The sequence below is a fragment of the Hyperoodon ampullatus genome (genome assembly GCF_949752795.1).
Source record: "Hyperoodon ampullatus genome assembly, chromosome: 6".
Classification (NCBI taxonomy): Eukaryota; Metazoa; Chordata; class Mammalia; order Artiodactyla; family Ziphiidae; genus Hyperoodon; species Hyperoodon ampullatus.
The window spans coordinates 27,096,413-27,240,591 of record NC_136919.1 but is presented as its reverse complement, the minus strand read 5'-3'; the positions used below and the strand labels follow the sequence as shown (position 1 = coordinate 27,240,591).

General features: G+C 40.1%; 2 protein-coding genes across 2 annotated transcripts; both read right to left on the bottom strand.

Annotated features, from left to right (window-relative positions):
- Positions 1 to 31,704: 31,704 nt before the first annotated feature.
- On the bottom strand, positions 31,705 to 40,411 carry CAVIN4 (caveolae associated protein 4; the record flags this gene model as incomplete). Its single annotated transcript, XM_079706890.1, has 2 exons — positions 31,705 to 32,406; positions 40,004 to 40,411. The coding sequence occupies 2 exons, from the start codon at positions 40,409 to 40,411 to the stop codon at positions 31,705 to 31,707; spliced, it is 1,110 nt and encodes a 369-aa protein (XP_079563016.1).
- A 1,527-nt stretch (positions 40,412 to 41,938) lies between these two features.
- Positions 41,939 to 133,620, bottom strand: TMEFF1 (transmembrane protein with EGF like and two follistatin like domains 1; the record flags this gene model as incomplete). The annotated part of the gene is made up of 10 exons (XM_079706891.1): positions 41,939 to 42,023; positions 45,515 to 45,673; positions 56,593 to 56,716; positions 68,257 to 68,322; positions 70,283 to 70,431; positions 85,243 to 85,339; positions 87,741 to 87,767; positions 91,357 to 91,486; positions 107,159 to 107,268; positions 133,422 to 133,620. The coding sequence occupies 10 exons, from the start codon at positions 133,618 to 133,620 to the stop codon at positions 41,939 to 41,941; spliced, it is 1,146 nt and encodes a 381-aa protein (XP_079563017.1).
- Between the last annotated feature and the right edge of the window lie 10,559 nt (positions 133,621 to 144,179).

Sequence of the window (144,179 nt, the reverse complement as noted above, 5' to 3'; positions counted from 1 at the left end):
CTCAGAAAAAGAATGGAAGCAAAGATCGAGAAGATACAAGACATGTTTAACAAACACCTAGAAACAGCAGATTACACTTTCTTCTCAAGTGCACACTGAATATTCTCCAGGATAGATCAAATCTTGGGTCACAAATCAAGCCTCAGTAAATTTAAGAAAACTGAAATCACATCAAGCATCTCTTCTGACCACAACGCTATGGAATTAGAAATCAATTACAGGGAAAAATCTGTAAAAAAAAAACACAAATACATGGAGGCTAAACAATACATTACTAAATAACCAAGTGATCACTGAAGAACTCAAAGAGGAAATCAAAAAATACCTAGAGACAAATGACAACGAAAACATGATGATCCAAAACCTATGGGATGCAGCAAAAGCAGTTGTAAAAGGGAAGTTTATAGCAATACAAGCTTACCTCAAGAAACAAGAAAAATCTCAAATAAACAATCTAACCTTACACCTAAAGGAGCTAGAGAAAGAAGAACAAACAAAGCCCAAAGTTAGTAGAAGGAAAGAAATCATAAAGATCAGAGCACAAATAAATGAAGTAGAAACAAAGAAAACAATAGTAAAGATCAATAAAACTAAAGGTTTGTTCTTTGAGAAGATAAACAAAATTGATGAACCTTTACCCAGACTCATCAAGAAAAAGAGGGAGAGGACTCAAATCAATAAAATTACAAATGAAAGACCAGAAGTTACAACGGACACTGCAGAAATACAAAGCATCATAAGAGACTACTACAAGCAGCTCAATGCCAATAAAATGGACAACCTGGAAGAAATGGACAAATTCTCTTTTTTTTTTTTTTTTTTTTTTGCGGTACGCGGTGCTCTCACTGTTGTGGCCTCTCCCGTTGCGGAGCACAGGCTCTGGACACGCAGGCTCAGCGGCCATGGCTCATGGGCCCAGCCGCTCCACAGCATGTGGGATCCTCCCAGACCGAGGCACGAACCCGTGTCCCCTGCATCGGCAGGCGCACTCTCAACCACTGCGCCACCAGGGAAGCCCTGGACAAATTCTTAGAAAGGTATAACCTTCCAAGACTGAGCCAGGAAGAAACAGAAAATATGAACAGATCAATCACAAGTAATGAAGTTGAAACTGTGATTAAAAATCTTCCAACATCCGCCTGCCGATGCAGGGGACGCGGGTTCGTGCCCCGGTCTGGGAGGATCCCACGTGCCGCGGAGCGGCTGGGCCCGTGAGCTATGGCCGCTGAGCCTGCGCGTCCGGAGCCTGTGCTCCGCAACGGGAAAGGCCACAACAGTGAGAGGCCCACATACCACAAAAAAAAAAAAAAAAAAAAAAAAAAATCTTCCAACAAACAAAAGTCCAGGACCAGATGGCTTCAGAGGTGAATTCTATCAAACATTTAGAGAAGAGCTAACACCCATCCTTCTCAAACTCTTCCAAATAATTGCAGAGGAAGGAACACTCCCAAACTCATTCTATGAGGCCACCATCACCCTGATACCAAAACCAGAAAAAGATACTACAAAAAAAGAAAACTACAGACCAATATCACTGGTGAATATAGATGCACAAATCCTCAACAAAATAATAGCAAACAGAATCCAACAACACATTAAAAGGATCATATACCACGATCAAGTGGGATTTATCCCAGGGATTCAAGGATTCTTCAATATATGCAAATCAATCAATGTGATACACCATATTAACAAATTGAAGAATAAAAACCATATGATCATCTCAATAGATGCAGAAAAAGCTTTTGACAAAATTCAACACCCATTTATGATAAAAATTCTCCAGAAAGTGGGCATAGAGGGAACCTACCTCAACATAATAAAGGCCATATACGACAAACCCACAGCACTCATCATTCTCAATGGTGAAAAACTGAAAGCATTTCCTCTAAGATCAGGAACAAGACAAGGATGTCCACTCTTGCCACTATTATTCAACATAGTTTTGGAAGTCCTAGCAAGGGCAATCAGAGAAGAAAAAGAAACAAAAGGAATACAAATTGGAAAAGAAGTAAAACTGTCACTGTTTGCAGATGACATGATACTATACATAGAGAATCCTAAAGATGCCACCAGAAAACTACTAGAGCTAATCAATGAATTTGGTAAAGTTTCAGGAAACAAAATTAATGCACAGAAATCTCTTGCATTCCTATATGCTAATGATGAAAAATCTGGAAGAGAAATTAAGGAAACAATCCCATTTACCATTACAGTAAAAAGAATAAAATACCTAGGAATAAGCCTACCTAGGGAGACAAAAGACCTGTATGCAGAAAACTATAAGACACTGATGAAAGAAATTAAAGATGATACAAACAGATGGAGAGATATACCATGTTCTTGGATTGGAAGGGTCAACATTGTGAAAATGATTATACTACCCAAAGCAATCTACAGATTCAATGCAATCCCTATCAAATTACCAAGGACTTTTTTTTACAGAACTAGAACAAAAATTCTTAAAATTTGTATGGAGACACAAAAGGCCCTGAATAGCCAAAGCAGTCTTGAGGCAAAAAAACAGAGCTGGAGAAATCACATTCCCTGACTTCAGACTATACTACAAAACTACAGTAATCAAGACAATATAGTACTGGTAGAAAAACAGAAATATAGATCAATGGAACAGGATAGAAAGCCCAGAGATAAACCCATGCACCTATGGTCAACTAATCTATGACAAAGGAGGCAAGGATATACAATGGAGAAAAGACAGCCTGTTCAATAAGTGGTGCTGGGAAAACTGGACAGCTACATGTGAAAGAATGAAATTAGATCACTTCCTAACACCATACACAAAAATAAACTCAAAATGGATTAGAGACCTAAATGTAAGACCGGACACTATAAAACTCTTAGAGGAAAACATAGGAAGAACACTCTTTGACATAAATCACAGCAAGATCTTTTTTGATTCCCCTCCTAGAGTAATGGAAATAAAAACAAAAATAAACAAATGGGACTTAATGAAACTTAAAAGCTTTTGCAAAGCAAACTACAAACAAGACGAAAAGACAACCCTCAGAATGGGAGAAAATATTTGCAAACGAATCAACAGACGGAGGATTAATCTCCAAAATATATAAACAGCTCATGCAGCTCAATATTAAAAAAACAAACAACCCAATCCAAAAATGGGCAGAAGACCTAAATAGACATTTCTCCAAAGAAGATATACAGATGGCCAAGAAGCACATGAAAAGCTGCTCAACATCACTAATTATTAGAGAAATGCAAATCAAAACTACAATGAGGTATCACCTCACACCAGTCAGAATGGGCATCATCAGAAAATCTACAAACAACAAATGCCAGAGAGGGTGTGGAGAAAAGGGAACCCTCTTGCACTGTTGGTGGGAATGTAAATTGATACAGCCACTATGGAGAACAGTATGGAGGTTCCTTAAAAAACTAAAAATAGAATTACCATATGACCCGGCAATCCCACTACTGGGCATATACTCAGAGCAAACCATAATTCAAAAAGACACATGCACCACAATGCTCATTGCAGCACTATTTACAATAGCCAAGTCATGGAAGCAACCTAAATGCCCATTGACAGACAAATGAATAAAGAAGATGTGTACATATATACAATGGAATATTACTCAGCCATAAAAAGGAACAAAATTAGGTCATTTGTAGAGATGTGGATGGATCTAGAGACTGTCATACAGAGTGAAGTAAGTCAGAAAGAGAAAAACAAATAGGTATATTAACACATATATGTGGAATCTAGAACAATGGTACAGATGAACCAGTTTGCAGGGCAGAAATAGAGACACAGATGTAGAGAACAAACGTATGGACACCAAGGGGAGAAAGTGGCGGGGGTGGGGGTGGGGGTGGTGGTGTGATGAACTGGGAAATTGGGATTGACATGTATACACTGATATGTATATAATGGATGACTAATAAGAACCTGCTCTATAAAAAAATAAATAAAAATAAAATTCAAAAAAAATTTTTTTTAAAACATATAAGGTGGAACATGGAAAATCAAGAGGAAAAAATACAGAAATGAACATAAAGGACACATGGGACATGGTGAAAAGTCCAAGAATAAGAGAGGAGATTAAAGCAGAAGCAATTTTTGAAGAAATAGTACTGTCAAAAATTTTCCCAAAAATGACCAAAACACCAAGAAGTACGATGAACTCCAAGAAGAATAAATATAAATAAAACCAGCCCTAAGCACATTATGGTCAAACTACTGAAAAGCAAAGAGAAGACCTTAAAGTCACCCAAAGGTAAAGAGATATATTACCTTTGAAAGAACAACACAAACCATCAGCTGATTTCTCAACAGGAAAAGAAAAAAAAGCAAGGAGATAACGGAATGATACCTTCAAAATGCTAAAAGAAAATAACTCCCAACACAGAATTCTGTATCTACCAAAAATATCCTTCAAAGTTTAAGGCAAAATACACTTAATACAAAAACTGAGAAGATTTGTGATTAGCGCAAATACACTCATGGAAATACAATTAAAGAGAAAGGAAAATAATTCCTGAAAGAACCACCAAGATACAGAATAGAATGTAGAACAATAAAAAGGGTAAGTATGTCAGTTATTCTAAGTAAAATCAACTACCAAATAATAGTAACAATGTCATATGGAGTTTAAAATATATCACTAATATCCTTGACATTCATAGCACATAAGGCAGCAAGGGACTGGTCTACCATTTTTACACTATTCAGAACTACTAAAAGTAGTAAGACATATAATACTTAGATAATTATTTGATTAATCAAAAGGAAGGCAAAAAAAGAAAAAAGCTGTAATACTACATTTAATAAGATTTTCTAAGTTACTAGCAATCAGACAAAACAGATTAAACAATACCATTTTTCACATATCAGAATGCAGACATTCGAATGTTTGGTAATATCAAGTCTTGGTGAGTTTGTTAGGGAATTGAAACTCCTACACACTGCTGTGAGGGGAAATTGGCACAGGGAAATTAAATGGCAATGTGGAGCTGCTATCAAAATACAAAGGGCAGGGAATTCCCTGGGGCTCCAGTGATTAGGACTCGGTGCTTTCACACTGCCGTGGCCTCTGGTTCAATCCCTGGTCGGGGAACTAAGATCCCTCAAGTAGCACAGCACGGCCAAAAAAAAAAAAAAATACGAAGTACAAATGCCACATGATCCAGTAATTCTTTGAAGCACCTTCCTTAGAAAAGTATTAACGCACTTTTACAAGCTGTGAAACAGGATTTTTTTTTGTGTGTGTGTGTGTGTGTGGTAAGCGGGCCTCTCACTGTTGTGGTCTCTCCTGTTGTGGAGCACAGGCTCCGGAAGTGCAGGCTCAGCGGCCATGGCTCATGGGCCCAGCCACTCCGCAGCATGTGGGATCTTCCCGGACTGGGGCACGAACCCGTGTCCCCTGCATCGGCAGGCGGACTCTCAACCACTGCGCCACCAGGGAAGCCCTGAAACAGGATTTTTACTGAAGAAATAAAACAAAAACAAAAAAAATTTTAAGAAGGTAACTGCTAAACTGACATATTTGTACTTTGGAATATTATGTAGTATTTTATAAGTATTTTAGATATAAATCTATTGTTGAATAAAAGAAGCATGTGAAAAAAATTATATATACTGAATAATAGTTTATATAATGAAATACAAAGAAAAGAAGTCAAGAAAGGAGAAAAAAAGAACAGAAACTAGTAGGACAAAAAGTATTAAGATAAGTTTAAACCCAAATATATCAATAATACATTGAACATGAATAGATCAAATACATAGATAAAAGAAAAGGTTGTCAGACTGTCAGATTAAAAACGAGCAACTTAATCCCAAAGAAAATGAGGTTGAGAATAAAAGGATAGAAAAATTATAAATGCCATGCAAACACTGACCAATTGAAAGCTGGTATGCCTTGACTACTATAAAGACAAAGCAGACTTTAAGGCAGGAAGCATTACTAGACAGACATAAAGAGGGACATTTTATGATGATAAAAGAGTAGATCTAAAGGGAAAATACAAGAGGTCTAAATATGTATGAATCTCAGAACATTACCTTAAAATATATATAAAACAAAAAACTGGCAGAAATAAAAAAAGAAATAGAAAAATTCATATCATGCTTAGAGACTTTAACACATCCTTCTCAGTAACTAATAGAAAAGGCAAATATACCATCAGTAAGGATATAGATTTGAACAAGATGTACAAATGACTCTAATGGACAAATATAGAACAGTGCACTCCTACTGTCAAATATACATTCTGTTCAAACGCCACACAGAACATTTACCAAATTGTCCAAAATCTGAGTCAAAAACCAAACAAATTTCAGAAGATTTAAATAATATAGTTTATGTCCTAGCAAACCACAGTGGAATTAAGTAATAATTAATATCAAAAAGATAACTAAAAAATCCCCATATGTTTAGAAATTAACCAGTACTCTTCTAAATAGTTCATGGGTTAAAGAAGATAATGAATATGAGAATATTTGAAGTGAATGACAATTATTTTTTTTAAACTACATATGCATTTTTGCAGATGAAGAACTAGAGTCACACTCAGAAGGACATTTATGGTCTTAAATGTGCATATTTTAAACAAGAAGGACTAAAAATCATTTATCTCAACACTCACCTTAAGAAGACAGAAAGAGAAAAGGACATCAAATTAAATCCAAAGAAAACTGAAGAGAGGAAAAAGTAAAGATAAGATCAGAAATGAATTAAATTAAAAACAACCATATGGGCTTCCCTGGTGGCACAGTGGTTGAGAGTCCACCTGCTGATGCAGGGGACACGGGTTCGTGCCCCGGTTCGGGAAGATCCCACATGCCACTGAGCGGCTGGGCCCGTGAGCCATGGCCACTGAGCCTGCGCTCCGCAGTGGGAGAGGCCACAACAGTGAGAGGCCCGCATACCGCAAAAAAAAAAAAAAAAAAAAATCCGTATGAGAGAATCAACGAAGCAAAAGGTTGGTTCCTTGAAAGCCCTAATAAAATTAACAAACCCTGCCAAGACCAAGAAAAATGGCAAAAAAGGAATAGTTACAAAGGACATCAACTCCAGTGTCTACAGACATTAAAATATACATGGATATTACTAACTTTATGCTGATAAATTTAAAGTGTCCTTAGAAAAACATAACTTAGCAAAAGCATCAGAAATCTGCATAGGCCTATATCCATTAGAGAAATTGAATATAGCCTGATTTTTTTCATAGAGCAATATATTATATAAACATTTCCTTATGTCACTGTTCAGTTATAGAGGACATTAATTATAGCAGTTAGTTAAGATTGGGGTTTCATTTAAGCTTTATTAATTCTTAACCATGTGACCTTTAATAAATTATTACAACCTTTTTATGTCACAATTTTTTTTAAATACTGACCCCAGCGACGGGATATTTCATTTACTTAGTACAATCTGTGGATCTAAGAAATGCTGATAAGGATAGCAATGAGTATGTTTAATGACTGTATAGTAGCCTAATGTCCCCTCTTATAAACACTGTAAGAAAATCCTGTTTATCTTTATACGTATCCCTAATTTCTTCAGGATAAAATCCTGGAAGTGAAATTGATGGACCAAAAGAGATTCATGATGTACAGGGCCCATTGTCCAGAAAACCTAAATCAGCTTACACTTCCAAAAACAGCATAAAAATGCTCGTTTCCCTACACTCTTGTCCACTTCGATATTTTCCTTTTATAGTTTTGCCAATTTGGCAGGACAAAGTGGCAGATCAGTATTATATGTATGTTGCATTTTGTTTACTATTAAACATGTAATTTGGCTTTCATAAACTGCCTTTTCCTATCTTTCACCAGAGCAGAAGAGAGGGAGGAAAACTGGCAAGTCACAAAGTCCTGGTGGTCAAGGGCCCCAAGACAAATACACATTGATTTGCAAACTGGCGCCAGTATGCGGAGGGCAAGCAGAGACTGAAGAGGCACAGCATTCCAGAGTGGTAGGGGCAGGTTTATACAGCAAGAGGACTTACTCATGAGAGTTCTCTTGGGCAGCTGCATAACTAGTAGACCTCTGTACTGCCCGCCAGAAAGTTTACATGGAATTCTTGGGGTTCGATCACGTATACCATCCAGATGGTCTCAGCAACACATTGCTCTCCCAAGCCTACAGCCTTGAAAACGCTCCCACATGGGAATGGAGGGCGGAACATACATTCCAAGGACAGGGGAGGGATGAGGACCTCTGACTGCCCAGGTACAGCTCACAAGTCAACCAGCGGTCACGTCCTCTCTATTACCTTCTCCAAATAATACGACCTGAAAATTTTTTAGCTAGTCTTCCCTTTCTGGGGACCCATGGGCCTTCTTCTTGACAGCCCTTCTTTCCTCCATTTTCCTTCTGGGATATTGTATTTTTTCATATTGATTTATAAGAGCTCTTTACAGAGTTTGTGGTTTACTTTTTAATTCTGCTTAGGTTTTATTTACTTTCATTCTCATTTAACAGTGAAAGTATTAAGGCTATGAATTTGTCTCTGACTGCAATTTTGGTTATATCCTACGGTTCTTACAGGGAGTTTTCTCATCATCATTATCTTCTCAATTTTTGCATCTGCAATTTGTTTTTCATAGTATCTGGATTTAGTACATAAATATAAGAAAAAACAAAATCAGGACAGCACAATTACCATTCACATTATCTGTTAGGTTTTGTTTTCTTTTGTTTTGTTTTTTTGCGGTACGCAGGCCTCTCACTGTTGTGGTCTCTCCCATTGCGGAGCACAGGCTCCAGACGTGCAGGCTCAGTGGCCATGGCTCACGGGCCCAGCCACTCCGTGGCATGTGGGATCTTCCCGGACCGGGGCACGAACCTGTGTCCCCTGCATCGGCAGGCGGACTCTCAACCACTGCACCACCAGGGAAGCCCTATCTGTTTGGTCTTGATTCTTTAATAATAATAGAATATTAAACAAAGCATATAAAAACCATACTATGAGGATATTCTCAATTAGAGTAATTGGGCTTCTTCCCAATTCAAAGGTTAAAAAAAAGAATACAGGGCTTCTCTGGTGGCACAGTGGTTGAGAATCTGCCTGCTAAAGCAGGGGACACGGGTTCGAGCCCTGGTCTGGGATGATCCCACATGGCGCGGAGCAACTGGGTCCGCAAGCCACAACTACTGAGCCTGCACGTCTGGAGCCTGTGCTACGCAACAAGAGAGGCCACCATAGTGAGAGGCCCGCGCACCGCAATGAAGAGTGGCCCCCGCTTGCCACAACTAGAGAAAGCCCTCGCACAGAAACGAAGACCCAACACAGCAAAAATAAATAAATTAATTAATAAACTCCTACCCCCAACATCTTCTTAAAAAAAAAATACAGGAGCAGGGAGAGAATATAAATTCTAAAAGCAAAAATTGTACATATTCACTGGCAGAAGTTGTATGTAGTTGAAATGATATAACACCCATTATCAAATAATGTTTTAACATACCAGATGTAATCTATAATGCTTAGGTCTCAGGAAATGAGACAATTCAATGCCAGGCTGTGGACAGACACCAGCTGTAGTTGAGTCTTTAGCAATCTCAAGTGAAAAATATGTCACCACAGCAAACTTCCCTGGGGTCTGTTTTACTGAAACCAGAAATCACTTCCATGATTAACAGTGTATGTAGCATTGTTTATATTGTAGCACTGACAGTTTAAAAACTGTTGACATTTCCAAAAGAGCCATCTGATGAGAGACTTTGAAATTATTTCAGTTGAGGACAGCCACGGCTTCTTGTTAAATTAAGCTCCTGTTAGATGCCTAGAGAGATAGGACATGAGGAAGTCCAGAACAAGGCCCTATCCAATAAGAAACAGTATAATGGGCTATGAGAGCTTGGAAAAGCAAAGTAACAAAAGATGGGTAAAATATACAACTGTAAAAGGGAAACTGACTCTAGCTTCTATTTTGGCACATGTGCCCCTGTTCCTGTCAAAACATAACTATAAGAATCTGGGGCACAGGCTATTCTCTCTTTTTTTATATATATAAATTTATTTACTTATTTATTTTGGCTGCATTGGGTGTTCGTTACTACGCACGGGCTTTGTCTAGTTGTGGCGAGCAGGGGCTACTCTTTGTTGCGGTGCACGGGCTTCTCATTGCAGTGGCTTCTCTTGTTGCAGAGCTCGGGCTCTAGGCGCATGGGCTCAGTAGTTGTGGTGCACGGGCTTGGTTGCTCCGCAGCATGTGGGATCTTCACAGACCAGGGATCAAACCCGTGTCCCCTGCATTGATTGGCATGTGGATTCTTAACCACTGCGCCACCAGGGAAGTCCTGGGCTTTTTTCAAATGCCACACACTTAGAGGAGTTCTTGATATCAGCATTTGGCAAACTGATCTCTCATAGAATCCTTATAACCCAAGACACATTTAACGCTGGTCTGGGAAACACGATTTGGAATCTATTTGTAACTATGCTTACTGACATGCATATAATATATTGCCAAGTAGTGTGACACTATATATAAGATGGTAACAATTGTGTTATTATGTATTTTATATATTTCTTATTTACATAGGAAATATAAAGATATGTAAAATGCATTTATATAGTATACATTTTGTTATTATATATACAGTTGATCTTCATTATTCTCGGATTTCATATTTGCAATTCTATTTGCCAAAATTTATTTGTAACCCCAAAATCAATCCTCATGGCACGCTTGCAGTCTCATTCATTGACATTTGAAAAGCAGGGGAAATTTTGAGTTGCCCAATGCCCTCTTTCTCAGCTGAAGTTGAACAAGGCAACATTCTATCTTCTTGTTTCAGCTCTCCTACTTAAACAAATGTCCTTTTCATGGTTTATTTAGTGCCACGTTTCTCACATTTTTATGCTTTTAGTTGGTGATTCTACATGAGCCCCAAGCATAGCGCTGAAGTGCCATCTAGTTTCCTAAGTGCAAGAAGGCTCTGATGTGGCTGACAGAGAAAATACGTGTGTTAGATAAGCTTCATTCAGGCATGAGTTATAGTGCTGCTAGCTATGAGTTCAATATTAATAAGTCAATAATGATATTAAATAAAGTGTCTTTAGGGCTTCCCTGGTGGCGCAGTGGTTGAGAGTCCGCCTGCCGATGCAGGGGAGATGGGTTCGTGTCCCGGTCCGGGAGGATCCCACATGCCACGGAGCGGCTGGGCCCGTGAGCCATGGCCGCTAAGCCTGCACGTCCAGAGCCTGTGCTCCACAACGGAAGAGGCCACAACAGTGAGAGGCCTGCATACCACAAAAAAATAAAATAAATAAAATAAAATAAAGCATCTGTAAATAGAAACACACATAAAACAACTGGTTATATGTTGACCAGTTAACAAAAATGTTGTGACCAAAGGCTCTCAGGAACCTAACCCTGTACTTCCCGTAGGAGCAATTATGCAGTATTCACTAATTCAGTGTTTGAGGCAACCTTATAGAAGATACAAGATGGATGATATACATAAATGAGTCAAAGAAACTTTAGGAACTTTAATTTCTTTTAAGCTAGAGAAACGAGCCTGAATAAGGGACATCTCTGGGGACTTTCCTGATGGTGTGGTGGTTAAGAATCCGCCTGCCAATGCAGGGGACACAGGGTCAAGCCCTGGTCTGGGAAGATCCCACATGCCACGAAGCAACTAAGCCTGTGCACCACAACTACTGAAGCCCGCGTGCCTAGAGCCCTGCTCCACAACAGGAGAAGCCACTGCAATGAAAGCCTGCGCACCGCAACGAAGACCCAACACAGCCAAAAATTAATTAATTAATTAATTAATTTTAAAAAGAGAGAGACATCTCTGGTAGCCATTTATTTATTCAATCAATGAATGTATATTGAGTTCTTCTATGTGCTGGGCATAAAGTGGTACACAAAGGTATTGTCCTGACTTTCTGGAAGTTTGTGTTCTAGAAAGGAAGGGCCACCACTCATATATGTTGTATAATGCACAATCTGACTGCGGAATACAGATGTAACCAAATGATCACGTTAATGAATTAATGGCCACAAACTTGGATCAGTAAGAACATGGTTCTCTTACAGAAAAGACACCCAACTTAGATGGAAGGTGATGGAGAGAATATTCCAGTCAGAAAACATGGTCTGGGCAAAGGTCTGTAGCAGGAAGGATCGTGACATTCTGTAGAAACTGAGAGAACATTATGCCTGAAGCAAAAGAAAGAAAAGAAAACTGTTCCAAAATAAAGCTAAAGAGACAGGCAGGGGGTGAACCATCCAAGGCCTTAGAAGCCAAGCTAAAAAAAAGTGTTCAATTTATTCCAAGTGCAATGGGAAAACTAACGAGAGGCGATTATTTACCTTATAAAGATCACTTTGGCTGCAGTGCAAAGATGGCAGAAGTGGGCGGTCTAAATCAATGTGGGTGGGACTTCCCTGGTTGTCCAGCAGTTAAGACTCCACGCTCCCAATGAAGATGGTCCAGGTTCGATCCCTGGTCAGGGAACTAGATCCTGAATGCCGCAACGAAGATCCCATGTGTTGCAACTAAGACCTGGCACAGCCAAATAAATAAATATTTAAAAAAAAGAAAATAATTCTATACACATTACTCTTCACCTTCCCTTTTTCTCTTAACACAAAGCATGGACATATCAGCCAGTGATAAAGGTCAAATTTCTTTATTCTAATATTTTTGTGCCTATATATATGTATAATTTTATATAGCTGGAATAGTATGCACGTTATTTTTTTCACTTCTGGGTCTTCCATTTTACCACAAGCAAATTAAAACTTCAATGCCTCAGTTTTCTCACCTGTAAAATGAAGTTAATTTTGTGAGCATTTACTGAGTTAGTGTATATAATATATTTATAACTACACCAGACATACGAAATACTATTGTTATTATTGCATGGAAAAATTGGCAAAGACTCTCTAGGCAGGCAGGCTTCAGTAGTTGTGGCACGCAGGCTCAGTAGTTGTGGCCCATGGGCTTCGTTGCTCTGCAGCATGTGGGATCCTCCCAGACCAGGGGTCGAACCGTGTTCCCTGCATTGGCAGGTGGATTCTTAACCACTGAGCCACCAGGGAAGTCCCCAATAGATCTTTTTTGAATCTCTTTGTAGATTCATTCCAGCATTCCTTATTTGCCTATATAATATGTGGTTCTTTGAATTTTCCTTTGAACCAATTGTAATATCTTACTGGTTCTCTTATTAACTAATGAGCTAAATAAAATCTTGATACACATTTCATTTTATATTTGTATGAGAATCATGATTCCACTTTTTTCTGAAGTATCTTCAACACTATAATTAGTAGTCTTTAAAAAAAAAAAACCCATTGTCAAAATGGGTTTTTATGTCAAATATTTATGCCCACTTTTTCTAAACAACACAAGGATATTCTCACACAAGTAAAGGTAACAGACACATATAAAAAATATGGAACACACATACTTTCATTATTAAAAGTGCTTGAACAAATCAGCATATTGAAGCATAAATCAACATTAAGAACTCTAGAAGAGGGTTTTCTCTGGTGGTGCAGTGGTTGAGAATCTGCCTGCCAATGTAGGGGACACGGGTTCGATCTCTGGTCCAGGAAGATCCCACATGCCACAGAGCAACTAAGCCCATGAGCCACAACTACTGAGCCCACGTGCCACAACTATTGAAGCCTGCGCACCTAGAGCCTGAGCTCCGCAACAAGAGAAGCCCCTGCTCGCCACAACTAGAGAAAGCCCATGCGCAGCAACAAAGACCCAACACAGCCAAAATAAATAATAAAAAAATTTTTTTAAAGAACTCTAGAAGAGCAAAGATGTTTAACACTGAAATTCCTTAAATTTAAATCATAAAAAATACAGCTCTGGGTTTGTAGCAAATGTATTTTACTGTTTAAAACTTGCAAAATGAATTAATGTGATTCTGACTCAGCGTTGTCTGAGCACTTACAAATTCATAAATGAGCCACAACAACCATGCCAAGAATATTTCTTGAATGAAAGGTAAATATCTACAAGACCTTTGGTTGGTACCATGAAAAATGAAGTACAGGTAATTAGCATAACAGTGACTTACTAATCCTGCTGTTGGAAAGCATGGTAAGCATTACATCATGTACGCCCATATTTCCACTTAAAAAAGAAAAGATGTAGCACATTTAAATGTGCAACTCTTGAAATGAATTAATAAATATATTTCTGACTTATATGCATACCACTATAAGTAACCTCAAGGAATCATATCATTTCCACCCAGAATGTTTACTTCTTGTAAAGAAAGACAAGTCTTTCCCCCACAAGGTCAAATCACTACTTTTTATGGAATGTCAGCTAAATGCTAACCAGATGTCAAGGCTTCTAAAAAGTTTACATGCCTCTAGACCAAATGTCCCCTAATTTTGTCTTAAAGGACCAGACAGTAAATATTTTTGACTTTACAGACAACAGGGTCTCTGTCAGAGTATTCATAGTTGTACAAAATACTGACAGTATATCAACAAATGGGTATGGCTGGGTTCCAATTAAATTTATTTACCAAAACAGGCAGCGAGCCAGACTTGGCCCTAGGGACACAGTTTGTTGACCCCCTTGCTCTAGACTTTTCCTCTCGAACTCACAGTTAGTGCAAAACAAAGACTGAGGAGAGGGGCATAAATATTCCTGTCGCCTCCGCACCCACTGCCAGGTCCCTATTTTCCCAGGTGAATCAGAGCTCAGGGTCCTTGGGTCTCCCTAGAACTGTTTTCTAAATAGCACAGTTGCCCCTCAGGCAAGCAGCGGAGAATCTCTCCTTTGTCTTGCTTATTAGTATCCCAGATTGTTCTTCCGAGTCAGTGAAGAAGTGGAGATGCAGAAGACATTTTCAGAGAAATCTTCTGTAATATGTGACTCAATCTCACTTCAAAGGGATCCTCTGCTGGCTCAGAGAAAGGCCTTCCTTCTAACCTGAAACACCACTTCTTTCTCAAAGGAAATTAAGTACCAGAGTGTCTTAGCCTGCCATCTTGTGGCGAATTGGAGTATTTCCAAAGGGAAATACTTGGACCAAGACAAGGGCAACAAGATATTGAAAACAGTTCCCTTTAGCTCAGTTTCTGGAAAAGAATCCGAAAAGGAATACATATAAATATATATATACACACATATAACTAAATCACTGTTGTGCTGTACACTAGAAACTAACACAACATTGTAAATCAACTATACTTCAATTAAAAACAAAAAAGACAAGGGCAACGAGGTGACATGCCTGCTTCGTAACAGCCACTCTGTAACATGTGCTAGATATGTGGCTATACAGAGAACCAAAAGAGCCACAGTCTCTTGTCCTCAAGGAGCTTACAGTGTGTAAGACAGCAGATGAATAATAATTTTTAAATTGCACAAACATATGTAAAATTACAACCAAGAAAAATGGTATGAAGGAGCCTTACACAGGTGCTCTGAAAGTAAATAAAAGGAATTCGACCGAGGCAGGGAAGGTGGAGAAGCTTCCCTGACGGTGGGATGATTAACTCAAAGTGAGTAGGGATTTACCAGGCAAAAAAGTGAGTGAAGATGATTTCAGAGAAAGGGAACAGTGTCTGTAAAAGCTCTGTAGCAGGAGGAAAGCAAGGCGGACTCTGGTCGAGATAAGGCCAGGGAGGTAAAGAGGGGCCAGCTTAGGCAGGGCCTCAGAAACCATGAAAATGGGTGGGTGGGGGTTTATCTTATAAGCAGAGTGAAACCATAAAATGGTTTTAAACAAGGAGTCATGACAAAATCAGATTTACATTTCACAACGATTACACTGTGTTATCAGTCAGGGTCCAATCAGGAGACAGAAACTACACAGTAATTTGAAGAGGGAAAGTTTAATATCAAGAATTATTAACTATTTAACAGGAGGTCAGAGTAATGAGGGACTGGCCTGTAAGACAGGAAGAGAATTCTAAAAAATACAGGTGTAGCAGCTACAAGGAAGAGCCACACCCCAAGGGAGGGCCTCCCACTCCCAGGGCTGAGACCCAGACCTTGTTGGAGAGGGAACCTCTGTGGCTCCCTGCATGGCAGAGAAGCTGCAGAGCTGGAAACCGGTCACCATCCCCCTCTAGGGTGCCAAGGGAAGCCGTTCAAAGGGCAGGAGCTCTCTGGAGGCACACTGCTATGAAGCCACCCAAAGGAGGCACCACGAGAAGTTTCTGGCTGCTGGGTGCTCCTGGCCACTGTGCACTACAGAAGCTGGGCCCAGGATACTGAGGCTGGAGAAGCCGTGCACGCCGCGGAACCTGCCCAGTGCAGGACATCCCAAGGAGGAAAAAAAAAAACTCCTTCCTCCTACAGTGTCTCTCTAGTGCCCTCTACTGACAAAGCTTAGCATCACGCCAGCCCGCAAAGGAAAAATATTTAAAGGACCCAGCAGAGCAGGCAATGCAAGTGGATTTGAAGCTGAGAGGCTATAAATTGATAACCAGAACACACTGGCCTCCATGTGGTGAGCCTTCTAAAAGAGGAGCAAACAGACCAGTTAGGAGGTACTTCAGTAGTTCAGGAGAGAGAAGAGAAAGTGGTAATAATCTATAAGGTGCTGGACAAAATACACTTGCAAGTCCCCCATGGGCTACAGGAAAGACACCAAAAAGCACAGTTTATGTCCTTGTGCTCAATGGACTTGCAGAAGTGCTGGCTAAGAAATCATGGCTAAGAGAACGAGGAGGGTCAGCTGGCAGGGGTCCCAGGACAAGAGATAGGCAGCACCAGCCATACTGAGGCAACTCTTTCTATACAAAAGGCACAGGAGTATTATTGCTCCCAAGAGACAGACTTGCCAGGCTTAACAAACACATCAGGTACAATCAAGCTGCACCCAATCCATGCAAATACTACCACAGCCGGGCTTGCAAGAGCAGGCCTTTTGGATCTCATAAGTTACTAGAGAAAAGTGAGCATGACTTGTGACAAACCACCCACTCCCATTTTTAAACAGCTTTTAAATGAGTGGTCTTTTTTAACAGCCAGCAAGCCTTTCTGTTCTTTCATACAGATCTTGAATCTACCCACTGTATCAAGATCATCAGGGGGGCAGGGTCCAGGTGAGGGGGGTAAAGTGCCACAGCTTGTCTGTAAGGAGTCACCCCCTCATTTCTCCAAACCATTAACATTGCCAAGTAGTAGAACTTGAGTACCAACTGGGAAGCGAAGGTTGAGGTAAATTTCTCAACAACTAATATTTACTAAACACAAAGATAAACAACAGTGTATAATGGATCCCTCTGCACAGTGAGACTGAGGATGGGGAGGGGAGCGGGGCAGTGATTTTTAAATAAACCCTTCTATGTGGTTGGATATTTTTTTAACCAGGCCTGAAAGGAAAGTGGAGAGAAGCTTTCCAGTGGATAAGAGAAAGTTGTTAGATTATGACATTGGACTGGAATTGTAATTACTCAAAGAAGATTACTCTTGAGTCTGAAAGTGACCAGAGGACTTCTTATCTGAGAGTGGCTAAAGAAGTTATAGGATATGCCTGAGATAATCAATGGGGAAAGAACAGTTTCCCTCTGCTGGCACCCCTTTGATTCCAGCTCTCAATACAACTGCACCCCTACCGTTGAGAAGGAATTATGTAGAATAGAGCTCTGCTTGTTCAGTGGAACCAGGATTTGGACAAGTCTGAATCTAGGGGTAGCCTTGGTTCCTGAGACAGAGATCAGCAAGCTCTTTTATTCCGGGAAAGTTTTGCTTGCTTCTTGCAGTTCAGTTTTGATAATGCTGCAGCATCAAACCAAAACTCTTCCTGTTTCAGAGGCGTGAATCGATATATCAAAATATTTTGAAGCATGAATCAGTCGTGAAACAGGCCATCCTGGTGCATTTGCAAAGAAGGACTCAGCTAAAAACTTCTTGAATCCATCATCCTACCCATAAAGAAAATATAAAAGGGTAAGAGTAAAGTTTGGAAGGGAATTGGAGGATTTCTTCAGAGAGCCTTGCTGATCCTCCAACCAGAGGTGGTGGGTGTCAGAGCCCTGCCTTTCTAACTTCAAGCTTAGCAAGGGGACCTCTGCAAGACCACCCAAAGAGCTTACACTTCAGGAGTCCCAGTGAATCACTGTCTACTCCCACCTGGGAAATCTGGAGAACAGTGGTGCCTTCCACAGGTGGCTGATTCTTTTTCTTGTGGTCTTTCAGAGGTTCTTCCTGCAATGCCTCTCCTCCAGCAAATCCCTGACTACACCCCACCACCCTCCGCAACTTCCGCATCTAACCGTACACCTCTAGGCCCTCTGCTGAGGTCTCCTCACCTCTGAGCAATGCCCTTAAGGAGAGTTCTTTTCCAAGTGACCTCCACGCCAGCTCCCTACCACAGACCCACATGGCGCAGAGAAAACTCACTCATCATTGCCCTTCTCTCATTATAACAACGTGTTCATAATCTAATTCGACCCAGGGAAAGGAAGTGCACTTGTCTCATCCTCAAAGCTTTGAATCAACAGCTTGGACACCAGCCATTAATAACAATTCAACGAGACAATATTGGTACTTCGACTGCAAAGAGACCAAAACACACACACACACACACACACACACACACACACACACAATTTAGATTTCTGGCTTGCATGGGTGGGGCTACAAAATATTCCACCCTATGTACATAACTATAGTTTAATTAACAAATTCACTATTTGTTATACGGTTCAATTGCTACCAACTTATTTTACTAACGCAATTCCTGGAAACCAAATTGCGGAGTCACGTGGGACTCCAGGCAGGCGCAGAGCTGGGATTCTAACGCACCAGAAGAGAAACGCCACGCCCAGCAGGCCTCGGCGCCTGCGCATGGAGCCGACCCTTCACTGTCGCGCTTGCCGCGCGCCATGTATCACCAAGGCAGTGCTTTTTCACGTCCATCTTCCCGTCTCCCGTAGGCCTCCTTCCAGAAATGCAGCTTTCACTCCTCCTGCTTCCTAGAGGAACCTGTTTCCAGACGGTTAGGGGTGGCTTCTGGAACCGCCCAGTCCTGGAGAGCACGCCCCCTACGTCCTGCCCTAACGGAAGCGTGCGCTCACCATCCAATCTGGGGGACTGGGCGGGGCCCCGGGGAAGGAGGGACCCTATCAGAGTCGAGGCCCCGCCCCTTTCGCATCACCTGTTGGGACAGGGGGCGTGGTATTGCACTGAAAGATTTGTGAGCGTTAAAGAAAGTACTAAAAGTTCCTGACGCTTATAGAGCATAAATAAGTTGTAGCTGTTACTGCCTCCATGGCTGCTCATTTTCCTTCCAGTGTCAGTAGTAGTTTATTTCCACCTCTCCCAAGATTCCTCTTGCGCACTCAATCATCTTTCACCTTCTCAAGAACTTCTAACCAGCTGTCACTCCTGTGGCCTTCACGTTATACTTTTCTAACTGGACCTTCTCCTTCAGCCCGTCTTCCCATCATTTATACACAAATATCCTGTTCTCTTAGCTCCTCACTGCTGTATCTACCTCTCCTTTGTCGCTCTTCCTGTCTATTGAAAACCAAAGTTACCCCGCTTGTCTCTTCTTTGTCCCTCCAAGCCCATCTACTTCACTGGAATCTGGCTGCTTCTACTCACTCCACTAAAACTGTCCTCAGCAAGGTCTTCAGTGGCCATATCATTAAATCCAAAAGACATTTCCGTGCTGCGTTCCCTACAGCACCTGACACATCTGCCTGTATTCGCTGTAAAGCCCTTTGCTGCTCCCTCTGCTATCCATAACGCTCACACTCCTGAGAGGTTTTCCTGCCCCTCTGATCACTCTTTATCTGCCACGGGTTTGTCTTCCTTGCCCTGCCTCCCTCTGCTGGTTCCCAGGTCACACTAGTCCTCTGTGTCACTTTCCACACTTCCATGGGTGAGCTGTCTCATGTCATTGTTTTGCTGTGCCAATGACTCCCAAATCCATACCTCTAGCCCACATCTTTCTTCTGAGCTTCAGACTCTTGACTATCCCAAAGGAACTTCTGATTTAGCACCTCCAAAACGTATATTTTCCAGAAAACCTGCTTCAACTTCATATCTTTTCCTGTGTTCCTCATCTCGGTGGATGGCATCATCTGCTGCCTCAAGCCGGGAATCGAGGCGCTACCTTAGACTCCTCCCTCTCCACGCCCAGTTGTGGATCAGTTTCCCTAGGAAACAGACGCTGAGACTTATGTGCAAGTGGTTTGGGGGTATAGGAGTGCCCTCAGAAACAGCACCTGTGAGGGCTGAGGGAGGGAGGATCCGAGGAGTGAGTTGAACTGTTCACGGTAGCCTCAGCCAATCCGGTGGTGAGCTCTGGACCTGGAATGGCCCTTCAAAACTGTCCCAGAATTAGGCAAGGGGTGGAACACATACCCCCCAATCAACCTGTCACTGAATGTGGTGGGCTGCTCTCAGGAGGGGGTATGACCTTAGGTGAGGTGGTCTCCTTGCTGAGGGTAATTCCTGTGGAGGGATTAGGCTGACTGCCATCAGCCATCAAAACTCCCAGCACCCTGGAGGAATGAATGCCCAGGCTTAAAGAGGGAACCTGAGCATCACACCACAGTACCCACTAGACCCCTCACACTCGACTTAGTCATCAACCGTTTAACCTATTTCTGCACTTTAATATTCAAATCAGATCCCACCCACCTCCTTCACACTACTCTCTTTACTATTCAAAAAAATATCTGAGAGTCTAAATGTATCAGGCACTCTGGCAAGGACAGAAGGACGGGTCAAGCAGACACCATTCCAGCTTTTAAGATGCTTACGGTCTAGTTGGGAAGCAAATACTCATCCAAATATATACTTTAAAACTGTAAGTGTTCTGAAGAAAAACTAAAAGTGCAGAATGCTATGAGATCTTATAACAAGGGAGGCTTGCCCAGCCTGGGAGTCGGGTGGAGTCCGGGAAAGCTTCCCTGAAGAAGCGTCATTTGAGCTGGAATCGGAAAGATGAGTGGGCATTAATTAGTAGGTGTGTACTTGGTTGTTGGGGTGGGTAGGGTGGGAGAGATGTGGACTGGCTAAGGAGACTGCCTGTGCAAAGGTCCTGAGACAGGTGGAACAAAGTGTTGGAGGACCCAAAAAAATGCCAACACATCTCGGCATGTCTGGAATGCAGAAACTGAGGGGGAGGAATAGTAAGAGATCATCTGAAGAGGCAGGCAGGAGCCAGGTCCCACAGAGCTAAACATTTGGCTCTTTTTCCCTAAAAGTAATGAAAGCCACTGAACAATTTTAATATTTATGTAGTATAATGATATACCTTAGTTAGGCAGAATATTCAACTACCCCCAATCAATGCAGATAAAATGGATCATGTAGATATATGAAATAGTTAAAACCTAAATTCTGCTAATCTTTTTAAAATTTAATTTATATTTATTTATTTAGATTTGGCTGTGTTGGGTCTTCGTTGCTGCACGCAGGCTTTCTCTAGTTGCGGCAAGCAGGGGCTAATCTTCGTTGCAGTGCACAGGCTTCTCATTGTGGCGGCTTCTCTTGTGGAGCACGGGCTCTAGGTGCATGGGTTTCAGTAGTTGTGGCACGCGGGCTCAGTAGTTGTGGCTCGTGAGCTTCAGTACTTGTGGCTCGTGGGCTCTAGAGCACAGGCTCAGTAGTTGTGGCACATGGGCTTAGTCGCTCTGCGGCCTGTGGGATCTTCCCAGACCAGGGCTCGAACCCGTGTTCCCCTATGTTGGCAGGCGGATTCTTAACCACTGCGCCACCAGGGAAGCCCAATTCTGCTAATCTTCAGTGCTGGGGGCAAAAAAAAAAAAAAAGTTTTTTAGTGGGGTACTATTATTACTACAATAGCCTGCTTCTTTACCTCTAATGGCTACTCATGGTTCCTCTGAAAAATAACACCTAGCTGCTACTGACTGCTTACTAAGTGCCAGCATGTTAAGTGCTTTGCATAAATTACCTGACTTAATAAAACACCTTTACAAAGTGGGTACAATTTAGAAACTGAGATACAGAGAGTGCAATTCGCCCAAGTTCTTACAGTCAGTATGTAAATGGCAGCGTAAGACATGAAGCCAGATGTCCAATTATAAAGCTAAAGCTCTTGACTGCTGCACTCAATACCCCACTTAAGCTTTGGGAACTGCACCTGACTTTGAGTATTTCCCCACTGCCCTGAACTTCCTCCCATCATGCCCTGCTCATGAGCTCAGACCCCTTTTGTAAATCAGTGTCAACCTGACTCCAGGTCAGGTTTGGAACACACACACCCTTAGATACCATACAACAAACCACAGGCTAGAAGGCCACTCATAGAACCAGAGCACTTTCTCCCAGTGATTCCACCCAGTGCTGACTTATTCTCCCTTTACCAGCCCATGATTTTCCTGCCACAATCTTCTGGCAGCTAAACCTACCAGTTTTAACAAATACTTGTTAGAGGAATGCAAACTTACCAGAATATGATCCAAAGAAAAACAAGGAGGCAAATCTACTGTAATCTTCTCCTAAGATTATTATGACAGTTTTATCATCCTGTTTGTGATTTTTACGTTAAAGCTCACCCTCTATTTCTAATCAAGAGCTGGAATGTTCCAATTTGTAGGCTTATAAACAATTGTGACAATATCCACTAGATGTCAGCCTTGAGCTGCAATGGGGTTCCTGGGATGTGGCAAAGGACTAAACTATTAAGGAGAGCATAGAACGGAAAGTGTTTGGAGTTTGGATGATTTTTCCTTTGCTCTGTGAACTAAGACAGGAACTCTAGTTAGCTTTTTTTGTTTTTTGTTCTTTATTTTTGGCTGCACTGGGTCTTCGTTGCTGCATGCAGGCTTTTCTCTAGTTGTGGCAAGCAGGGGCTACTCTTCATTACGGTGCACGGGCTTCTCATTGCGGTGGCTTCTCTTCTTGTGGAGCACGTGCTTTAGGCACGCGGGCTTCAGTAGTTGTGGCTCGCGGGCTCAGTAGTTGTGGTGCACGGGCTTAGTTGCTCCGCGGCATGTGGGATCTTCCTGGACCAGTGCTCAAACCCATGTCCCCTGCATTGGCAGGCGGATCTTTTTTTTTCTTTTTTCTTTTTTTTCCGGTACGCGGGCCTCTCACTGCTGTGGCCTCTCCCGTTGCGGAGCACAGGCTCCGGACGCGCAGGCTCCAGACGCGCAGGCTCAGCAGCCATGGCTCAGGGGCCCAGCCGCTCCGCCGCATGTGGGATCCTCCCGGACTGGGGCACGAACCCGTGTCCCCTGCATCAGCAGGAGGACTCTCAACCACTGCGCCACCAGGGAAGCCAAGGCAGGCGGATCTTAACCACTGCACCACCACCAGGGAAATCCCTAGTTAGCTTTTTGTATGAACACAATGGTTTGACTTTTCAACAAGTATAAATAGATCAATAAATTACATCTTGTCACTCTGCTCATCAAGCTTAATACGCCTTCTCCTTCAGAGTAAAAATCACACTCCTTACCACAGCCTATGTAACATCCCACTGGTCTCACTCTTCCATCCTCACCCACTTCATCCACACTGTCCTCTGAACACACCTGAAATTCTTTTCCCAGAAATTCTTGCATTAGAGTCAGGACACTGACTGTGGCCACCTTCTCAAGAGAGGCTTTCCTGGACACACTTTGTAAAACAGCACCCATCGGGCACCACCCCACCCATAATGTCCCACCTTCTTACCCTGACTTATTTTTTCCTAACACTTTTCACCACCTAACATATTACATTTACTTACTTATCGTTAGTCTCCCTCTGGAATGTTAGTTTAGCTCTCTTTGAAAGCAGGAAATTTTTGTCTTGTTCACTGCTTTTTTCCCCAGAGCCTAGAAAAGTGCCAGGCTTATAGGAGGTGTTCAGTAAATATCAAATAAATAAATGACCTTAATTCAAAGATATTAAGAAAAGATGTCATACTTCAAAGAATCATTTGTTTTCATTCAATAACTACTTAGTAAATACCTAATATAAAGAAAGCACTGAATTATGGGAGGTACAAGATAAGACATTATCTTATTGGTGGGAAATACAGTCTCTTGCTCTTAACTCATAAAATCCCAGTGAGCAGGCATGAACAAGGTTTTAAGAGGCTTTACAAAAAGAATAATATGAACATGACAATCATGGCTGCACATTGTAAGAAACTATGGAACAACAAAAATATGATGCATGCATTCATCTCCAGGCACTTCATTTACTACCCTACCTCAAAACAGAAGAGGGTTCAATTCTTAAACCCCCTGAAAATGTTTCTGCACAGTAGGAGCCTTTCTTTGTGGAAATCCCCTGCATTTGAAACCCATTTATTTTGCTTTGTCCTCGGTGACAATGGAGACCACCCATTTACCCTTATTCCTCAACATGCACTATTTCAAGGTGTTCCTGGCTTTGATCTTTAATTTGTAGCTGAGAGAGTTGTTTTTTTGCCCAGAAGACTTGTGACTAAGTTTCATGATTTCCATGTCCATGCTCTCCATTCCTATATCGTCTGCCCCTGGGGAAAAAAATGTAATAATCATTGCCTTTTCGGCACAAAATTTTTTTTTTTCTTTTTTTTTTTTTTTTTTTTTTTTTTTGTGGTACGCGGGCCTCTCACTGTTGTGGCCTCTCCCGTTGCGGAGCACAGGCTCTGGACGCGCAGGCTCAGCAGTCACAGCTCATGGGCCCAGCCGCTCCGCGGCATTTGGGATCTTCCCGGACCGGGGCACGAACCCACGTCCCCTGCATCGGCAGGCAGACTCCCAACCACTGCGTCACCAGGGAAGCCCCTCGGCACAAAATTTTGAGAGAAAAGTCAAGAAACATAATCCACCATATGTATATGTGGCCTCCATCAAACCACAGGAGTAAATTCAGGCTCCTTTGGTCCCTATAACCAATGATTTAGTCTCTTTCCAGCCCCTCTACCCTCACAGATGCTGTCATTCTAGAGAGGAAAAACAAGGAGAGAGATGTTGAAGTAGATTATCACTGGAAGATGATTATTTAAGAATATGGGAGAATAACTAGTAAATCTTAAGTGATTTTACTCTCCAACACAGGTTTGCCTGTAATGTTGGTGATTTTTTATGTGAAACAGATGTATGAGTTTCACGTAGAGAATATTTGGGTGCACTCTCCTCATGCATCTACAACCTATGGTTTAATAGGATATTTTCTCTCCTCTTGAAGAAAATTTAGTCCTGTTTCTTAACAGTTGACAAGCATACGAATGTTTCCCTCTGAAATCTTCTCTGTTGCTTTGAACCAGAGCCAAGCACATCCCATGCATAATTCTGCTAATTTATTTCTTCTCCTTACAGAGACTTTCCAATTAAATGTGGCCACTTGAAAGGTACTAATACAATTAAAGTGAAAGACTCATTTCAATGGATTTTATTTTACCCTAAAACAACATATCTACATAACCACAGTCTGAGAATTTGAAGCTTATTCAGATAAAAGGCCTAATGAGACTCTGATATGTTGTGAATATTAGCCCATGAGATTATAAGGGTAACTTGGCTGCTTTGTAATATTATGCTGTAAGCAAACTTTAGCCATTAAGTAATACCTTAATGGACTAACAGCAAGACACTGAACGAAACCCTTCAGACTGTGGTGCTCATTGTAGTTCTAAATTTAAGGTTAGAACAATATTTAGTGCTTCTCTTATCCTAAAGTGAATTGTATCAGGGAGGTCTGGAAACCAGACAGTGTTTAACAGAGAAAGCTTGCCCTTACAGAGATAGTTAATAGACTGACCAGGAGAAAGTTCTTCTTGAAATAAGAGCCCACGAAGAATTGTTCAGAAGAAAAGCTTAATTTACAAGTTAGCCAACTTCTTTACCCATTCCTTTCTTGAAAGATCTTTATCCACTGTTTCTTTCAAAGTCAAACTGCCAGAACTTTCTCATGAAAACCCACAATTTCACTTACCTGTGCTTCGTCTAACAAGTGTGTTTCTCCAGCCCTCTCCTTTGGTCTGGGACCTGTAGTATCCTACTTGCCTGCCCTCCTCGTGGTCCTCACTGAAGATCAGCACCTCAATTTAGTGTGTCCAAAATAGGCCTTAGTGGTAGTGGCTACCTTCCGTAGGCTAGGTTTAACTCTGCACATTAGGCAACAGCACAAACCAGGCTATGGCTTCAAATCGGACCCTTCATTCTGGTATGGTGGATTTTCTGGGTCAGGAGCCCCAGTCTCCCTGCCTCCCATCTCCTTACTACCTGCCCACGTGAGCCAGGGGGCGGAGGGGGTCCCTCCATCCCCTGCTCCCCCTGGCTGAGTATGTGAGGCTGGCCTGTGGGCTTCATTGCTAGCTGATAAAGTGGACCCTGCTTCTGCTCCACAAACCTTGCTCTCTCTACTGCCACACAAAGTATGCAGGTCCCCAGGAACACAGCAGGGGCTCTCTCTCCCATCTTAGGTCTAAGCCACATTCTCCAACAGAATCCACCAGATGCTCCACATTTGGGGGAAGTATTAGACATTTGCCCAGCCAGTAATAAGATGACACCTTTGTCTCCATTTTGCTGGTGATCCTTAAACGAACTCTTCCATCAGCCAGAACCTTGGAAAAGAAGAAAAATGGGTTGCATCAAAGCCCATCTTGAACCCTTAATACATTTGTGATGCCATGACTCAGATCTCATGTGACAGACACCAAGGGATGAGGTTTGAAACCAAAGCACCCATGATGAGATCGAGGCTCTTACTGTAGCCACAGCAGTCGAGCAGCTACATGAACCTGGGTGACTGGCCTTGGCCAAGATACCAGGTTACAGCAGCTTTTACTGTAGTGTCAGCTGCAATACCAAGCACAGCTTTGGCTAGAACCCTTGGGTGCCAAACAACAGCTGAGATTAAAAAAAGAGAAATAAACAAATCAAAGGCATCCATTCTAAGATCAAGGGCAGCTTTTCTTTGGACCATACAATGAGCAAGCAAAAATCTGGCCTTGAACAAAGATACTGATGGGAGAGAAGCTCTCACAATGGCCTTACATCTGAAAGGCAACGCTGCTTCCCAAGAACTTTTGAGTCCTCGTGGAGAGGGCAAGGCACTTGCTAGAACCAGGAAAGGATCACTCCAAATGAGGTTTTCTTCAAGCATGGGTGAGAGCCACAATGGCTAGACTAGGCAGACCTCTAGTGTGGGAGCTTCTGGAGAATACGCATGGCTCCCCTTTGTTTCTCAGGCTATGCAAGGGACCAGCAACAAAGGCTGTCAGAGCAGAGAGTAAGAGGGGCAGCAGGAGAGTACTGTCTAAGAGTCCCCGGACAGGATACCACATTTCCTGTCTCAGTGAATGGCAGGACCACTCACCCAAGTCAGAAACCTGGCTATCATTTGATCCCTGTCACAAGCCGCATCTAAGTTTATCCCGTGCAGAGCTTTGTTAATGCTTGAGGTCAGGTGCTATTCTCATCTGGAAAAATGTAAGGGGCCTAGTAACCGGTCCCCCTGCCCCTGCTGTGTTAACAGAACATCCTTCCACAAACATCAGTCATGGCACTCCACAACTTTCGATCTCAATGGCTGTCTATGGCCTTTGACATAAAACCCAAAACATCTTCATACAACCTCTCCAGCTGCATCTTGCCTTGAATTCTGTTATTTAGCTGACTCTTGATTGGTCTTCAAATGTCAAGTGAAGCACGATTTTCTCTAGCTTTCCCTGACATCCCCTCCCCAGCTTGTTAGACGCTCTTCCTCTATGCTCCCATCATCCTTTCTTAGACATGAGGCTCCAATTACATTATGCAATGATGTTGGATTACACGTCTGTCTTCTCCACCAGAGGCAAAGCTCCTTAAGTGCAGGGTCCATATTTTTCATATCATGATACCTAATGATGCCTAGCACTTGGGAGGCTCCCAAGTGCTGGGGACCCAAAGATGAATAGAATAGCGTTCCTGCCCCTGAGCAGCACAGTCTAGTCTAGAAGACAATCACACAAATGAACTAAAACGTAATGATAAGTGGTATGACTGACGTATAATCAAAATTCTATATCAACATCTTCCATCTCTACAGTTCCATCATATTATACACAGCACTAGTCACGTGGCTGAATTTTGGCTTGACGGACTCCTAGAAACTGAGTCTGAGATAAGGGCGGGGAAAGGGGAGGGAAGAAAAGGGGAGAGGGGGAAGGGGAAGGAACAAGGACTACGTTCTATTCATCTTTGAATCCTCAGTGCCTCACACAGAATCTGGCAGATCAAAGGAGCTGTGTATATTGACTATATGGAATTAATCACACCCTTCCTAAGGGGTGGGAGGTAACCAAGGAAAGCTAAAAGAAGGAAATGGACATTATCACTGAACTTGAAACTCATCTCCCAAACCACAAGAGAGACAAACTGCATGAGCAAAGACATCAGTGGCAGAGCAGTCTAGGACAGCCCCTGACAAGCACAGCTGATTTTAGGAAGATGCCCAGAGTAAATTCAAAGCCTGAGGATATTCTGCCACTCCAAGCTATTCTCTTGGGGATCCTTGGATGTCCTAAGAGACTCACAGTGAAGAGCTAGTTTTCCTAGATCTCCTATCCACCCAAGAAATACACTGAAGGATTCTGACTTGCTAAGGACAGCTATAAATCCTCAGAAATCACATAACTCAGAAGTGGTCACAAGAATGACACACAAAACTCAGCACTAAGGCTTATTCATTTTTCAGTCACTACAGACCAGATACTAGCATGCCCCAAATTCCAACAGAACTGAGGTTGAGACCACAGTGGTCATTCTCCCTAGTCTTGACTCAGATACACCTCAGCAATTATTTGGGGATTGTAACCTATAATATTTTTAGTAGGGTTCAATAAAAGCTATAGAAAACATGTCTTAGAAGAAAAACAGGCCCAGTAATTTCATGTATGGGGACTGTAGAGTTAACAGTGATTCTGTGAAATATTTTACATAACATGACCCATGCTCTCTAGCTGATAGAATCACAGTGAACTTCAGACTGTTCTGAACCAAACCCTTATACGTACATGGAAGGCAAACAATAAAGTCAAAATGAAATACTGTAGTTTGGTTTGTATTTTTAATTTATGAAAACTTGTTCAAGGGAGTTTACACACACCACAAATATGCTCTCAACAAGCTGAATTTTCATGCCCCTCTTATCGCTATTCACATTGGGCCCTTTTCTCTAACCTATGACCCAGAACCAGGCCACCATAGACCCTGAGAGGAAAGCCTCTGGATCCATCATGTGCAGGAGACAGAGTTGCACTTCCTGCTTCTCGTCTATTCTATAGTAGAGCCTGAGAGTGGGCTCCATGCCCTGGGTGTCTATGGATGTTGCATTGTTCTGCCTCACAGAAAGAAAACGGGGTAAATCCTGCTAATGGTTTTATTTCAATAAACTGTTTAAAATCTAACATATAATTTCAAAAACACAGAAGAGTAAAATGAGCAGAAAATCTGTGTTGTCTGAAACTTTAAAAATAGAGAATGTTGACTAGACTATTCCTTGCATTAAATGAAGATGTATGATTCTGCAGCCTATAATAAAGACATTCTTTACGTCAAGAGAATGGGGTGAAAGGAGAAAAAATTATGAATGTGGAATTGAGGAATGCTCTAAACATGGGGGGAAATGTTGAGAGACAGAAGTGACATAGAGGGGAAAATCCTAGTACCAAGAAAGCAATGTAAGTTACAATGAACCTCTAGGAACATGAAATCGTTCAGAGTCTACCATGATGAAGAGCTGGCCAGGCTATAATGCCTTCTAAATCAAAATTAAAACATACCTATGTGGGAAATGTTCCATAACATATCAAGTCTGCTTATATAATGGGTCAGTAAGCAAATGGACTTTACAAAAATTCCTTGACAGTGATATTTTGCTCAATTGATATTTATCCTGTGTAGGGCCAGAAAAAAAAAAGCATATAACTTCTTTACATTCTGCTTAACCTAGAAACATATCTATTATGAGTAGGGTTACTATATCAAATACATGCCATACTGTTTGCATTCATTACTAGTAAAAATATTTACAAAAAGGACACTGACATCAAGCTTTGTAATAATGTCTTTTTTCAATTCAAATTTATTATGGCTTTAAGGAAATGTGTGATTAGGCATCCAAGCTCTTTCTAAACTGTAACATTTTAAAAATTATTCCTTTTAAAGTATTGTTCAAAGCTGTATACACTTTAGTTTTCAATAAAAAAAAAGATAATGAGATGAACAATTCATGATTTTATGTATTCACGCAGAGTGAAGAGGAAATGATGCTGAATCAAACTCCCAAACCCAAACAGCTGGGTAACTGAGTTAAATATTTTAAAGCTGATTGTGTGTGTGTGTGTGTGTGTGTGTGTGTGTGTGTGAGTGCATGTGTGTGTGTATACATTACAATTTTTAATTACTTGAGCATCCAAAACTGACTGAAAGCTGACTGCTGTCCAAACTCTTCAAATTCCACAATTCCATCATTTCTTCCCTTTTACAAACCAGAAGACTTAAACATATACAAGTGCAGGACTAGTATGACCATTTCTCTTTCTTTAGCAATAATATCTACTTCTAGATAGGCTAGATCTACAGCTAACAAATAAGTGGAATCTGGCTTCCTCCCTAAGCAGCTATGATGAACACCTATGAACACCGTTTTGGACGGATGGGCCCTGAGGGGTTCACTCTGGAAATCAGAAGCATCTGAGGTCATTTCCAAGCACTGCACAAGGGCTGACTTTAGAAAGGCCTCTAGAAGACACAGCCACAGTTGCAGGCTTCATGCTGCTCAAAACAATGCTGCTCCAGTCCACCACAGATCTGAATCAGAAGAAAATCAGAAAAGAATTTTCCAGGAAACGTTTTAAGACCCAACTCAAACCCAAGGTCTGGTTTTAGTCTTTGACAAAAAAGATGTCACCCAAACATTGACTTTTGATTCCTGATTCTGTGAAAATGCTTCCGAAGACCAACTTTAGTGTCTGTCCGACTTAGGTCCTCACTGCTTGGAGCTCAGGACTTTTTCAGAAGATGGAATTATTTCGATTCAGCTTTTGAGGAACCAGTGGGGTTTGTTTTCTCTGGAAATAGCTCTTGTTCTCCCAGAATGTATAACATTTCCTTATCTTCACAACAGTCCTCTGAGAAGGGTAGGACAGGCGAACCCTCTCTGTTGTACTGACCAGACCATTAGACGACTTGCCAAGTAGCTCCCTGTAAGCAAAGCTGTGATGCCAGAACTAAATGCTCAAGTCCAGCACTTCAATGTTTTTATGCAAAGGCATCAAAAAGGGGTATGACTGCTAATTTACTAAAAAATCTATTTATTTGAACATATAGATAAAATCCACATGTGACTTATTCCCCTTTGAGCTTGGCCACAATATTAATCTAGACCAAAATCGAGAGTTCACTTGCAAATAAATGATAGCCATAAATTTGGCCTTCATTTATTGTAGACTACCAAATACCTAATTGGGCCTCACTAGGAAACTATTTTTCTGATGGGCAAGAGAAAGAAACTTAAAAATACACAGCTGCCATGAAAGGTGACCTAAGAGAGAAAGCTGATAGAATCATGTAAGTCCTGGGGGAGGGAAAAAAAAAATTTCCCCAGAGGATGAAAAAAAAAGAATTCCCCAGGAAGTGTATATTAATTAAGGAAATGTATATTAATCATTGTATTACCTTTAAAATTTTAAACCTAAGAAATGAGACGCCATACCACTTATGTTTTCCTATATGGCATATACATGTAAATGACTATACTAATTAAACTAAAACTGTGTGATTAAGGAGACTTACAATTATAATATACTTAATTTCCTTTATAATTACTGCTTTAAATCTAGCAAAAGAGATTCATCATCCTCTACTTTCACCTGGGGTTTAAAAGTAACTTTTAAAGGCTCGGGGGTCGAGATTTCCCCGCCTTCTCGGGGAGGATGTGAGGCTCTGGCCTCCTCGGGGTCTGTTTCACTGAGCACCTCGGTGTACAGCTCACTGATGGGGCCCAGAGACTCGCTCCTGGCAATGATGTCCACCTCTATCTCCCTGGCCTCTTCGCGACCTTCGGCCACAGCACGGTCTTTAGTTTTCCGAAGGCTATGTATCTTAAAAGCTTCCTTTGAAGGAGCTGCATTAGAAATAGATTTCTTAAACCTTTCCCCTGACTGCTTCAGCCTCTCCCCCGACTGCCTTAACCTCTCCCCTGACTGCCTTAACCTCTCCCCTGACTGCCTTAGCCGCTCTCTCCTCTCTGGTGTCACTATTCTAGTCCTAATTCTGTTCACTTTCTTGTCAAAATTCTGCCGTGTCTTCTGCATGTTTTCTTTGGAAAAGGCCTTTTTGATATTATCAATGCGCTCCCTGCCTGACTTTTTAAGCCTGGCAGATCTGCTCTCTTCAACATAATATTCTTCATCCGAAGACAGATCAACTGGGGGATCGAAGATATCGTCCTCTTCCTCTGGACCCTCAGCAGTCAAGCTTCTGTCTTTCATGATAGACAGGGACGTTGGACACCGAATATCCTCCTGAAGGAGAGAGAAAGCAAGCGTGTTAGCGATGGGTTCTTTAACCTTCCGGCCATGCCTTTTCAATCTCCTCCACGGGCTGCTTATCCTCCCCCCACTCCTTAAATGCTGGCATTTCTCAGGGTTTCTTTTTCTTCATCTCCCAAGCTCACCCCGAGCAAACTTATCCACTGCTCTACCTTCAAATCCAAGCAAGCAGACTCACAAATCTTTTACCTTCACCTCTCCCCTTCCCCTAAGATGAAAACCCATTTCTAAATGTCAGAAAGCCTTCTCCACCTAGATGTAACACAGGAACCTCTAACTTCACATATCCAAAAATCAAGACCCAGCCATCATCCTTTCCTGGACCTCTCAGCACCAATACCTCCAGGTGCCACCCAGAGAAACCTCAGAAGCATGGTCCCAAATATTCCCTCTCCTCATCCCATATCCAGCTGGTCACTAAGCGCTGTCAATAATATTGCTTAATAACTACTAACCCCTCTGTTCCCGCCTCCTTCCTCCTTGCCTCTACCAACGTCTTAATTCAGGCCCTGTCATCTCAGGCCTGAATTCGTGCAATACTTATACCTCCAAAACATCACCGAAATATTTCCTGAGAAATGTTTCTAAAACATAGCTCTGATCACATGCTTTCTCTACTTTAAAACATTGGGGAGCTCACCAATACTCAAAGGATAGAGTTCAAATGCTTCAGCATAATTAGAAGGCTCTTCAGTTTGAGCAAAACCTACTTTCCCACTCCTCCAGTCCAGCAACACAACCCCTCCTCTGAGTTCCTTAAACACATACTGTTTTCATCCCTGCATGCCTTTATAAACGAGGTTTTTGCTACCTTTCACCTCTTTCCAGCTTTGTGAATGAAATCTTTATTCGAGTCAATTCAAATATCCCCAACATCCCCCAGAGGTCAAACCTGTCTCCAATTTATACCAAGATGACACATGCATTCCTCTACTTATAACATTTATCACAGTCTGAATTGAATTAGAACTCTACTCATTTATGTATGTCTCCCTGAGGCCTTCACTAAATAATAGCTTCCAGGAAAGCAGAGATGTATATTATTTATGTCTTATGTCTGGCATCTATCAGAGTGCCTTGTACATAGTAGGTATACTCAACAAATGACTGTTGGAACAAATAAGAAGCATACGCCTTCATTCAACAAATTGTTACTAAGCACCTACCATGCACCAGTCACTAGTCTAGGAACTGAGAACCTCCCTCTCTGAATAAAACAGAGTAAAAGAACTTGTATTCCTGAAGAGAGAAATAAACAAGTTACTTACATAGTACGTTGGATGGTGATAAGCGCTAAAGTGAAAAATAGAGCAGGGCAGGGGGATACACAGTGACTGGGGAGGATGCTCAGAAAGGCCTCACTAATAAGGTGACATCCAAGCCTAGACCTGAAGGTAATGCATGTAACTGGGAGGAAACGAGAAACAGCAAGGAAGGCAGTGTGGCTGAAGCAGAGTGACCAAGGGGCAAGAGGAGGAGAGAGGGTGAGAGAGGTAGTGGGAGGGCCAGCTCACGTAGGGCTCTGTATCTGATCATAAGGACCGTGGCTCTTATTCCGAGTGTGATAGGAAGCCTTCTAAAAAGTTTTGAGGAGGATAGTGACATGATTTGACCCATGTTGTAAAAGGGTCACCCTGATGAAACGAGGCTATCGAGGGCAAGATGAGAAGCAGGGACAGCAGTTAGAGACCACTGAGCTCAATCAGGTGAGAGATGGATCAGGGTGTGGACAGATGTGGCGGTGAGAAGTGGCCTGATTCCAGATCCACTTTGAAGGTAGGAGCCAACAGGATCTGCTGCTGCTAGATTGAGATGTGGAGACTGTCAAGGATGATTCTCTAGTCCAGGGCCTGAGCAGCTGAAGGACAGATTAGCCACTTACTGAGATGGGAAAGGATGGGATCTGAACATGCTGACTTTGAGATGCCCACTGTACATCCAAGCAGAGATGTTGAGTGGGCAGCTGAGTACATAAGTCTGGGATTCAGGAGAGAGATCTGGACTAGAGATAAATTTAGGTATCATTAACATAAAGATGAAACTAAAAATCATGAGACCAGATGAAAGAGATCACCAAGAGATTGAATGAATGGGTCTACATTCCATTATTCAAAACTCCTTGGAACCAAGCTACGTTTCAGAAATCAGAATATTTCAGATGTGGGGAAAATAATATATTACATAACATTCCCAGTGAGATCTTGGGAAGAAACCTTTTTGTGGCAAAATAATACAAATATTCACTCTAAGATGGGACAAAGAGTATAAACAGCCTCATGTTACTTGAGGTTGGGTTTTGGCATCCACTGAGTTCAGGTAAAGCTAGGTATTGCTGCCAAATAAGTTACGATAAAAATTTTATTTTTACAGATTTTTGAATTTTGGTGTTATTGATAGATAAATGGATTTTGGACCTGAAGATAAGAAGGAAGAGATGAGGGACTTCCCTGGTGATCCAGTGGCTAAGACTCCGCACTCCCAATGCAGGAGGGCCCGGGTTCAATTCCTGGTCAGGGAACTAGATACCACATGCTACAACTAAAAGTTCACATGCCACAACTAAAGACCCTGCATGCTGCAACTAAAGATCCCTCACACTGCGACAAAGATCTCGCATGGGGCAACTAAGATCCCGCGTGCTGTAACTAAGACCCAGTACAGCCAAATAAATAAATAAATTTTTTTTAAAAAAAAAGAAGAAGAAGAAGAGGAAGGAAGAGATGAGAAAGAACCAAAAAAGGATAAATATCAGCCAGTGAGGCAGGAGGAAATCCAAGAGCGAGAGGCACCCCCAGAAGCCAAGGGGAAAAAAGTTTCAAGAAGAGAGGGAGGGACCAACTATGTCAAATATGTCAAAAGGGTAAGGACTCATCAGATTGGATTTGGGAACATGGTAGACACTGGTAACCTTGAGAACCAGGCCAGAAACATGGCTGCTAAAGGACCCCAACTTGCTATTTAGGGGTTACTTCTAAAACTAAACAGGAAAAACTTTAAAGATCATGAGATTTTTAACTGAACCCACGAGTTGAAATTTCTAAAAGAAACTGTGCTCCTACTTGAGATCCAGGTTAAATCTGTTCAACCAAAAAATTTACTATGTAAGAAATACATTTATACATATTCCAAAACCTATCATCCTGATAGTCAAGAACGTATCCCCAGAACTTTACTTCTCTGGATACTTATTTAAAATTAAATTCTTTGGCTACAGGATTGGAGAGTCTAGGAACTTAAAAAAAAGGGGGAAAAAAAGGTAGCGTGGGTATCTCATAGCTCTCTGATGAATCAGAAGCAGCAACATTATTCCTCTCCTTTCCTGACACCTACTACAGGGAGTAGCTTCAGCAGCACTGAGTGGGTGGGTATGGACTGAGTAGGTATAATTAGAAAAGGAGCCAAACAATAATTGCTGTTTCATAGGGAAAAACCCTCACAATCCTGCTGTGAAGAAATCAGTTACGGCTTAACTCAGGAATCACAAACGCTTCTTCAACTGCACAACAAAGTCAACAAAATCAGGCTTAAAAACAAAACAAAACAGGGGTAGAGACAGAGAAAGTACCTGCTATGTAAATCTATTTGTTGCAACTCCTCTGAGTCAAAGATACCATGAGTTAGTGGTGAATACACTGTAATAATAATTGAAAATTATAGGGCTGAATTATAGTTGATTTCCAAATACAATTATTATACATTTTTTCATGTAAAATTCTAGGTAAAAAGATGATTTTTGTAACAAAATGAGTATTATGAGTCAGAGTATAATGGCCTTGATTATCAAAGTAATACTGCTAAGAGAATTTCGAATATTTACAAGTCCGGGACTTATCATTGGGGAATGGCCAAATACCTCATTTGAGAGACACGGGCATGTGGTTAGTAAGCAAAATTGTTAGAAGATATGGTAAGCCTCCTGGCTTTCTTTCATGGTGAGGAGGTCGCTAAGGTGAAAGCATGTTCAAGGAGAAATCATAACTGTATGATAAAGAGCAGATAATTTTTTTCAATGCCAATGTCCAGAATTAGGTGAAAGCTCTGCTGTACACAACAGTGGGAGATAAAATAGCAATAAAGACTGCCACCAAAAGATATATCTAGGGAAATCTTTTTGAGGAAAAAAACCCAAATCAAAATGAAAGTATACTACAGCTGAATTACTCAGCTTCAAGTTAATTTTTGTAGAAGGCGCAATCTCAATATAGCCACTTAAACATATTAACTATAAGAATGAATTATAAGAATTTTGGGAGTTCCCTGGTGGTCTAGTGGTTAGGATTTGGAGCTTTCACTGCCGTGGCCTGGGTTCAATCCTTGGTTGGGGAACTGAGATCCTGCAAGGTGTGCAGCTTGGCCAAAAAAAAAAAATATATATATATATACACACACACACACACACACACACACACACATATATGACTTTGCAGTACACGGGCCTCTTACTGTTGTGGCCACTCCTGTTGCGGAGCACAGGCTCCGGACACGCAGGCTCAGCACCCATGGCTCACAGGCCCAGCCGCTCCGTGGCGGCATGTGGGACCTTCCCGGACCGGGGCATGAACCCGTGTCCCCTGCATCAGCAGGCGGACTCTCAACCACTGAGCCACCAGGGAAGCCCTATATATATGACTTTTAACTGTTAAGCATATGACTTCTGTTAAGCAAACCCATATGAATGCTGTATACAGTGTTCTAATATCTAATGAATCATTGGATCCATTGGTATTTATCTTTTCTTTACATGCTCTCCCATTACAAGAGATAGCCACTGCTTGTTGATAAAGTGCTGCTTACTCTGAACAACTTAATTTCACAGACTCTTCATAGCATTATTTCTCTCACTAGTGCCTCTCGCTTCCTTTTTCATACCATCTTTTATTTATTCAAGTAACTGTAGGCGCTCAGAAAAAAAACAGCAACTTTCAGGGAATAAACAGGTGAATATAGAAACAACTTTAAAATAAAGAATTATGTCAATAGACAAACAAGGGTCAATTAGAACTTCTCAGAAACTCCTCTGCTTTCTTTAGCCTTTGTAAATCTTGATTGTTAACCTGGTCTACTCTTCACACAAAGGTTCTCAGGAGAAATGCTGGATACCAAGAATGTTTCCTGGCATGCCCCATGCAAGTGGAGGGTGAGTTATACCCATTACTGTTTGTTTGGGGTTTTTTAAACATCTTTATTGGAGTATAATTGCTTTACAATGGTGTGTTAGTTTCTGCTTTATAACAAAGTGAATCAGTTATACATATACATATGTTCCCATATCTCTTCTCTCTTGCATCTCCCTCCATCTCACCCTCCCTATCCTACCCCTCTAGGTGGTCACAAACCACCAAGCTGATCTCCCTGTGCTATGAGGCTGCTTCCCACTAGCTGTCTATTTTACGTTTGGTAGTGTATATATGTCCATGCCACTCTCTCACTTTATCACAGCTTACCCTTCCCCCTCCCCATGTCCTCAAGTCCATGCTCTAGTAGGTCTGTGTCTTTATTCCCATCTTACCCCTAGGATCTTCATGACCTTTTTTTTTTTTTCTTAGATTCCATATATATGTGTTAGCATACGGTATTTGTTTTTCTCTTTCTGACTTACTTCACTCTGTATGACAGACTCTAGGTCCATCCACCTCACTACAAATAACTCAATTTCGTTTCTTTTTATGGCTGAGTAATATTCCATTGTATATATGTGCCACATTTTCTTTCATCTGTTATCCATTCATCTGTTGATGGACACTTAGGTTGCTTCCATGTCCTGGCTATTGTAAATAGAGCTGCAATGAACTGTTAATGCTCATGGAAAAGCAAATTCAAGAATGGATACTACATTCTCCAGTATTAAATTTAGATCCCCATTACATGTACTACAACTGGCTTCTGAGAGTAAGATGACTGATTTTTTTTTTTTCAAAAATTTAGGTCTGGAGAAGGACTTCCAGGGACCTGGGAGGAGAGGGAAATGGTAAAGGCTTTCAGATGGCATAGTTGAACTTGACTACCTTTGAAATAAGCAACCCTCTCTCTCCTCCCATTCTTCCTCCTAAATAACCAACAGGCTCTTAAATACAGATCCAAAATACCACTTTGCCATCCCTGTGTAACCTTATCAGCCAACAGTGGGCTACAGAGAATTGCCTAAAGTGTAAAGACTGCCCCGGGAGTTATGGCCCACATCCCTGGTATCTTACAAATACCTGCCAACTGTGTTTCTATTTCAATTTGTTTTTATCCTTCTAGGCCTTTTCCCTATGCATATGGGCATACATTCATTTTAAAAATACAGTGTGATGACACTGCATATATGTACCAGTGCACATGCCCGCACACATTCCTGATTTTATGCTTACAACAAATTCTTTGACATTAAATTTTGGGGCCAAAAGGTCTGTGAATTTTTAAGGTTCTTAACACATACTACCAAAACCACCCTCCAGAAATGTACCACTTAATATTCTACCAGCAGAATATGAAAGTGCTTATTATTTCCTACTCTTAAACTCTGCGAATGTTTCAATAACTGCAAATATTTACATAGGTGAAAATGGAATTTTGCTCATTTACTTTGTCTTTTGTGAACTGACTGATAATGACTTTCCAATTTTTCTACCATGAAAGTTCAACTTTTTCCCTTTTAATTTGTAAGAGTTTTTAAATATATTATAGATATTAGGTATTTGCCATGGATGTGTTCCTATTTCAAAAAATATGAGTATCAAGTGCAGAGTAAGATAGGAACTTATTAGCTCAACACACAACGCCACACAAAAACTATCATGTAAAATCAGCTAAGTAGGGACTTCCCAGGTGGTCAGTGGTTAGGACTCTGTGCTTCCTCTGCAGAGGGCACGGGTTCGATTCCTGATCAGGGAACTAAGATCCCACAAGCTGTGCAGTGCAGCTAAAAGAATTCAGCTAAGTAAAGACTTGGTAATCAAATATAAGGAATTACTTATGTGACTCCTACATTTATATAACTATAAGAAAAAGGACAACTGTCTGATTGTTCATTAAGAAATAGACCGTGTGTCCTATTATTGTGACTTATACATTATTATAGGTAAAAATTCCAATAGACAAATTATATTCTGAAAAGTTTACATTTTACTGTTTAGGGCTTTCTGGGCTCTCCATAATAAGGGAAAGAACCACATTGCAGGGCTACAGGTCCTCAGTTTCTTTTTTTCTACAACAAAGAGGTGTTTTAAACTGGAGGTTTCTTAGATATCTTCTAGTCCTAACCTTCTCAAAGGCTTTGAGAGGGCATCATGCTAATACGGCTAATATGCCGAAAGCGGCTTACCAATATTAAGTTTCAAAGGCAAGAAATAGACTCAGCTATGATCCACAGTTCATATTACATGAAACGGTTGAGAAGCTCAAAACACTGACATGATAGTATACCAGTTAACGTAGAAATGATTTTATCCTGAGATCTCTGATGATACAGAACTCCACCACATGCATATACACAATAGTTACCATGTGACAGGTCTGATAGGACCTGTTGGCCATTAAAGGATGCAAGAGATAGCAGTAATCGAGCTAAACACAGGTGCAAGCTTACCTGGAATATTACCACACGGAATTTGTTCTTCTTCATTATTTCCTCTTGCTTGGTTTCAACTTTTTTGACGTGAGTTTGTTGCTTCTCCACTCGGGCCCTCACTTCTTTAATGTGAGCACTGATCTTTCGCGTTTTCTCAAACAACTTGTTAATGACATAACCCGTGTTGCTGTGTGACTGCGAAAACTTCAGCAGGTCAATCTGGACAGTCTTTATGGCATTTTCCATCTCCCTGTGTCTCTCCTCTATCCTCTTCTGGCTGGCCTGCACGCTGTCCACGATGGCAGCTACTTTGTCCAGCACAGTCACGATGGTAAGAGCAGCGTCTTGGTCTTCATCTTCTGTCACACTCGACAGGCGATTCTGGTGGATTTTATCAGCATTTGAAGCAGACCCATTATGTTCCATTTTATTTATTTCTCAGTGAAAGATGTCTTAGCACAATCAATTCTGGCACTGAGAGCAAAAAGTTAGCTTGATAACAGGGAACAGGGTTGTTTAAAGGGTTGGAAACCCCACCCCTGGAGACTGGTCAAGTATTTGTAACTACAAATACCCATACGTGACTGTTCTGCAATATGAACCCTTGCAAAAGCACTGGGTGCTGTTCCAAACATGCTTACTGATGACTAAGGGACTCAAATAAGACTGTGTGGGTAGAAGAGGAAAGCTTTTTTTAAAAAAAGTTCCCTAAGGCCACCATGTTACTAATATTAAGCCTAGAAGCCAAATAACCAAAAAAGCAAACTCCAAGTGCTGGGTGAAGCTTCTATCTTTAGACAATTTCAAACAGTATTTGTAAAAGCAAATGGGAATTTTGAACTGAAATCTGCTTTTTCTATTAATTTCACATATTAAGCATACTGATATGTCAATATCAAAGAATGCAGTAAATAAACACACCAAAACAGAGGCCGTATAGTGAAAACATTATATTATAACATGCTTTTCCAAACCAAATATTAAAATTAATATTTTGAACATATTCTTAAATTCTACATGCATACTTCTGAATACCTAAACTACATGTTAAACAGCTGAGTACATTCTATTCACACTTCAGATCTTTAAACACCAACAATCTATTAGTATAGCTATTACTACAGGACAAATTTGGATAGAGGTCTTAGATGATTTTTAAGCTCATGTGAAGAGCACCAATCGTTAACAATCATTTTTGCATTTATTCACAAACACTGATACAATTGGCTTATTTATGTTAAAACAAATATTTCTTTAAAAATGAATGTATAGAAGTAGTTTAAATGATAGAGTAGGCTTTATTCCAGTCTGTTTGTTAAACGGACTATTTTCACAACATCTAAGTCTACTTTTCAGTGATCCGTTCCATCATTGCTACCATATACTTTTAAAAATTCAGAATTATTTTTTCAAAGAGAGAAAGGATCAAATTCCAGTCCATACATCTTATAAATATTTTACATCTAACACACACAGCTTTACAATTCATGCGATAGGCAGTGTCTAAAAAATCAGTTAATAAATCTCAAAAACATTGAAATGTCTAAACACAGAGTCTTCTAGATTTTTTTTCGTAAGAAAAGTAATCTGTAAACATCTTTACCTTCAGTTCATGCTTGGTCATTTGCTGTGGTCATTGTGGAAGAAGTGGGTCTGACTTTATAACCATTTGTGAAGTGGTCCATCTTTGCAAAAATATTACATTCCATGGGTAAAGAACAAGTCTTAGAATTACCATGTGGTACAAATTTGTGAAATCAATTTCTGTATTTAAAAACATAAAACAAAGACTACTAAACAGTCCAAAACTGTTGTAGCTGAATATTCTAAATACGAGCTAACAGTACTACACTACAAATGTCCAAAAATAAGGCCTCTGAAATAAATATTTCCATTCTTTAAAAAAAGACAAATGTACATCACATGGTCAGTGTACATATAAAAGTCATCAGTTTAAACCATTCTGGATGATGTATCTGAAGTAAAATGACCTAGGTTTTGCTTCTGTCGTCGTCCTCTATTGTTTTTAGGGCATTTTCTGTTAAATTAAGAAAAAAAAAGAAAAATGTCATTTTGTTTAGGATATTTCAAATGTTTCCAGAGTAACACACACTTCACACGTAAAGCCATATTGCACGTGACCACATGAAAGGGAAACTGACGCTATTTGATGAGAGACCAACATGTCAGACTGCCATCTTCTCTATAAAGCTGGGAAGGGAGAGGGTTAGATATGATGCAGGTATGAATACAAATGAAACTCACTCCTGGGGTCTCCCCTGCTGCATGTGCATCCCCGAGAGGAATCCCCACCCTTCTTCTGGCCTGGCAGCTCCCAAGACACAGTGACTGCTATCATATAAACTTGTGACAGTAGAAAGGCTCCTGGCTTATGTACTTTCCCTGAGCATGATGACACCCCCAAAAATGACAAGGACAGCTTAATTGAGGGAGAAATCAGGAAGAAATGTGCTTATTAACCTCAGATCAGAAAACACAGGAAATGCCTAGCGATTTTAGACAGTAACTAAGAAGTCATTCCACACCCTTCTAGGGCACACCACAGAACCCAGAATAGAACTGCCCTCCGGGGCATAAGGGATATTCCTCGACTCTGCTCTCACTGTTCCGTACATGTTCCTCTGCAGGGGTATAAAGCCCATCGTGCCATCACTGCTCTTGTGCCTGCCCACTAGAATGCAAACATATCAGCTCTTACTGTGCACAAAGTGCTATGCTACACAACATGGAATAAAGGGACTGAGATGAGTCCCAGTAATTCTGAGTTTGGGCTCTGCTAGAAACTAGCTGTGCAACCTCCTCTTCCTATAAGCAAATATTAAAGTTGGACTAACCTCTAAAATCTCTGCCAGCAAGGAACTTATAATCTAATGGAAAGGAAGTCTTGAGAGAATGAGTGCTTCTACTGTAAGGTTCCAGGTTTTTATTCAGTTTCAAAGAGCACTACTTTGTCTTGACTTAAAAGCCTTGATGGTAACGCTTCCATTTTACATACTGTTTTTCACAGATTTTACCTTACTCATCCTCATAAAAACACTTGGAGGTAGACAGTGATGGAATCATCTCCATTTCATAAATGGGGACACTGGTTGAGAGGGCAAGCAACCCTCTGCAACTGTCACAAACTCACCTTGACATTGGACAAGTTCCAACTTCCCAGGACCACGGTTTTTTCATCTATACAATAAAGGGGTTTGGCTAAGGTGATGTTCAACATGAAAGAAGATTACAAGCATAAAAGAAGAAAATTTCACTTATGCAGTCTTGATAAGTGGGTCAGTGAGAACCTCCTTTTAAAGGAAGATTCCTCATATGTAACAGCCACCCCAGGATAAGTGAACAGCTGTCCCGTAATGGACTATGTGGGAGAGGCACTCCTTAAAAAAATGCAATGCAGATAAGTCCAAGCGCATAATTATAATATCCTAAATCCACATGAGCAAGACATTCTAGAGGAGAAAATGCCACAATAAAAAGCCCTCAGGGAGAGATCTATGATAAATTCAATGAGATGACCCTTCAGACATAGAGATGGAGGGCAGTGAAGACACTGTAACACAGTTAAAAATAAATATATGGCAATGCTGACATGTCTGCAAAGGCAGCAAATGCATTTGGGGTATAAATTGGGGGTGGGGGTACTACCTTGAAAACTACTTGCCGGGTATCTTTAATTTAGTCGTTGAGGATTACAGCACAGTGAGAATCAAAGCAGAGAGCTGGACAAAAGGCTGGATAGGATCTGTGAAAGGGCTGAACTATCTCTGTGATCTTGGCTAAGATACTTCCCATCCCAGGGCTCCAGTTTCCTCACTTCTCTAGAATGAAGGGGTTGAATGCAAAATAACTTCCTGCTGACTTTAACATCCTTTGATCTTAAAGATGGCACTATCACTGGGTCTCAAAATCTTCCCTTACCTTTACCTTATTACCTTCTTTCTTTCGTTCATCTTCAAAATCATCTATTACTCCACTCCTGCTTTACTCTAATAATGTCCTAAATGGTCTCCCCCAACCTCACATTTTCTCTCCTCTGGTGAATTTTTCAGATGACACTCGGATTAATGATCTGGAAAAACGGTTCATACCAAGTCCCTCCCCTGTTCAAAAACCCTGAACCACTACAAAATCAGGTTTGAACCTTGCTCCCATGTGATGGTCATACTTGGCAAATATATTTCCCAAGATGACTCAACATAGACCCTCCTCCTCTTGGTGCTTCAGTGGAAAGAGGAATGATTTAGGAAATGAGGCAGCACCAAATCCAAATCCAAACACTTCCACTTGCTAGCTGGATGACCACAGGCAAATTACTTAACCTCTGAGCCTATGTTAAATAGCCACAGGCAGCCCTGCTGTTACATGGTAGTTTTTTTTTCTATTTTCTCTTTGTGCTGTCATTATTTTTTATAATATTATATCTCTACTTTAATCTACTGTCAAATTTTATACTCAGTAGTCTTGCCTAAGGGCAGATCATCTGTTCTACAGAATAAAAGTCCACTGGCTTTAGTGCTTAAATTTTATGAAAAATATCTGTTACTCAGAGAATATTTTTTATCATTTCTAGATTTATCATTTTAGCTCCAGATGGCTGAGACCACTGAAGGTCTGCTTCTATCCTGTCTTTGGATAGAAGAGCCATAAATCCATTATGGCCTGCCAATATCTGCCCTTGATAAATTCCAACCCTCTGCCCAGAATAATACAGCAAAGTATAGAGATGATGTTTATGGGACTCTGAACCAAGCCTTAAAGGAGGTAGGACAAAGCAAGCAAGAAGAAAAGACATGAGACTAGGAAGCATAAAGACAATATGAACTTAATTTGCTTTGACTTCTCCCAGGTCCAGTTCAGTTCTGACTTACATATTTCCACTCAGCCTGGAAAACACCCATTTTTAGGCTAACTGCACTCCAAATATGTCCTTTAGTTTGGGGGTTAGTTATGATAAACTCCAACAGTTTTGGTTATGATAGAGAATTCTGAAGTTTAATATTTATGACTGTATTCCAGAAAATGAAGTAATGTTAAGACAACATATAAAAAAGCAGTTTTCTTTAACCTCTGATTTCTTCCCTTATTATATTTACTATGGATAAAGTATATTCTTGGAGCATAAGACCTAATCAGTTCTGCAGGACTTAAAAAGTTTCTGCATGGCTCTTATGCGCATGTGCAGACCATTCTGCTACCATCGCTGTCCCTAAATTCAGTGCTTGAAGCACACACATAGTTCTAAGATCTCGAAATTCCTTTATGCCACTGAATGTCCTCATGCTTCCTCTGCTTGCAGCCTGTAACCCTGGGAGTGAGTTCTTGACCAAATTCTAAAGCAGCAAGACACTGAGAGGTCAGACCTACATGGAAACCTTAGAGAACTGATCCTAGGATTTCTTCCTAATAGGCTGGTGGACGTAAAGTCCCTATCATTTTGAGTGTTTCAAGGTTCTTCTTTAAGCCACCCACCTCTAATTGAAAGTTGGTGTTTCTTAGGCCATTACCTACCTTGTTATGCACATGACAATTGCTACTATAATGGCAATCTGTACAGCTCCAATAATTGCTGCAATAAGAACATGAGTGAGCTTTTGCCTACTTGGCACTACATAGAGAATACTAAAGTCTGTCTTTTCACAGTGCTGTCCAGTGTAACCAGATTCACATCTGAAAAAGGGGGAAAAAAGGATTCCTATAAATTTCAATAATTCCAGGTTTTAAAATTAAAACATACAAAAGAATGACAAACTTAAACAAAAACAGCAAATCAGGTACTCTCCCACCATCTAAAAAAAACACATTGCCATCATTGTATTTCCTTCTACTCTTTCTAATGACTATTTTATAAAGTGCTTCTTCCACTTATCATTATATCACATTAATTTTAAAGCTGCTAAGTAGTCTTTATACTACTTTATTACTGCCATTTAAAAATGGATTCACAATATCCCATTCAGTGGCTATAATACAGCTAACTTATCTATTCCTTGCTCTTAGACATATCAGTTATTTTCCATTTTTCAGAATTATGAATTAGGTGTGGTGGATATTATGATGAATGTGCACTTTTCTATATTTAGTGTTATCCCTTAGGCTAGATACCTGGAAGTAGGATTATTGAATAAATAGATATAAACATTTACAGTTCTCTGAACATAACACCAAATTATATTCAAGATACTTTTCAGTACACATAATATAATCATTTAAAATTCAGGGGGGGAGATGAAAATAAGTTACTATTTTGACAGCCAAGCAGTCAAATAGGTGCGAATCTTAGAAATTATCTGAATTCCAATTAAGAGTAAATAAAAAGGCAGCATCAGGTGATGATAGTAATTTGACAGGGGGAAACATTTAAGATACTTAATAGAAAATTCACATTTTTTAGTTGACAGAAGCAAAATGTGTAAATTAGCCAGCCTTTGGTTAGAACTGATTAATAAAACATCTGACATATAAGGATATTTATTAATGACCCACACTTCATTACAAAAAAATAATTTTTAATAAAACACACATAGCAAGGAAGAAACCTGGAAGCAAGTAAACAGGGGAAGCCAGGGGTGATGTGAGTCCACCAATCCTACCCTTGAGGTTCCTAGCCGCCTGCCAGAAGGTTGCACACTGGGTTCTAAGCTTCCTAGCAGACAAAAAATAGTAGTACAGTAGATATACAGATCAGAAAACATAACTGAGAGCCCATAAATACACCCATACATCTATGGTCAACTGATTTTCGACAAGGGTGCTAAGACAACTTGATGGGAAAAGAACAGTCTCTTCAACAAATGGTACTGGGACAATTGGGCACCCACATACAAAAGAATGAAGCTGGACCTCTTTCTCACAACATACACAAATTAACTCAAATGGATCACAGATCTAAGTGTAAGAGCTAAAACTACAAAACTCTTGGGGGGAAAAAAGGAAAGTAAATATTCATGACCTTAGATGAGGCAATGATTTCTTCATATGACAACAAAAACAAGAACAAAAAAGTTAAATTGGGCTAAATAAAAATTAAATCTTTTGTACATAAGGACACTATCAAGAAAGTGAAAAGATAACACACAGGAGAAAAATTTGCAAACTATATATCTGATAAGAGACTGTATCTAGAATATATTTAAAAACTATTATAATTCATTAACAAAAAGACAAAAAAATACAAAATAGGCAAAATATCTGAATAGACATTTCTCCAAACAAGACAGATAAATGACAAATAAGCACTAACATCATTAGTCATCATGGAAATACAAATCAAAACCACAGTATGATGAGCTATCTAATATACCCATTAGAAATCAAAAAGCCAGATAATAACAAGTGATGGCAAGGTTACTGTAGAGAACATAAAATGATGCAGCCACTTTTGATAATAGTCCGGCAGTTCCTCAAAAAGTTAAACATAGAGTTAGCATTTAGCCCAGCAATTCCACTCCTAGGCAATTACCCAAGTGAAATTAAAACATATGTCCACACAAAAACTTGCAAAAAATTATTCAAGGCAGCATTATTCATAATAGCCAAAAAGTGGAAACAGTCTAACTATTCATCAACTGGTAAGTGGATTAAAAAATGTGGTATTACACATCCAATGAAATATTATTCAGCCACAAAAAGGAACAAAATACCGATATATGCCACAACATGGATAAACCTTGGAAACAGTATGCTAAGTGAAAGACACAGAAGACCACATATTATATGCATATAATCCACTTAAATGAAATGACCAGAATATATAAATCTATAGAGACAAAGTAGATTATTGGTTGTCTAAGGCTGAGGAGGATGGGGAGATTTGGGAGTAATAGCTAAAGGGTATAGAGTTTCCTCTTGGGGTAATGAAATGTAAAACTGACTGTGGTGACTGCACAACTCTGTGAATATACTAAAAACCACTGGATGAAGGAAAGAAGGGGAGAGGAGAGGAGGGGAGAGGAGAGGAGAGGAGAGGAGGGGAGGGGAGGGAAAGGGGAGGGGAGGGAAAGGGGAGGGGAGGGAAAGGGGAGGGAAGGGGAGAAGGAAAGGGGAGGGGAGAAGGAAAGGGGAGGGGAGAAGGAAAAGGAAATGGAAAAGGAAGAGGAAAAGGAAAAGAGAGAAAATCACTGATACAAAATACAATCTCCACAAAATGAAATCAAGCCCATTGTTCAAAAGAATCACAGTAACTGGACAACTACATGTAAAAGAATGAGATTAGAACATTTCCTCACACCATATGCAAAAATAAACTCAAAATGGATTAAACCTAAACATAAGACCTGAAAACCATGAAATACCTAGAAGAGAACATAGCAGAACACTCTGACATAAATCGTAGCGATATTTTTTTGGATCTAGCTCCCAAGGCGAAAGAAATAAAAGTAAAACTGAACAAATGGGACCAAATGAAACCTAAAAGCTTTTGCACAGCAAAGGAAACCATAGACAAAACGAAAAGACAACCTATTGAATGGCAGAAAATATTTGCAAATGATACGATTGATAAGGAGTTAATACCCAAAATATATAAACAGCTCATACAACTCAATATCAAAAAAACAAACCAATCAAAAAATGGGCAGAAGGTACTTCCCTGGTGGTCCAGTGGTAAAGAATCCGCTTTACAATGCAGGGGATGCAGGTTCGATCCCTGCTTGGGGAACTAAGATTCCACATGCCATGGGACAACTAAGCCCGCATGCCACAACTACTGAGCTCACGCGCCTCAACTAGAGACTGCGTGCCACAAACTACAGAGCCCACGTGCCCTGAAGCCTGCGTGCCACAACTAGAGAGAGAATACCCACATGCCACAGCTATAGAGAAGCCCACGCACTGCAACGAGGAGCCCTCGCGCCACAACTTAAGATCCCACATGCCTCAACGAAGATCCCACGTGCTGAAACTAAGACCCAATGCAACCAAAAATAAAAATAAATTTTAAAAATTAAAAAAAAAATGGGCAGAAGACCTGAATAGACATTTTTCCAAAGAAGACACACAGATGGCTTACACGTGAAAAGATGCTCAACATCATTATTTATTAACAAAATGTAAAACAAAAAAAAATGAGATATCACCTCACATCTGTCAGAATGGCAATCATCAAAAAGTCCACAAATAACAAATGTTGACAATGATGTGGAGAAAAGGGAACCCTCCTACACTGTTGGTGGGAATGTAAATTGTGCAGCCACTATGGAAAACAGTATGGAGATTCCTCAAAAAACTAAAATAGACCTACCTTATGACACAGAAATTCCACTCCTGGACATATATCCAGAAAAAAACAAAAACACTAACTTGAAAAGATACATACATCCCAATGTTCATAGCAGCACTATTTACAATAGCCAAGATACGGAAGCAACCCAGGTGCGCATCAACAGACAAATGGATAAAGAAGATGTGCTATATATATATATATATACAATGGAACACTCCTCAGCCATAAAAAAGAAGGAAATTCTGCCATCTGCAGCAACATGGAAGGACATAGAGAATATTATGCTTAGTGAAATAAGTCAGAGAAAGACAAATACTGTATGATATCACTTATTTGTGGAATCTAAAAAAATAAAACGAGTGTAGATAGCAAAAAAAAAAAAACAGACTCACAGATATAGGAAACAAACTAGTGGTTACCAGTGGGGAGAGGGAAGTGAGGAGGTGCAAGATGAGGGTATGACATTAAGAGATACAAACTACTATGTTTAAAATAGATAAGCAACAAGGATATATTGTACAGCACAGGGAATTATAGCTATTATTTTGTAATAACTTTTAATGGAGTATAATGTATAAAAATACTGAATCACTATGCTGTATACTTGAAACTAATATAATATTGTAAATCAATTATACTTCAATTTAAAAAAATAAAGAATCACAGTTACTATTTTTAATAAATTTAAGGGAACTTTATCTCATTAGTCCTCACTTAAAGAGGGTACTTTCTGGGAATTCCCTGGCAGTCCAGTAGTTAGGACTAGGCGCTTTCAGTGCCAAGGGCACAGGTTCAATCCCTGGTCGGGGAACTAAGATCACTACAAGCTGCATGGTGTGACCAAAAAAAAAAAAAAAAGGAGGGTACTTTCTCATTCAGAGAACATCATCCTCAATAATATAGCTGCAATAAATTCAATAATGAAGTCTCGGGCCTCCCTGGTGGCGCAGTGGTTGAGAGTCCGCCTGCCGATGCAGGGGATGCGGGTTCGTGCCCCGGTCTGGGAGGATCCCATGTGCCGCGGAGCGGCTGGGCCCGTGGGCCGTGGCTGCTGAGCCTGCGCGTCCGGAGCCTGTGCTCCGCAGCGGGAGAGGCCACAGCAGTGAGAGGCCCGCATACCACAAAAAAAAAAAAAAAAAAAAAAAAAAAAAAAATAATGAAGTCTCATAGGATTATTTAAAATAATGTCTTTCATGGTAGGCTAACAGCCAAAACTCAAAGCTCAGTGAAATAAATAGTTCCATAGGGAGCTATAACAATGTCCTAGTTATTCAGCTCTCTGACACTTTAGCTTAACCCAAAGATTAAAAATCAGAATATCAAAAAGAATGTATAGGCCATATATGATTCAGGCAATCCTCCCTGGACATTATTTTCTGCACCTGACTTTAGGGTTATATTCTCCAAATACCCAGAGTATTAACTTCTAGGTTAGCACTACTTCTTCTGTTGCTGATTAAAGGCAGATCCAGACATTTGGTCCTCTACTGCCTATTCTTTCATCCCCATACCCTCCATAGTAATCTCATTCACTCCCATGGCCTCATGGGCTGACTCATTCACTCATCCATTTAACACATTTATTGAGCACTTGACATGTGCCAAGTACTATAATGGGCATTTGGGATACATCAGTGAACGAAGATCTCTGGCCTATTTACCCTCTAGTCAGGGAGGGAGGGTCAAGAAACACGATAAGCAAATTAAATGGTTATGTTAGAAGGTGACATGTACTACACAAGAGAGAGAAGAGAGAGAACTAAGGGATAACATGAGTGCCAGGTATGGGCCAGCAAGGGAGGACTGCAACTTTAAGTAAGGTGGTCAAGTAGGCTTCAGTAAGAGACATGTGAGTAAGGATGTAAAAGAGGTCAGGGAGTTTGCCATGTGGACAAGTGGGAAGACAGCATAACAGGCAAAGGAAGAGTCAGTGCAAAGCCCCTGAGGTGGGAGCACGAGTGCACGGTGTGTCCAAGAAATAGCAAGTATGGCTGGAGTGGGCCAGCCAAAGGGAAGCAGGGGACCAAGACAGAGAGGTAAAGGGGCCCACCTGTGAAGTTCTCCTCATTCAGAAGATGGAGGAGTTGCTGGAAGGGCGTTAGCAGAAGAAGGACATGAACTGACTTTTATTTTAAAAGTCTCACTCTGCCTGCTGTGTTGAATATGGACTATTTAGGATACAATCAGGAAGGCTACTGCCAGAGGGGGAAAATGGTGCCTGGACTAGGAATGGCAGTGACAATGATGAGAACTAATAAAATTCTGGATATATTCTGAAATAGAGCGAAGAGGACTCCTCAACTGACTAAACATGGAGTATGACAGAGACAGAAGTCAAAGATGTATCAGAAGTGTTTTGTCTAAACCAATGAAAAGATGGAGTTGGCATCAACTGAGATGGAGAAGTTATAGATGGAATAGGTTTATGGGAGGGTAGACAGATCAGGAGATCAGCTTAGGTCCTGTTAGCTTGGGGTGTCAGACAACCATGTGAAAATGGCAGTGAGGGAGAGAGATCTGTGAGTCCCACACTGAGAAGAGAGGTCTGGGGGTCATTAGCATACGTCATGTAAAGCCCTGAGGCTGGATGGAATCACTAAGGAAAAGGACCAGGACGGGATCCTGGTGGTACACCAACACTGAGAGACCAGGAAGCAAAAGAGGACCCAGGCAAGAAGGCTGGAAGGAATGGCCAGTTAGGTAGGAGAAAACCAAGAGAGTGTCATCCAGGAAGCCAAGTGAAGAATGCCTATCACACAGGAGGTCAAACGCCACTGACGGTTCAAAAGTAATTTAAGCTTGAGAATTGACTAATGAATTTAGTAACAAGAACAGTCTCAGTGGAGTGCTGGGTGGCAAAAGCCTATTGGGGTGGATTCATGAGAGATGGGAAGTGAGAAACTGGAGACAGATTATAGACAACTGTTTTGAGTTCTTCTACAAAGGAAAGGACAGAAATGGGACAGTAGCTGGTAGAGGTAAGAATGACAAATATCTTTCAAGGTAAAAGAAATAAAAATATATTTACAAATATATTGAAAAATATATGTACACAAGAATATATGATAAGAAGAAAAAGGGGGGAGCACTGCTGGCAGTGATAGTAAAAAGTCTGTGGGCATTCTCCTCATATTGCTTCAGTTTTCTCAGTGAACTTGGAAACAAGATCATCAGCTGAGAGTGAGGATGAGAGAGGAGGTGTTGACAGTCTGAAGAGAGGGGTGACGGTATAAAGCAGTCACCTTATCTAGGAGAGGAGGATGAAAGGACCGCAGTTATAGAGTGACTGCCGGCAGTATACAGGGCCCACCGAGTACAAAGGTCAGTGAGACCAGTCAGTCTGGTGAGTGTAGGTATACAGCAGGCGGGAAGCTGGAATGAACCTGGATTATAGTTTTGTCAAGTGAGTATATGATGAAGCAAGAGACGGACTGCAAGGATTGACCACAAGTTAAGCTGAGTAAGGAGGCAATGAGGACATGCAGGGTGAGAGATCAATTACTTGGAGGCCCAGTTGGGTGGAAGGACTGCTGAGTAGGAATTAGAAGGGATATGCTAGAGATGGAATGATTCCCAAACACACCTTCAATGTTCATCTGTCTCATGAGTTCCAAAACCACAGATACCCAGTAGCCTACTAGGTAAGAGGATACCCCACAGGCACCTGAGACCAAGCATTACTAAGCTCAGTACATCATGTCCCCGCAAACCTCCTGCCCCCATTCTCTTTCCCCACTCAATTTTGCATCAGCCAGAAACCCGGGAGACTCTTTTGATTCTTCCTTCCCATGACCCTCAACCAACTCCCACATTCCCATCTTCATACTCAACTGGTCACCAAAACCTATGGATTCAGCCACCTATTTTCTCTCTGTAACTTATCTCATCTCACTCCCACTACAACTTCGTTACTTGGTTCAGGCTCTCACTGCTCACTCATACACAGTCTCCTAACATTCAGCCTTCTAATCCATTTTTCACCAAGCCACCAGGGTGGCTTTCAGATCTGAACACATCGTTCTTATTTAAATCCTTAAATGGCTTCTCACTGCCTTTAAGACAGAGGACAACCTCCTGGGTTGGCACAAATGTCCCTGTAAGACTTGCCCCTCCTCCTGCAATGTCCTCCATGCCCCCTTCAGGATGAAGTGCTTTTTTGAAGTCCCAAATCACCTCATGCATATCTACGTATGATAGCATTTTTCATATTATGTTTTAATTGTGTATTATTTGTCAGTCGCTGCCACCAGACTGTATGTTTTTTTGAAGGCTAGATCCATGTCACTTTTTTTTTTTTTTTTTTTTTGCGGTACGTGGGCCTCTCACTGTTGTGGCCTCTCACTGTTGTGGCCTCTCCCGTTGCGGAGCACAGGCTCCAGATGCGCAGGCTCAGTGGCCATGGCTCACGGGCCTAGCCGCTCCGCGGCATGTGGGATCTTCCCGGACCGGGGCACAAACCCGTGTCCCCTGCATCAGCAGGCAGACTCTCAACCACTGCGCCACCAGGGAAGCCCCCATGTCATATTTGAATTTGAGACCCCAGTACCAGGTAGGATTTGGTACAAAATAGGCAATAAATAAACAAACTAATGATGGGATAATGCTAAAAGATTTTAACGTAATAATAGGACTGTGCCTAAAGGGTGTTCATCCCTGCCTGTTCACTGACACTCAAACACATACACCTACCAGTGGAAATGCACTTGATACTATGGCCTGGTTCTTGTGGACACTATAAATGCTTAGACAAAAAAAAAAAAAAAAGATCACCTGCTTTTTGGAGTTACAAGAATGCAGAAAAGAGATTCTGTAGCATTTAAGAAACACCTCTGGTCTGAAGAGGGAAAAGTTGGCCATCATCACATCTCATTCAAAAACTATTTACTGAGTAGCTACTGGAAGCGGCCCTATGCTAGGCACTAGGGAGAGAGTGGTTAGTAGAGCAGGGTCCCTAACCTAATGGTGCGTACAGTCTAATAACATCAATTGTTATTTCTTAAACACACATTGTGTAACAGGCATTGTGCTCAGCACTTTGCATACACTAGCTCATTTAATTTTAACGACACTAGGAAACAAGTACCATTATTATTTTTTTTACAAATAAGGAAAATGAGGCTTAGAAATTTTAAGTAACTTCCAAAGGGCATAGCCAAAAACTGGCCAATCCGATATATCTGATTCCAAAGCCTTTAACTACTAAACCATTCAGTCTTCTTTTTTTTATTTTTAAACAAATTTGGTCTATTCTTCAGTTCTCTTTTCTGTTATTGTTATTTTATTTTATTTTATTTATTTATTTTTATTTTTGGCTGCGTTGGGTCTTCGTTGCTGCGCACAGGGCTTTCTCTAGTTGCAGCGAGCGGGGGCCACTCTTCGCCACAGTGCACGGGCTTCTCACTGCGGTGGCTTCTCTTGCTGAGGAGCACAGGCTATAGGCGTGCAGGCTTCAGTAGTTGTGGTGCACGGGCTTAGTTGCTCTGCGGCATGTAGGATCCTCCCGGACCAGGGCTCGAACCCATGTCCCCTGCATTGGCAGGGGGATCCTTAACCACTGCACCACCAGGGAAGCCCCCATTCAGTCTTCTTACTGTCAATGAGTAAAATACTACAAAGTGACCTGGTATCACCACTTCATTATCAGGACATCATCCTCTCTCATCCCTCAATGTTAGGGATCTTAAAAGACACTCTATCCTAAGAGGACAACACGATCTGATCTTCTTTCAAGGTATGTATGTCACTGTGAGACAAGTATGAGGAATCCACTGTATGATTTTATTTTAAAACTGGTCTGTTCTCCCTTGCATGGCTGTATTTTTTTTAACATCTTTATTGGAGTATAATTGCTTTACAATGGTGTGTTAGTTTCTGCTTTATAACAAAGTGAATCAGTTATACATATACATATGTTCCCATATCTCTTCCCTCTTGCGTCTCCCTCCCTCCCACCCACCCTATCCCACCCCTCTAGGTGGTCACAAAGCACCGAGCTGATCCCCTGTACTATGCGGCTGCTTCCCACTAGCTATATATTTTACATTTGGTAGTGTGTATACGTCAATACTACTCTCTCACTTGGTCTCAGCTTACCCTTCCCCATCCCCGTGTCCTCAAGTCCATTCTCTATGTCTGCATCTTTATTCCTGTCCTGCCCCTAGGTTCATCAGAACCATTTTTTTTTTTTAGATTCCATATATATCTGTTAGCATACGGTATTTGTTTTTCTCTCTCTGACTTACTTCACTCTGTATGACAGACTCTAGGTCCATCCACCTCACTATAAATAACTCAATTTTGTTTCTTTTTATGGCTGAGTAATATTCCATTGTATATATGTGCCACAGCATGGCTGTATTTTTTTCAATGTTCAAGAAAAGGGGTTGGGGGGGAGGCTGGTGCTAGCTCCTTCAAAGACAAGAAAACCTTTCAATCAGGAAGAAGCAGAAAGCTTCACAAAGAATTCTTAATAACCATTAAAACAGTTTATAGTGTTTTGTTTTGTTTTATTTTTTAAGGAGGAGGAGAGTGGGGCGGCGGGGGGGAAAGAGTCAGGAGAATGGAGCTAAAGGAATAGAGGAACCAGGAGACCTGGTTTCACACAGCTTTCTTTTACTTCTTGAGACAAAGATTCACTGGCCAAACTGCAGGGGGGCAGGAGTGAGCAGAATGAGAGCAATCTCCCCCAGTCTGGAAACATTGCCTGGCCCACTAGACCATCCTGAGGTGGAGGACAAGCTCCCAGAAGCAGCGGCAAGAAGTGTTATCAGTACAGACACAGAAGAGCAAAAAGCACAAAGATCATCAGGTTGAATATCAGGAAATTTGAGACCTAGTTTTGTCTCAGCTCTATTTCTAACTTGCTACTGAGTTTGAACAAGTCACATAACCTCTCTGGAATCACACAGTTGAAGACTCACCCCCTTTCTGTTTCCATCTCTCATATCACACCTGATTCTACCTCCACATTCCCTTATTTTTAGAAATCTATTTTACTATAAATTTTATTTGAGTTACATGTCCTTGGTTCTTAACACATTCTCTAGTCCCTCAAACCACTCCGTGATAGACTGCCTAAAAACCAAAATAATGTTGGTTTATGGCATATTTTTATATTAAAAAATACATAGCATAATATTAAAAATGTTAAGTCCATCTCAAAACCCTAATAGAACATCTGTTTTTGTTTTTGCATATTACTTGCCAGTTTTTTCCAAATGATGCTGCTAATTTATTTTTCAACTCAGTTGCAAATAAATACTACCTTTTAGTAATATTTTTAATCCACATTTCATTGCCTTCTATACAGCAGTGACCAATGATGGAAAAAATGTCTCACCTCTGATCTGGAGGTACTCTGACTTACCTACAAGAAGCCTTCTGAGTAGAATAAATGAATTCACATTTTCCATGGATGCAGTAACCATTGAGGTTTTCAGGGCAAGGCATGTGGTTTCCAATATAAACATCTTCCCTTTGATCACTAGCATCTTACAAGAACATAAAACAGGTCAATAAACAGTGAAAAGCAAACTGAAAAATACGGACTTTTCAAAGGTTCTAAAGCAACAAATAAATTCACCCCTTGCTGGGTAATTTGGAAAGGAAATGTATCAGATAGGAGGCTGGACAAGAACCAAGGTCTCATTATGCCACAAACACAGCAGGTAGGCTCTTTAGACTCAAAGCATTTAAAAATATTTGCAGGATGTGACCACTGTGAGCTACTGCTGTTTAAAAACAATCTGGCAAAAAAAAAAAAAAAAACAAAAAACTTCAACATCTTTGCCATAAAAATAAATGTTACTTCTAAAAGAAATCTCACCTCTGTGACAGAGAGATGGTGTATACAGCATTGGCTTTTGGAAAACTGACTTACTGTAACCATTCACCTTGAGGCTATGAAACTGAGGCCAAAGAACACTGGTATGGCAGAGAACAAGTATGAGATTCTGAAATTTTAGGATAAAAGGTTTATTTTGGAATGAAAACTATCCAGCATACTGATTTTTTCCCAAATAAAAATAGTTTTGCTGTTCTTTTTATATAGTTTTTCTTCGTATATGTTACTATAAAAAAATTAAATAATACAGAGAACAAATAAAAAAGAAATTTAAAATCACCTGAAATCCCTCTAACCAAAGAGAACCATTGTAAACATGTTAATGAACATCTGTTTGGACTTAGGCATACTGATTTGCACTGAACTGTGTTGAACTGAAGAAAAAAAGAAGGGTGGTGAGTAATACCACTATCAGAAATGGGAAGAGAGTCAGGAAGGAAAGACAGAAAAGGGCAGGAAAGATGAAGGCATGGAGACCCAGTCTTCTAAATCAATGATATTCACTCACTCATTCATTTCTCTCTCTATCCTTATTTGTCTCTTTCTCTCATATAGTTACATACGCACATACTCATTCACATACTCACACAATCTGGAATGGATTTTTTTTTTACTTTTTTTTCGGGCATATACTTAATACTTTAGCCCTCAGCTCTATGGACCCAGAGTTCCCTAATGTTTACAGGCCTGTCCATGTGTAGGAAAAATTCCCAGGCTTCCTGCCGTTTCGTACAGTTCCAGCTTACAGATTCTGTGCATAATTAGCTGTGTGACGTTGAACATACCACCCTCTCTAAGCCTGAGATTTCACAACTGTAAAGTCAGGACCACAACAGGACTATACTTTATGCAGTTTTGAGAGGATTATGTGAGATAATTAATGTACGTACAAAACCACTAAACCAACCAGCTCTCCATGTACCACATCATGCAACAGCAAAGGCTTATCTACCCCCAAAAAAATAAAGTGTTAATATAATCTGAAGAAAGTTAATGGAGACAAATTAAGAAGGAATAAATAGGAGGCTATGTGTATATCTGTTTATACTAGTGTGGGGAGAGGAAAAGCAAGGGAGAAATGGGAATAGAAGTACCAAATGTGAAAAAACTGAGAACTGAACATGCAGATTTTTCCGGAGATCAAAATTTACATACAGGGCTTCCCTGGTGGCGCAGTGGTTGAGAGTCCGCCTGCCGATGCAGGGGACATGGGTTCGTGCCCCGGTCTTGGAAGATCCCACATGCCACAGAGCGGCTGGGCCCGTGAGCCATGGCCGCTGAGCCTGCGCGTCCGGAGCCTGTGCTCCGCAATGGGAGAGGCCACAACAGTGAGAGGCCCGTGTACCGCAAAAAAAAAAACCAAAAAACAAAAAAAAAAAAAAAAAAAAAAAAAAAAAAAATTTACATACAAAAGGAAAAACAATTTAATGATTATTAAGCTCAAAGATAACTACAGCAGAGAGTATCACGTCATCCTTAACAAGACCAAACTTACATCACTTTACCTCAAATTTTATATATTTACATTATACTAATTTATGCCTAGGAAGAGAACTAGGAGAAATCCAACACGTAAAGTCTCAATTTTAAGGGTATCTCTGCTATTTTGTAACCTTAGTCAAATCATTTCTAAGAGAGTTGAATGAGATCAGCAAAGTCTATCAGAAGTATAATACAAGACATGTACATAATTTTTTATTTTCTAGTAGTCATATTTTTAAAAAGTAAAAAGAAATAGATAAATTAATTTTAATCATATACTTTATTTAACCTAATGTATCAAATAAATAGCATTTCAACACATAAAATTTTGATAGTTTACATTCTTTTTTCTTAAATAGGTCTTCAAAATCTGATGAGCACTCCACACTCACAGCACATCTCAATTCCGACTAGCCACATTTCCAATACTCAATAGTGTCACATGTGGCTAGTAGTTACCATATTGGACAGCACAGACTAGATGACTTACTCATTTATCATCATTCATCACCTTCCATATGCCAGGGACTCTGCCAGGTGCCAGGGATAGAAAAACGGTTAAGCTATACCCTGTCCTCAAAGGGCGTATAGGGTCTCCTCCAGCTCCCAAACTGTAATTCTGCTGTGGCAAAAGAAATCAACCCCTCCTTTGGGCTGCTATAACTCTAGCACCCACTTCTGTACTACAATACTCACGATATTGTCTTATAACTATTTAGGTTTTTTAAATCAGTCTCTACCATAAGACTGTGAGCTCCTTGAGAATCTAGATGCTTGTATTACTCATTTCTGTATAACTCCTGACACCTAGCATGTACTACTTTCTTGCTATGGTATCAAGCCAAAAGTACTATTCTACCTTTGCAATCAAGCCATTAAGTGACTCGAGAAATGCAACTGTCTACCATAGTGCTTACCACCACCCTTCAACTTCTCAGAACATGATATTTTCATGGTATGATACACCAGGAAGTATATAATAATGGGATTATAGAGAACTGGGGTTTTCCAGAGGCTACATGGATGTGATATCACAACAGATTGGATACAGGCCCCTGATCAACCAAGCCATTCACCACTACCGTCCAGAACTCCATGTATACTCGACCTCAGGCCACTTCTGCCATACAAAGTAAACGACTGACAAGGTAGTTTATTTGGGAATGCGATGCAGAGAGAAGGTATGCAGAATAAGCGGAGTGGACAGGGAAGAAGGGAAAGATGATATAAAGATGCATCATTCAGTTGGCCACCACTACAGGTGACTCATGCTCAATCCCACAGGACCTTTTGAGGAGCCTCATGAAATGGATCTCAGAACCATTTCTGAGAAGTGAAATGAAATGAAAAGAGGTAATGAAAAGGGGAAATGTATCTATTGGCTCCTGACCCCTGCTGGACAAGAGTGCCCCACTATTGTTAACTCCCTGTCTTAATCAGTCTAGGATGCTATAACAAAGTACCATAGTGGTGATCATTTTGTAAGGTATAAAGATACGGAGGGAATTCCCTGGCAGTCCAGTGGTTAGGACTCCACGCTCTCAGTGCCGAGGGCCTGGGTTCCATCCGTGGTCAGGGAACTAAGATCCCGCAAGTCACACAGCATGGTCAAAATATCAAAACAAAACAAAATAAAATAAAATACAAATCGAATCACTATGTTGTACACCTGAAATTAATATAATATTGTAAGTCAGTTATACTTCAATAAACAAACAAAAAACAGAAAAAAAAAAGAAGTAGGAATAGATATTAGAAACACAGAAAAAAATAAATATGGCTGGAAGATGCTTTGGAAAGTAAATGAGCTCAGAAACTCAGATCTGAAAGGGTCCTTGGAGGCCATTTGGTCTGATGAAGGAATTTCTTTAGTTATAGCCTCGAGATCCCATTTCTACTTAAACACTTCTAGAGATAAGGAACTCAACATAATACAGTTAATTCCAATACTATCAAATTTTCCTCATGTTAAGTGAAATCTCTCTCTCATTAACTTTGTGTGGATTTCCCCATGTCTGCTCACCACCTAACCCACTGCCTACCAATTTTTTTTCTTAAGGTCAAACTCCCCCAGTTCCACGCTTTATATAGTCTGCAACAACCAACCCACTAACATTTAAGTGCTTAGTACAACAGAACTGTCCTCCTTATTGAAGATGCTCCTAATATAGAATTGTATAAAACAACTTTACTTCAGAGAGGATAAACAATTGGTCAATAAACATACGAAAAGATGCTCAACATCACTAATCATTAGGGAAATGGAAGTCAAAACTACAAGATAGCACCTTAACACCCATTAGGATGACTACTACCCCAAAGCCAGAAAATACCAAGTATTGGCAAGGATGTAGAGAAATCGTAACACTTGAGCACTGCTGGTGAAAATATATAGCAGTACAGCCACCAGGGAAAACAGTATGGTGCTTCCCTGAAAAATTGAAAGTAGAAGTACCTTATGATCCAACAATTCCACTTCTGGATATATACCGAAAAGAACTGAATGCAGGGTCTCAAAGAGATAGCTATATACCCATATTCATGGTAGCATTATTCACAATAGCTAAAACAGGAAGCAACGCAAGTGTCCATCAATGGATGAGTGGATAAACAAAATGTGGTGTATTCATACAATGGAACATTATTCCGGCCTTAAAAAGAAAGGGAATTTTGGGGCTTCCCTGGTGGCGCAGTGGTTAGGAGTCCGCCTGCCGATGCAGGGGACGCGGGTGCGTGCCCCGGTCCGGGAGGATCCCACATGCCGCGGAGCGGCTGGGCCCGTGAGCCATGGCCGCTGGGCCTGAGAGCATCCGGAGCCTGTGCTCCGCAACGGGAGAGGCCACGGCAGTGAGAGGCCCGCGTACCACAAAAAAAAAAAAAAAAAAAAAAGGAAGGGAATTCTGACATATGCTATAACATGGATGAACCCTGAGGACATTATGTTAATTGAAACAAGCCAGTGACAAAAAGACAAACACTGTATGATTTCTACTTATGTGAGGTACACAGAGTAGTCAAAATCATAGAAACAAAAAGCAGAATGGTGGTTACAAGGGCTGAGGGGAGGGGGAAGTAAAGAGTTGTTGTTTAATGGATATAGTTCCAGTTTCACAAGATGAAAAGACTTCTGGAGATGGATGGTGGGGATGATGGCACCCCACCATAAATTTATTTAATACCACTGAACTAAACACTTAAAAGTGGTTAAGATGGTACGAGCTGTTATATATATTTCACCACGATAAAAAAATTGCAAAAATGACTCTAATGTGAGCCTAACAACAGGAGAATGTAGTAAACTGAGTTCAAATTTAGACCTCCAGTCCTCCGAAAGGTATTTATTAAGCACCTATCATGTTCCAGGCAAGATGGTAGTTCCTGGAGGTTCAGGCAATGGCAGTTCAAACAAAATGTAAGTGCAAAGACCCACTAGGCAGCTGAACGTATGAAACTAGTTCTTAGAGAAAGATTAAAGCTAGAGAACAAGTGTTCACCAAGGTGATAGCTGAGGGCAGGTTAAATATTCTGAAGAAAATTAGAGAAAGCAGGCAAGAGAAAGTAGGCATTATTTCCACAAATCCCTACAGTTAAGAAATTCAATATACTTTTTCTTGCTTCCCCTATACCACCCTGCACCCCAAGCTTCATCACTAACACATCCTTCCCTAACCCGAGTCTCCCTGGACCCCAACAGAGAATTATTTACCTAGGTAGAAACTCTTACCTACCCTCCAACACCCCCTATTCTCTCATGTCTAAATCCCACTCTTTTCCTTATCAACCCTAACTCTTTCTTTCCTGGTCTTTCTACTCTGCCCAGTGAAACACCTTTTCTAACGTGCAGAATTCTGGAACAGTTGTGATACAAGAGAAAGAGCACCAGGGCTTAGGGTCAGAAAGTCTGAATTCTGATCATTGCTCTGTCATTCTACATGAGCCACAAACTCTCACAGTTTCAGCTTCTTCATCTGCAGAATGACAATAATATGGCTGTGATGAGGATTAAATATGTGTAAGCACCTGGCACACAGTAGGGCGGTTCCGATTAAGAATTGTTGAGTGGATGAACACCCTACTGTCACTCATGAACCACATGAAACATGCTATAGACAGGCAGACTCACCAATGGCAAGAACTTTTAACACAGCCAGGCTACTAACAATGAAATTAGACAACAAAAATATTTACAATCACCATAATAACATTGATAAGGAATTCAGTGACATAGCATTTAATACCTAAAGTAATCCTAGGTAGTAGATATCACTGCCCCCATTTTATAGAAGTGATCACTGAGGCTCAGAGAAATCAGGCCACACAGCCTTTAAGTGTAGACCAAGTCTGACTTCAGAGCACAAGCTCTTAACCATCACACTATTACTTCACCAAGCTATGCTGGGAGCTGGGTAAGGAATGGACATAAGTGGAATGTCCAAGCACCTGTTCTCTAGGCCAAGTAAATTAGATAACTTCAAAAAGGAAAGATTAAAAGGCATTAAAGATGTAATAAAGCACAGTTTCAGAAACCACAGCAGAGATGTAGCCTCACACAGCAAGAACTGGGCACAGTCCTGCACAAACAGTGCCCTCGGGCAAGTGGTGACAGGCTCCATGAACAACAGCTGCAACTGTCTCTGAACAATTATAAAAAGTGCGCTTGGTCACCCATCGGCTCCTTCCACCCACAGAGGCATGCAGAAACAAATCTGCCACCAGCGGCAATGTTTTCAAATACAAAGGGGAGTATGGTTCTAAGCGATGATATTGTAAGAAAGCCCAGCTCCAGATGGCTTATCTGCAAAGCCATGTTTCACTGGCAACCTGTCCTGGTCCATCCATGCTCCACTCAAGTAAAGCCTCAGGAGTTGCTATTAACAACCAAGACATGCACCTAGAAGGTGCTGCTGAGGCGGAAACAACAACATCAACACTGCATAGGTAACCCTATGGCTCATTATTTCCACATATCCCTGCAGTTAAGAAATTCAGTATACTCTTTCTTGCTTCCCCTATACCACCCTGCACCCCAAGCTTCATCACTAACACATCCTTCCCTAACCCGAGTCTCCTCGGATGCCAAAAGAGAATTATTTACCTAGGTAGAAACTCTTACCTACCCTCCAACACCCCCTATTCTCTCATGTCTAAATCCCACTCTTTTCCTTATCAACCCTAACTCTTTCTTTCCTGGTCTTTCTACTCTGCCCAGTGAAACACCTTTTCTAACGCACATAAACTCATCCATCTCCACAGCTGTTTGCTTAGGAAGTACTCCTTTCGTCTCCCTGATATACCAAAATCACATTACTCCTCCATCCCCCTTCCTTTTATCTTCCCCTGCTGTGCTCACCACCTGTCACCTCCAGATCAGCATCCCACTCTCATCTCCCAACGACCGCCCTCCCATGGGGGTCTGTACCATCCACCTACACAGCCTTCTAACCATCCTCATCATGACTCTCCACCACGCTCCACAACACACACTCTCACCTTCCTTCAGTGATTTTAGCAACTGGCTCAGGCTTACCTTTTGATGAGGCAAATTTATCAAGACCATTTTTAAAAGGGCATATCAAACAAGCTGTATTAATACGGTTAGATTTTAGGCTGTATGAAAACAGCTTTGGATAAAAATGGCCACATTAAAATGTCATTTGCCACAAAGGAACTTTCTGGGTAGATGGAAACGTTATAGACTACGATAAGGTGTAGTGCAGATGGGGTATATCCGTTTGTCAAAACTGAGAGCTAACATTTGTGCATTTCAGTGTATGTAAATTACACCTGTAAAATAAGAATAATGATAATCCACTGGGTAGAGATATATAGGCAAAACAAGAAAGACAGAATGCTCTTAACCGTTGACGGTGGTTGGGTACATGAGGTTTCATCATACTATCCTGTTCGTTCATGTTGGAAATTTTCTACAATCAAGTTTTTAAAATATCACATACCCAGCTCCCACATACCTCATGCTCTGCCATCATATCCCTTTATGACTTCAACATCTGCAACCAAGCTTCTAACACTGCAATTTCAATATTTACCACAGGTTTTCCAACAGCCCAAGAAAAGCACTAATTCAGCCACCATGCTGGACATTCAAATGCTCCATTCTGGGAGCACTCTTCTCCAAGAGCTCAGCTTTACAACATTCTTACTGAGCACTATCTCCCAATTTTTCTTGCTGATGCTGTGTCCCTGCTTTTCACTTTGTAGCCTCCATTCCTAGATCCTGCTTACCTAGTCTTGGTTGTGTACTGGGGACACGAATATTTACTAAGGGGCTCCTATAAATGCTTGTGAGAACAACAACAACAAAAAAAGCAAATGGGGTAAACATACAAAATAGAGTTACCTCTGACCTCTATTCCTTACTACTAGCACATGTGTTAACTCTTACAATCTGGATTTCATCTTCACAACTCTATAGAAACTCCTTAAAATTATGTTTTTGCCTTCAAATTTTAATAAATTACTTATGTTTTTATTATATATAAAAAAAAGAAACTCCTTGGTCCAAGATTACCAATGATCCCCTTGTCTTCAAATTTGATGCTTGTCATCTAAGTCCTTTATGCAGAGTTTTAAACTACTAGCCAACCTTTCTGTTTGACTTCTGTGCCACTGTACTCTTGATTTTTTTCCTCTGGATCCTCTTTCTGCTTCATCCTGGCCTCCTCTCCTTTCTTTTTTCTTTCCTTCTTTTTTTTTTAAAAAAATATTTATTTTTATTTTTGGCTGCTCTGGGTCTTAGTTGTGGCATGCGGGATCTTTGTTGTGGCATGCAGGATCTTTAGTTGCGGCACGTAGACTTCTTAGTTGTGGCATGCGGACTTCTCAGTTGCTGCATGCCAACTCTTAGTTGCGGCATGCATGCAGGATCTAGTTCCCTAACCAGGGATCACACCCAGGCCCCCTGCATTGGAAGCGTGGAGTCTTACCCACTGGACCATCAGGGAAGTCCCTAGCCTCCTCTCCTTTCTAAATAACAATGCTGTCCAGCAGAACTTTCTGCAACTCTTGATATGTTCTATTTCTATGCTGTCCAATATGGTAGCCACGGGTCACATGGAGCTACTGAACATTTGAAATATGGCTACTATAACTGAGAAACAAAACCTTTAATTTTATTTTATTTTAATAAATTTAAATTTAAATAGCCATGTGTCCAGTGGCTACCCTACTAGACAATACAGCTCTATAATCTCTCTCACTTGTTCTCATGACTTCGGTTATCACCTCGACTGACTCACAAATTTATGCTAATAAGCAAAGTCACCTGGGTGAGTTCCACAAGCAACTCAAACTACAAAATAAAATCAATCAGCTCCACCATCAACTCCTCCCTTACCTTAACCCAAACACCTTTCCCCTCCCAACATTCTTAGTTCTATAAATAGAATCCATCAACTAAGTCATCTGAGCTTGAACTCTTTATCCCCCATATCTAAGCAGGAATCTATTCCTTTTGAGTTTACTTAACTGATCTCCCTGCCTCTAGTCCAAAGTACATAATAAGCACAATTCCTGCCAGATATAATGCATTCAACTGGTTAACTTTGTTGTCTTGCCTTTTTGAAATACATAATGATTCTGCCACTGCCCACAAATGAAGTTTAAATGCCCTAGGATAACACAGCATTCAAGACTTTACACATGGGAATTCCCTGGCAGTCCAGGGGTTAGGACTCAGCCAAAAAAAAAAAAAAAAAAAAGACTGTACACAATCTGGCCCCAAGCTACTTTTCCAGTCTTGCCTTCCACTTCTGCCTCTTAAGCTCCCTACTCTCCAGCCAAAATCGGACTCCTTATCATTCTGCAATACATTCTCTATCACAATGTTTGTTTGCATCCATACCTCCACTCATGCTCTTCCATCCTCCTTAAATACCCTTTTGACCTCTGTTCAAATCCTAACCATCCTTCAAGGTTCAGCTCAAATTCCACCTCTTCCATGAGTTTCTCAGATCTTCACCATCCCCCACCAAGTAGTAATCTCTTCTTTTCTGAGTTCTCACTGCACTTTTTAACAGCACTACATTTATGACAATAACCCATTTCTACTTTGTTAGAATTAGGTTATATTCATTTCTTATTGTATCACAAGCTCTTTAAAGATGGATGTCATGTATTAGATATCTTTCTATCCACCAATAATTTCTAGTAAAATAACCAGTATAAAGTAGGCACTTAGTAAATTATACCTACTGATTATGATAATTTCATTTGCATTATAGACAAATTCTTATGTGCAAAGAACGTTCAGTATCTCAAAAATGGCTTAGGCACTGTAATTTTATCAAAGGCAGACAAGTATTTTGGGTAGACACAATTCCCCAAATTGCCTTAAGTAGGAGCTTCTACCTACGGAAAAAGAGCCTTCCTATTCTAGTCATGTACTATCAGTATAAAGAATAAAACTAGCACCGATCTATTATGTCTCCTATGAGAATACAGAGACTTCTTATTTTAAATATAGCACTTAGTATCAACAGAGGAAACTGATATGTCAGGGGCTCATGGGATATAACTGATTCAAGTGACAGAAATAACAAATTATTCAAAGATAATAACAGCTACCATTTCTTGCACACTTATGAGTATGTCAGATACTATTCAAAGCACTTGACATGCATTATCTCATTTAACTTTTATGACACTCCATGAGATAGGGCCTGCTATTCTCATTTTATATATTTTTTAGAAATTAGGCATAAAAGGTAGATCACATATCTTTAAAAAATTGTCCATTAGTGTAACCAAACAAATGTGTAGAAGATGCACACGTGGAAAAGCAATTATACAGAAGCTTTGGTCTAGGATCCCAAGATGGAGACCTGCTTTGGTTCACTAGATATAACCTCACTGAGCCTCAATGTTCCCACTGGTCCTTACCCCTCAGAGTAGTTGTAAGAATCAAATGAAATAATGAATATGAAAATGAGGAGTGAAAGAGCACTGGACCTGCAGTTGAAGGACCTAAGAATCTGACCTTTACTACATGTAGGACTTTGTACAAATAAATCCTACAGCTTCTTTGAGCTGCATCTATTCTTTTGACAAGTGTGGAGCATCTATGTAAGTACCAGACATTCTGCTAAGTGTTAGGAATCCCAAAGTGAACATGATAGATACAGTTTCCTGTCCTCACAGAACTCATAGTCTAGACGGGGACACAGATGAGTAGAACAGACAGTTATACTTAGAGTAAGTTAAGGGGTTGGATAGGGGAGAATGCAGGAGAGGCACCTAATCTAGATTTAAGGGTCAAGGGATAGTTCCCAAAAGGAAATGACTTCTACAGTGAGACTGGAAAGATGAATATTAGGCAAAGAAGAGTTCCAGGCAGAGCGAACAAGGTTCAAAGACCCATGCACAGAGGGTAAGCGTTAACAGTAGAATCTAGAGAGGTAAAGAGGATTTTACAAGCAAATATGAGAGAACTTTCCATATAATTTCTTACAACTGCATGTGAATCTATAATTATCTCAATAAAAATTTCAATTAAAAAAAGCATATATGAAAGTACTCTGTAAACTGAGAGGTACCTTAACTATTTCAGTATTATTACAAATATCCAACTGTATATTGCTACAGAGAGCAAAGTTAGAAAGGTCGTTATAATGGAAATAGAACTACTAAGGATAGCTAGTGACCATATTTCAGTAGTTGGCCAAAATTTGGGAAATTGTGATTCAGTACCTTTCACATCTGGTCGATATTGTAGTCCATCATCTTTCTTTCCCAACAAACTAGTGTCATCTGTGTCTGTAAGAGAAAAGTTTTCAAATTAAGATACATATGATGTTTAAGTCACACCATGAAACTCCTAAATATTCCAAATGCTCCAGGTCCTTCCCAACTCTCTCCACTTATCCTGCTCACATTTTCTACCACTCTCTTGATCTATTGTGCCACTTCTATCTCAGCCTCAAGGCATCCCAGATATAAACGCACTCTGTGTGATGAACAGTCTAACTTCATTCAGACTTCAGCTCAAATATCATCTCCTTAAAAAGTCTTCCCTGAAAAAAAAAAGTCTTCCCTGTGCTAACTGAAATAACACATATCCTGAAGAGAAAGGATTAGCCCTTTCTCCAAGGGACAATGGTCTCAAGATTTACCTTCTCCCACCAGTTTCCCTGGAAAAATATCAGATTGAGATAAACGTGGAACCTCAACTGTGTTATCAGACAAAATTTACTATAAAAATGACTGCTGACTGATTAATTGTAGTAGGACAGGAAGACTGTACATGAACCATAAACACCTGTTGAGAAGCACAAGCTTCAGCTTCCCAGTACTAGTGTGGTGGGGGGGTGGGAGGAAAGGGAAGGAATACTCAGGTGTAAATGGGAACCAAGACAAAAATTAAGGACCAGCTACTCCAAACTCACTTCTAAATCGGCATGAGTTTCAATTAACAAAATCCTCAAACGACCAACTGTTCTGAATTTGAAATTCCATACAGTACCATTCAATCATGTACCAGATCCTCAGAAAAGATATTCTCTCTCTAAGCTACTCTTTAACCTACCTATACTCTAAATGCCACCCCATGAAAGAAAAGCGAACCATACTACTTCTTCCACCTATAAGGGGTCCCTATCAGCAGTTTCCTGTACCATGTGCATACCTGACCCCCACGTGGCAATCCTATGATGAGCTTCTTGGGCATTCTTCGGTAGCTTAGACCACAGATATTGCAATCAGTTGTTCAGTATTTCACAAATAGCTTGCTATCAGTATAAAGTAGCAAACTTTGGCTTGCAACTTTCCTCCCTTAGCTCAGATAAAAACATATCCCTTTAATAAGTCCAAAAAAGGGACGGGGCTTAGAGGGAGGGTGGGTTAGACCTTATAAGCAGGAAAGATGCACAATCCTAGGCCATGAGAATGTGTGGGGCCCTTGTTTGTTACTAGGAAATGATATATTATTTCAGCCCATGTGTGTATTACTGAGGAAGAAGGTTGAAAACCTGTGCCTTTAGTGACTGGATATTTCTAGTAGGAAAAGAAACCAAAATTCACTCTTAGTTGGTATCATGGCTTCTAAATGATGGCAAGAAGAGAAAAAGAATTTTAAACTGAAGGTAATAATTTTTCCTTACACTCTATAACTTCATGCCAAAATCTCTAAGAGTATACAATATGTAGGAGCAAAAACTACAGAGAAAATGTGAAAACAAAGTAAACTATTATTCTCTAGAAAAAAAGATTTTTAAAAATGTGGTTGGGACTTTCCTGGTGGGCCAGTAGTTAAGACTCTGTGCTCCCACTGCAAGGGGCACAGGTTTGATCCCTAGTCCAGGAACTAAGATCCCACATGACACGTGGCATGGCCAAAGAAAAAAAATATGGTAATACTTATAGTTTTACTATAATTAAAATAAGCTAATTCTTAAACAACTAAAATCATTACAAATTTGAGACAACTTTTAAGAACTATAAATATATTTACAAGTCCATGTTAGGATCAGCTTAGTAACTAAATAAGTAAACCAAGACCATTGTTTGTATCTTGAGATAATGAAAAATAAGTGGGAAAAAAAAAGCTAAGTTAGTAACAGAACAAAGAAATTCTAAAATACATAGTAATAAAAAAATAAAGCATCAAAGATTTCTCATTTTCCAAATTTGGAACACTACCAAAATGTACAAATAAGACTGCAGACATGTGATATTCAATATTAAAGACAGGTCTCTAGATAAGTAGAATGAATTTTACCTGTGCAATGACCAAGATGCCTTATATCAATTTGTTCTTGTTTTATACAAGATGCTTCTCGAACAAAACAGGGATTGTTATAGGAACTCCCATCAGAAGCACACACAGGATTAAAACTGTATCCACTGCAATCTATATTACATACACACCTGTCGGAAAAAAACAAAAATTACCCATATTTTACAACAAAAGTATTTCACAATGCTGTAACAGCAAAAATGAGCAATTCTTTTTTTTTAATTTTTAATTTTTTTATTGAGGTATAGTTGATTTACAGTATTACATTAGTTTCAGGTGTACAACACAGTGATTCAATATTTTTAGAGATTATTCTCCATTTAAACTTATTATACAATATTGGCTATATTGCCGGTGCTGTACAATATAACCTTGTAGCTTATTTATCTTATACATAGCAGTTTGTAAGCAATTCTCTTTTTCTGCTTTCTGTAACAGAAGTCAATACATTGTTTTAAGTCACTGATAAAAGTTTAAGCAAAGTGAATGCTCAGCTAACAATTTCTTTCAGGTGAGAATTTAGAGATAATTTCATCCAGATATTATTAATCCAGTGGTTTCTCTAAAATTTTCATATCTAAAGATAATAATCAAGAAATATCAAATGTCAACAACATTAGTTAGAAAGCAACATGGTATAGCAGAAAGGACACAATTATAAGTCAAAAGTCATGAATCGGGCTTCCTTGGTGGAGCAGTGGTTAAGAATCCACCTGCCAATGCAGGGGACACGGGTTCAAGCACTGGTCTCGGAAGATTCCACATGCCACGGAGCAACTAAACCCGTGTGCCACAACTACTGAGCCTGCGTTCTAGAGCCCGCGAGTTACAACTACTGAAGCCTGCACACCTAGAGCCTGTGCTCCGCAACAAGAGAAGCCACTGCAATGAGAAGCCCGCGCGCTGCAACCAAGAGTAGCCCCTGCTCTCCACAACTAGAGAAAGCCTGCGCACAGCAACAAAGACACAATGCAGCCAAAAATAAAAATAAATAAATTTATTAAAAAGTCACGAATCTAAATCCTAGCCCAACTAATAACCAGATTTGTGTCCATATTCTCCTTCTAAGTCTTAGTTTACTGATCTGTAAAACAGAGGTAATAATATATGTAACCTTATCAAATAATTGGGAAGATTAAAAAACATAATAGATATAAAACATGTAAAATAGAAGACCCTCAAAATTGTTTCCTAGGTGCACATCCACCTGTAAAACTGAGTGTCCACTTAACACTGAGACTGCATTATAGAGAAGGCCAAGAAAGTCCAAGGTATGGTCACTCCTCTCAAGGACAGTAAAATCTAACTGGGAATATAAAAATAAAAAACACAGAGACTCTCCTGCTTCCAGCAACATGGTGAACTCAGAACCTGTACTAATTCTCCTAATGAAAACAACAAAAAATACTGGACAAAATATTTCAAAACGTCCTCAAATGCATTCGTAAGTTGTCAAGAAAGCAAGGAATTTTAAGACAAAAGTTATATGAAGACAGGAATAGAGAAAGGTCAGTTAAGTTTACCAAAGCTGATTTTCACCTTGAAGGCATTTACCAAACTAGGTAAATTCAATTATCAATTTTTTGGTTTTGCAGGCCTCTGAGAACAGAAGACGAATAATACTGACCTGCCTAAGGTAGAGAGTCTAAAGACCCTAGAGAAAAGCATGAGGGTAGAGTATAAATGAGTTGCCATATTCCAAGGGAACTGTTTTAAAGGAAAAAAATATTCTGCTGTGGTTTACACAGCACTGAAGAGAGGGGGAAAAAAACATCTCCCCGAGAATTCAAAACTATAAGCCAGCCCTCACATGAGTAATTACGACTTAAAATACTACTTGGGTGTTCTGAAAAACCTCAAGTCCAGAATTTATTTTAAGGGTCAAAGACTGGAAGGGGCCCTAGACAACTGACAAAAGTAAATGCAATCTTCTCTGGAGAAGCCCAACTTTATTATCCTAGACCTCAAACATTTCCAAGATACAGTTCTGAGCAAAACAAGTATATCACACACATGCTCACTCACTCCCATACCCACAAGCGACAAGGAAATAAAACACCATGGGCAGAGCAAGCTGATATGAAAAAGAAGTAAAGAGAACTTCTAATAAATAAAGAATGCATTGTTAGAAATAAAAAATTCATGGGCAGATTTAACAGGAGATTAGATAAACTAAAGGTGAATCCGTGAACTGGAAGACAGGTCAGAGGAAACTACCCAGACCATGGCAGAGTCAAAGAGACAGAACATATGAAAAAAAAATTAAGAGACATGGAAGACAGAGTCACAAGAGCTAATAAAAATCTGATTGGAGTTCCAGATGAGTTAAAAGAATAAGGTGGGGGCAATAGTCTCAGCAATTTCTCAAACTTTCTAAAACTAAAGAAAGATACTAATCTAAATAACCAAGAAGCTTAATAAATTCTAAACGGAATTATTAAAAAGGAATCCAGACAGTGAAATATCACAGTGGAATTTCTGTAACAACAGCAACAAAATAATATTTTAAAAGCAGCCAGAAAGAAGAGAAAGATTACCTTCAAAGAAGCATGAAGAGAGACAGGTGTCTTCAAAAGCAATACTGAAGCCAAATTGTTTATTTATAGCCAAAAGACAGTGAAATAATACCTGCAATGTGCTGGGATAAAATAGAATTCTATGTAAAAAGAACTATCTTTCATGGTTGAGTATAAAATAAAAATAATTTGGAAGAAGTAAAAATTTAGAGAGTTTGTCACCTGCCAACTGTCAATAAGGGAAATTATAAAGGCAATAGAAAAATGATCCTACAAGTAAGATCTGAGATGCAAACATAAATGAAGAACCAAAGTATAAATATATAGGTAATATTAACAAAATACTGACAATATAAAATAATGGCAACAATGCTAGGTGCTGCTGATTTTTTTTAAAAACAGTAAATTAAAATATTAATAATGATAGCATACAAATTGGGAGGGACTGAAATTACAGTATTTTAAGAAGAGCAAAGATATTGATGAATTTTAGACTGCGATAAGTTGAATAAGCATGTTAATGCTAAGGTTACCACCAAAAGGAGTATGTATAACACTGAAACTAATAGAGAAAAAAAATCCAACAGAATGCAAGAAAGGAGAAACGAAGAGAAAGCAAGACAAAAGTCAAAATAAGATTTTTTAAAAATCAAAGTACATCAGTATTTATTATATATATATATATATATCTTTTTTAATTCTTACCCTTTATTTATTTATTTATTTTGGCCATGCCACGGGGCTTGTGGGATCTTAGTTCCCCAACCAGTGATTGAACCTGGGCCCAAGGCAGTGAAAGCACCAAGTTCTAACCACTGGACCACCAGGGAATTCCCTATAATACATTTAAGTGAACTAAACTTTCTAGTTAAGATACAAAGATAGTTAGGCTGGATAAAAATACAAAAGCCAGCTATATGCTGCTTGTAAGGTACATATTCAACTGTAATGATATGGGTAGTTGCCAGGGGCTGGGGGAGGGGGGAATGGGGGGGTTACCGTTTAATAGATATAGTTTCAGTTTTACAAGATTAAAAGAGATTTGGAGATGGATGGTGGTGATGATAGCACATTATGAATGTATTTAATACCACTGGACAGCACACTTAAAAATAGTTAAGATGGTTAATTTTATTATGTGTATTGTACCAAAATAAAAGAATTGTGAGAGATATACCATACCTGGAATGGAAGAAACCTAGTATGGCTATATGTCTATATATATGTCAAACATAAGAGACTTCAGGGCAGAAAAGATTTATGAGAAAGAGGATCCCTCATAATAAAAAATTTTATTCACCAGGAAGATATAATAATTCTGAATATTTTTAAACAGCCTCAAAATCTATAAAGCAAAAACTGATAAAATCACAATGAGAAACAGCCAAATCTACCATAGTAGATTTTAACATGCATCTCTCTGTAATTCATATATCAAGCAGATAAAATATCAGTAAAACTGAAATAACTAGAGATGAAAGGACATAATGCTGGGATTTTCTTTAAAATACTTCCCCCAAAAAAGGTGGAGGGAAGAAGAGATAAAACAAAATTGGATTTTTTACACTAACTGAATCTGAGTGATGGGTATATGGGGAGGGGTCCACTTTATTTTTTTCTCCTCTTCTACATGTTTGAAGATTTTGTTAATTCCTGGTGAATTAAAGACCTAAATGTGAAAGGCAAAACTACAAAAGACTTAGAAGATCAAACGTAAGAGACCAATAAATTTAACTTTGAAATAAAGAACACCTCACAAAGAGAATAAAAACGACAATCTGCAAACAAACAAAAAAACTACAGCCCATGTAACCAGTAAATAATCAGTATCCAGAATACATATAAAAATTAATTTAAAAAATGACATAGAACTTGGAAGCATATAAAAACAATATATGTAAAAAGGTGTTCAATCAGCTCAATAATCAAAAAAATGTAAATTTAAACCACAATGAGATACCATCACATTCACTAAACAGCAAAAATTAAGAGAACAATACCAAATGTTGACAAGGATGAGGAGCAAAGGGAATTCTTATCCTCTGCTGAAGGGAGAACTTACTGGTACAACCACTTTGGAAAACAGGCATTACCAGGAAAAGCTAGACGTGCACATGCCCAATAATTCCACTACTGAGTAAGGCCCTTGAAAATCTCTTACACATGTGCACCAGAAGACATGCATAAGAATGTTCACATAGGGAGGGTGGGAGGGAGGGAGACGCAAGAGGGAAGAGATATGGGAACATATGTATATGTATAACTGATTCACTTTGTTATAAAGCAGAAACTAACACACCATTGTAAAGCAATTATACTCCAATAAAGATGTAAAAAAAAAAAAAAGAATGTTCACAGAGCATTATTCATGAGAACAGAAGACTGGAAACAATCCAAATGTCCATCAACGTTAAAATGGACTCTAAGAGGATGTGGAAACGTTAAACAACTGAATTCAACTAAGCAACTATGAGCATTAACATGAATAAATCTTAAAAACATAATGCTGAGCAAAAGAAGATACACATAGTATGATTCCACTTATACAAAACTCAAAATCAAACAAAAGCCAAGTAATATATTATTAGGAGGGTTATCATGTGATAAAACTATAAGGAAAGCAAAGGAATGATTTCCACAAAAGGCGGTAGAGTGGATCAAAGAAAGATGCAGTTGGGGAGGGGTCACAGGGCTGGGGGCAGCTCTATAGTGTTGACAATACCCTATGTTTCTTGGCTTGGAAGGCAGGAGTCACAATTTGTTTCATTTTTGCACATTAAACTAAATGTGTAAGTTTTTCATAAACTTTTCAATATATGCTCTGTTTCACAATTTAAAAATTAAGGCACCATAAAAAAACTTTAAATTCATAAGAGTATTTACTAACAAGTCAAAAATGGCTTTTACATTTTTAAAGGGGAGGGGAGGGAGAATATGTGACAGAGACCGTATGTGGCCCCCAAAATGTAAAATATTTACCATCTGGTCCTTTATAGAAAAATTTTGCCGACTCCAGGTTTAAGGAATAAATCGTGGCCAATGGAAGAAAGTATTACAGAACAGTTTCAGGGATGAGAAAAGGCTGAGCAACAAAGGCAAGATCCCGAACCAATCTAGTAAGGGGAAACGAGCGACTCAGAAGAGGGCACTGCAGCTCAACAGGAACCTCCTTGATCACGTGTAGAAAAGGTCCATGTAAGACCAAGAGCTGTGAGAACAACCACAGCTAATGTTTTCAATAGCACGTGGCGAAAGAAAATGAAAACACCATCTCAAGGAACGTCCAGCTCAGTGAAATAGTGAGGAGAGGAGGACAGTATTAGACCCTAGAGGCCGCTGACACTACTGATTACAGCGGTTCCCCGTGTTTGCAGCCTGGCAATGGCAGCAGAGGGCAGGATGCTCAAGCACAGGAGTGTGCACTAAAATGGAAAGAAATCGCTTCAGCAAACACGTCAAATTCAAAACATTTAACAACCATTTACTCTGCACCTACTGTGCAGGGATAGTCACATTTGCCTCTTTAATCATGACAACAAATTATGAACAGGGAAGCTGAATATGAAAGTCGTTAAAAACCCTTAGATCACAAATCTAATGAGTGACTGAGATGGTGTTCTCCCCACTCACCACTTGTCACATAAAACAGACATCTCAGCAAGGAAAGTGACAGATGAAAGGAGATAAGTAGTTATTTTCCACATTTATACCATGAAAAATCTTTTCACTAAATTGGTCTTGCTTTTCTCTCAAACACACCAGGGACACTCCTGCTTCAGGGCTTCCCCTCTTCCTGGAACACTTTTCCCTCAAACATCCACTCGGTTTGATCCCTCACCTTTTTCAAGTTTTACCTCAAATATTAAATGAACAGCCAAAAGTTAAATCACTAAGCATCCATTTAAGAAATTAGAAAAAGAGCAATGGAATAAATCCAGTGAAAACAAAAAAGAAGGGGAAAAATATAGATGACACAGATATGGATATAGATTTATAAATACATCTAAACAGAAATAGAAAACAAAGTTACAACAGAGAAGATCAATAAAGCCAAAAGTTGGCCCTTTGAAAAGACTTTCAAATCAACAAAGCAGGATGAGAGAAAAAAACAGTATCTGGACTTAAAAAGACTACAGATCATGGTTTAAAAGATAATAAAAGTTTATTGTAAACAACTTTATGCCAGCAAATTTGAAAACTTCGGTGAAATGAATAACCTTTAAAAAATATTAACTATTAAATTTGACTAAAAAAGAAATAGAAGCTGAATGGTACTAAAATCATTAAAGAAATCAGTTTAAAAAATGTCCCTCAAAGACAGCATCAGATCCAGGTGTTTTTTTAAAACGAGTTCATGAACACATTCATTCCAGTCATTCAATAAATAGACATTTCTATTCTTACACAAAATCATCCAGAGAATAGAAAGAACACTTACTAATTCATTTTATAAGGCCATATAACCCCCAAAGCAAGTTAAAGTAACAGATTAAAACTCACTGAATAAAAATGAATAAAAGAAAACCTCATCCTTATAGCAGATAGAATACCAATAATGCAAGCCACAAAAACATACTGCAATCATAAAACAAAAATAGGATGCTATGAAAAAGGAGCACCATGAGAACAAAAACGAGCTCTTAGAAATTAAAAAGTACAGGAGAAATGACAAATTCAAAAAAACAGCAAAAATTTTTCTAAATAGAAAATAGGAGAGAAAAGAAAATTAAAGGACTAGTCCAGAATGTCCAGCATCCAAATAACAGAAGTACCAGAAATAGAAAAGAGAGGAAAGGAAGTCATCAAAGAACTAACTGAAGAAAATTTCTCAAATCAGAAGTCAGTAAGATTCTAGGAACTGTGAAATTTCATTATACTGAGAACCAAAAGGAGATTCTACATGCTTCGATAGAGAGAAAACAAATCATATACAAAGGACCGTGAATCAGAGTGGTTTCAGACTTCAACTGGAAGCTAGAAGCCAACAGAGCAATGCTTTCACAATTCTGAGGGAAAATTACCTGCCACCTAGAATTATGCACTCACCAAGTTATAAGTCAAGTATTAGGTGTAGGATAAAAACACCTTAAATATAAGGTCTCACCTTGTACCCTTTCTCAAGAAGCTACTGAAAGATATACTAAAATGGGAGAGTAAAATTAAAAAGTTAAAGGTAAAAAATGCAAGAAACAGGATATCGTATGTAGGAGAGAGGTAAAGGAATTTCTAGGATGATGCTTGTGGTATAACAAAAAATATGTTTAGTCTTTGTCCCCTGTTCCTGGCAGAGCTCCTAAAACCCTTGGAACTTTGACAAAAGAGTCTTTTGTATGCTAATGAGATGATTCAGCTTTTTCCTTAATTCTAAGTCATTTTAGCAAATTATAGAACCTTAAGGGAGGTCTTAGGAACCTCCAGATTCCTAGTATCCTGGGCAGAAGTGCAGGGAACCTCATTTGCAGCTGGTGTCTAAAGCGGGGGCAATTTGTGGGTCTAAGTCCTTATCCTGTGGGGTCTGTACTGACTCCAAGAAGTGCATAAAAGAAATGAATTGTAGGACACCCAGTTGGTGAAGGAGAACTGGAGAACTGATTGTTGTTGGAAAAGACACAACATTGAAGGAAGATTCCAAGACGACAGCTATATTAAGAGGGCAACCAGTCCACACTGAATTTTTTTTTTTTTTTTTTTTAATTTTTGGCTGCGTTGGGTCTTCACTGCTGCGCACGGGCTTTCTCTAGTTGCGGCGAGTGGGGGCTACTCTTCATTGCAGTGCTCGGGCTTCTCATTGCAGTGGCTTCTCTTGCTGCAGAGCACGGGGCTCTGGGCACACGGGCTTCAGTAGTTGCAGCATGGGGGCTCAGTAGTTGTGGCATGCGGGCACTAGAGTGCAGGTTCAGTAGTTGTGGCGCACGGGCTTAGTTGCTCCATGGCATGTGGGATCTTCCCGGACCAGAGATCGAACCCGTGTCCTCTGAATTGGCAGGCGGATTCTTAACCACTGAGCCACCAGGGAGGTCCCCACACTGAAATATTGATAAATTCACTCTGTGGACAGTTGTATTGCTAGATGCCATTACCAAGATGCCTACTGCCCTCTTTTTAGCCAGAGAACAGAATGCCCAGGTAAGCCTGGCTCAGATTCTTAATTGTACTTACCTTGATGAAGTTCCTGCTCTCCCCTTCATGTCAACTACCTGAACCAAACGAGCACACTCATTTAACTGACATACTCCTGAGAGCTGGAGGTCAGCTACAGTGAGACTGGAAGTAGAAAACACAGAGCAGTCCACTCTCTGACCACATTTCTGCCAATCATCCATACCTGGTGATATGAGAATCCTACCAGATGTCTCAACTATGAGCCTTATGACATTCCCCATAACACTCAGGGTCTTGCCCACCCACTTCCCCAGAAGGGAATCGTGTAAACCAGGAAGCCAAAAGTCAGACTCTGACACAGAGACTGTTCAATGTGTCTTTTTCCGTAAGCCTTCATCTAACAGTGCCGGCGGCTAAGTCAACACTCGGTACTGTGAATTTGGCAATATTCTATTTTGTACCCTAAGTGTTAGGTATATAGGTGTAGTATTCTCTAAATTGCATGTGTATGTTTTAAACACATCTGTATGCAAAATGTACATTTTACAAAAAAAGTTTTAAATAAAGAGTAGAGCAGTATGTATAGTGCGCTGCCATTAGTTTAAAAAAAGGAAAGAAAGAGAATACGTGTACATACCTGCTTGTACATGCAAAAATTACCTCTGGGAGATTAAGAAACAGATCACAGTGACTGCCTCTAGTGAAGACAATTGGGTAGCTGAGGATCAGGGGTGGGGTGGGAAACAGACCTTTTACTGTAAAGCCTTTTAAAGCTTTTGAATTTCTAACACTATGAATTTCAAAGGCATGAATGCATACATACATACATGAATAAATTCAATGACTTCTCTGATTTAGCTCTAGGATTTTGGCAAATCACAACTCTGAGTCTTTAATAATAGTGATAATACCTCAAACACTGGTGACAGAATCAAATAAGCTTTTGTAAAAAGCCCTTTGAAATCATCAAATACTATGTATATCTGAAAGGTATTATTATTGAAAAATATCTATCCTGTCTCTTCCTTTCCCCTTACTGTACATAGAAAGTGTCATTCCTTCTCCATATGGTAAGTTTTATTTAGCAGTTAGGAAAAACACTGGCTTAAACTAATTCATGTGAAGTTATTTAGATTTCATAAACACCTAACGAAGACTGCAACAAGTTCACCTGCTACAAATTCCTCACAATACTACTAGTCCTTTTCACACATGTTAAACCATCACAACGACCCTTTCTGTGGCTCTAAGTGAACAGGAAAGCCGTGTGAACTGCCACGAGTTCAACAAGACCTATAGAGGGACCCTAAGATACCCAACCTTATGGCAAGTTCATCCAACATAGAAACCAGCAAGACAAAGTCCCTGTACTCAGGGAGCCCACAATCTGTTAGTGATCCCAACAGTATAAGTGCTATGTGGAGGTTGTTTTTCTCAAGACCAAGGGAGGAACACAGAGTTAGTCACCTAACTCATAGGGACTGCAGAAACAGCAAGGGAGGCTGCTAGGAAGAGGTGCTGAAGTCATACTTCATCCAAGCTGGAAGAAAGAGTAGGAATTAAACAAGTAGGTCTACAGGGGTGGGCTTCAGGCAGACAGAATAACAGAGGCAAATCATCAAAGAGTCACAGAGCATTCAGCAAACCGCAGGAGGCCATGGGGATACTGTGTTCTGCATTTCTGGACAAATGAGCCTGTCATTATTAACATCTGGGTTATACTTGATATAAAATAACGTTTAATAGTGTTTATTTCCTGTTATCAGAGCATAATGGACAACATGCAATTATTTTCCCATTATAATCTAAGGGGCCTTGGTAGAAATTTATTAAACCTAAATAGTTTTAAAAGTCTAGATTCCAAATATCCAGAGTCAGGCAATGTTAAATGATGAAAATTATTGTCATCTCTGATTAGGAGGAAATCAGAAGCAAGAGTAGATAACGGTAGAAAAGTACTCCTTTGGTTGTTCTTTTTTTTTTAAAGTATATGCAACTTCTAGAAAGGAGGACATTAATGGAGATGACAGATGTATAGCATTACTCTCTCTGTTTAAACAAACAAAAAAAAATTTCATTCCACGTTCTGAGGGAGAGACTCATCAGACTGTGATAGTGGCCAGCAACTGTGTCCAAACAGAAAATGGTACCATAAATGACAAAGATGTGCAACAGGTGAATTAACTGCTTGTCAACGTTGTCTGTCAGACTGCACACCTACATGATTCTTTCTCTGAGAGCTTACATCACTCAGGGGAAAAGGGAAACAGCATCTCCAAAATGACTGACATCAAAGAGGCAGAAGAGCAGGGACAATTTCCATAAAGCACATGGCAGACAAAGTTCAAAGGAATAATTGGAGGTTTTTTATAACTCGCCTGTACTGACATTATGCCAGATGATTTTACAGACTATTCAAATGATTCATGGCAGGGATTTAGGTCAGCTATATAAAAGGTCTACCTGGCTGAAGGAGTTCTATGATTATCTGGTCCCACTGTCCAGACAAACAGCTGAGGGCTATCTTGCAGCAATAACCTCAGCCTTGGACCGGTTAGAAATACTGTTTAGATAAAGAGGGAGTGTGGTTGCTACGATTATGTAGTTTAAGAAACAAAATTTTCTGTAAAGCAGGTATTGTTTCCAAGTTTTAAGACTAAGCAGAAAGTCTAGTCACAACGGTCGCAGTGGAATACTGAAACCTCACCCATGTGGGAGTCAAATTTCTTGCAACCTCAACTACCTCGCTCTAGGTATAAATTCAAAAGGTAAGCACCAATGAAGATAGCCATCACAAACCCATGCAAAGCCCCACGATGCCATTAGAGAGACACAGTGTGCTTCGGGAAGAAAGAGGAAAAAAGCCTCCCACAAGCAAAAATAATTTAAATTATAAATAAAATAGCCACTGAGCAGACAAGAGAGACAAAATTCATGCAATATCTGAAGTTTATACACTCCACTAAGAACCTATTTACTCTGATTTTACACTTATAATTTATTCCTACATTAGATATAGTTTCTACAAGCATACTGTTTCCTATTTCAGGGAAGCAGAGAGGCAATTAATAAGTTGGAGTCATCTACAGTCAGAATCACTGACAAGGCATACTGACAGCACCCAGATGCAACAGCGAAGAGCCTGACATGGGAGAAAAAAAATCTTTTTTTTTTTTTTTTTTTGCGGTACGCGGGCCTCTCACTGTGTTGGCTTCTCCCGTTGTGGAGCACAGGCTCTGGACGTGCAGGCTCAGCGGCCATGGCTCACGGGCCCAGCCGCTCTGCGGCATTGTGGGATCTTCCCGGACCGGGGCACAAACCCGTGTCCCCTGCATCGGCAGGCAGACTCTCAACCACTGCGCCACCAGGGAAGCCCGAAAAATCATTTTTATAAAACAATGTAGAACCCAAAACACAAAGCAGAATAGAGCCTTTAGTAGGCGTGAAACAGCTACCACTAAAAACATCATCGGCCTCTGAGAAGATCATCATATTACACATGTGTGTGCACAACAGAATGGATAAATCTCTTGTCATGAGACCTGTGTTCTGGTTCTGCTGCTTGATCACAGGCCATTCAGCTTCTTCTGAGCTCAGCTCCCCCAGTAAAATCAGGATAATACTTCCTTGCCCTACCCACTGGACAGACTGCCATAAAGAGCTGAAAAAATAATCTATATAACAGCATTTGAAAAATGTAACAAACTATACATGACTCTAAGAATATGTTAGAATATGTTTTGTATACTGTTTAAGACAATATATTTAAATCAATTTCTATTTAAATGGCTAAATAAAAAACTACACTTCTCTTAATAGCAAAAAATTACATGGTACCATTTATCCCCTCCCCCAAATAGCCAGTTTTTTTTCCTACTATTAGCAAGAAGAAAAGAGTTGTAAAGCAAGAGAAAGATTTTAGCATCTGAAAAAGGATAGATATATATATGTATAACTGAATCACTTTGCTGTACACCTGAAACTAACACAACATTGTACATCAACCATACTTCAATAGAAAAAGAAATTTAAAAAAAAAATAATAAATTAACCAACTACAAAAGGAAAAAAAAAAATTAGCTGCCCTTTGGAAACCAGATAGGTTATATACAGCATTTCTTTTGATAGGAAAGACATTTCAAAATGAGAAAAGATAAAAATTTTTTAATGAAAATGAATACCCATACCTAAAAATGTAACATGAAATAAAATATCTATTATAGTTACATTACAGAGCAATTTTTTTAACTGTAGGTCATATCAGTATGGAAAATATTAGAGTACATTATTTTTATTAAAGGTTAAGTATTATTTTATAGAATTTTGTTTTACTTAATATCTATTATTACTATGTATATATGTACTTATTTTCTAGGTAAAGGTATAGCTTGCTTCCTTAATGTTCTCCTATTATCGCATCAATTTCCTGGCCTGGTCTTGGCTGCCTGTCCCAATCTATCCATGTGCTCCTTAGGAAGCTCCTCAGGAAGCTCCTCAGCCTGCATGCTCCTTACTATTGGTAAGCCCTTCCCTGGTCTATGCCCACTTTCTTATGCTTAGAGCCTGTACCTGCAAGAACAGCAGTTACAAGTTCTCAAACAGACACATACAAAATGAATTTAGTATATACAACAGAGTTGCTCTGACTGGGCATAGGCTACATATTCCATCAAGAGAAGGGGTACATAGAAAGATATGTATTTTATCTTATAGATGTCATACTTGGGACCACCTCTGAAACTACACAGAAACCATTCTACTTCCCAGCAAAAGATCTCTATCTCTTTCAATTAAGGGATGAAAAATGAAAGCAGAGAAATGTAAAAAATAGGACTGAAGAGAGGTACTGTCAAAGGAATAACAACAGATCAAGCCAATCAATCACTGACAGCTATTCTGAACCTGAACACTAGTATAGAACAGTCCTGAGGAAAAATACTGAAAAGAACTAAATATCTACAAAAATACACACACACACACACACACACACAAATGCTGGTGTTTCATCATGCATATCATCAGTACAAAGAGAGAAGAAGAGAACATAATACCTATTTCATGTTCTACAGGCCAAAATCTACTTTGGAAAACATGTTCTTACAAATCAGTCCACTCTGATTGAAACAGATGGACATGTCAATCCAAGTGACCAATATGCAGAAACAGAGCAAACTCAGGGTTTGCTGAATTCACTTTTTATTGACCGTGTCTTTTGCCAGTTCTCACCTACTTTCAAACATATATCAAGTAAATTATCAGACATTTAATTTTACCAAGTGCCAGACAAACAGGTGATTCTGTACCAAAATACTGAAAATGTGGTTATCCTGATTTGTAAAACTCATTCTGGGCATAAATGCTAATTAAGCCATACTACCACTGATCAGTAAAAGGCTCAAATAGGCATTTAAGGGCTGAATAAAATATGAGTCTGGAAATTCACAGTGAAAATACATATAAGTAAGAAGGAACCTGCAAATCTCTATAAAATAAGTGTTGTAAAATATGCACTAAGGGAAAATTGAGGAAGTGAAGAAGATCCATTTGTGCTACATAAGGTCCTAAAGACAGCATTAAAGCTTTTAGAATCAACTATGCAAAAAGCAAGCACCACAGAGAATTGAAAGAATGTTGAGACTGGGAATAAACAAACAGGAACCTGATGAAAGGAAGAAACAAACATGACTGTGTTGATGAGGTCTATATTGTTACTACTCCACCAAACAACACCCTTCTCACAGGGAGTGCACAGGAAATTGGACAGACAGTGCTGTCCAGCTACAAAACCCACCTTAGTGAGGGCTGAACATGAGAAAATAAAACAAAATGTCTATCAGTGCAGCTGAGATTTCCAGAAATAATTTTTACTTATTATATAATATTTACTATCTCTAAAATTTTGAATGTTTTGAATTTTTCTTAATACACTGAAATACATGAAAAGTTTGTGTATAAAAATGCAAGTTAAGAAAAAGAAAAACTGTTTATCGTTGATACTAGTTAAAAATATAATAGTAAGATAATTCCAAATAAGAGCAATTCTGATGAATAAAATTAGCACTTGGTATAAAATATGTAAAACTATCAGTGAAAAAAAGGCAGCGGTACAATGAAAAAAATTATAAATGGATTTCCATTCTAAAACACTTAAATAGCTATAGTATTATGTCAATTTAAAAGCCAACAGACTAGCATTAAACAAAAAAAAACATAGACGGCACACACAAAATACACAGAAGCAAATTAGATGATACCTTTCTATAATATAATAATGCTGATAATTAACCTCCAAGTAAGTTTATCCCCTTCCCTCAATCAACTCACCCAACATTTTCTGCATCTTCATCACACTCAGCTTTATATTTGCAAGGTCCACACTTGGAGTGTTTTCTGTGAACTTCTGCCCCTGACCCTTCCTCTTCTGTTTAAAAAGAAAAATTAAATTTTCAACCAAAAGTTGGGATCCTTTCCAGATATGCTTCATGTTTTCAGCAGCCATTATCTTATTTCTGGGGAAAATGTACCCAAGCTCTTGAAAAAAATCAGTTCCAAAAATCTATTAATGCTTGAGTCCAAAAATGTTGTCAATACAGAGTATAACATATTCTGTGAAAAAAAAAAAAGTATTGGGGCTAGAAAAATAATCCCTTAACCTATGCACAACAGAACAGTATGCTAGATTTTGTTGATTCTTTAGAAGAATTACCATAACATTAAATAAGAGAGAGGGAAAAAAAACATGAGCAATAAATTTAGTCCAGTGATTACCCTACTGAAATAGCCTGTGCAATCCTGGTTAGCAAATAAGTGATTAAACAAAGCAGAGTGTAACCACTACCTTTTCCTCACATCAGTTTCACACCTGCCTTAAAAATTATCTCCAAATTTTAAAAAGGAAAGGGGTCTATTTACAAAGGACTTGCCCTTTTCTACTTTACCACCTAGCACAGCCAACAACACCCAGAATACAGAAGGGTATGTGTCTCATATGACCCAGCACAAAACAACAGTGCATACCACCAGCCCCCAACTCAGCTCATATCCCACATTTAGGGAACCCTATACTCCTGGGTCTTAACTAGATTGGATCCTATCCTGATAACCTCAAACTGGGCAGGGAGATCAGTTCTGAAGCCAATTTAGGGATTACAGTTTACTCAAGGGATTTCCCAGTCTGGTTGGGAAAGCACACCTTATTGAGGGGGTGCCAATCAGCAGAGAAGATGTTATAAGGAAAGCACACAAACCTAAGTGCCTGTTTGGTACTATTACCAAACTTGCCATTTTGTGTGTCTGCCTACACTTTAAGTAGAAATCCTCCCCAAATTCTAATGAATACTCCCAAAACAATTCCAGGGAGCATAATCCTAAGCATTTCTAAGGCCTCAGAAACATAATGAGATCTAGAAATCATACAGCCACCATGAGCTCACTAAAGTTTGTATATTAATCTGAGCAAACCACTTAGCCTTTCTAACTCATACTCCCTAAAAAAAAATTGCCAACAACCAACATCCTCAGGGCAAGATATCCAGTATTTGTACCATATAAGCAAATCTGGAGATCAACTTCCACTTCTTTAATATAGTAACAATGACAGTTTCTTAACTGAATATCTGACCACAGGGGCTGGACCACATGATCCTTTAAAGTCCTTTCCAGCTCTAAGATCCAGAATTTATGATCTCATCCTTCACATATGATCATGAAGTTTCTGCTTGAACATGTCCATTTAAATTAAATTCTATTGTTGGACAGTTTAAATCTTTTTTTTTTTTTTAAGGTCAAACTGTCATCCTTGAAATTCTTTCTCAGAACAGTTCTTCTACTCTCTAGGTGACCTTCAAAGTCCCTTCCAACTCTAAAATGTTAGGATTCTATGAAATGTAGAAGGGTAGAGTAAGGTTTCAGATAGTACTGAAAGGATCACAACTGTAGTTTTCATTTGCATAAGTGTGAATTTTACCAGAGTATGTTTTTTCTTTTAGTGCATCCCCAGAGCACCTCAAACTTACTTTGCATACAGTGGATATTCATTAAGAATTACAGCCATATTAGACCATGAAATAGATCAATCATTCTCAATTCTAATAATTCAGAGTAAACTGAATTACCAAATATTAGTTTTTCAAACAGTTTTTAAATATTGTACCTTGAAAATTCCTCATGAGCAAAAATTTGTAAGCAAGGGATGGGAGAGTGTTACAAATACTCTGGTCCAAGCTAAAATCATCTGGGGATGATCCTAAGGAGAGGGCGCCTTGGTGTAACTTCAGTTTAACAGGAGCAACATTTCCCCTTTGTCTGACAACAAACCTATAATGAAAAATAAATGCAGGAAAAAAAGAATGCTAAGGGCTAAGGGGGATAGAGGGATTGGGGGTGATAGCTGAGGGGTACAGGGTTTCTTTCCGGAGTAATGAAAATGTTCTAAAGTTGGCTGTGGTGATGAATGTACAATTCTGTGAATATACTAAAAGCCACTGAATTACATACTTTCAATGGGCAAACCGCATGGTATGTGAGTTTTATCTCAATAGAGCTGTTTTTAAAAAGTAAAAGAGGGCTTCCCTGGTGGCGCAGTGGTTGAGAGTCCGCCTGCCGATGCAGGGGACACGGGTTCGTGCCCCGGTCTGGGAGGATCCCACATGCCGCAGAGCGGCTGGGCCCGTGAGCCATGGCCGCTGAGCCTGCGCGTCCGGAGCCTGTGCTCCGCAAGGGGAGAGGCCACAACAGTGAGAGGCCCGCCTACCGCAAAAAAAAAAAAAAAAAAAAAAAAGTAAAAGAAAAAAAATGCTTTTTAAGGGGTATTTGAAACTTACCTCCCTCTCCAGATCCAGAACCATTATCTGAGAAGAAAAATAAAGAATGAATATGAATACTTTTCCTGGAAATCTCATATTATCAAATAGTAAAATTTCTTATCAGAAATCAAACTGTGATATCCATTCTCATGTAGCCTCTTTTCTCATTTTTTCTGGATATCTAACAGTTTATTCTTATATACTTATTTTGTACCTTTCTTCAAATATAAATTACTTGGACACATAATGCATACCTCATACATCTTTGTAGCCCATTCAGGAAATACCCAGGTGCCTTGTACAGAGTAAAAACCAATAAATATTATAAAGTAAATGGCTAAATAGAAATAACTTTAAATAACTCACTTAAAAGGTAGAAGAAAATTTTAATTTTGTTAAAGCTTGAAAGGAATAAAGAATAAACTGCTTTTATTAAAAAGGGAGGAGAAGAGCTTTGGGTCTTGCTCCAAAAATCTTCTTCATTAAATCTGTGGATAACAGCCAAAAGCCAAACAATATGAAAAGCCCCAAGGTTTAGAAGGAAAGAACCTCAAGGTTGAGGTTTTCATATTACTGATGAAATTAACTTCCTCTAGGAAACCTCACCAGAAGGAATCTCACCAAGGTGTAGGTGAGAAACTTGTCACTAGTCAAATTAAAGAGGCTCCCTCAAAGTTACCAGCAAGAAGCCAGGGTAAAATGTAATTAATTTAAAATATGTACTTTATAATCCTAAAAGAACCAACATATGGCACAGAGCATGTTGAAAAGAGGGCAATGGGGTAGTATCATAAGTGTGGAACAGAGATGGCAAGTGATGAACTTAACACTTTACCCAACACTTTCTAGGGAGGAGGATTTCCTAGAGAATCCATTCCAGTTATTCAAATAGTTCTCTAGAGTGGGAGACACCCTCAACAATATCGCTCCCTTCCCCCCTTCCTTTCAATCTCCTGCAGACTATAATAAAAGTCCCAAACGTGGCAGAAACAGGAAGAACTGGAAAAAAAATACAGATTTTATGTAGCATCCACTTCAACTCTTCATGGGGTTTTATACAAAGTCTTACATTGTATTCATTTTCATTGATCAACCATAAAAAAATTATATCTTCTCTGAGAAAGTAAAGAGGAAAAAAAGAGTAAAAGAGCAGAAAAAAAGACAAGGAAAAAGGGAACTCAAAACTATTTTTATTACCAAACTTTTCTTAGGCAAACTCTCTTTTTCCCTTCTATTCCATATACATTGACTGGGTACTTATTATGTGTTAGACAACATACACATAATAAGTAAAAGGTAGATATAAACTGATAAATAAGACAGTTCCAGTGCATGACATACTTACTCACTCCCAATCTTTTTTCCAACTAATGTCCAATCTTAATAAATATAGTATCTCACACCTTCCTTAAGGGTCATTTAAAATTGTGAAATAAATTAAATACACTGTGACTATTCTGATAATGAGGTTGAGTTCTTCTTGCCAATCATATTTTCACTGGACATACGCCTTCCCCTGCCCCAACCCTGGGATTATGATATACCTCCCTAGGCAGGACACAGTACTTTCCTGTTAAGAAACAGGATCTGGCCAAAGGCAGATGTGTTGGATAAATGAAATACAGTACAATATTTACAGAGATATGCACAAAGTGTGAATAAACTCTGCCAGGAGATACCAGAAAAGAAAGATTTCACAGAGTAGAAAAGGCTTACACTCAATCTTAAAGCATAAAAAAGTTCTCAAATGAGCAAAGGAGAATGTTGTTCCTAGCACAGGAAATAGAACCAACACCAGACCAAATGACATGAACAACTCTGGCCCCAGCCAGAAGATAACAAAATCAATATAGCACCTTATAGATTAGCTCATTCAATTCTCACTTAACCCCAGGAGATGACATCCATCACAATTTAGGTATGTAACTGGGGCTCAAAGCAGCTAAGTGACTTGTGTAAGGTCATACAGTAAACAAGAGCTGGAGTTACTTTAAAGCCAAGTCTTGTAACCCGAGTGCAGTGCTCTTTCCAGCTCTTTCCACTCTGCCTCCCAATGCTTAATATTCACTGCTTATCAAAGCAGTTGGTGTCTTAAACTTCTCATAAAGGATGCATAATTAATTGGGGATTATAAAAAACTCCATATTCCTTTTTAGTTACTAAATCAAGTCTGTGAAACATAATGTACTTAGAGAAGTGTATAAGAACCATATCAAATGATAGTCTATTGGCCTAAGAGCATCTAATTATTTAGTGTATGGAAAAGAATTTGGCCTTGCCCAAAGAGAGTTTTGGCCTTCGCCCTCAGCTTCTGGAAGGCAATCGATGTTCAGGAAGGGTGTTGACCACATCAGACCTTAGGGTGGGACAAGCCACACTCAGTACTCTTAGGGCAGGGGCTGGCCACACCAGAAATACCAACCACACAGTTCAGAGTGGGGACTTTGAGTCATGTGGTATTAGTGTACCTGGAGTTTGAGATCAACCACATGGACCATCAATCAATTACGCTTATGTAATGGAGCCCCAATAAAAACACAGGCACTGTAATATACAAGGAGAGAAAGGAAATGGAGTAATCACATAAGAATAGCTAAATACAAACGCAAGTAAGATACTAATATTAATGCCTTCCAAAATTAACCATTATCAATTCAGGAAGGAAAAGACAAGGAAGTAAATACAAACAATTGGGGGAGGTGGATGACTAGGGCTAGCAAACAGAAATGAGAAGATATAAAAAGAGAAGAGACTGGACAGAGACACATCCTGGGATGCCACTAATGACTTCCTATGGATACTCCCCACTCCTTCCCCACCCCCCAAGATAAAAATCAACAAAATGGATCCCACAGTATTTCCCACCCCAAATCTTATCCTGTCTTATATTCAAACCATAAGGCAAAAGATATGAAAAGTCGCCACCAAAAAAAAGCATTAAGCATTAAAAACGTCCTGGGAAGTAACACAGTCAGTACAAGACTACCTGGGGTTAAAAAGCAACATGAGGGCTTCCCTGGTGGCGCAGTGGTTGAGAGTCCACCTGCCGATGCAGGGGACACGGGTTCATGCCCCAGTCTGGGAAGATCCCACGTGCCGCAGAGCGGCTAGGCCTGTGAGCCATGGCCACTGAGCCTGCACGTCCAGAGCCTGTGCTCCGCAACGGGAGAGGCCACAACAGTGAGAGGCCCGCGTACCGCAAAAAAAAAAAAAAAAAAAAAAAAAAAGCAACGTGCAATGGAGGCAAAAAAGAGCTCCCCCATTCCCCACATAATCATCACCAATCCATACAAGCAATTTTGGGAATAAATCTCTGACTGGAAACTTCCTCTTAAAAGTATGGCAGGGCTTCCCTGGTGGCGCAGTGGTTGAGAGTCCGCCTGCCGATGCAGGGGATACGGGTTCGTGCCCCGGTCTGGGAAGATCCCACATGCCGCGGAGCAGCTGGGCCCGTGAGCCATGGCGGCTGGGCCTGCGCGTCCGGAGCCTGTGCTCTGCAGCGGGAGTGGCCACAACAGTGAGAGGCCCGCGTACTGCAAAAAAAAAAAAAAAAAAAAAAAAAAAAAAAAAAAAAGACATCTAAAAGTATGGCAGAACCATTTCTAACATTTTTTCAGAAGAATATCACACATACCAGAGTAGCATGGTCCCCTTGCTACTACTGTTATCTCTTTCTGGTGCTTACAAGCAGCCCTTCTGAGGAAGCATTCATTTTGGTACGTGTCCCCATTTGATCCACAGACAGGAATATAATTTGTATGGCACTGCAAAAGGAACAAAAATAAATTCTCAGACTAGGCATGAATATTAATAGTTCATTTCATATTCATGAATGCAATACCATAGTATTATGACATACTTCTACTACAAAAGAGTTTATTCTTTTATTTGGTTTTTAAAAAGAAGAGTTATGCTATTTTCTCATACCTTTTTTCACATTCATAATGAAAATTAATTATCAACTATCCATAAAAATGAGAATGAAAATCCCTATCCTATCTACATCATTTGCTTGTGATCCAGGGAGATAATATAAAAGGAAATGCTTGCCAATGTTTGTCATGAGCACTAATGATGTAATGTCATTTCATTATTATCAAAATTCACTTATTCAATACGTCTAGTACACAAAGTCTCAAGGTAAATGCTATAGTAGAAAAATGAACTCTGTTCTCAGAGACCTTACGATCTTGTTAGTAAACCATATAAATAGGAAATACATATATATATATATATATGATCATGTACTAAATCAAAAGTGTAGACAATAAGTGTAATATCTAATACCTATTACTGTAAACTGAAGTATTCAAGAAAAGCCTCCTCAGAGAAAGTGAAATGTGAACTGGGCCTTGAAGGATTAGTAGATGAAAAGAAAAAAGATGATTCATGTTTGAGAAATGACACTAAATTGGTATGTTTAAAAAACTTTAACACTTCTAAATGTCAGAAATATCATAAAGAACTAAAGTTTTAAAATCTGGGGAAAATAGTATAATATGACATAACTTATTACTAAAAGAGAGATAGTACAAATTAATACAAATGATAAATTTACAAAAAATAACAAATGGTCAATTAATATATAAAAAATGCTGAGTTTCACTAGCAATCAGAGTGGTACATGAAAACACGATGCTATTTTTAGCTTATAAAATTGGTCATTAGACAAAAAATTCAATTTGGTGGACATACCAATATACCTGTTGTGCTAATTTAAACTGGCTCAATCTTTTGATAACATAATTTAACAATGCATTTCAAGAGTTCTAAAAAAGAGATGATTTTTTATCTAGAATTACACATTTAGGGATATATCTGAAGGAAACTATTGTAGATGAAAATTTATTAGTCATTTCAAATAGAAATGTATTCATATCTAAAACATAGAAACAACCTAAATAACCAACAAGGCAATATTTATTTAAACCATGCTATATCTGTTCAAGGAGTCACTGAGCATTACCCTTTATAAGAATACTGTGTGACAGAAAAAGGTAATGTTAGGTGAAAAGTAGGTGGTAATACCATATACGTAACTTCTGAGAATTTTGTGCCCTTTTTCTTTTTTTGGATGCGTTGGGTCTTTGTTGCTGCGTGTGGGCTTTCTCTAGTTGCGGCGAGCGGGGGACTACTCTTGGTTGCAGTGCGCGGGCTTCTCACTTTGGTGGCTTCTCTTGTTGCGGAGCACGGGCTCTAGAGCACAGGCTCAGTAGTTGTGGCGCACGGGCTTAGTTGCTCAGCGGCATGTGGGATCTTCCCAGACCAGGGATCGAAGCCATGTCCCCTGCATTGGCAGGAGGATTCTTAACCACTGCGCCACCAGGGAAGTCCCTGCCATTTTTAAATGTATTATCTAGTCCACAAAACTGAATGCAAATTTCTTAAATAATTTGAAAATATAAAGTAAAAATATAGCAAGAAAATAAATTACATATATATACACATATATATCTCAATTATTTAGAAAAAATAAATATTCATAGAATAAATCCTGGAAGAAAACACCAATAAATTTTTCACATTACTTGTCACCATAGTTTTTTATTTCCATGTATATGGTTTTCTGTATTTCTCAATTTTTCTGCAATGAACAAGGCTTACTTTTATCATTTATTTACTTTTTAAAAAGTGGTCAACTTACTTTATGAATCATAAATATAGCATGCTACCCCAGGTCAAACACTGGTAAAAACAATTTCTAATAAAATATTTTATAACCAAGTTGATTTGCTATACAATATCAGCAGACTCCTACATCAGCTTTAGTTAAAATTAAAATTTTACTTTAGGATGCCTTCCTATACTCCTCTAATTCTTCAAGGATCACTTACTTTATTCTCTCCCCCCTAAAATGTACACAATAACTTGTATGATGTCTGCAGGAATCAATGTTACTCTGTAATTATACAATGTATAATTAGCAAAAAAGACCATAAGCTCCAAGGTGTCAAATGCTAAGTCTATGGACTTCTCAAGCCAACTCTTCACTCAACAAACATTTAATAACTTTCTAACATAGAGCTTGCAAAGGTGCTAATATCGCCCCCTAGGGGTGGGTGCCCCTATGGAGACATTTTTGGTTGTCACAATGAGAAAGGGACATTACTGTCATTTGGCAGATGGATTCCAATGGTGCTCGATGTACTGCAAAGGAAAGGATAGTTCCGCACAACATACATACCATACAATTTCTGAATGCATCTCTAGCCATTCATGTAGGAACTATGGTAAGGCCATATACATATAAGACTGTTCTAGCTTCTCCTAATAGCTTTTATTCTAGCATCCACCATACCTCTACTTTTTTGTTTTCAAATACTACTAGTATGAAATTGCTGCTGATGATCTTTTTAAAAATCCAAATATTCATTATAAGTAAATATAAGCATCTACTATATTGTCTTCTAGGGTAATCATGCCCAAACATTTACATTTTGAAATATTTATTTTACTGTAAATTACTTTCATTTCTCCTTTACATTGCAAGTGTATATTATAGTGATTTCTTTAATTATGTGTTTATGTAGGTTACATTATCTACAAATTTCATTTAAGAATAGAAAAGAAATGGAATACAAATTATTGGTTATAAAAAAGGGTTATTAAGTCTGATAGGGCTGAGAATCTATATGGTAATAGCTAAGATTTATTAAAGAGTTTCTATCTAGTAAACACTGGCTGCAACTTTAAAAGTCCTAAACTAACTTAAATATAACAATCCTGCGAAGCACATGACTTAGTACTTAGAGCTGGGGCTCTGAAGTAAAATGCTGAGTTCAAATCCTGGGTCGGCCATCCATGTGACTATGGGCTAGCACCAGTGTCATTTCCCCTATCTATAAAATGGTAATTATAATAGTATCTACCTAATAAAATTGTTATGAGAATTAAATAAATAAGAGAAATCCATCTTTGGCATTTACATCTAGCCATAGTAAATTCTCAACATACATCAGCTGGTTCTGCGACTGCTATTATCATTTCTGAGTCTTAAGTCTTGTCCAAGGTCACAGCTAACAAATGGAAGACCCACGACTCCTGACAAGTGATGTTCTCTAACCACTACACACCAGTTTTTTCAGCAGGATCTCACTATATGTCACTTGGTGGTAGTGAGTAGGGGGCTTAAAACAGTGTAGGCAATGTCCCTGAAATGCAACCTAACGAGCACATACCAAGGGGTGAGCATGAGATGGGAAAAGCAGACCTACAGTTCTTTGGCCAGTCTGTTTCAAGAAGTCTCTATTAAGAGCCTCTCATTATGCTACGGAAAAATTAAGGGATTTGGGCAATTTTAACAACATACAACTTCTGACTTGGGCACTGACTCTAACCTAAGGTCTGCCTCCTCTATACTGCCACTCTTGCTGGGGCAAAGAACTCTCTCCTACACCTTCACTTTAGCTGCAAGAGTGATTTGAAGTAGTTTACAAAGGTGCAGCAGTGTACAACTCTGCAGCCACATCCATTCAAGCATTTATTGTGTACCTACTGTGTGTCAGGAACTGTGCTGAATACAATAAATAATATTAACAAAGTTGTGGTGGTTAATTTTATGTGTCCACTTGACTGGGCCCCAGGGTGCCTAGATTAAATATAATTTCTGGATGTATCTGTGAGGGTGTCTCTGGATGACATTAGCATTAAATCAGTGGACTGAATAAATGCCCTCTCCAATGTGGGTGGCATCATCCAATCCATTGACGACCTGAATAGACCAAGAGGTGAATGAAGGGAGAATTAACTCTCTGCCTGACTGGTGAGCTGGGACCTTGGTCTTCTCCTGGTTCTCAGGCCTTTGGGCTCAGACGGGGACTTATATATCAGCTCCCCTGATTCTCAGGCCTTCAGCCTCAGATTGGAACCACACCACCAGCCTTTCTGGGCCTCCAGCTTGTGGACTGCAGATTGTGGAACTTCTCAGTGTCCATAACTGAGTGAGCCAATTCCTTATAATCCCTTTCTCTCCTCTCTCTCTCTCTATATATATATATCCTGTTGGTTCTGTTTCTACGGAGAACTCTGACTAATACAAAGGTCCAATAAGTGGACACAGTACCTAGCAAGAGAAGACACTAAAAAACTAAGGAAAAAAGACATAGGCCCAAGAACTCCAGTCAGAAGAACAAAGAGAAAGAAAGAAGAAAGAAAACAGGGAAAAAGCCATACGCACTCCTCTTTGTATATTACCCAGGTTTTAATGAAAAGATGCAATACTGATCATTTTTCTTTGTTCAACATTAATAAAAGTAGCTTTGTTTATATATGTGGCAAGATGCAATAGCTCTTATCAACAAGCTGAACAAAACAATTTTAGAATTTAAAATCCTGTTATTATCTGTTAAAATGTGTTTAAATTATGTCCCAGAAAGCTTATATTAACCCTGAAAGCATGATGAATCATAAGGGTTTTTTTAAATTTAATTTTATTTTTTTATACAGCAGATTCTTATTAATCTCTTTTATATGTATTACTGTATACATATCAATCCCAATCTCCCAATTCATACCACCACCACCACCCTCCCCCCACTTTCCCCCCTTGCCGTCCATACTTTCTTTCTGTACATCTGTGTCTCTATTTCTGCCTTGCAAACTGGTTCATCTGTACCATTTTTCTAGATTCCACATACATGCGTTAATATACACTATTTGATTTTCTCTTTCTGACTTACTTCACTCTGTATGACAGGCTCTAGATCCATCCATGTCTCTGCAAATGGCACAATTTCATTCCCTTTTATGGCTGAGTAATATTCCACGGTATATATGTACCACATCTTCTTTATCCATTCGTTTGTTGACGGGCATTTAGGTCGTTTCCATGACCTGGCTACTGTAAATAGTGCTGCAATTAACATTGCGGTGCATGTGTATTTTTGAATTATGGTTTTCTCTGGGTATATGCCCAGTAGTGGGATTGCTGGATCATATGGTAATTCTATTTTTAGTTTTTTAAGGAATCTCCATACAGTTCTCCATAGTGGCTGCATCAATTTACATTCCCACCAACAGTGCAAGAGGGTTCCCTTTTCTACACACCCTCTCCAGCATTTGTTGTTTGTAGATTTTCTGATGAGGCCCATTCTAACTGGTATGAGGTGATACCTCATTGTAGTTTTGATTTGCATTTCTCTAATAATTAGTGATGTTGAGCAGCTTTTCATGTGCCTCTTGGCCACCTGTATGTCTTCTTTGGAGAAATGTCTATTTAGGTCTTCTGCCCAGTTTTTGATTGTGTTGTTTGTTTTTTCAATATTGAGCTGCATGAGCTGTTTATATATTTTGGAGATTAATCCTTTGTCCGTTGCTTCGTTTGCAAATATTTTCTCCCATTCTGAGGGTTGTCTTTTTGTTTTGTTTATACTTTCCTTTGCTGCGCAAAAGCTTTTAAGTTTCATTCAGTCCCATTTGTTTATTTTTGTTTTTATTTCCGTTACTCTGAGAGGTGGGTCAAAAAATATCTTGCCACAGTTTATGTCAAAGAGTGTTCTTCCTATGTTTTCCTCTAAGAGTTTTATAGTGTCTGGTCTTACATTTAGGTTTTTAATCCATTTGGAGTTTATTTTTGTGTATGGTATTAGGGAATGTTCTAATTTCATTCTTTTACATGTAGCTGTCCAGTTTTCCCAGCACCACTTATTGAAGAGACTATCTTTTCTCCGTTGTATATCCTTGCCTCCTTTGTCATAGATTAGTTGACCACAGGTGCATGGGTTTATCTCTGGGCTTTCTATCCTGCTCCATTGATCTATAATTCTGTTTTTTTGTTTTTTTTTTTAGTTTCTGCTTTATAACAAAGTGAATCAGCCATACATATACATCTGTTCCCACATCCCTTCCCTCTTGAGTCTCCCTCCCTCCCACCCTCCCTATCCCACCCCTCCAGGCGGTCACAAAGCACCGAGCTGATCTCCCTGTGCTATGCGGCTGCTTCCCACTAGCTATCTACCTTACATTTGGTACTGTATATATGTCCATGTCTCTCTTTCGCTTTGTCACAGCTTACCCTTCCCCCTCCCCATATCCTCAAGTCCATTCTCAAGTAGGTCTGTGTCTTTATTCCTGTTTTACCCCTAGGTTCTTCATGACATTTTTTTTTCTTAAATTCCATATATATGTGTTAGCATACGGTATTTGTCTTTCTCTTTCTGACTTACTTCACTCTGTATGACAGACTTAGGTCTATCCACCTCATTACAAATAGCTCAGTTTTGTTTCTTTTTATGGCTGAGTAATATTCCATTGTGTATATGTGCCACATCTTCTTTATCCATTCATCTGTTGATGGACATTTAGGTTGGTTCCATGTCCTGGCTATTGGAAATAGTGCTGGAATGAACATTGGGGTACACGTCTCTTTTTGAATTAAGGTTTTCTCAGGGTATATGCCCAGTAGTGGGATTGCTGGGTCGTATGGTAGTTCTATATTTAGATTTTTAAGGAAACTCCATACTGTTTTCCATAGTGGTTGTATCAATTTACATTCCCAAAAATAATGTAGGAGGGTCCCCTTTTCACCACACCCTTTCCAGCATTTATTGTTTCTAGCTTTTTTTTTTTTTTTTTTTTTTTTGCGGTACGCGGGCCTCTCACTGCTGTGGCCTCTCCCGTTGCGGAGCACAGGCTCCAGACGCGCAGGCTCAGCGGCCATGGCTCACGGGCCCAGCCGCTCCGCGGCATGTGGGATCTTCCTGGACCGGGGCACGAACCCGTGTCCCCTGCATCGGCAGGCGGACTCTCAACCACTGCGCCACCAGGGAAGCCCTGTTTCTAGCTTTTTGATACTGGCCATTCTAACTGGCGTGAGGTGATACCTCATTGTAGTTTTGATTTGCATTTCTCTAAAAATTAGTGATGTTGTGCATCTTTTCCTGGGTCTCTTGGCCATCTGTATGTCTTCCTTGGTGAAATGTCTATTTAGGTTTTCTGCCCATTTTTTAACTGGATTGTTGATTTTTTTTTTTTTTTTGATACTGACCTCCATGAGCTGTTTGGATATTTTGGAGATTAATCCTTTGTCTATTGTTTCATTTGCAAATATTTTCTCCCATTCTGACAGTTGTCTTTTCATTTTGTTTATAGCTTCCTTTGCTGTGCAAAAGCTTTTAAGTTTCATTCGGTCCCATTTGTTTATTTTGTTTTTATTTCCATTATTCTAGGAGGTGGGTCAGAAAAGATCTTGCTGTGGTTTATGTCAAAGAGTGCTTTTCCTATGTTTTCCTCTAAAAGTTTTAAAGTGCCTCATCTTACATTTCAGTCTTTAATCCATTTTGAGTTTATTTTTCTGTATGGTGTTAGGGAGTGTTCTAATTTCATTCTTTTACATGTAGCTGTCCAATTTTCCCAGCACCACTTATTGAAGAGGCTGTCTTTTCTCCATTGTATATCCTTGCCTCCTTTGTCATAGATTAGCTGACCACAGGTGCATGGGTTTATCTCTGGGCATTCTATCCTGTACCATTGATCTATATTTCTGTTTTTGTGCCAGTACCATACTGTCTTAATTACTGTAGCTTTGTAGTATAGTTTGAAGTCAGGGAGCCTGATTCCTCCACCTCCATTTTTCTTTCTCAAGATTGCTTTGGCTATTCGAGGTCTTTTGTGTTTGCATACGAACTGTAAGATTTTTTTGTTCTAATTCTGTGAAGCATGCCACTGGTAGTTTGACAGGGATTGCACTGAATCTGTAGATTGCTTTGAGTAATATAGTCATTTTCACAATATTGATTCTTCCAATCCAAGAACATGGTATATTTCTCCAACTGTTTATGTCATCTTTAATTTCTTTCATTAGTGTTTTATAGTTTTCTAAGTACAAGTCTTCCACCTCTTTAGGCAGGTTTATTCCTAGGTATTTTATTCTTTTTGTTGCAATGGTAAATGGGAGTGTTTCCTTAATTTCTCATTCTGATTTTTCATTGTTGATGTATAGGAATGCCAGAGATTTCTGTGCATTAATTTTGCATACTGCAACCTTATGGTGTATGATCCTTTTAATGTGTTGCTGGATTCTGTTTGCTAGTATTTTGTTGAGGATTTTTGCATCTATATTCATCAGTGATAGTGGTCTTTAATTTTCTTTTTTTGTAGTATCTTTGTCTGGTTTTGGTATCAGGGTGATCATGGCCTCATACAATGGGTTTGGGAGTGTTCCTTCCTCTGAAATTTTTTGGAAGAGTTTGAGAAGGATGGGTGTTAGCTCTTCTCTAAATGTTGGATAGAATTCACCTGTGAAGCCTTCTGGTCCTGGACTTTTGTTTGTTGGAAGATTTTTAATCACAGTTTCAATTTCATTACTTGTGATTGGTCTGTTCATATTTTCTATTTCTTGTTTGTTCAGTCTTGGAAGGTTATACCTTTCTAAGAATTTGTCCATTTCTTCTAGGTTGCCCATTTTATTGGCATAGAGTTGCCTGTAGTAGTCTCTTATGATGCTTTGTATTTCTGCGGTGTCCATTGTAACTTCTCCTTTTTCATTTCTAATTTTATTGACTTGAGTCCTCTCCCTCTTTTTCTTGATGAGTCTGGCTAAAGGTTCATCAAATTTGTTTATCTTCTCAAAGAACCAACTTTTAGTTTTATTGATCTTTGCTATTGTTTTCTTTGTTTCTATTTCATTTATTTCTGCTCTGATCTTTATGATTTCTTTCTTCTACTAACTTTGGGTTTTGTTTGTTCTTTCTCTAGTTCCTTTAGTGTAAGGTTAGATTGTTTGAGATTTTTCTTGTTTCTTGAGGTAGGATTGTATTGCTATAAACTTCCCTCTTAGAACTGCTTTTGCTCCATCCCATAGGTTTTGGATCGTTGTGTTTTTGTTGTCATTTGTCTTTCGGTATGTTTTGATTTCCTCTTTGATTTCTTCAGTGATCTCCTGGTTATTTAGTAACATATTGTTTAGCCACTATGTGTTTGTGGTTTTTATGCTTTTTTGCCTGTAACTGATTTCTAATCTCAAAGCATTGTGGTCTGAAAATATGCTCAATATGATTTTAATTTTCTTAAATTTACCGAGGCTCGATCTGTGACCCAAGATGTGATCTATCCTGGAGAATGTTCAGTGTGCACTTGAGAAGAAACTGTAATCTGCTGTTTTTGGATGGAATGGCCTATAAATATCAATGAAATCTATCTGGTCTATTGTGTCATTTAAAGCTTGTGTTTCCTTATTAATTCTCTGTCTGGACATTGGTGTAAGTGAGGTGTTAAACTCCCCCACTATGACTGTGTTACTGTCGATTTCCTCTTTTATAGCTGTTAGCAGTTGCCTTATGTACTGAGATTTATAACTGTTTTATCTTCTTCTTGGATTGATCCCTACTACAATTATGTAGTATCCTTCCTTGTCTCTTGTAAAATTCTTTATTTTAAAGTCTATTTTACCTGATATGAGTATTGCTACTCCAGCTTTCTTTTGATTTCCATTTGCATGGAACATCTTTTTCCATCCCCTCACTTTCAGTCTGTATATATCCCTAGGTCTGAAGTGGGTCTCTTGTAGACAGCATATATATGGCTCTTGTTTTGGTAGCCATTCAGCAAGCCTGTGTCTTTTGGTTGGAGCATTTAATCCATTCACGTTTAAGGTAATTATCGATATGTATGTTCCTATTACCATTTTCTTAATTGGTATGGATTTGTTTTTGTAGGTCCTTCTCTTCTCTTGTGTTTCCCACTTAGAGAAGTTCCTTTAGCATTTGGTGTAGAGCTGGTTTGGTGGTGCTGAATTCTCTTAGCTTTTGCTTGTCTGTAAAGCTTTTGATTTCTCCAATGAATCTGAATGAGATCCTTGCTGGGCAGAGTAATCTTGGTTGTAGGTTCTTCCCTTTCAACATGTTAAATATATCGTGCCACTCCCTTCTGGCTTGTAGAGTTCCTGCTGAGAAATCACCTGTTAACCTTATGGGAGTCCCTTTGTATGTTATTTGTCATTTTTCCCTTGTTGCTTTTAATAATTTTTCTTTGTCTTCAATTTTTGTTAGTTTGATTACTGTGTGTCTCGGCATGTTTCTCCTTGGCTTTATCCTGCCTGGGACTCTCTGCATTTCCTGGACTTGGGTGGCTATTTCCACGTTAGGGAAGTTTTCCACTATAATCTCTTCAAATATTTTCTCAGGTCCTTTCTCTCTCTCTTCTCCTTCTGCGACCGCTATAATGTGAATGTTGGTGCATTTCATGTTGTCCCAGAGATCTCTTAGGCTGTATTCATTTATTTTCATTCTTTTCTCTTTATTCTGTTCCATGGCAGTGAATTCCACCATTCTGTCTTCCAGGTCATTTATCCATTCTTCTGCTTCAGTTATTCTGTCACTGATTCCTTCTATTGTATTTTTCATTTCAGTTACTGTATTGTTCATCTCATTTGTTTGTTCTTTAATTCTTCTAGCTCTTTGTTAAACATTTCTTGCATCTTCTCAATCTTTGCCTCTATTCTTTTTCCAAGGTCCAGGATCATCTTCACTATCATTATTCTGAATTCTTTTTCTGGAAGGTTGCCTATCTCCACTTCATTTAGTTGTTTTTCTGGAATTTTATCTTGTTCCTTCATCTGGTACATAGTTCTCTGCCTTTTCATTTTGTCTGTCTTTCTGTGAATGTGGTTTTCATCCACAGGCTGCAGGACTGTAGTTCTTGCTTCTGCTGTCTGCCCTCTGGTGGATGAGGCTATCTAAGAGGCTTGTGCAAGCTTCCTGATGGGAGGGACTGGTGGTGGGTAGAGCTGGGTGTTGCTCTGGTGGGCAAAGCTCAGTAAAACTTTAATCTGATTGTCTGCTGATGGGTGGGGCTAAGTTCCCTCCCTGTTGGTTGTTTGGCCTGAGGTGACCCAGCACTGGAGGCTACAGGCTCTTTGGTGGGGCAAATGGCAGACTTTGGGAGGGCTCATGCCAAGGAGTACTTCCCAGAACTTCTGCTGCCAGTGTCCTTATCCTCACGGTGAGACACAGCCACCCCCTGCCTCTGCAGGAGACGCTCCAACGCTAGCAGGTAGGTCTGGTTCAGTCTCCTGTGGGGTCACTGCTCCTTCCCCCTGGGTCCTGGTACACACACTACTTTGTGTGTGCCCTCCAAGAGTGGAGTCCCTGTTTCTCCCAGTCCTGTAGAAGTCCTGCAATCAAATCCCACTAGCCTTCAAAGTCTGATTCTCTGGGAATTCCTCCTCCCATTGCTAGACCCCCAGGTTGGGAAGCCTGATGTGGGGCTCAGAACCTTCACTCCAGTGGGTGGACTTCTGTGGTATAAGTGTTCTCCAGTTTGTGAGTCACCCACATTGTGGTTATGGGATTTGATTTTATTGTGATTGCGCCCCTTCTACCATCTCATTGTGGCTTCTCCTTTGTCTTTGGACATGGGGTATCTTTTTTGGTGAGTTACAGTGTCTTCCTGTCAATGACTGTTCAGCAGTTAGTTGTGATTCATGTGTTCTCACAGGAGGGAGTAAGCACACGTCCTTTTACTCCCCCATCTTGAACCATCTCCTCATAAGCAAGGTTTTTAAATGAATCGAAAGATACTGCTAAATCATCTGGCAGAGGAGTGTTTAATGGGCATGTGAGGTCTTTGTTCTTAAACTGGCATGAACCTAAGTCTAACTTGAACAGATTTATAAGCTTGTAAGAAGGCAGAGGAGTCAAAGGAAGGTTCACTCAGCAGCAGGATCAAATCACACTATAAGCCCTTAGGCAGTTTGCTCCTACAAGGCAAGCAACTTGTCTTTAAACATCCTTATATCCCTAGCACCTAGCCTAGTGCCTAGCACAAAGTAAGCACTGGATAAATGTCTACCGATCTAAACTCCCAACTTTTATTTTCTTTTCTTGCTTGGCCGCAAGGTAAGAATACAAGGGATTCCAGACAGATCATGAGAAGATTCTCTAGCTGGTCAAAAGGTCAAAAAGGCTTCATAATATTAGAGTTGCAGGGAAAGACCGTCAAAGAATGAACAGCAGAATCATAAAGACAAATATCAATATGAAATGAAAATTTTAAACTTCTTTATATCAGAAAATATAAACATAATGAAAATTAAAATGACACTAGGATAACTTTTTTAAAATACAGAACTCTTTTTTTGTAATCTATATAAACTAAAAGTAACCATCTCAGGGCTTCCCTGGTGGCACAGTGGTTGAGAGTCTGCCTGCCAATGCAGGGGACGCGGGTTCGGGCCCTGGTCTGGGAGGAGCCCACATGCCGCGGAGCAATTAGCCCCGTGAGCCACAATTACTGAGCCTGCGCGTCTGGAGCCTGTGCTCCGCAACAGGAGGGGCCACAATAGTGAGAGGCCTGCGCACCACGATGAAGAGTGGCCCCCACTTGCCACAACTAGAGAAAGCCCTCGCACAGAAACGAAGACCCAACACAGCCATAAATAAATAAATAAATAATTTTTTTAAAAAATTAAAAAAATAAAAGTAACCATCTCTAAGGTAAATACTATTAAGTGATTTAGTACTTAAAAGAGAAATTGAAACACCTATGTGTTTGTACAACAGAATATTTCTAGAAGGAAGTATAAGAATTAACAGATGTTGCCTCTGAGAAGAGCAACTGGTATTCTAGAATGGAAGGAAGACATTTTTTCATTATATTATATATCTTATAAAATGTTCCAGTTGTTTACTATGGGCATATATCACTCTCCTAAAAAATGTATCAAAATGGTACCTACATCATAGGTTCTCATGAGAGTTTATGAGTTATGTAAACTTATATATATACAAAATATTTAGAATAGTCAATGGATATAAAATGCTCAGCACAGTAAGCAGTATTATAAGGACACAAATAGTATATTATATATAGTGTATACACATGTCTTTCCAAATCAACACAAGGGAAAAAGAAAATACTAAAAATGGACAAAGAATATGAAATGTTAATTCACAAAAAATGGTCAATAAGTTTATGGCACATTTCCAATTTCCTTAGTAATCAAATGCAAATAAAAAAGCTTTTTCCCTTTCAGATTTATATAATTTTAAAGGACTGACAAAATCCACTACCAAGAGGTTGAAAGGAGACAAGCAGCCTGATAAATTGCTCTTAGTGAGAATGTTAATCTGTACATGAACATCTCATTGGCCCAACAATTCCACGTCAAAGAATTTAACCTAAGGAAATATAAGACAGTTGGAAGAAGGGAACAGCCCCAGTTTTCCCCATACAGGATGCCTGAAACACCAACAAAAACCTGCAATCTTTGTGGCATGAAGAACCAAAGCCACTGGAAAGTGAGAGAGAAAATTCCAGAAAGGAGAGAGGGAGCACAGTGTCCCAGATTCTGTGGCTGACCTCTGAACCAAGCACTCATGAGGCACACTCCAAATAGCCCAGCTAAGACTAAAAGAAATGATATTTGTGTTTCTATCCCCAACGGTAAAGACAGAGTCTGCAGTGTAAGTTCAGCCAATTTAACTGTTTCAAAAATGACAATACTCAGAGGAACATAATTCAAACACTCAAAAACATATCATTCACAATGTGTAGGATATATTCAAAATAAATATGAAAAAAAACACAAGAAAATATAATGCATTCTCAAATGAAAAGGCAGTCAACAGAGATGATCCCTAAGATGTCCCAGATGTTGAAATTGGCAAAGGTTTTTAAAGCAGCAATATCTATGCTCAAGGAAAATATTCTTGAAATGAATGAAAAGACAGGAAATCTCAGATAAATAGAAACTATAAATTCTTAATAAAATATCTGAAATTAAATATTCACTGGATGGGCAGAATGGAGATAACAGAAGAAAGGATTAGTGACCCTTGAGATAGGTCAATAAAACTTTTATAACGTGAAGAATAGGAAGAAGTAAAAGTTCATGAGGGCTTGGTATACACCATGTACACCAACACCTTCTTTTAAGGAAAGAAGCCCACCTTAGTTACTATCATTTTTAAGAAGGTTTAGGGAGAAGGAGGGCAGTCAGACATATCACCACCTATTTTTTTAACTTAATTTTTATTTTATATTAGAATATAGTTGATGTACAATTTTGTGTCAGTTTCAGGTGTACAGCAAAGTGATTCAGTTATACGTATACACATATCCATTTTTTTTCAGATTCTTCTCCCATGTAGGTTATTACCGAATAGAGTTCCCTGTGCTATACGGTAGGTCCATGTTGATTATCTATTTTATATATAGTAGTTACACTGGCCTGACTATTGTTACGTGAGCAACCATGGAGGGGTGGGCACGAGGTTAGCTAAGCGACTTCAAAGGTGGCTAGTGTGAATAAATAGTGGATTGTAAAGTCCCTTTTGACCAAGAACAACCTTTTTGTTTGGTCAACAGTACACTCCCCAACCCTTCCTCCTTTACTTAAACTTTCTACTTCTTTTAATGAAAATAAACATGATAGTTAATAGTTTTCAAAGAGGCTTCATATTCAAGCTCCCTTTCTGATTTTAATTCTCATTACAATATCATAAGAAAGGGTGGGAAATATGCCTTCTCTTTTCAGATGGATCATACAGAAACATGCCTGAAGTTATAGGGTTACTAGAAGTAACTGACTATCCTATGCTTTTATTCCTGATCTGTTCCCTTTCCTACCTTTAAAATCCAAAATGGTGGGTACAGTTAGAATAAGATTATGAGTTTAAAAAATTCTAGTTCCTTCTTTGTCTCATCTCAAATCCTTAATAAGGGACCATCTTGTGAACAATATTCTGAAGCCAGATTATAACTTAATCACAGAAAATAAACAAAAAAAAAGAATTGAAGGAATTCCCTGGCGGTCCAGTTGTTAGGACTCTGCGCTTTCACTGCCTAGGGCACGGGTTCAATCCCTGGTCAGGGAACTAAGATCCCTTAAGCCAGGTGGCGCAGCCAAAAAAAAAAAAAGAAGAAGAATTGAATGTAACACATTTCATTTCCATTCCTTTTGTTTTTTTAAACAACAAAATCACAACTAAAACAGCATTTGAAAAGCAAAGATATTCACACTCTTGGTTTGAGGTTCCCCTTTCTAGTCCATCTCTAACCCTGATCTACCCTGAGGTACCAAATCAGTCATGTTCTTTGGCCTAAAAAGACGAGACAGCAGCAAATAAGAATGGAAGGGAGATAGACTAGAAAGAGAAAGAAATGGGAAAAAAAGGCCAACATTTTAAATAAGTGACTCTACTGCAATCTGTACTTTATTTCCTTTCAGTGACAATTATACCTTACATTTGAGTAGAACTTTAATATATTTTTCAAGGCATTTTCACATTCTATTAGAGCCAGCCTGCCCCCGTAATTCAAGAAAAGAAGCATGGAAGGTACAAATAAGAGCGCTTCATCTGACAAAAAAGAATCGGTGGGCTGTGAACCCAAATTTCTTGTGGGTTCAAGGTGTTTTAATAAGCTTTTTAATTTGAAAAATGTGGAATTACAAAATATGACAAATGTAAAAATTTTGAAAAGAGGTTTGATTTCCTTACCTGAAATTGACATGCACATTTCAAACCATCTCCATCTTCTTTACAGACTCCTCCATATTTACACGATGATTCATCACAAACCCTTATATCAGATTCCCTCACATTTAATTCTGTAAAAGAGGAAACATTGTTTCATATATATCTGTCTTTTTTATCCAAAGGTACATATATAAATAAAAGAAAAAATCCTTACACCTCATTCACAAGTATAATAAGACACAACATACAAAAAACAAGTTCTATAGGACACAAAATGTTCAAGATTCCCCAAAGAGAGTCCTACATAATAATATGCCTAAAAGTACATAAAAGAAAATAAAAATAAAACTCAGAATTTCAGGATTTCATATAATTCCCAAAGATAAATCCAAAGAATCTTTATATTTTGCCTGCCAAGAGCTTAAGACAGTCTTCTTACTATTGTCTTAATGTTTTAGATTATTTTTCTAGTGTTTAAGTTACTTTTAAGGTTAAAAAATAATAACTAAAAAGAATCTTGATTCTTCTGGTACCCAAAATAAGTTTTGGATGATCATTATTCACTCTAGAACAAATAAACAGTTTTAATTACAAAAGAATTATGAAGTAAGCTTGAATCTCATACAATAGGTACATATGGAGCATTTACATGCAAAGAAAGATTCAAAATCTTTCTAAACTTAAATTTTTTAAATGACTGATTTAATTTTTCTACCACAGGAAGCAGAGCCTATCAATAATACTAGTATTCTGTGGTCATTCTGTGCCTGTTCCAAAACTGTCAGTCTTATTCTGGAACTATCAAAATAATCTCTCCAGGAAACCTAATAAACTGCTTCCAGGTTAATGCTAAGTAAAGCAGCCAATCACATGGAATTGGGTGAAAACCACTACAAAGACAATTTTCATATCCTCCCTACTGGGAATGAGAGCTATAACAACAAATGCACTTACACAAACAGTAAACAAATGGTTGCTTAAAAACTCATCCCAGTGTAGAGGTGAACTCATGAGTCTGGGAGCAGAGAGGCCTAAGTTAGCTTCTGACCCTATGGCTCAATAGCTGAGAGACTCTGGAAAGAGCACAAGATCTCATGCAGCTCTAGATGGAGACAAGGTCTTGGCAAACAGATCTCAGCGAGCTTTTCTCCAGCAATCCTTCAGCCCTGGTTGTTTTCTACTTCTAGACTTCAAATCAGGACTCGGTGGACTGAGTCAAGGAGGTTCTACTTCTCTATCTAGTGACATCTGTCCTGGTTGACCATCATTTCCTCTTTCTGCCCCAAGTGTCCTCAGTGCTCTGCAATGTGTCTCAGGTCTCCTCCTCCTAGCTGACCCTCCAACGAGCTGGCAGTCAAGTACCTAAATAAACAAGGAGTTGATAGTCACAGTACTTATTTGAGAAACCACTCTGCACCAAGCACTGTACTAAAGTAAGCATATGTCTATGTAACTATTGGTTAAAAATTTTTTTTCTTCTTTTCCTTAAATGGATCTCAAGTGCACAAAATTGGATTGCTCTAAACTTCAAGCATATGTGTAAAATTAAAAAAAAAAAAGATGAGTAGAAATGAAAAGTACAGGAAACTAATGCAGCTGTTTTGTTGCTCTCTCTCTCTCACTATTCAAGGCACAAATGACCATCTTTCTAGTCTTTCATCCTGGCTCTGGAGGCTTTATGTTCTTGGTTTTCCTCATCTCCCACTTTTTGCTTGTTCTTCCCTTCCCCCCTTAACCTCTTGCATTAGCTCCTGAAGCTCTATCTTAAGTGTGGGGGTTGCTTTTTTCAATCTGCCTACATTCCTACTGGGAACCTGCACAAGGTCAGGGTTCCAGTTACTGTCTAATGTACATTTTAAAACCCAAGGAAGATAACTATACATTAATAAAGAACTGCTCTGGAAAAGAAGATAAGAATGCATAATATCTTTGCTCAACCACAGGCTTCATCAATTTAAGGGACCATAGAAATAAAAACAATTGCACAATTTGAGAAATAAAATTTAGTGTATTTCTCTTATTTCTTTTCTTTGTAGCCTTAAAGTTCACACTGGGTTCCAATACAATCACACATACCAAACAAGAATAAAGTTTTTATTTTGTCCATGGGTCAAGATCATGCTCTTAGTTAAGACTTGCTATCCTGGCTTGAGATTCTTTTTTGAGTTGCAATGTTTTTGCCTGTTGCATTTTAAAAGCACAACGGGATTGCAATCTAGAGCCTAAACCCTCCCTGCCACTAAGATTCTCACATCTCTGTGAGAGTTGTTCAGGCATCTGTTTGCATGAGGGACGAAGGAACATTTTTAGAGAATAATCATCCTTACTAAAGTGAGGCAGAAAAGCTCAGCGTGATAAACAAAACCTTGGTTGGAAAGGAGGAGTGATCCCAAGCACAGTGTGGTATCTCATCCAGACTGCCCCAAAGGGTCATCATGATGGAGACAAAGAGGCTAACAATGAGAAACTAAAGAATGTCTTTCACTAAAAACTCTGAAGCACCCAAACAATCCCACTCCTGGGCATATACCTGGAAAAAACCATAATTCAAAAAGATACACGCACCCCAATGTTCACTGCAGCACTATTTGCAATAGCCAGGACATGGAAGCAACCTAAATGTCCATCAACAGAGAAATGGAAAAAGAAGATGTGGTACATATATACAATGGAATATTACTCAGCCATAAAAAAGAACAGAAATAATGCCATTTGCAGCAACATGGGTGGACCTAGAGATTGTCATACTGAGTGAAGTAAGTCAGACACAGAAAGACAAACATCATATGATATCGCTTATATGTGGTATCTAAAAAAAAAAAGGGTACAAATGAACTTATTTACAAAACAGAAGTAGAGTCACGAATGTAGAAAACAAACGTGGTTACCAGGGGATGGGGGGAGGGATAAATTGGGAGATTGGGATTGACATACACACTACTATATATAAAATAGACAACTAATAAGAACCTGTTGTATATAGCACAGGGAACTCTACTCAATACTCTCGTAAGGGCCTATATGGGAAAAGAATGTAAAAAAAAAAAAGTGGATACATGTATAACTGATTCACTTTGCTGTACACCTGAAACTAACACAACATTGTAAATTAACTATACTTCAATAAAAATTAAAAACAAAAACAAACCAAAAAAAGCTCTGAGGCAACAAGACACAAAGAGCTCCATTTTGATACCCACATGACAAGATATAAGAGGGGTAGAAAAGGGGCTAGGACACCTCACCATCCCCGGCGCAGCACACCTGGGCAGGCCAGCACAAAGCCAAGGAGATAGTGGTGTCAGGCTCCAAGGTACACCTCTGATATCTAGGAGGAGGTACCAATGCGCAACTTCAGGGGCAGCTAACATCACAAGAAAAACAAGACATGCTGTGTGGCAGCGGCCAGAATACATTAGTGAGCCTACATGGTACACCCTTGAGTAACTCCAAAAATAAACTTGGCAAGGAGGCATTCTGTGGGGGCTAGAGGTCCTACATTAACAGGTAAGGGTGAAAAGTCATGAAATTCTGATTATACTGGTTACTTGTCATGTTTTATTTTACACCTATCTTGCTATCAAATCCATGCTATTTTCATGTGTGTTAATGTGGTAAATGTGATTACGTAGTTAGTTGGTCAGGAAGCAATTATGTATCTCCTATGTATCTAATATTATGCGAAGAATTTGGGATACACGGGAAAGAACATAACAGGGAGCTTATGATCTTGCTAACATATGGAACGATAAGTGATTAATTCAATATAAATATAGTCTATAATAAGGGGGAAATTGTGTTGTACAGACTATGTTTGCTCTAGGAGTTTCAAGAAGTAGGAAATAAAAATGGATTTGAAGTATAGGGCACAGTGTCAAAGATGGCAAGACTTTGCACTGACCTTAAAAAATTAGTAAGACTTTTTCTGATTATAAAACTAATATAGATAGGATCATTACACAAAATTTAGAAATGGCATTGTTTTAATTGCCCACAACATGTGGTAATATTAAAAGAGAGAGAAAAGAATGTTCTTATCTATGAACAACGTTAAGTGAAAGCAGAGACACAAATAATTTAATAGTACGCATAAATATTATCAGTGGTTCCCAAACCATGTTCCTTAGGAAAACTCGTGTCCTAGACTATAATGTACCTTCATTAAAATCAAGTAGAATTTCAGTTTCTCATTTGAAAGGGAAAAACTTCAATGGAGAGAATTTTCTCATTTTAAGTGAGTTTTCACTTAGATTTCTTAAAACCTCACTATCTGAGATTACTTCCTTGTTAGCTGTCAACAAAACTAATGTTCAACAAATAAGTGAAGAATATTAATAGAAAAATTCCAACAGTGTTTTATTTTTTTTAATGTTATCTTTTTTTTTTTTTTTTTTTTGGCTGCATTGCGTTTTTGTTGCTGCACACTGGCTTTCTCTAGTTGCAGCGAGCTGGGGTTACCCTTTGTTGTGGTGCACGGGCTTCTCATTGTGGTGGCTTCTCTTGTTGCAGAGCACAGCATCTAGACCGCAGGCTCAGGAGTTGTGGCGCACGGGCTTAGCTGCTCCGCAGCACGTGGGATCTTCCCGCACCAGGGCTCGAACCCGTGTCCCCTGCATTGGCAGGCGGATTTTTAACCACTGCGCCACCAGGGAAGTCCTCCAACAGTGTTTTATGAGAACACAAGATCATGAATGTCACAAGCTCACGAACATATACTTTAAATTGTTTTGTCATTGTGGCCGTTGTGGCTAATTGCCTACTTTGGATCTATTCTCTCCTTCTTACTTAGTAAGGGAACCCCAATTTTGTTCTGGGAAACAAGGTACTCAGCTAAGTAATCTATTTCCCCAAATCCCTTGCTGTGTACCACAGTTGATATATAAGCAATGTCCATTCCTCCTTCCATTCTTTGTTCTGTTTGGAAAGTAAACCTCTTGCCTAAAGTTGTGGAAACCATCTTACATGCGTGAAGGTGAAAGCTACGAGGTAAAGATGGTAGACCAGACAGACAGGAGCAAGAGGGTAGAGAGACTTATGGAACCACCACCCCCACCCTGGATTTCATCCCTCCAGACTTACTGTTACGGGAAATGAACACATAAAGTCCTTATCATTTAAGCCACTATTGGTCAGGTCACTGATACATGTAAGTTAAAGACAATCCTGACATAATGAGTGCATGTAAATTTAAGATAAACATTTCTAAGGAAAGTCTTAAATAACCTGGTGCTACATCACAGTTTACATGATAAAATTACATTATCAAGAGCATCATGACTTTCTGGTGCTCTGACTCCTCCCAAATTTGAGAACTACTGCCTTAGCTCAAACTCAGTATAGAAGGAATTCTATATTGGGATCATCTTCTGAATGTTATTTCTTTTCAAGTATTCTGTTCAGTACCAGGCATCAAGAGGGCACTCTACTACCTGTCAGTGATGATGATGATTACACACCTGCCTTCCTGAGCCCAAAATGGAAATTCAGCGAAAAGGATGAGCCATTTCTAAGGCCCTCAAAACTCAGTTCTCCAAATAGAAATATTTTACACAAGGAATCACTCAGCAGAGTGGCTCAAAACAGAAATACTTTGCTCTGGTTACAAATGTGCCAGTCATATAATTCTCTAAATGTAAAACTTGTCTCAGTTTTCATTAACATTTCAAAGCCGGGGAACAATAAACAGTAAGCGAAGGAACCCTACTTACTGTGAACCTGAACTGCCAGAATCCCCAACTTTTGGCAGCACTAACTAGGTTCAGGCTGCAGTTCAAAATGAGACCTATTAGCACTCCAGAATGATGTTACTTTCCTACCACTGTTCCAATTAAACAGAAGGTAGCTGGAGGATCTTATGAGTTAGCTAGTAATTACAGGAGCCAAAAGCGAATTAACTTTGGAAATGTTACGCCAGAATTGAGGGCTTCTCAATCTCGGCACTACTGACATTTTGGGTTACCTACTTCTTTGTTGGGGGCGGGGGCTATCCTGTTCGCTGCAGGATGTTCGGCAACATCCCTGACCTCCACCCACTAGATGCCAGTAGGACCAGCTGTAACAACCAAAAATGTCTCAACATTACAAAACGTCCCCTAGGGAACAAAATCACCCCCGGGTTAGATCCACTATAAAAGATAAAATGAAAGGTTTTACATTTAATTCTCTAACACAATCATCATAAAGAAAGTGAGTCAAATAAGCAGCAATCTGCAAGATCTCTGCACATTACTACGGCTGTTTTTCATTTCAATAGGAGTACCCAAATATATTGCCTCCAAGTTTATGTCAAGTCCTGGCTCAGAGTGGGTGCCCCTCCTTTAATAATGTCTTAACCTCTAGAAAGTCTGGCTTCTTCCCCCTTCATATCAAAACTCTATCAAAGGTCAACATGACCTCTATTCTAAAGATCCATACCTTTTTTCTTAGTCTTACAACTCTTTTCTTGACCTTTCTACAGCAGTTGACACACCTGGCCTCCCCTTCCAAACTAATAATCTTGATTATCCCCCCAACTCTCTGACCACTTCCCTTTTAATCACTCCTTTTCCCTTCTCCTACTGCTCAGTCCATGTCACTCTTAGAATTTATTCCCAATTTAATCAACTCTCCAGATTAACCAAAGTATGCTTTTCTCTGTAAAACATACAAACCAATGCCCATGGCTCAATGAATCCTCAAGGCTACTAGGTCACTCTAGAACATTCATGAGTACTTTAGCTCCAACCAGGAGAGCAGCTCTTGTGCTTCAAGAGTCAGTTATGTATGTTATACAGCTTGTGTATGCCAACTGTATTTGTTATTGTAATTCTGTGGTTTCAACTCTTCATAAGAGTGAAAATAAATTGTTTCTATGAAAGCAAAATTGAATGCTACAGAAAGACTTAAGATGAGTTGCTTTTTACAAATAGCTATTGCCTTAGGTGTACGCCAAGATAAAAACCTAGATTTTTGTATCCACAAGTCTTTTAAATTCCTTTTTCACTTTTTTTTTTTTTTTTTTTTTTTTGCGGTACGCGTGCCTCTCACTGTTGTGGCCTCTCCCGTTGCAGAGCACAGGCTCCGGACGCGCAGGCTCAGCGGCCATGGCTCACGGGCCCAGCCGCTCCGCGGCATGTGGGATCTTCCCGGACCTGTGACCCCTGCATCGGCAGGCGGACTCCCAACCACTGCGCCACCAGGGAAGCCCTAAGTTCCTTTTTAAAGCCATTAAAACTGGAATGTGTACTCAATGCATTATGAATCTGGTTTATTCAAGAAAGGGGAAATTCCAGCTATTCTCAAAGAAAAATTCTGGGCCCTCTTTCAAAATACTGTTTAATAAATATATATTTTTAAGTTAAAATGCTACATGCATTTATGAATTATTTTGTGACTCCACACTTAAAAAACTTTGATTAACCAACTACCAGAATCTTAAAGCACTGAGACAAGACAGCTCCTACGATATATAAAAATATTCTGCCCTCAGCCATCCCATTGTGATATCTCATTTTACTTCTCTCAGCATTCTCATGCACTCCCACCACTCAAGTCTTCAGTTGCTTTTCTCCAACCTTATTAAAGCCCTTTCATCTGCTTTTGCCAGTGCTATTTCCAGCCTTCAGAGCACTGGGTAAAGTCCTATAAATGAATACTTAAATAACACTTAACAATAAGTATTCTTTAAGTACTTATCAACACGTGGAAATTTTCAGTTCATCGCCAGTTGATTCCTTATTGACTCCCCTTCAGGACATGTTCAAACTTTGTACCTTGCTCTTAAGAAAATTTCAATGGGTTTATTCTCATTCTCTAGATGTTAATAGTATTTGGGAAAACCTGCATACCAATCCAGTCTTACAGGACCCCTGTAGGATGCTTTCACTCCCAAAATAACCCCAGCTTGTTCATGACCCCATATCCAACTGCCTACAAGACAGTTCCATGATCTCTACACTGAAAACAGTGGAAATATTAAGAATATTTAATGTTTAAATATTAAATATTTAAACATTAAAATATCACCAGGAAATGGTGTGACACAGCCATGGAACATTAAACAGCTGTTTAAAAGGTTGTATATATTATATAGCAATGTGGAAATAGCTGATGAATGTCAAGTGAAAAGGCAGAAGACAAAGCTATACACATACATCAAGATAATGTAAAAAAAACACATATAGGAAAATCCAGCCAGGAAAAAACAAAAATTGGTTAACAGGGGCTGTGTTTGCACCAGTTGAACATGGATGATTTTTTCTCTTTAAAAGTTTCTATACCAGTTATATTTAATGGGGTAAAAGACTCAATGTGATTTCAAACAACCCCAGAGACAGCTTGCCATACAATGGACAAAGCGTGAGTTTGGAGGTCAATATGGGCCAGGTTCACATGTTGGTGCTTCACATTGTAGAGTATACCACCTTCCCTAGGTATTGTAATAATTAGATGAGATAATGTATTAAAAAGCAACAGTGCCTAGAACAAGTAGGTATACAACAAAGATTCACTTCCTCTCTTTCCCCAGACCAGTTTGCGAGATACCTTTAATGACACAAATCATTGAAAATCAAACAACAGATCTATCTAGTAAATGTTGACTTCAGGGACTTCCCTGGTGGCACAGTGGTTGGGAGCCCTCCTGCCAATGCAGGGGACTCGGGTTCGAGCCCTGGTCCGGGAAGATCCCACATACCACGGAGCGGCTGGGCCTGTGTGCCACAGCTACTGAGCCCACGTGCCACAGCTATTGCAGCCCAGGTGCCCTAGAGCCTTAGAGCCTGTGCTCTGTAGCAGGGGAGGCCACCGCAATGAGAAGCCCGTGTACCACAACTAGAGAAAGCCCGCGCGCAGCAACGAACATCAATGCAGCCATAAATAAATAAATAAATAAATTTATTTTTAAAAATGTTGACTTCAGTCTCAGCAAATGAGATGAATTAGGAATTAAATTCTCTTCAACTTGTTTACTAAATTAACCATATTACATTACTGATTTTCTGCTATAAAGATATGAGGGGGAAAATAAACTGCACTCATACTTCATGATATAAAATCAAAAGCAGTTTACATTAATATTAAACAGCATCCGCAGCAGAGATGACTAAAAGTTCTCTAAGCTATATTTAACGAAAGAAATTCACATGTGCCACATAATTATCTGACTCCAATATTTTTCATCCCATTCTGCACACTATTGCCAAGCCACCCTTTGTTAAACACCACTTTGATCATGTCAATCCTCTACCCCAACACCTACAATCATTCCCTGCTGCCTACTTCAATTCTAAATGCCTCTATGTCAGTATGCTTCAGGCAAGGTGATGGGGAGGACAGTCTATTGCAGGATCAGAAAGAAATACCTAGATCTCGAGCTGGGTATTAATGGTACCCAGGGTCTTTCTAGCCCTATCAAAGATCTCGAACTTCAACACTCTCTCCCTTACTATTTCTCACTAGCTTGGCAAGCCTGTGTGCTTCACTCTCACAGATACATAAACTGAAGTCCCGTATGGTTGCCAGGGGACAGGGACAGAAGAGTATTGGGACTATTAATAGGTATGGAAATTCTTTTTGGGGGCAGTGGAAATGCTTTGTAATTAGATAGTAGATAGTGGTGATGGTTGCATAACATACTGAATATATTAAAAAACACTGAATTGTATACTTTAAAATGGTGAGTTTTATGTTATGTGAATTTATATCTTAATAAAAAATTTAAAAGTTTAAGAATCAGAGAGAATAATCATGTTACCTAAATTAAAAAAAAAATGAACAGGCATTATAATTCAGTGTTTAAGAGGCAGACCCTAGAATCAGACCTCCTAGATCAGTATCCTGGCTCTGTCACTTATCAGCTATGTGACACCTTAGTAATTTACCACTCTGTGCCTCTGTTCCCTCATCTGTAAAATGGGGACAATAACACTAAGGACAATAACAGTTCCCATCTCATAATGTTGATGAAGGATTAAATAAAGATAGGGAAAGCACTCAGAGCAGTGCATGACACATCATAAGTGCTATGTTAAGTGTTTGCTATTATTTTTTTATTAACACCAGCTCTGGAGAAGGTGTGGAAAATGAGCACTCAAACCAACTATAAAAGTATAAATTGGCAGAACCTCTCACAGGATAATATGGCTGTATACATGGAAATTTTAATTGTCTCTATGCCTTAACCCCACAATTCTATTCCTAGGAAATTATGATAGGGATAGAAGACAAAACATATAAAAATGTAGGTACATGATTGGTAACATCAGCTTTTTTTTTTTTTTAAAGCAGCAAAGTGGAAAAAAACCTAAGTGTCCATATGTTGGGAATTAATTAAATAAGTTATTGATGAAATATTATGCAGCCATGAAAGTATGCAGCAGAAACACATACACTGATATGGAAAGACCAAAATCCATTATGAAGTGGAAAAAAGCAGGTTATAAAACTATATAGGGGGACTTCTCTTGTGACACAGTGGTTAAGAATCTGCCTGCCAATGCAGGGGACACGGGTTCAAGCCCTGGTCTGGGAAGATCGCACATGCCACAGAGCAACTAAGCCCATGAGCCACAACTACTGAGCCTGCACTCTAGAGCCAGCAAGCCACAACTACTGAAGCCTGCATGCCTAGAGCCCATGCTCTGCCACAAGAGAAGCCACTGCAATGAGAAGCCCGCGCACCACAACCAAGAGTAGCCCCTGCTTGCCACAACTAGACAAAAACCACATGCAGCAACAAAGACCCAACACAGCCAGAAATAATAAATAAGTAAATTAATTAATTTTAAAAAAAAAAACTATATAGGGACTTCCCTGGTGGTCCAGTGGTAAAGAATCTGCCTTCCAATTCAGGGGAGGCGGATTCGATCCTTGGTCGGGGAACTAACACCCCACATGCTGCAGGGCAACTAAGCCCACACGCCACAACTGCTGAGACCTCGCGCCTCAACTAGAGCCTGCATGCCGCAAACTACAGAGCCCACGAGCTCTGGAGCCCGCGCACCACAACTAGAGAGACAAAACCCACACACCACAACTAGAAGGAAGCCCGCGCAACACAGCACAGAGCCCTCGCCGCAATGAAAGATCCCACATGCTTCAACGAAGATCCTGCATGCCACAGCTAAGACCCAACGCAGCCAAAAAAATAAAGAAAAATAAACTATATAATTATAATGCAATTTATATTTTGCAACATATACATGTTTATATAAGATTTTAAAATTCTGCATGTATATTCAGTATTTCCTCCATCAAAAAATTTAAAATATCAATAAATAAATCTAAATACAAAAAAAAAACCTCTGGTTCTATTTCTTTTTTCTTTTTTTTTTTCCTTTTTTTGGCCGCTCCACACGGCTTGTGGAATCTTAGTTCCCCGACCAGGGATCGAACCTGGGTCAACAGCAGTGAAAGTACTGAGTCCTAACTACTGGACCGCCAGGGAATTCCCATCTCTGGCTCTATTTCAAACCACTATTCCTTAGTGTCTGCAATACCAAATGGAATGGGAGGTAGCCAGAAACCAGAAGTCACCCACAAGGACAAAAATCTACAAAACAACCTGCAAGTTGGCACGGAAGAAACTGATATTAACTATTTTAAAAGAGAACTTTAAAAGGACTTCACAAACTCTGGTGCATTAGAAAGAGTTCCAGATTCAGAGTTTTGATTATTTGATTAAGTAACTATATAATTTTGGCCAACACTAAATCTGAGAAATCCCAGTTCCTTAGAGTAAAAATGGGTATAATATCCCTCCTCACAGGGTTGCAAAGATTAAATGACATCTTTACAAAAGACCACTGGAAACTGTAAAGGTTACTTCTCCCCTTTGGGACAGAAACTCTGATACAACCACAACCTTAAACCATGGCAAACTGTTATAAAATAGTGAATAATTTTTTTAAAAAACTAAGTTTAATTAAATGGTAATTAGGAAGCACTTATGGTCTGAACATAGAGAAGGAAACAATGGTAAACATAATGGTACCACCTAAAAAATATCTCAAACTACTTTAAAGTGAAAAAAAACTATGAAAAAATGAACACAAGACACTAAACAAAGACTGAGCTGACTTGTGAACAATAGAGGATCTAAATATACAATAAGGCTATAAATAACAGAATTGAAATAGAAATATCAGCAGTTTAGATTCACTTGTAAAACAGTATTATACGAAAGCTGACAAGGCAAAATAAGCTAAACTTTAAAATTCCAAAAGATCTGTCCTGTGAACAATAGTGGCTCCAGGTTAAACAAGATATGCCAAAGCAAACACCCATATAAAGGAAAAAGTTCAACTTTTTCTGGTATAAATTGAAATAGTTTCAGCGTAAACATTACGATACTGCAGAGGAGAATGGCAATCATCACAGACTTCTTCTTTACATTTTTCCATATTCCTCAAATTTCTTATATCAAACAAATACTGCCTTTATAACAAAGAAAAAAGGTGTGGGGTTTTTTTTTCCTTTTTCTTTTTTTTTTTTAAACCATGGAAAAGAAAGACTCAGAATATTTGCACAAAAATGAGAGGAATGGCACCATGGCTGAAAAGTTTCTGAAGGCAGAAGAATATGTTAAGAACTTCAGAATTCAAAAAATGATGAAACTACTGAGCCATGAAAAATACATGACACTTGTAAAAAGGAAATAGATTCAAACAGTAACAAAAGATTAACAGTAAATCATCTAATAAACTAAAAGCAAATACTGAGGGAGTTTTAAGATTTAAATATAGAATTTCAAAGTGCATGAGAAGAAAAATATGCAAAATCCTAAATGTTTCATTTCTCCCATGAGAGAAGCTAATAATGGAATTAATAGTAAGAATAATGAAAATAGTTCTGCTAAAACAATGTTTCTAATAATGTAGAAAAGGGGGGAGAGGGAAGGAGGAAGTAAATGGGTTGACATTATCTCCCAATTCAGCTTTTAAAAAATTGAGGGCTTCCCTGGTGGCGCAGTGGTTGAGAATCTGCCTGCTAATGCAGGGGACACGGGTTCGAGTCCTGGTCTGGGAGGATCCCACATGCCGCGGAGCAACTAGGCCCGTGAGCCAAACTACTGAGCCTGTGCATCTGGAGCCTGTGCTCCCAACAAGAGAGTCCACGATAGTGAGAGGCCCGGGCACCGTGATGAAGAGTGGCCCCCGCCTGCCGCAACTAGAGAAAGCCCTTGCACAAAAAAGAAGACCCAACACAGCCAAAAATAAATAAATTAATTAATTATTTTAATTGAAAATTTACACGCCATTAGAGAAATCACATATATAGGGGATGGGCTTCCCTGGTGGCACAGTGGTTGAGAGTCCACCTGCCAATGCAGGGGACACGGGTTCGCGCCCCAGTCCGGGAAGATCCCACATGCCGCGGAGCGGCTGGGCCCATGAGCCATGGACACTGAGCCTGCGCGTCCGGAGCCTGTGCTCCACAACGGGAGAGGCCACAACAGTGAGAGGCCCGCGTACTGAAAAAAAAAAAAAAAAAAAAAAAAAAACATATATAGGGGAAATGAGGGATAACATATATGAACTTAAAAGATGGTTGGTTATAATAAAAAAGACAATAACAAGTATTGGCCAGAATATGGAGAAATTAGAACCCTCAGACATTGCTGGTGAAAATGTAAAAAACGGTGCAGCCACTTTGGAAAACAGTTTGGCAGTTCCTCAAAATGTTAAACATAGACTTACCATGTGACCCAGCAATTCTACTCCTAGGTATGTACCCAAGAAAACTGAAAACATATGTGCACACAAAAATGTGTACATGAATGTTCATAGCAGCATTATTCATAATAGCTCAAAAGTAGAAACAAACCAAATGTCCATCAGGTGATGAATGGATAAACAGAATGTGGTATTATCCATACAATGAACTATTATTTGGTCATAAAGAGGAATGAAATTCTGATACATGCTATGACATGGATGAACCTTGAAAATATTATGCTAAGTGAAAGAAGCCAATCACCAAAGGCCACATATTGTATGATTCCACTTACATGCAATGTCTAAAATTGGCAAATCTACAGCAAAAGATAGATTAGTGGTTGCCTAGGGCTGTGGGAGTGGGGTTTGGGGAGTGACTGCTAAAGAATATAAGGTCTCTTTTGGGGAGGACAAAAATGTTCCAAAATTGATTGTGATGATGGTTGCACAACCTTGTGGCTATACTAAAAACAACTGGATTTTACATTTTAAAAGATAATCATGATAATGGAAGGTAGCACAAATATCATAATTATTTCACTTAATGTAAATGGGCTGAATACCTATGAAAGCAGAATGGTCTACATATACATTGGGAAACAAATCCCAACACTTAAAACTAAAAAACAAACACAAATCCAAAAAGGAATGGGCAACATTATGACTTCAGGAGATTCTTTAAATCTGCCTTGCACAAAAATAAAAAGTACAACAAAAAATGAAACAAAAACTATACAATGTATATGTCCCTAACAGAATAACAAAAATATAAGAAAAATTGTGAAAAATAAACCTGTATCATAACCGGAGGCTTCAATGTTTCATTAACAATAGATGACAACGCAAAGAATTAAAAGCACAGAACTGATATAAAGCATAAATTAAACCATTTCCCTTGGTAGAAGCCGACTTGACAGAGTCAGGTTCAGAAAAGAAAGATTTAGATATATAGATATAGATATAATATAGATATAGATATAGATGTAAGGTAGATAGAGATATACATACATAGAGATAGAGATATACATACATAGAGATAGAGATAGATAGACTTAGATACAGAAAGAGACTATGATAGAGCAAATGTGGTGAAACCTTAATTGGGAAATCTGGGTATACTACATCAACTTATCTCAAAGTTTGAAATTCAAAAATTTGTTTTAAGTTTAAGTAAAATTAATAGTTATATAATAGGAGGGCTTCCCGGGTGGCGCAGTGGTTAATAGTCCGCCTGCCAATGCAGGGGACACGGGTTCGAGCCCTGGTCTGGGAGGATCCCACATGCCGCAGAGCAACTAAGCCCGTGCGCCACAACTACTGAGCCTGTGCTCTAGAGTCCGTGAGCCACGACTGCTGAGCCCACGTGCCACAACTACTGAAGTGCGGGTGCCTGGAGCCCGTGCTCCACAACAAAAGAGACCACCGCAGTGAGAGGCCCGTGCACTGCAGGGAAGAGCGGCCCCCGCTCGCCGCAACTAGAAAAAAGGAAGCCCACGTGCAGCAATGAAGACCCAACGCAGCCAAAAATAACTTAATTAATTAATTAATTTTTTAAAAATAGTTATACAATAGGAGACTAAGAAGCCAAGGAAATAACACTTTCTTTTCTGAGGTTTATTTCATAAAATGTGTTCTCATACTAGAACGCAGAGACACAGCTAGTTCTAACGTGAAAACCTAGAAATTCTATGACACATTCTTAGACCATAATGCAAAACCACAAAACAATCTATCTGTAACATATCTAAATTCATAAATTTTACAACAATGATGAAAGGAATGTTATCATAAATGCCTGTGGTCTTAAGGGAAAAAAAAAAACAATGATCTGTTTCCACCTCAAGAATTCAGAAAGAAAAAAAAGGGAAAGTTGAAAAAGAGGAAGTACTAAAACTAAGATATAAAATTAATAAAGGAAAACTAAATATGATAAAAATATCATTAGAGTGTTTCAAGGAAAATCGTATAGTCAGAGATAGCAGGGTAGCTTTCAAATATGAAGAGGTAGGAGGTGGATTCAAGGCAAAGGTTGAGAAGGAAAAGAACAGAGTGTAGCACTGTTGGTGGAAATGTAAATTGATACAGCAACTATGGAGAACAGTATGGAGGTTCCTTAAAAAACTAAAAATTGAACTACCATAGGACCCAGCAATCCTACTACTGGGCATATACCCTGAGAAAACCATAATTCAAAAAGAGACATGTACCACAATGTTCACTGCAGCACTATTTACAATAGCCAGGACATGGAAGCAACCTAAGTGTCCATCAACAGATGAATGGATAAAGAAGATGTGGTACATATATACAATGGAATATTACTCAGCCATAAAAAGAAACAAAATTGAGCTATTTGTAGTGAGGTGGATGGACCCAGAGTCTGTCATACAGAGTGAAGTAAGTCAGAAAGAGAAAAACAAATACCGTATGCTAACACATATATATGGAATCTAACAAAACAAAAATGGTTCTGAAGAACCTAGGGGCAGGACAGGAATAAAGACGCAGACGTAGAGAATGGACATGAGGACACGGGGAAGGGGAAGGATAAGCTGGGATGAAGTGAGAGAGTGGCATGAACATATATACAGTACCAAATGTAAAATAGATAGCTAGTGGGAAGCAGCCGCATGGCACAGGGAGATGAGCTCGGTGCTTTGTGACCACCTAGAGGGGTGGGATAGGGAGGGTGGGAGGGAGATGCAAGAGGGAGGAGATATGGGGATATATGTATACATATAGCTGATTCACTTTGTTATAAAGCAGAAACTAACACACCATTGTAAAGCAATTATACTCCAACAAAGATGTTAAAAAAAAAAAAAGAACAGAGTTCAGCAGAAGTTGCAAGGAGTACAGGCAGGAGAGGTGCTCAGATGGTAAGGATTTGAAACTGCAGAAATAAGGATTTGCATTTAAGTTGGTGATGGTGAGTAACAGGAATGAGGGAAGGAATACACAGCAATTTGAGCCTCCTCCAAACAGGCTCTCCATCCCAAATCAAGAGCATCACAGTTCATCCCGCCTCCTATGGCAGGTGATCCAGAAGCTAAGGGAGAAAAAGGTCAATGAAAGGATGGCTGGGTAGGGACTAACAAAGTGAACAGCTGATGCCCCACTAGACAACTCTGGAGGATTTTTGCCACGTGGCAAGAGCCTAATGTTACCAATACCTCCAAGTTTAGAAGGGCAGACCACAATCCAGATTTTTAAGTGACACCTCAAGATTTTTAATGGTTAACAACCAATGCAATTTTTAAAAATACAGTGCAGGCCAAACAAGTCCTCTGAGTTCTCCCCATTTCCACTACTGTTATCTTCCACCATGCTCCCAGTCTCTTCCCTTCTCCCTTTCATCTTCAACAATTCCAGACTTTGTTTTCTAAAACCACAATGTCACTCGAATCCTTTAAGTTTCCCTTTGTCTTCAGAGCAAGTGCCAAACCTTCAGCTCAGCTTTCAAGGCCTTCCTCTAACATTGTGGCAGTTGTGCGACTCACCTCCTGCCTTAATCCCGACATCCCAGTATCCCCAAATATTCCCCTAGCTGTTGCATCTTTGTACCTTTTCCAACAGCATTCCCATGGCCCACAGAATACCTCTTCCAACTCTTCTCAGTTTCTACGTTCATTCAGTCATTAATTCCACAAATAAATATGAGATGGGGGGGCTCCCCTGTTGGCACAGTGGTTAAGAATCCGCCTGCCAATGCAGGGGACATGGGTTTGAGTCCTGGTCCGGGAAGATCCCACATGCCGCGGAGCAGCTAAGCCCGTGTGCCACAACTACTGAGCCTGCGCTCTAGAGCCCGCATGCCACAACCACTGAAGCCTGTGCGCCCTAGAGCCCATGCTCCGCAACAAGAGAAGCCACCGCAATGAGAAGCCCGCGCACTGCAACGAAGAGTAGACCCTGCTCGCCTCAACTAGAGAAAGTCCGCGCGCAGCAACAAAGACCCAACACAGCCAAAAATTAATTAATTAATTAATTTAAAAAATATATATATATGAGATGGGCATCTAATTTTGTGCCAGACACAGTTCTAGGCACAGATAACACAGCGGTGAAAGAAACAGACAAAAATCCCTGCCCTCATGGGTCTACACAGAGGAGTCGGAGAATAAGTAACATGTATAACAGGTCACACAGAAAAAGGTGCTTTGGAGCAGGAAGAAAACATAAATGAGGATTAGAGTGGGAGAGGGGCAGAACGGGTGGAAGGTGGAAAAGCGTGCAACTTTAAGGCATCATTTTGCAAGTGGTATTAAAGACGTGAAGGAGATGAGGGGATAAACAACTGGGACAAGAAGGTTCCAGGCAAAAGGAACATCAACAGCAAAGGCCTCAGGCAAAAGTGAGGCTGGTGTTTCAGGCTGACATTCTGCCTGTGAAGCCCAGCTAGAGTGCCACTTATTCAGAGAAAGTGTTGTTTTCATTCCTAGAGATCAGAATTATTCATTCCCTCAACACTGTATCTGTATCTTCCTTAGGGCACCTTGCATAGTGGAAACTCTCACTGATAAATTAATCATAAAAGTCAGGTAGAGCAAGGAATCATTTTTTAAAATGACACATACATATTATAATCATTTTTAACTTTAAACATATAAATGTACATTCATTTCCTCATGTAGCATCAAGACCTTTGGGCCTGCCAAATGCAGCTCCCCCCTTCCTTGGATAAACCACACTCATAATCCATTATCTACAATGTCCGTTTTCCTCTCTTTTACAGTAGAACGGGACTTAAAAATACTTGCAAAGTTTTCTAGGAGCAGAGTCCTTCCAGAGGTTTATAAGGTTTCCCAATCTGTTTCAGCTGTCTTGACCACAATGTAATTCACTGAAAGGCAATTCTTTCAGCTTCATGCCTTTAACAAGTCTTTCCAAAGCAATGCATAAAAACAATTCCTCGTGCATTCACATTTCATCTATTTGAGTAATATTTATTAATTTATACTCACAAGTACCAGTGGTATAAGTAAATCTGAGAACAAACACAACTAATTCTTGGTAAGCAGAGAAATCAAATGATACACAGACAAACCAGAGTTAACCTACCCCTGGAGCATCTGTGTGCTGTGGGATTTGGACAGTATGGTTTACTAAGGGAATGTTTAATACAGAAAGTTAAAATCAAGCCCAGCAAAGGATCTGAATAGACATTCTTCCAAACAAGATATATAAGTGGCCATTACACATATAAAAATGTGCTCAACATCATTAGGGAAATGCAAATCGAAACCACATTGATCCACAACTTCAACTAGGACTCCAACTAGGATGACTATAATCAAAAAAACAATAACAAGTGTTGGAGAGGATGTGGAGAAATTAGAACCCTCATACAGTGCTGGGGAAAATCTAAAATGGTTGCAGTTCCTTTAGGAAAGTTTGCTAGTTCCTCAAAATGTTAGAGTTTAACAAGAAAATTGAAAACATATGTCCACGCAAAGACTTGTACATGAATGTTCACAGCAGCATTTTTCATAACAGCCAAAAAGTGTAAACAACCCAAATGTCCATCAACTGACAGAAAAACAAAATGTGCCATATACATCCATACTGTGGAATATTACTCAAACATAAAAAGGAATAAAGTTCTGATACATGCTACAACATGGATGACTCCTGAAAATGTCAGGCTAATTGAAAGAAGCCAATCACAAAAGGCCACATACTGTATGATTCCATTTATATGCAATGTCCAAAATAGGCAGATCCATAACGTCAGAAATAAGATTAGTCATTGCTAAGGGCTGGGGGGAAAGAGGAACATGGAATCACTGTTAATAGGTATGGGATTTCTTTTTGGGGTGAAATGTCCTGGAATTAGATAGTGGTGATGACTGTACAACTTTGTGACTATACTAAAAATCACTTAACTGTACACCTTTTAAAAATTCCAGTGCTGGGCTTCCCTGGTGGCGCAGAGGTTGAGAGTCCGCCTGCCGATGCAGGGGACGCGGGTTCGTGCCCCGGTCTGGGAGGATCCCACGTGCCGCGGAGCGGCTGGGCCCGTGAGCTATGGCCGCTGAGCCTGCGCGTCCGGAGCCTGTGCTCCGCAACGGGAAAGGCCACAACAGTGAGAGGCCCACATACCACAAAAAAAAAAAAAAAAAAAAATTCCAGTGCTGTCAGTGTTCAATAAATGCTTACTTTTGAGTGGGGTGGAGGGAAGAGGGAGAAAGCCCAGGTCTAGTAGATAGAAATTTCCTGTGTATATTTATAAGAGGCTAACTAACCACCTCTGTTGGAACATAAGGCCCTTGAAGGCAGAGATGACCTCTCATATATTCCCTTAATATCTAGTATATTAGGTTATACTAAGCAGGTATTCAATCAAGTTTCACTAAATAAGTTAATAAACACCCACATATTACATACCAGGGATCTAGAAGTGTCCTGTTCAAGATTTTATACTAATTAGGAAAAATTCACTTTTTATTCCCAAAAATCCTGAATTGCCACTAAAAAGGCACTTCTGTTAGGTCTCATTTGTTTATTTTTGTTTTTATTTCCATTACTCTCGGAGATGGATCCAAAAAATTATTGCTTCAATTTATGTCAAAGAGTATTCTGCCTATGTTTTTCTCTATGAGTTTTATAGTATCTGGTCTTACATTTAGGTCTTTAATCCACTTTTAGTTTACTTTTGTACATGGGGTCAGAGAATGTTCTAATTTCATTCTTTTATTTATTTGTTTGTTTGTCTGTTTATTTTTTGCCATGCCACACAGCTTGCAGGATCTTAGTTCCCTGACCAGGGATCAAACTTGGGCCCCGGCAGTGAAAGTGCCAAGTCCTAACCATGACCACCAGGGAATTTCCTCCAATTTCATTCTTTTACACATAGCTGTGCAGTTTTCCCAGCACCACTTATTGAAGAGATTGTCTTTTCTCCATTGTATATTCTGCCTTTGTCATAGATTATTTGACCATAAGTGCATAGGTTTATTTCTGGGCTTTGTATCCTGTTCCATTGATCTATATGTCTGTTTTTGTGCCAGTACCATACTGTTTTGATTATCGTAGCTTTGTAGTATAGTCTGAAGTCAGGGAGCATAATTCCTCCAGCACCGCTCTTCTTTCTCAACATTGCTTTGGCTATTCAGGGTCTTTTGTGTTTCCATACAGATTTTAAAATTTTTTGCTCTATTTCTATGAAAAATGCGATTGGTAACTTGATAGGGATTGCACTGAATCTGTAGATTGCCTTGGACAGTATGGTCATTTTATTTATTTATTTTTAATTTATTTATTTTTGGCTGCATTGGGTCTTCGTTGCTATGTGCAGGCTTTCTCTAGTTGTGGCAAGTGGGGGCTACTCTTCATTGTGGTGCATGTGCTTCTCATTGCGGTAGCTTCTCTTGCTGCAGAGCACATGCTCTAGGCATGTGGGCTTCAGTAGTTGTGGCTCACGGGCTCTAGAGTGCAGGCTCAGTAGCTGTGGCATACGGGCTTAGCTGCTCCACAGCATGTGGGATCTTCCCGGACCAGGGATCAAACCCGTGTCTCCTGCATTGGCAGGCGGATTCTTAATCCGCCTGGGAAGTCCACCAGGGAAGTCCCAGTATGGTCATTTTAACAACACTGATTCTTCCAGTCCAAGAACACGGTATATCTTTCCATCTGTTGTGTCATTTCAATTTCTTTTATCAGCGTCTTACAGTTTTTGGAATACAGGTCTTTTGCCTCCTTAGGTAGGTTTATTCCTAGGTATTTTATTCTTTTTGATGTGATGGTAAATGGGAGTGTTTCCTTAATTTCTCAACAAGGCACTTCTCTTAATCTGAAGTTTATATCATCCATTTATATCATCCTTACCACCACCACAATCCAGAGGATCCACTTCTAATTCCCGTGACATTTTAAAAACCTACTTCAAATTCTCCACCTTACGTCTCTCACCAGTGCGGCTTGTTGGTCTCTCTGAATGTTTTTCTTTCTCTTTAACCCCATTCCCTAAGACATCTATGTCTCACATGTTTAGCCTCATTTTTTCTTCTCTAACACCCTAGAGCCAAAAAAGACTATTATCATTATCTCCACATTATAAATGAAAAAGGGGGGGGCATATCTAAGGTTACCTGGTCTCTTGGGTTCAAGGTTCATTTTTCTTCACATAAATCCTGTATTTCCAGACTTTTTTCTCTTTGGATGAACATGGATCTTTCTGATAAGTTAGATTTTTAAAAGAATAAGTACAACTAAAAAGATATAAAATCAAAACAATAAGTATAAAGTCCACAATGAGTGGAGAACTGAGACAGAGGACAATTTTTTTTTTAAAGTCTTGTTTAGAACAAGAAGAAATAAACAAAGGGCCCACTGCTTAGGAAAGATGTTGTAATATCAAGAGATAACAGGGATAATACAGATCCTTTCAGTTTCTTCTTTGTTTACATAATCTTCTCCAAAGAGCATGATTTTCAAACTAGGAAAGGTAGAACTCTGATAAAACAAAGCTAACATCTAAGGTAAGTGGCAGAGAAAGTGGACAGTAAGGTAATAGAGAGCTAGTTCAAAAGAATTTGCTTTCTGATCCAAACAAATCATACTCCATGGTACTGAAAAAACTTTAAGAATCTGACTGCTGATTATCTAAGCTATCTTGACAAGGTGCCAGAAGACCAGAAATGAGAGAATGCATTCTCAATTTTCAAAAAAGGAGAAATGGAAATCCAGAAAAAAAGTCCATAAGTAAAGTTGCCACATATCCACTGAAAAACTCTAGAATGGGTAAGTAAGTTTTTGAACACAATAAAAAGAAAAAGCCACCATGTGCTCTTGATTAAGGCAGACTATATGACATTTGCTTTTTGATATGATTACTAAAATGGAAAATGGATGATACAGACATATATATACATACTGATTCAAACAAGACAATCTGACAGAATCTTTTAATGATAGGCTGGCAAACAAAATGGGAAAATGTTGAACAGCAGAAGCTCAAAAATCTGTTAAATGCAACTAGGAGGATGCATAGCTGGCTGAACATCTGGTTGATTAATGTATCAACATCAACCGATTTAGAAGCAAGTCTGCAGTAAAATATCACATAGTTCCATTCTTTTCCACAATCTAGACAACTTCTATTAATTCAATAAAGCCACAGATCTGCTCTTCACATTTACAAGGGCCACAAAGCTGTGAGTGACCCAACTCACACAGCCAGACAGAATCAGGCTTCAGAAAGGTCAGAGTAGGCTGAAATGACGGTCCAAAACCCAAAATGAAAATCAACAGGGAGTAAAGGCCAGCATTTAGATTTTAAAACTCAAACATGTAAAGGAGTAAACTTTGTGGAAAATACCTGGGTACTAAAAAAATCTGTGCACAATCTCAACCTGCATTAATAGATGCCTATGTTCAGACTGGAGTATTATAGCTCTCTAATTAATCAACTTAAAAAATTTTCTTTTCCGGGGCTTCCCTGGTGGCACAGTGGTTAAGAAACCACCTGCCAGTGCAGGGGACACGGGTTCGAGCCCTGGTCTGGGAAGATCCCACATGCCACAGAGCAACTAAGCCCATGTGCCACAACCACTGAGCCTGTGCTCTAGAGCCCTCAAGCCACAACTACTGAGCCCACATGCCACAACTACTGAAGCCCGTGCGCCTAGAGCCTGTGCTCCGCAACAAGAGAAGCCACCGCAATGAGAAGCCCGCACACCGCAATGAAGAGCAGCCCCGGGGCTTCCCTGGTGGCACAGTGGTTAAGAATCCGCCTGCCAATGCAGGCGACACGGGTTCGAGCCTTGGTCCAGGAAGATCCCACATGCCATGGAGCAACTAAGCCCGTGCGCCACAACTACTGAGCCTGCACTCTAGAGCCCGCAAGCCACAACTACTAAGCCCGCGTGCTACAACTACTGAAGCCCACGCACCTAGAGCCCGTGCTCTGCAGCAAGAGAAGCCACTGCAATGAGAAGCCCACGCACCGCAACGAAGAGTAGCCCCCACTCGCTGCAGCTAGAGAAAGCCCGCATGCAGCAAGGAAGACCCAATGCAGCCAAAAATAAATAAATAAATTCATTTTTAAAAATTTTATTTTTCATATGAATCATTCCCAGATCTTCATCCTAGAAAGAGTTATGACAAGAATCTACAAATATCATTTAGTTAAAACTCTAGCTTTAGACCCAGTTATTCAAGTATATCTTAGCATTAGGAAACATTTTATTTGATGAGCGTAATTTACTATTATATATATCAAAATATCAATATACCCTTGAAAGAAGACTCAGATATTATTAAATCCAAATCCCTCTTTTAATAAAAGGGGAAACTAAGAAGAATTAAGTAACTTTCTCCAAATCACACAGTTGCTTAGCAAGGGCCAAAATCCCCAAATCAGTCCCTTTTTTCCATACCATGTGGGTTTCCAGCCCTGTATGTCCTTTCTTAAAACTTGTACTATCCATAGAGTTAGAATGCATACACAAAAACATCTGTCAATACACACTTTATTTTGCTAAGGACAAATTATCTCAGCAAGAACAAATAACCACAGCACATTAGCCCATAAAATATTTTGACATGGTGTGATCACTTACTAGTTTGATAACCAGTATTTGTTACAAAAAGGCACTCTAATATACAAATGACTTTTATTTTTAACCATTAAAGTGTGATTAATGGTTAAAATATTATCCCACATTCCACTTAACATTAGAAAAATAGGGACTTCCCTGGTGGCGCAGTGGTTAAGAATCTGCCTGCCAGTGCAGGGGCCACAGGTTTGAGCCCTGGTCGGGGAAGATCCCAGATGCTGTGGAGCAACTAAGCCTGTGCGCCACAACTACTGAGCCTGCGCTCTAGAGCCCGCGAGCCACAACTACTGAGCCCACATGCCACTACTACTGAAACCCGTCCACCTAGAGCCCGTGCTCTGCAACAAGAGAAGCCCATGCACCCCAACTAGAGAAAGCCCACACGCAGCAACAAAGACCCAGCACAGCCAAAAATAAAGTTTTTTTTTAATTAGAAAAATAAAGTAAAAGTTATTTCATGGATGGAAAAGTTTTAATGGATACACTGTTGTTTACTATGCTAACCCCTCCCCCATCATAAAACATGCCATTATGAAAATTATTAAAAGATTTTTAGACCTTCAAACCTTAACAGCAGGCCAAAGGTTTTCTTCATGTAGGGTAGCATAAGCATCTGTGCTGAGGCCCTCTGGCTCCCTCCTCACTCCCCCCAAAACAATGCCCCTTCAAGAGCTCTTTGGGTACAAAGGTTGTCTGGCAGGCAGACCAGCCGGATTCCCTGTGGCCTGTCCACCCTCTCTTTCCCCCTCTCCCCCACTCCCCATGCTGCTTCTCCCACCCTTGGTTCAAAGAAGACAACTGGAGAATGAGAACTGGTAAAAGGGCAAGTTAGCAAGGCTGTGGCTTATGATCACTAGCATCTGCCAGGCCAGCTCCAGGACGACCTACCCACCCCTAAATGAGACCTGGAAGCCTCTCCTTGCCCCAGGGCTCCTCTGGGACCCATTGTGAAAGGAAAAGGGAACTTCACGGCCAGGATACCCTCCTCCACAGTCTCGTCCCCAGCAGGCTCTTTGTTTCCAGCAGCTGCGGGGGTGCAGACGGCCTTGGAGAGAGGGGAGAGGTCACTCCCGTACTCCCGTGCTCCCGTGGCTGCCAATCTCCAGGCCCTCCCGCAAAGCAGACAAACGCACGCACACGATCACTTCCTCGGAACCGCTTCCCTCTTTCCACACCACCTTAACCCGGCTCACACCTTGCTACACAGAGGCACTCCCTGAGACCTAACTGCCTCTTTCTGTTAGCCAAATCCTACACAGGATGATTCCCTAGCTAACCTCCCTCTGAATCGACACAAACGAGGTTCACCCCAAGACCCGCACCCTTCCTCTTCAGTGCATACCCCCGGCACATCCCTGAGCTCCTGGCTTCATCCAGCGCAACACAAAAGCAGAGGGTCACTTCCCGGGCCCCAGGACCTTCCCTGCTCATATCCACAGACCCGGGGTCACTCCAAGCTCCGAGCGCCCACCTCTCAACCCAAAAGACACACACACACTGTCACTCTCCTTGGTCAATCTGCGTCCTCTGGGCCACCCGTTCCCTTTACCCACACGACCCCTCTGAAACCCGAGTGCCCGAAGAAGGAATCTCCCCAGCGCACGGTCACTCCCCTGGCCTCTCACCGTCACACATACACACAGAAAATCCCTGCCTGGGGCCGCCCTCCCTCCCCTGAGCCTTCACAACACAAACACGCGCTCCCGCGTGTACACCCACGATCATACGGGGGCCCCGGCCGCTGCCTCCCCTTCGCCGGCCGGGCCTCACCTCCTCCCAACACTCCCGGCCGCCCGCGCCCAGCCACCCGGCACACACGGACGCACGCACAGCCACTCCCCGGCCCCACGCCGGTCCCCAAGCCCGCACCGCGCGCTTGCGCCCTGCCCCGCGCCCTCGCTCTCCCTCGGCCCAGCTCCCGGGACCCCCACGCCCGGGCCCGGCCCAGCCGGGTCGCGGGGACCTGCAGGGAGGCGGCAGCGGGAGCGGAGGGAGGGAGGGGCCGCAGGGGCGCGCTCCAGCCAGTCCTACCTGAGCAGTTGATGCTCTTGCCTTTGCCGCCGGGACAGTCCCCGCCGCCGCCGCCGCCGCCGCCACCCGGGGGCTGGTTGGACGCGCGGCTCCCGGGCAGAGAGAAAGCGAAAAGCAGAAGCACCGACGTGTAGCAGCAGAAGGCGAGCGGGGGCGCGGCCGGCAGCCGGAGCGGCGCCTCAGCGGCCGCGGCGCCCATGACTGGCGCCCCTGGACGGCGGGAAGCGCAGGGAAGCGCAGGCCCCGGGCATCCAGCCGCGCGCCGGGAGCCCCGCCGCTGCCTCGGCGCCAACTACCAGCCGCGCCGCTGCGCCCGGGAGCAGCCCCCCAGCATCCCCGCCCCACCCGCAGCGCCCGCCAGGCCCTGGCCCGCCGTGCTCGGGACGGAGTCGGAGGGTCGGGACGGGTGCGCGCGAGGGTTCGAGCCCGCGCCGGGGAGACCGAGGCCGGGGGATGAGCGGGCGCGCGCGCGGCGGGAGGGGGTCGTGGGGCGGGGGTCGCGGGGCGGGGGCAGGCCCAGCCCCTCGCTCGCCTGCTTGCCTTCCCTTTGTGTCCGCAGCCGTCGCCGCCGCGTCACAAAAGACCCCGGCCCGCCCGGTGAGGGGAGCGTGACAGAGCCGCCGGCGGGAGGGGTGGCTGCGACCCCGCCCCGCGCACACCCCCAGCGCTCACGCCGGCAGCTCCGCCCCCGCCCGCGGCCGGCGCCGCCTCCGGGGGAGCTATTGTTCCTGCGGCGGGGCGGGAGCGCGGGGGGCGGGAGGTGCTGTAGCCCTTCGGTCCGGCCACGGGGGGCTGGCGGGCGCCGAGGAGGCTCCGAAAGCATTACCCTAACAGACGTTTTTGCCGCCCTTTGTGAGCATTTTTGAAGCGTTTCTTTGGCCCAGCAGTCGGGGTGGGAAAAGGGCAGGTGGTCTATGATATAGATATTTTCTAGGTGAAGAAAAACTGAGCCGCAGAGAAGTGAAGGTGACTTGTACAAGGTCACCTACGAGGAAACGGGCAGGACCCTAGAATTGGAACTCAAGTTCTGACTCCAGCTTTGTAGCTCTTAGAGATGGGGATAAATGGCTAAAGTACTCTGATCCTCATCCCCACCCTATTCCCACAAACGCCAACTGAATTTAAAATAGTTTTTAAAATTCTATACTGCACTCTCCCCCTAATAATAGCTAATATTTAGATAGGATTTGCTACATACGAGACCTGGACAACGTACTTTACATGAATCCCCTCCAGTTCTTTTTTACAGCCTGCACGGGATTTTTCATCCTCCTCCCCATCCTATTCCCACAAACGCCAACTGAATTTAAAATAGTTTTTAAAATTCTATATTGCCCTCTCCCCCTAATAACAGCTAATATTTAGATAGGATTTGCTACATACGAGACCTGGACAACGTACTTTACATTAATCCCCTCCAGTTCTTTTTTACAGCCTGCAAGGGATTTTTCATTCTCATCCCCATTCTACAGAGGAGGAAGTTGAGACGCAGAGAGGTAAAGTGATGACTCCCAATCCAGTGCTCTTCCTACCACATTGTGCGAAATGAGACCCAGCCACAGGCAGTAAGAGTATGGACTGAATTGTTTGAAATTCCTCTCCTTTTTTCATTCTATTATGCTGCCTCTCACCTCAGAAGGAATTTTAAAATCTCATTGAAAAACTGATAAATTTGACTCATAAAATTTTTTAATGTGTGGAAAGCCACTACAAGCAAAGCCACATTAGGGATAATGTCTTCAATATAAATAGGAGACAATATGCTTAATATAAATCAGGAAGAACAAGTTGATACAGTAGAAAAATGGGAAGCTAATGTCTTATTCACATAAAATACAGACAATAAATATATGAAAATATACTTAAACCCACTACTAGTAAAAGGCGGATTAAACCTGCAAAACTTTTTTTTCCTGTTGATGACTAACAAGAGTTAAAAAAAAAAAGACAAAACCTAGCACTATTAATTTATATGTTTGAGGAGGGCAATTCGACTATGTATCAAAATCTTTAAAATGTTTATCCTTTAATCTAGCAATTACACATATTGGAATTTTGCCTAAAGAAATAACTGGACAAGTACACAAAATGTCTGTGTGGATATCCACCACAGCCTTTTTATAATAGTAAATGTAATCTAAATATCCATCTGTGGGAACTAAAGTATGGTACCTCTTTTTTTTTTTAATTATTTCTTTCTTTCTTTTTGGCTGCGTTGGGTCTTCGTTGCTACGCGAGGGCTTTCTCTAGTTGCGGCGAGCTGGGCTACTCTTTGTTGCGGTGCACGGGCTTCTCATTGCGGTGGCTTCTCTTGTTGCAGAGCATGGGCTCTAGGCGCGGGGGCTCAATAGCTGTGGCTCGCGGGCTCCAGAGCGCAGGCTCAGTAGTTGTGGCACACAGGCTTAGTTGCTCCGCGGCATGTGGGATCTTCCCGGACCAGGGATCGAGCCCGTGTCCCCTGCATTGGCAGGCGGATTCTTAACCACTGCACCACCAGGGAAGTCCCAGTATGGTACCGCTTTGTACGATGGAGTATTATGCAGTTTTAACAGTGATGATTGGTTAGTGTTTACTGACATGGAAAAAAATGATACTAATGAGTATGTATAAGAAAATCCTATTTTTCTGAAATAGGCATGTGTGTGTACACATCCATAGGAAAAAAGTTCAGAAGAATACACAGCAATATATTAGCAGTGGTTATCTCTGAAAGGTGGGCTTATGAATAAAAGATTTCTGTTCTGGGGGCTTCCCTGGTGGTGCAGTGGTTGAGAATCTGCCTGCCAGTGCAGGGGACACGGGTTCAAGCCCTGGTTTGGGAAGATCCCACATGCCGCAGAGCAACTAGGCCCGTGAGCCACAATTACTGAGCCTGCGCGTCTGGAGCCTGTGCTCCCGCAACAAGAGAGGCCGCAATAGTGAGAGGCCCGCACACCGCAATGAAGAGTGGCCCCCACTTGCCACAACTAGAGAAAGCCCTCGCACAGAAACGAAGACCCAACACAGCCAAAAATAAACAAATAAATAAATAAAATTTACAAACAAACAAAAAAAGAAATTCCTGTTCTTTATACTTTTCTATATTATTCGAATTTTTGTCAATGAAAATTTTTACTGTTATAACTTTAAAAAGCTATTTTCTTTTAAATTATACTTTTATCATGCTTTTTATATAAATTCACATTTGTAACATTTTATTAAGATTGCCTCAAACCTCTAAACTGGGCAGTGGCATGGCAATTATTCATCTAAAATTCAACTGGCTTCTGCATCAGGTGTGATCTCAGGTTGGTTCCTAATTGCTAAGCCACAGCTGAAGGCTCCTCTCAGACCACTCCTTCAGCAGCTTCTCCCCTAAACTTGACCTCACCAGTGATTTTTTTCCTGCCATGTGTTTTGACTCACCCAGCCCCAGTCTTCTGCTTTTAATTTTCATTTGACTGCTAACCGTAGCCCAAGCAGAAATACTAAGAGGAGACAATACTTAAATAAAAAACAAAACTCCTGTGGCCATAAATCACAGCTAATTTACTTCTGCATCTTTCTCCAAATCAGCTAAGAAAAATTCAACACAGATTTCTCAAAAGTTTTCAAACTAAAAAGGATTGTACTTCAGAAACAGGAGTTCTCTGACTTCAATCATCCAGTCTCAGAGACAAAAAAAGATCTTAAGAGGTACAAACTACTATGTATAAAATAAATAAGCTACAAGGATATATTGTACAGCACAGGGAATACAGCCAACATTTTATAACAACTTTAAATGGAGTATAATCTATAAAAATTTTGAATCCATATGTAGTACACCTGAAACTCATACTGTAAATCAACTATAACTCAATAAAATTCTTTTTTTATTGCTTTTTTATTTGAATTTTATTTTATTTTTTTATAAGCAGGTTCTTAGTTATCTGTTTTATACATATTTGTGTATTTATGTCAATCCCAACCTCCCAAATTAAAAAAATCTTAGTGATCATTTAATAGAACCCCCATGACATGCTTTAATATTGGTGACCCCAAATGTCAGATAACAAAAGAGTGGGGGACTCACTACATAAAAACCACCCAGAGAATTTTAAAAGAATATAGATTTCTGAATACCACTTCAGACATTCTGGGGGAAGCTCAAGTATCCCTTATTTATTTTAAAGTTCTCTAAGTAATTCACATGCACTGCCAGTTTGGAAACCCCTGGCCTAACCTTATTAGTCAGTTATTGCTCCACAACAAACAACCACAAAATGTCAGCAATGTGCTATAGTAAACACTCATTTCTCATAGGGCTGGGGGTTGACTATAGGCTTGGCTGGATGGCTCTGCTCTAAACTGCAGGTTCAGCTTGTCTTGGCTCCTGTGTACAGGTTGAGTTCTGATCTTCCCCAGGAGTATTCGCTTTGGGGTCCCAGCTGAAAGGGCAGAAGCTACCTGGGGGAACCTCTTGTTATGGAGGTGGTAGTGGTACAAGGGGCATGCCCAATTGTGCAAGCACTTTTCACACCCCTGTTTGTACATGTCTGCTAACATCCCACTGGCTAAAGCAAGTCTCATAGCTGAGCCCAAAGACAAAGGGGTAGAGAAGTCTATTCTTTTTATGGAGGTAAGACGGAGTGACTATGGAATGAACATTTTTTAACAATAATCTATCAGAGATCCCATACTTGAACACCATTAGTTATGCTCTATCAGAATGTTTTCAGTTCCAAGTAATAGAAAACAAGCACAACCCGAATTAACTTAAACTAAAAGAGATTTATTGGCTCAGGTTTAAAAAAAAAAAAAAGCCAGAGGTAGTGCCCTCTCCTGTGAGTTGGTTTTTGTCCCCAGTAAAGCTTCATTCATGGAAAACATTTCATTCCTTCAGGAAATCTTTGTGAGCATCAGCTGCATGCTAGGCATCACAATAGCCACTGGGGGAAAGAGACAGTCCTTCCTTGCTGGGGGAGGGGAAGGGCGTACATCTAAAAATTAATCATTACAATTCAGTGTGATAAACACTAAACAGACATAGAGCGGGGACGGAGAGGAGGAGTAAATGGCAAATCCTACTTCACACTCCCAACCCAGCCAAAATTCTGGCCTTGCTGGACCTACTGCTGGAGGGTCTAGCTGCATAATGAAGCCCTGATAAGCAGTAATGAGAACTCTGGGACTGACAAATTGGCCCTGGTAGGAGAGGATCACAGTACTTGAGTTCAGTCCAGAAACACTGGAATGATTTATGGTGCAGGCCCAGTGCAAGCCTGGGACTGACCTCTGACCCAACTCAAGAAATTGGACCCCACTTCCTAGGGAGGGGGGGGTCTTTTTAAAAAATGAAAAAAGTGGGAAGTTCCCTAGTGGCCTAGTGGTTAGGATTTCGGGCTTTTACTGCCCTGGCCTGGGTTCAGCCCCTGGTGGGGGAACTGAGATCCCACAAGCCTCAAAAACAACAGTAACAACCAAAACAAAAAAAAAACAAAAACAAAAAAAAATGGAAAGAGTGGATAAAGTCATTCATTCATTCAGCAAATTTATACTGAAAGTCTATTCCTAGTCCCTGAAAATACAGTGATGGGTACAACAGATCTGGTCCCTGTCCTTATGAAGTTTACTGTCAAATATTAATCAAGCAGTTATATGAATAAAAGTAAAATTGCAACAATGTTGACAGAGGCTATGAAAGGAAAGGTCAAAATCTGAAAGTGTGATACTTGTGCTAAGATCAGGAGGATGAGTAGGAGTTAACTAGGTGAAGAAGGATTGTTCCAGGCAGAGGGAACATCAGAGCAAAGGGCCTGTGAACAAAAGGGTCTGAATGCTGGCCAGCATAGTGGGGACAGAGAACAAGATCAACCGGCTTTAAACTTCATTCAACAAATATTTACTGAGCACCTACTATGGCCTATGCACTGTTCTAGATGCTGAGAAACAACACTGAACAAAACAAAGTCTCTGCTTTTCACAGAACTTATAGTCTAGTCGGAGAGACCCCATAATAATATTGGTGGAAGAGAATAATTGTTGGGTTGAGCCATGACAATAGTAACTATAATTCACTGAAGACCTGCTACATCCCAGGTACTGCCAGGCACTTCCTATTTGTTGTCACTGATTTTCCCACCTACCCTGTTGGTAAGTATTAGTTCCATTTTTTTTTTTTTTTCTTTTGCAGTACGCAGGCCTCTCACTGTTGTGGCCTCTCCCATTGCGGAGCACAGGCTCCGGACGCGCAGGCTCAGCGGCCATGGCTCACGGGCCCAGCCGCTCCGCGGCATGTGGGATCCTCCCGGACTGGGGAACGAACCTGTGTCCCCTGCATCGGCAGGCGGACTCTCAACCACTGCGCCACCAGGGAAGCCCCAGTTCCATTTTATAGATGAGGAAACGGAGGCTCATGAGGTTAAGTAACCTACCTAAACCACAAAGCTAGGAAGTTGGAGTCACCTGGCCCCATCTGACTCCAAAGCCCCACCACATCACAAGCATGAGCAGGTGGAGAGGCATCATCACCCGATACAAGATGGAGCAAAAATTGGCACCACTAATACTGCACCCACCAAGGGGTGTGCACAAGTCATCCTGAGCCCCCTGCCAGCGCATCAGGAGACTTTTGTTGGGGCTTCTTGTGATTACATGCAGGGATTATTGTGATTACATTGCTTGTAATTACAACTCCAGTTGAAGGCACCGTTCTTGTTACCCACATGGCCTTAATGGTCCTCAATTCTGTAGATGGGCAGAAGCCAAGGAGGCCAGGGTTACAGACATCTGAACAAAAAAGTGCTGTGGGAATTCAAAGAGTAGCCTTACTCTGCCTGAGGAGAAGAGACTTCAGCACTATAATTCTGTCAATTTGAAAGGCTTCTCACCCAAACAGTCCCTGTGAGTGGGTAGAGAGACCGAAGAAGCATCTCTGGGTTTTGCCTGCAGGTCTTCTTGTCATTCAATTGTTCGGTATTGCACTGAATACAGAATGAAGATTTCCTCCATCTTTCAGCAAATGGAAATTTTCAGCTGCAATTCAAAGATTTCTCCAAGGGTTTAACTCATAAAGGATTATACCAAAGAAATAGCTTCTCTGACAAAGACAATCACACATAAATTGTAGTAAGAGGTATAGCATAGTAATTAAGAGTGTAAGCTCTGGAACCAAAGCATCTGGTTTTGCATCTTGACTCTGCCACTTGCTAGTTTAATGACCTTGGATAAGTTACTTCAATTCTCTGGACCTCAGTTTCATAATCTGTAACATGGAAACAGAATTTTTACTTACTTCATAGGGTTGTTGTAAGGATAAAATGGGTTTGCATAGGTAAAGTGCTTTGAACAATGCTTAGTACACTGTAAGTATTCAATAAGTAATTGGCTAGAGGTAGTAGTGGCATAATAAGCAAATAAATGTTAGCTGTTATGAGTGGCAATAGCCATTAACGGCATTTATATACTAGGCTAAGAGCGCCACTTGTATATTCTAATGTAATGCACCCAGAAACCTAATGGGGAGGGTGCTATTATAATATTATCCTCATTCTGTAGATGAGAAAACTGAGGTTTGGAGCAGTTAATTATTTGTCCAAGGTTACACAGCTAGTGGGCAGTAGGACTGGGACTCAAATCGACTCCAAAGCCTACGGTCACCTTAAGAGTTGAAGTCAGCAGTCAAAAGAGATCATCTGACCTGGCTGGCTACTAGAGAGACCTGCAGGAGGGCAGCCTGGTGCCTGGCAGGGGCAGCCAAGCTACTGGAGGGGCAAGTCATGACAGTTAGCCAGCTAGGTCAAAGGGAAGGGACAGGAGGTTACAGGCAAGAGCCTGGGAACTTGAGAATGGCATCCATTGGGCTAAGAATCATGAAAGAGAGATAAAGCAAGGAGTTAAGTACACAAAGGAATTAGAGAGAGTCAAATGGAGCTAAATAATTCTATTTTACCACTGTGTATGTTTAAGTATGTCAGCTTGACTCTGTATGTACACATATGTACTGAGCATATGTCATTTGCCTATGTGTATATATATATGTAATGAGTATATCAGCTTGCCTCTGTACATATGCATAAGTGCCAAGCATATGTCCTTTTACTCTCTGTGTGCATACGTAGGGAATGAGTATATATATATAAGGTTGCCTCTGGGAGAGTGTGTATGTCTGCATATTTGAGTGTGACAGCTGGACCCTGTGTTTGTACATGCACATTTAAATGTGTGTATCCATGCACACATTACTGTATACAGCAACTCATCAGTACATGTACATGTGAACTTGAATTGAGTCGGTGGTTTTCTCACTCTTCTCCCTTGGCAACCAGTTGAAAATTATTCCCTACAGTCTGATGGCCTTGGGACTCAGCATCAGGGTCAACATAGTTAGACTTGGCACTTAATCTGGGTTCCTAATTAACGGAGTTGTAAAGGTGAAACAGCAAGACCACATTCTAAAGCTGTTTCTCTCAAAGCAGAACAATTGTGGTGAGACTTTGGGCAGCTCTGATAGTGGTGACTTCGACAACAATGGGAGCAGAGGTCAGGGCAGGGCATGGAAAGCAGTGACAGTAGCCGCATTCATCCAACAATATATAGAGATTGCCCATTATGTGCCAGGCAACCGTGTTAGGCAGTGAGGATGCAGAGGTGAATCAGATAGACACAGTCCCTGTCCTATTGTCTAACAGGAACAATCAATTACAATTATGAAGGGTTTTGCAAAGGAGGTGTAAAAGCACCAGACAGGGACCCCTAACTCCTAGGGGTTGGGTACTAGTATCAAGGAAAGCTTCCCCTAAGACATGATATTAAGCCAAACCTGGGAGACTGGTGAAGAGTTAGAGTGGGGTAGAGAGGGAACAGTATTCTATGAGGAAAGTTCAACAGGAATGATAAAGAATAGGGCAAGTTTAAGAAACAGAGAAGGGCTTCCCTGGTGGCGCAGTGGTTGAGAGTCCGCCTGCCGATGCAGGGGACACGGTTTCGTGCCCCGGTCTGGGAAGATCCCACGCGCTGCGGAGCGGCTGGGCCTGTGAGCCATGGCCGCTGAGCCTGCACGTCCCGAGCCTGTGCTCCGCAACGGGAGAGGCCACAACAATGAGAGGCCCGCGTACCGCAAAAAAAAAAAAAGAGAGAAAAGGCAGCTGTGGTTGAAGCCTGGAGAGTGAGGAGTCAGATGACACAAAGGATGAAGTTAGAGACCAGACCACACAGGGCCTTTTAAGCCAGAATAAGGATTCAGATTTGATCCAAAGATTATGAATGGGGAATAACCTGCTCAGATTTATGTTTTTAGATTACTTGGTTATGAAACACTGTAAGTCAACTATACTTCAATTTAAAAAAAAGATTACTTGGTTATATGCATGACCTGTAAGGTATGTTAATTGTATCTCAATGACACTGTTGAAAAATAGCTTGGGCTGTAGTGTGCAGAATGGATTGGAAAGCCAAAATGTACCCAAGAAAATCATGGGAGAGCTGTTAGTGGTCTGGGTAAGTGATGATGGTGGCTTGAACTAGAGAAGATGGGGATAAGTAAATGAATTAGACAGGTTAAAGAGGTAAAAGCAACAGAATTTGATGACGGACTAGATGTGGGAGCTGAGGGAGAGAACGTATCAAGCCGTGGTTATCCCTAGGTTCAAGGGTGTTTACTAAAATAGCCACCTCTGGAGAAAAAGCCAGTTTGGAGAGAGGATGAGAAGCTCAGTTGTAGGCACACTGAGTTTGAGGGGCCACTGAGGCATCTGTAACAAGACATCCAGTAGCAGTTGGATGTATAAGTCTGGTGCTCATAAGAGATTTACAATGGACATGTAAGTGTGGGAGTCATCAGAGAAAAAATTAATTGAAGTCATAGAAGTGGGTGTGACAACTTAAAAGTATATGAGATACAGTTGGCCCTCGAACAACATGGATTTGAATTGCAAGGGTCCACTCAATTTTTTCAATAAATAGATACTACAGTACTACACCCTATGAGGTTGGTTGACTCCTCCAACGCAGAGCTGTGGATTCAGAGGGCCAACCATAAAGTTATACTCGGATTTTCAACTGTGAGGAGGGTTGGTCCCCCTAACCCCCGTGTTGTTCAAAGGTCAACTGTACTATAAAATTAGAAGAGGGTCTAGCCTGAATCCCTGAGGAATTCCAATGGAGGGAAATGTGAAAGAACTGCCAGAAAATTAGGAGGAAAACCAGGGAAAGAACAGGGTCACAGAGACCAAGGAACAAAAATGTTTCAAGCAGGAGGACATGGCTAACTGGTCAAATGCTGCTAAAAGGTCAAGCAAGACGAGTACTGAATAGTGTCCAATGGATAGAGTCACTTGAAGTCATCGGTGATCTTAGCAAGAGCCATTTGGTAAAATGGTAGGGACAGGATCCAGATTGGAGCCTCCTGAGACATGAGTAGGAAGTAGGAAGTGGAGACAGAATGTTTGGACAGCTTGGCTGTGAAGAGAAGAAGAGAAACAAAGCTAGAGGTGACTGGGTGGAGGAGGGACTTTTTAAGATGAGACTGTAAAATATTTAAACAATGATGGAAAAGATCCTGGGATGGGGGAGTTGACTATACAACACAGGAAAAAGGATAATCAGATGTGTAAGATTCTTGAGAAGACAAGGAGGCATGGAATTCAAAGCATGGATGGAGGGACTGACTTTTGAGGGAAGACACTTTCTTCTTTGAAACAAGAGGGAAGAGTGGAGGCTGATACGGGGGTAGGGTTGGGGGTTGTAGGTACGGTATTGAGACACTGAGGAACATCCTGGATCTTGGCTTCAGGGTCT